General features: G+C 50.1%; 7 protein-coding genes across 15 annotated transcripts; 5 read left to right on the top strand and 2 right to left on the bottom strand.

The window, feature by feature from the left end:
- Positions 1-25017: 25017 nt before the first annotated feature.
- calcoco1a (calcium binding and coiled-coil domain 1a) lies at positions 25018-34125 on the top strand. The gene is made up of 15 exons (XM_028994357.1): positions 25018-25201; positions 25962-26098; positions 26176-26278; positions 27123-27325; positions 27407-27619; positions 27833-27981; positions 28062-28131; positions 28219-28374; positions 29357-29611; positions 29951-30076; positions 30383-30478; positions 31261-31348; positions 31423-31661; positions 31842-31933; positions 32374-34125. The coding sequence occupies exons 2-15, from the start codon at positions 25967-25969 to the stop codon at positions 32399-32401; spliced, it is 1950 nt and encodes a 649-aa protein (XP_028850190.1). The 5' UTR covers positions 25018-25201; positions 25962-25966; the 3' UTR covers positions 32402-34125.
- Positions 34126-36621: 2496 nt separating this feature from the next.
- On the bottom strand, positions 36622-66811 carry rarga (retinoic acid receptor gamma a). 2 transcript variants are annotated; one of them, XM_028994358.1, is made up of 9 exons: positions 66596-66811; positions 60264-60451; positions 42327-42475; positions 42055-42196; positions 40588-40751; positions 40332-40508; positions 39140-39344; positions 38138-38296; positions 36622-38048 (listed from the first exon to the last, which is right to left on the bottom strand). In XM_028994358.1, the coding sequence occupies exons 2-9, from the start codon at positions 60418-60420 to the stop codon at positions 37672-37674; spliced, it is 1530 nt and encodes a 509-aa protein (XP_028850191.1). In that variant the 5' UTR covers positions 60421-60451; positions 66596-66811; the 3' UTR covers positions 36622-37671. The 2 variants fall into 2 exon arrangements, with proteins under 2 accessions (XP_028850191.1, XP_028850192.1); XM_028994359.1 differs by lacking the exons at positions 60264-60451; positions 66596-66811 and adding an exon at positions 50489-53236.
- A 9705-nt stretch (positions 66812-76516) lies between these two features.
- nr1d4a (nuclear receptor subfamily 1, group D, member 4a) lies at positions 76517-84529 on the top strand. Its single transcript, XM_028993873.1, has 8 exons — positions 76517-76920; positions 79273-79551; positions 79637-79725; positions 80637-80781; positions 82653-83131; positions 83216-83401; positions 83487-83697; positions 83775-84529. The coding sequence occupies exons 1-8, from the start codon at positions 76725-76727 to the stop codon at positions 83975-83977; spliced, it is 1788 nt and encodes a 595-aa protein (XP_028849706.1). The 5' UTR covers positions 76517-76724; the 3' UTR covers positions 83978-84529.
- Positions 84530-86225: 1696 nt separating this feature from the next.
- Positions 86226-88742, top strand: mfsd5 (major facilitator superfamily domain containing 5). The gene is made up of 2 exons (XM_028994498.1): positions 86226-86404; positions 87005-88742. Exon 2 carries the CDS (start codon positions 87064-87066, stop codon positions 88480-88482), a length of 1419 nt encoding a protein of 472 aa, XP_028850331.1. The 5' UTR covers positions 86226-86404; positions 87005-87063; the 3' UTR covers positions 88483-88742.
- A 509-nt stretch (positions 88743-89251) lies between these two features.
- On the top strand, positions 89252-92466 carry LOC114797696 (protein lifeguard 2-like). 4 transcript variants are annotated; one of them, XM_028992695.1, is made up of 12 exons: positions 89252-89445; positions 89926-90025; positions 90118-90218; positions 90288-90352; positions 90646-90699; positions 90792-90842; positions 90927-90966; positions 91047-91084; positions 91448-91520; positions 91595-91690; positions 91763-91816; positions 91894-92466. In XM_028992695.1, exons 1-12 carry the CDS (start codon positions 89431-89433, stop codon positions 92041-92043), a joined length of 837 nt encoding a protein of 278 aa, XP_028848528.1. In that variant the 5' UTR covers positions 89252-89430; the 3' UTR covers positions 92044-92466. The 4 variants fall into 4 exon arrangements, with proteins under 4 accessions (XP_028848528.1, XP_028848526.1, XP_028848527.1 ...); XM_028992693.1 differs by having other exon boundaries at positions 91573-91690; XM_028992694.1 differs by having other exon boundaries at positions 91433-91520.
- A 994-nt stretch (positions 92467-93460) lies between these two features.
- senp1 (SUMO specific peptidase 1) lies at positions 93461-101223 on the top strand. The gene is made up of 18 exons (XM_028992691.1): positions 93461-93933; positions 94040-94098; positions 95011-95165; positions 95247-95328; positions 95411-95585; positions 95654-95807; positions 95885-96003; positions 96084-96352; positions 96439-96502; positions 96585-96623; positions 96708-96792; positions 96872-97012; positions 97092-97223; positions 97831-98034; positions 98570-98649; positions 99134-99218; positions 99290-99385; positions 100104-101223. The coding sequence occupies exons 1-18, from the start codon at positions 93818-93820 to the stop codon at positions 100164-100166; spliced, it is 2118 nt and encodes a 705-aa protein (XP_028848524.1). The 5' UTR covers positions 93461-93817; the 3' UTR covers positions 100167-101223.
- Positions 101224-101967: 744 nt separating this feature from the next.
- LOC114797694 (RNA-binding motif, single-stranded-interacting protein 2-like) lies at positions 101968-120626 on the bottom strand. Of its 5 annotated transcripts, none has more exons than XM_028992688.1 (14): positions 120113-120626; positions 113532-113722; positions 108691-108749; positions 108311-108402; positions 105144-105301; positions 103834-103913; positions 103635-103744; positions 103444-103490; positions 103251-103365; positions 103068-103118; positions 102865-102975; positions 102350-102427; positions 102176-102275; positions 101968-102099 (listed from the first exon to the last, which is right to left on the bottom strand). In XM_028992688.1, exons 1-13 carry the CDS (start codon positions 120188-120190, stop codon positions 102195-102197), a joined length of 1251 nt encoding a protein of 416 aa, XP_028848521.1. In that variant the 5' UTR covers positions 120191-120626; the 3' UTR covers positions 101968-102099; positions 102176-102194. The 5 variants fall into 5 exon arrangements, with proteins under 5 accessions (XP_028848521.1, XP_028848523.1, XP_028848520.1 ...); XM_028992690.1 differs by having other exon boundaries at positions 103272-103365; positions 120113-120619; XM_028992687.1 differs by lacking the exon at positions 120113-120626 and adding an exon at positions 113847-114352 and having other exon boundaries at positions 101968-102102.
- Positions 120627-122711: the final 2085 nt, after the last annotated feature.

Genomic DNA, 122711 nt, shown 5'->3' with positions numbered 1-122711 from the left:
TCAGCTAATATATACATATCTAGTTAGTTAGTTCATGGATATTTCGAACAAATATCCATAAATAAAATACTAGTGAAAAGCGGGTAAATAATAAATCCCCAGATTCACTTTTAAAAGTGAACAATAATTACTACTTTTGTCGGAGAAGCTAAATAAAAATGTTCGAACCCGCGGGGGGAAGTGGAGAAGCGCGGGACGCGCCACGGAAGTCCAAGGTCAAGGTAACACTGCGGCCGAACGGGGGTCTAGACCACGTCTAGACGGGCAGGAGTGGGGGACCAAGGCGAGACGTTCTGTGGAAGATGTGTGTGTGTGTGTGTGTGTGTGTGATTATCATCATACATCCTCTCTCACCGGAAACAGCCGAGATGGTTCCTCAGAACGGTCATTTATATTATTACATCTCTGCACATTATGTTATATATCTGTACATTCTAAATATTAATCCGGAAAAATAAATCTTCATTCCAAACAAAATGATCTTTAGTGGTAAATGTGCAGCTCTGGGTGTGAGATTAAAAAGACGATGGATCGCCACCCGACCAGAGGCGGGATTAAAACACGCGTGAATTAAAATGTGTGGATTACGTGGGTACATGTCGCTGATTATAAACTGTGACCTGGATGTGGGGATGTCTGACCATCTCGTTGAAGTGTGTTGTCGCACTGCAGGTGGTGGCATGTGGAGGTGACCGCAGCTTGTGTCGTCGTGCCTCGTGCTTTAGGTTCGCACAACTTGCTTGCCTGAAGGATCCAGGAGCTTGTACTGGTAATTTGGTGATCTGGTTCTGTGCTGCGTGGTTCTGTGGGACTGGTGTGTGGATCTGGAGATGTTTCCTCTGGAGAATAAGCGCCGGGTCCAGCGGAGCGACGGAACCGCGGAGTAAAACTGCAGAATCGACCTTCTCGTGGTGAATTTTCAACAAGAAGTAAAAAGTAAAAACTCTGCGTCACAGAAACGTTCTGATCTTCTGGAATGGCGAGGGGAGGCCACACCCAGTACGCAAGATCGACCTGAAAGTGTGTGTGTGTGTGTGTGTGTGTGTGTGTGCGCGCGCGCGTATTAATTCAGACTGCGAATACTTCGTCGCAAGTGTGGCCGAAATGTCGCAAAACCAGCTGCGGACCGACAAAAGCTACATTGAAAGTTGACAGGTAGGGAGGTGTGTGTATATGTCTGTGTATGTATGTATGTATGTATATGTGTCTGTCTGTCTGTATGTATATGTGTGTATGTATATATAAATGTGTGTGTGTTTATGTGTAAATGTGTGTATGTATATATATATGTGTGTGTGTATGTATGTATTTATTTGTGTGTGTGTGTGTGTGTGTGTGTGTGTATGTATGTATTTATATGTGTGTGTGTGTGTGTGTGTGTGTGTGTCAGTGTGGGGAAGGTTACTTTTAAAATGTATTCTGTTACAGATTACAGAATTCATGCCCCAAAACGTTGTTTGTAACGTATTCCGTTAAGTTACTCAATGTGAGTATCGTATTCTGAATACTTTGGATTACTTAATATATTGTCATGCTTTTTACAACTACATGAAAGAAGCAATCACAGATAATAATAAAAAAGCCCCATTTTTCCTTAACCATTTCTTTATTTATAAAGCTGAAAAGTGGAAGAGTATTAGACAAACATAAAATATGCCATTGAAAAGTATTTACTGTTATGGTCACCAACATATTCCATCACTTAGTTAAAAAAGTAGCCTTGCACAAGAGGAAAAAAGCAGCTTTTTCAATGACCGTCTTCCTGATTAGGACTTTTTTTTTAAAGAACTGACTTCCAGATGTTTCTATAGGTTGGATGTGGAGTCTTTTGACGCTGAGAGCAGCTTGGTTGCTGGTAAACAGAGTTTGCATCGCATGGTCAGATCCGCTCATCCCTTTCTTCTTTAAACATGAAGTGGTGTCGGAATTTCCAAGTGAGAAATGCATTCCTGCCCGGCCACTGCTGGCTCTGTTGTGCTGCTCCGGGTCCACCGACGTTAACAGGACGCGCACGTTAGAGCCGCTTATTGCGTGTTTTGTTTGGGTTTCCGGTGTTCTGACGGTTAATGCTGCTTTGTCGGCGCTACCGAATAGGGTTCCATTTAAATTTGTGCATTTCTGATAACGGTACAAATCACTTTAAATGGCACCAATACTCAGTCCATGTGCACTGTAAGAGTATAAAGATCATGGTATAATAGTGAATTCAATCATATTTATTTACAATTTCAGGGGTAGCATGAATTTATGGGCGCTGAAACAGTGCAAACTTGAGGGACTGCGCATGCGCAGATCCGCTAGGTAGCACAACTCGATAGGCAGCATTTTCGATAGGCAGCATATGCGTGGCCCGCGCAGCGTGGAATTACCAAAATTAGAGAGGAGATAGAGAGGGGATAGCCTAACATATGAAACAGGAAAAGACCGCCATGTAATCCATTTATTTAAAAAAAGTAACTGTATTCTGATTATCACTCCATTTAAACCGTAACTGTAACTGAAATACAGTTACTCATATTTTGTATTCTAAATACGTAACGCCGTTACATGTATTCCGTTCCTGGTGTGTATATATATGTGTGTGTGGGGGGGGGGGGGCGCTTGGCCGCTGCTTCTTTCTACCCTGATTTTGTCTCAACTTCATTTCAGTTCCAAACGAATACAGAACCAGAACGAGTTATTTTTTTACCAGATGGCTTGTTAGCGAATTACAGAACAGCAGAGACAGTGAAACAGAAAGAATGTGGTGGCCAGTAAAACTACATTATTACACCCAAGATCCTCCAGAGATACACCGGCCCTCAGCTCAACTGTTTTACTCCAGCAAACTACACTGTCTGGATAGTTGGGCTCTAACTCAGTCTAGCAGGGCAAACAGTTCATTAAACTAGAACTAGACTCAGTCTAGCAGGACTATACTAGCATAACTTGTCCTCTAAATTAAACCCAGTCTGTACTAGAAAAACAGCACAACCGTCTGTAAACGTTACTGTTCAGTCGGGCACCATGACATGAAGTGAGAAGTTTCCTCTTGTAGCTGGAGAGCGGTCTGTTTTATACTTATCTGTAAATTGGTATGAAAAGAACAGTGTTAATGTTCATGTTAATTAGGGTTAATGGCGGGGAGCAGACAGCGCGTCGCCCCGCGTCCAGACGCGTCTCGTCGGAAGTCCAAGTTCAAGTATAACGACGCGGCGGCGGCCCGGTCTCCGCTCCACAAACTAAAAACACATTTTAAAATAGACATCTGAGCAATTAAAAATATGAATATTATTTTAACGAGGCACGTAATTATTACATGAAATGGGAAATATGACATCAGCGCTGCAATATCGTGATTCTTTGAAAACATACAAAGCAGACTTCTGAAATCATGAACGTTCGAATACGTGTGTGTGTGTGTGTGTGTGTGTGTGTGTGTATATATATATATATATGTGTGTGTGTGTGTGTGTGTATATATACATATATATGTGTGTGTGTTCAGTAATTAGTCGTGACTCGGTACTTGGCGCCTGTAGAAATGATTTAATGAATTTCACGCAACTGCTCCATGTGGTCTGTGGTCTTTTTGTCCCCATATCACGACAAGATCTCCCGGTTTTTAATTTCCTCCCGTCGACCTGGTTTTCGCTCTGATCACATTCCCGTCGCACTTCGGGCTTTTTTTCCACGGGGAAACACGGGATGTGTTTTAGCTGCCGGATTTCGGGGTTATCCGGCGCGGAGCTCACGTTCTTCGTCGAAAACGTCGTTCTAAACTCGCGCTAAGACTTCTGGGACTGATGCCCGTGGTCCTTGGTTTGAGTCTGTGCTGGTCTGCACATCTGTGTGTGTGTGTGTGTGTGTGTGTGTGTGTTGAATCGCTGAACTCAACTTCTTCAATTAAAAAAAGACAATAAAACTTTAGTAAGGAATTCACGAAAAATAAACGATTCAATTATAACATCTGCTCACAATATTCATCTGGAGTAAACCATATCGACTAAATTTAGGAATATGCTGCGCTAGCAGGAAAATGTCCACACGACGCTTGGGGAGAAGTTATGATAGATAAAATTAATAATTCTCAGGGTTCCTGTTCCCTGAAATTCCGGTCCAACTGAAACGGTCCGAGGTGAGAAGCCGATGTAGAAATGAACGGATCGGGATTGAAACGGCGAATAGAAAAAAAATGACAAGCCCAGCAGAGCATTCAGGGACGAAACGAAGATCCAAGTTCAAGTTCAACGTCTCCAGCGCGCCGCTTCCCCGCGAAATTAATAACCAAATATTTCAATGGCGCGTCGCTGTTCTGATATCGGTCCCGGGTTGAGTGAATTTCTCTGCTGCATTAGTCCGGTCATGAAATGTGTGTGTGTGGGGGAGAGAGAGAGAGGGAGAGAGAGGGAGGGAGAGAGAGGGAGGGAGGGTGAGAACGTGTCTGGACGTCCAGCTTTTCTCCAAAATTCCACTGTGAAACGCGTCTTCCAGCGTTTTTTAAATCTTTTCTTCAGGCTCGTGTGGCGACACTTTCACTCATTATTTACAGACGTTCGCACTCCGGAGATAATATATCCCAAGAGATCGTTTAAATGAAGAGTAAATATCAGGATTTAATGATATTAAGATTATGGATGCATTTTTTAAAACGAGTTTTTATGGAGTTCTGTAGCATGGGTGCATGTTGGGAAATGATGCGTGGGGATTTCTAATAAATAAGTAACGAAGTAAAAAAAACATTAATAATAATAAAAAGCTGACGTTTCCCGCCCTGTCCAAAATAATAGGAGGTATGAATAAAACTCGCGCCAAGCCACATAAACACTTGAGCTGCAGTCCGGCGCGTTTTATGGCTTTCATTGGTGTTTTAAAGAATAAAAGTTGTTGTTCTCCGCCGATCCACCCGTAAAAACACAGAAAATACGAACCCAATATAAATGTTTTTTTTATTATTACTAACATATTCAGAGCAGTTATGGTGCGATGAAAAAAACGGGATTTCGTAATTAACGCGATTGGTAATTAATTCTCGGTTTAATTGGATAACGGGCAGTAAAATAATTTGCATGAGTGAAGTATTAAATTCATGAGGAGAATTTACATGGATGTAGGTGGTAAACGATGTAGTGACGTGCGCTTCACACCATCCTCTACTGCAATATGATCATGGTCCAAATGCCGCGATATGAAATTTGAGTGCTTGACTTTCCTTCTGCAGGCCCCAGAGGCAAAGATCTCCTTATTCACCACTGAATAGCAGGTTATATTGGCCCGTGGTTTTTAGAAAAAGAATATCTAATACTGAAAATGTCATACTGAATAAGTAATGCTTAAAAACTACCACTGAATATCTTATACTGAATATCTAATACCAAACATCTAATGACGAACATCAATCTTTAATGTTGAATATATGTAACACAGAATATCTAATGTGGAAATCTAATCTAATCGATATGTAAAATGCGAAAATTTCAATCTGAAAATGTTATGATGAATGTCAAAATTGTAGGTTAAATAGCAAAAACTGAATATCTGAAGCCGAGAAACAAATGACAAATATCTAATGCTGAACATTTGATGCTAAAATTTTAATGCTCAGAATACAATTTTTGAAAATTTCATGCTCAGTATCTAATGTTGAATCTCCAATGCTGAATATTTAATGCTCAGTATGTAATAATGAAATTCTGATGATGAATATTTAACACTCAGTATTTAATGTTGAAATTCTAATGCTGAATATTTAATGCTCAGTATCTAATGTTGAAATTCTAATGCAGAATATCTAATGCTGGTCAAATGTGCAAAACATGCCCCACGTTTTTAAGACCATTTTGCAAGATTGTGTGTGGTTTATTACCTTCAACTCACATGCTGCCATGATGGGGATCCGGGCTCAGACCAGCCATTCACATTCCCACAATGGCCCAGGAGCCTGCAGAATTCTGCTGATGGACCTGGGAGTTTACAGAGTCTAAAGCCATTCCACGTCCCAGGATGCTAAGAAATGCACCGCAAAACTCGCTCTGTTCTGTTGTGTTTCACACATGCCATGGTCTTGGATTAACGTTTCCTTGCCCCCTCAGGTCGATGCATTACAATAATCTCATGCCACGCACTGCACTTCCCTGGAATTACACCAGGTTGTCTGGAGAAGAGGCTCAGACCTCCTAACTTCCCACCTTCTTGTAGTTGGAGGACCAGGGCAGATTAAGTAACGACATTTATGAATAACACTCGTGTGCTCAGATAAATAAGCCGTAGACAAAGACTCATTTCATTTCTCTGATGGGAAAAAGTATGACCACACCAACTCCATCCATCGGTGTACACACCAGTGCCATAATCACAGCCATTCAAAAGAGGCCGCCATGAACGCCATCTGCAGCAAATCCACCGTCACTCCAGGGACACTCAAATCATCATTATAAGTCAAAATAAGACATTTTTAACATTAAATAAACACGTTTGACATTAATCAGTCTTGCTTATTATCAATATTATCTACAAAATAAAAAGACTGGATATGGGTCTGGCACTAATAACATGGCCTGTTTTATTATTGCCACCGTAGCGGGACAGAATACGGGCGGTGGCCTTGACCACTAGTAGCTTTGCTCAACATCCTCAGCAACACACAGAGGGACCCACAGGATCTTCTCCACATGCAAGTGAGATGTTATGGTAGAAGGGAAGCATACTTCAGACAATATCCTGGACGTTGAACCACCGCCAGCTCCCGTCTTCTCTCCTGATGTAAATGTCCTACTGATCCTGTCCTGGTTTTCTCACCATTGCGGTGAGCGTCGCATTTTCTGCTGCAGGTCTAGTGTGAAGGTGCAGAGTAAAAAGGAAAAATGTGACCAGGCAGCGGGGTCACTGGTTTCTCTTGACAGTAAACCTCCATTAGGAGCATGAGGAGCCCCAAGCAAACGTGGTGACGTCTTCTGCAAAAAATGCGTTTGACTCACAAATGTTTCGAAATGTTATTTTATTCACAGTTACACGAGCCAGAATTCCCTACAAAGTGCAACGATTTAAATAGACGTCTAATTTTCGGAATCTCAGAGCAGCAAATGAATATTTATCCCTGGCCCCTACAACATGATGTACCAGCAGAGTCTACTTCATCCCATTCTGCATTCTGCACAAGTCACTTACGAACCTTCTTCCGCTGGAAACAAAGCACGTACCTATAACACCATTTTATTCATCTCACGAGCGGGGATGTGCAGATCGATCTCTAAATATCGATACTATCAGTATCAGTATTGTATCAATACTAGCACAACAGCATCGATATTTTTGCTCTTCTATTTCTCTACCACATTTAGACTGAAAGTAAACGGTAGAAATACTGCTCCTCACACATCAACGGGACTCAGTGATGTCACAGAAAGGGGCGGTCCCAGTCTGTGTGGTGCCCTGGGCAAGCACCAAACCCCGCCCCCCCCTCCAGCATCTCAGTAACCAAGACAAACTTTAAAATCTCATGTTGCCGCAGGCCATACACTTTTTAGTCCAACTTTCCAATTGCATTTAGCTTTTGTATAAAGTATCAGTATCGGATCGGAATCACCGATACCAGCCCGAATTTTACTTGGTATCGGATGGAAAAAGAAAATCGGTGGTGTCGCTCAGCCCTCCTCACAAGCACAGAATGTGGTTTTTACTGCTTCCACCCAGAAAGGGGGCAGGTCATGTAAAATACGAACATAATCAAATAGAAGAACAAGTTGTTCATATTCAAGCAGTTATGAGCAGTATTTAAAGACGAAAAAATAGGCCAGAACAAAAATGACAGAAAACTTCCTTTATAAAAATGTAGATCTAGAACAGTTTCAGATTTTTTTTCCCTCTTTTTTCTAGACTGCATCTGTATGTCTGTTTGAACATCGACTGGCCAAAAACCAGATGGCACAATTGCAAATATACATATTTGTATATCTTAGCCACACATAAAAAAATTATGTGTGGCTAAGATATACAAATTGGTATAAAGGAACCACAGATTTAATAAAATATCTCCCTAAATAGAAATGCACCCTCAACCCCTGAATGAATTTTCCACCATCTGGAGTTGACCAGTCAAACCTGAAGTCACCTTCAACCAGCAAGTCCTGCTGCCCCGCCCATCACACCTGCATTTCTTCTCTAAAATTACAAAGGACCAATAATCAACCACCACAAGCAACCATGTCGTGACTAAAAGAGTAAAATAAACTGGTCTCCATACACAACAGGAAAAGCAAGATGGCTGCCGCCCGCGCTCTGCAAAATGGGCATGATGGGCCTTCTCTTGCCTACAAAACATGAAGAGCCTCTTCCTGCAGCGTGTTGCCAATGTCAGTGCGGTCTGTCATTCGTTTTTTACCAGAAGAACCGCAGTGTCTGACAGCTCGGGATTAAACGCCCAACTGTTTGTTCAGCAGTATTGTCCTCCTGGTCGATAAATCCACCCATAAATCTCTGATGTGGTCTGCACTCATGTTGCTTAAGCAGTTTAGTCTGAAAATTCTCAAGAATTCCAGTAACAACTGTATGCTAAATTCATCTGCGATCCTGCAAGATCGTGAGTCACAGCAGCACAGCACACGGTGCACATGGTGAAACGTGTCCTCTGTATTTAACCATCACCCTGAGTGAGCAGTGGCCGGCCATGACAGGCGCCCGGGGAGCTTTTCCTTAGTTTTAGAAGTATTCACGAATGGAATGAAAGAATGAATCTCAATAAAAAACTCAAATCAGTGCTTTGATGCTAAATGGTTTTACCTGACAACTGGAGCAGTGGTGACCTAGCGGGTGAGGGAGCGGCCCCGTAATCAGAAGGTTGCCGGTTCGAATCCCGATCTGCCAAAGGTGCCACTGAGCAAAGCACCGTCCCCACACACTGCTCATCGGGCGCCTGTCATGGCTGCCCACTGCTCACCAAGGGTGATGGTTAAATGCAGAGGACAAATTTCACCGTGTGCACCGAGTGCTGTGCTGCTGTGTATCACAATGACAGTCACTTCACTTTCACTTTTTCACACAATTGCAAACTTGCAAATCCTGTCAGACACAGATGACCATGGAGTAAACATGTCCATACAAGGAATTTATAATGAAAAGCTGTGTTAGAGGTCAACGTTTGGAAAATAACGAATCTTTAGTGAAGTGTACTGCGCCCATAACCCAGAGGTTCGTTGGATCGAAACCATCCTCTGCTAATTAAAGTGGCAGCGGTGGCCTAGCGGTAAGGTCCCCTTGATGAAAGTCCCGTCCCCACACACTGCTCCTCGGGCGCCTGTCATGGTGCCCACTGCTCATCAAGGGTGATGGTTAAAATATGTTTCACCGTGTCACCGTGTGCTGTGCCTCAGTGTTTCACAATCACTTCGAGTGGGACCATCTTCGACGTTATTTTGATTCTACACAATGTGGTTCAGGTCCTGTACGGCGTCAGCTCTCTGCTTTGCTCAGCTGCTGCTCTTGTCTTGTATGTAAAGCCGCTGTGTAAATACGGTAGAAGCTGCTCCCCGGTTTTAGTGCTTTGGAATACCACACCCCCATAGTTTTGCCGTTTGGCTCGAGTTTTGCTCTGTTCTGATAAAGAGGTTTGTACTTCTGTCCCTGCTTGTTTTTCTCAGTTACATTTACCAGACGTCCTTATCCAGAGGGACTTTCAATCAGTAGTTACAGGGACAGTCCCCCCTTGAGACACTCAGGGTTGAGTGTCCTGCTCAGGGACACGATGGTAGTAAGTGGGGTTTGAGCCTGGATCTTCTGGTTCATAGGCGAGTGTGTTACCCGCTAGGCTACTACCACCCTACCTCATTTTCGTGTACGGCCTAAACCTCCGGAACCTGACCCTAACCGTCCAAATCATTACATTTACATTAACAGAATTTACCAGACGCCCTTATCCAGAGCGACTTACAATCAGTAGTTACAGGGACATGTGGACGCAGGGTTTAGAAAAAGAATGCTTCTCGTGTGGATGGGACCATAACCCTAATGTCTCAGATCTCATTTACATTTACATATACAGCATTTACCAGACGCCCTTATCCAGAGCGACTTACAATCAGTTACAGGGACAGTCCCCCCCTGGAGACACTCAGGGTTAAGTGTCTTGCTCAGGGACACAATGGTAGTAAGTTGGATTTGAACCCGGGTCTTCTGGTTCATAGTCGAGCGTGTTACCCACTAGGCTACTACCACCCCCAGATCTCGAACCAAACATGCGCATTTCAGAATCTCTCTTCAGGCTGCTTGTATTTAAAACCCGTCTTTTTTTTCCTTTTCTTTTTACCTCTGTTGTTCTTTCAGGCTCGTTTAAATTTCAGCGGTTGTGGTCATATTCTGTGTGTGTGTGTGTATGTGTGTGTTTGGTGGGAAGTTCATGCTTCTTCTATAATTTGTTGTGTTCACCCTAAAGCGCCGACTGGAAACCCGAACTAAGTGTTTCTGGTCGGATCCTGTAAGAAGTAGCGCCCCCTATCTGCAGGGCCCACCAGTCTGCCTGTGAGCCTGTGATATTTAGTACGAATTGGCTTTGATTAGTTAATCCTTAATGTGGAATCGACACATAAATGTACTGAAATTGAGTTTTAAAAAATTTCAGCAGTTTGGTAGATATTGTTATATTATTTATGTGGGTGGATGCTGACCATAAACGTACAGTTGCTCATAATTAAAAATACGAAATACTTCGTCATTAAAGTCAAATAGTTAATAAATAAAACAGAGTGGAGCAGAGTTTTTCGTTTTTACGTATGACCCGCACACACACCCCTGTCTGGACTGGCGTTTTATACGTCCATAATGAAAAGAGTTCCTCGTAAAGGTGCCTGTCCGCGTCCGGGCCGCTCGGAGCCACAACGCCGCGCTGTAAAAGAGCCTGATGAAAAAGAAAAACCGAGGAGGAGCCTTCAGAAACCCCGCCCCTCTCGGCCTCGCAGTTCTGGTCCCACGCGGGAGGAATGCCTCCCGGCCGCCAGCTCCTGCCGGAGTTGCCCGGTGCCGCTTTTTTCCAGCATCCGTGTCTGACACCTGCAGGAAAGCTCTCTTTCCATTACGCCATCAGCTCCCCACCTAATTAGCGCCCCATCTGTTTCTATTTAGGGACGCTGATGTCACCCAGTGCCCCCGCCCCCTCCCGGAGCAGCATGGAAGCCATTAGATGTCCTGAAATGAAATATCCAGGCCACGTTGTCCCTGGTTGTGTCTTGTGGCCACGTCGACGACACGTCAAGGCCGGAAAGATCTGACTTGTGGTATACAGACATCATGGTTTTCTGCTGATGCCAACAGGTCAAAGTTCAGAATCTTCATTCATCACCAATCATCTTACATTTACGGCATTTACCAGACGCCCTTATCCAGAGCGACTTACAACCAGTAGTTACAGGGACAGTCCCCCCCCTGGAGACACTCGGGGTTAAGTGTCTTGCTCGGGGACACGATGGTAGTAAGTGGGATTTGAGGTGAGTGTGTTACCCGCTAGGCTACTACCACCATCTTCATGATAACAGGAAGCCTTCCCGCTTCAGAAAAATGCTGAGTTATGATGTGTGATGGCAGCGCGCCGGAACAATCGATACGAGACACTTCCTGATGTGTTCAAGTGGAAAATGACCCCAGGACAGCGTGCGGCGCGGATCTGCTGATCGGGCCAGATGCCGCCACTGACTCGGCCTTATTGTGCACGGCCGCGCCGCCAGGTTGGGCCGGCGTTACGCGGCCTGACCCGAGCCGCCCCTCGTGAGGGAGCGTGGCGAATCGCATTTCTCCCGCGTCCGATTCTCACCATTCTTTCGGTCTGATTATTCACAGCTGCCTACTGCGCTGATGAGGATGCTGCTGGAGGAAAAGCTTCACTTCATCCAGGAGATCTTGGATTAAAGCGCCGATAACCTGCACGTTGGTGTTGGTCGTGGGCGCCATCTCACATGGACGCTGCCCTACAACTGGGCGTGTCACATATTGACAGAAGGGGGGTTTAAATCGTGAGAACTGTCAATCATGACTGCAGGCTCCACCCCCTTTTAAACTTTGTTCATAAAAACATACACAGAATTCAACTTTTGGGGGTCAGAAATAATTGTAAAAATTAAATGGTCTCATTGTACTGAGATCACTGAAGAATGTGCTCTATTATTAAAAGCTCATGATAATACAGGGTGGGCCATTTATATGGATACACCTTAATAAAATGAGAATGTTTGGTGACATTGAACACATTTTATAAGTGGTCACAAACTTGTAAATAAACATGACCCTCTTTTGTGTCCCTGAGCAAGACACTTAACCCTGAGTGTCTCCAGGGGGGGACTGTCCCTGTAGCTACTGATTGTAAGTCGCTCTGGATAAGGGCGCCTGGTAAATGCTGTAAATGTAAATGTTTTGAAATTCAAAAGTTGGATCCAAGATGGCCGACTTCAAAATGGCCACTATGCTCACCACCCATCTTGAAAAGTTTGCCCCCTCACATATACTAATGTGCCACAAACAGGACGTTAATATCACCAACCATTCCCATTTAATTAAGGTGGATCCATTTAAATTGCCCACACTGTACATTATTTTTCTGGTACGTCAAAACAGGAACATCTCTTCTGACCACCTTAGTGGAAATGTGACTGAAACGTACTCAATTGACGGCCCTTATCGTCCGATCAGCATAATCAATATTATCTAAATTCTCCGGAAGATCTGTGTGCGGCTGTGGGCTCTCGGTTTTCCCTCAATGGCCTCATTCATGTCACATGACTCCCCTTTTATTAATATAACCAGACTGTAAATGTCCCGGACACAAACCCGTCTTCATTTGTGTCCCATCATGTCCGTGTCAGTTAGAGCTTAAAAAGCCACATGTGGCTAATTACAAGTGGTGATTGACGACGTGTCTCCAGTTTAGAGACAGTTTGCATGTGTGTGTGTGTGTGTGTGTGACAGATAGATAGAGATGCAGCACAGGAGGAAGATAACAGACCTTTGTAATTGTCAGTCAGGTCTCTTCGTCTCTGACGGTCATAAAACGCGGCCTTCTCCGGGTTTTTCTCTTTTTTTTTTTTACAATCTCGTGACAAAGCGCCCCCCACCCCGCAAGGGGCAGGCCTGCAGCTCCCACGTCACGCTCCCGAACAGCCCATTCCGGCACACAACACCGGCGGTATTCCAGAACGGGAATGAGGGACGATATCCTGTATTAGGCCGCGGGTTTCCAGTATAAACAGAGCAGAAAGGCGCTTTATTTTAATGGGGGTCGTTTGTCAGGACAGAATACAGCCCTTTAGAGACGTCCTCAGCTTTCCCTTTAACGTCCTCATATTTTGTCCCTGTTGAATATTGCAGAACCCCGTCGCTTTTTGCTCGTCCCCCTGAAACCGGATTAAAGCCGGAACGCTCAGACCGCCAACCTCGAGGGTCCCGGACTCGTGTTTTCCCCGTCTCACTTTACCGAGGAGTCGTATTAGGGAACATTCCGTCAAATCGCGATCAATAGCCGTAACTGAGCATGTAAGTGGCCGAGCGCCGGAACTTTCCAGCGGGGGGAATGGCTGGCGTACGAGCGGGCCGGGGCTCGGGCTGTAAAACCCCATTCTTCTGGAGGTGGCCCTCGTCTGGAAGGACAGGTCCCATAAATCAGACGTCACTTTGTCGTCCCCCCCCGGGGCCGCGCGGCCACTCGAGGTGTAAAACGCCACTCAGGGACGAGCGGTGCGGCCGTGGCTCCCGGCGAGAGAGGGGCCGTCTTTCAACGGGCTGTGGGACCCGCGGCCGCGGCAGCTGCAGGGTGGCGTGAAAATGTAAAAATAAAAAAGAAGTGGGGTGTCCTGGGTTTCTTGAGGTTCCCCTCCTGCCACCCAGGGCACGGAGACACGCAGCTGTCGGCAGGATTGATGGGCCCAGCTGCCCGGGGACAAGCAGGGAGTGACGGGACAGGAGGGGCGTGGCCTGAGAGCGGCGAGGTGCGAGGACGGCGTCCCGGGTGATTGGAAGGTGATTCACGGTGACAGGACCTTTGCCGGCGAGGAGCCAGGAGGAGGAGAGGTGCAAGAGTCCCTCTGCAGATGTCCAAATAAGCGGTAAATCACCGGCCGGGCCCCGAGGGCCCTCAAGCGCTTTCCCGGAGGCTCCCGATGACTAAACCATTACAGCAGGCCCATCCCCCCGCTCTTCATCCTCCTCCTCCTCCTCCTCCTCCAGGCAGGTAGCAGCTCGGAGGCGTGTGCCGCCGTTCCCAGGAGCCCGTAAAAAGCGCCGCAGGGTCGAGCCGCCGACTTACAGGTGTTCTTAAAAAAAAAAAAAGAAAGAGAAGAAAACGGGTGAAGCGCTTTACGACCGCGCCTGTGTTCGGGGTTTCAGAAACAGACGTGACACGAAGGCTACAAAACAAGTTGAAACCACACACACGGTTACAGCTACCGACAACGCCGTGATTACGACAAGCGCGCAGCCATCTTACTTTCTACCTTCTAAACGGCAGGTCAAAATAACCAACACTAACTCATAAACGGGGGGGGGGATCTAAGTATTATGAGCGATAAAGGGTGGTAGTAGCCTAGTGGGTAACACACTCGACTATGAACCAGAAGACCCAGGTTCAAACCCCACTTACTACCATCATGTCCCTGAGCAAGACACTTAACCCTGAGTGTCTCCAGGGGGGGACTGTCCCTGTAACTACTGATTGTAAGTCGCTCTGAATAAGGGCGTCTGATAAATGCTGTAAATGTAAATGTAAATGATAAAGTATTGAACAGGAACAGAACCCCTCACACAAGGTTTATTCTGTAGAAGCGGAGCGGCTTTTCACGCTCTCTCATTTACGTCGACGAACGAAGCTTCTCATTATTTCTGCAACATCTAACAAACATGAAATTAAAGCAAAAAAGCAAAAAAAAAAAAAAGGATTATAAATAAACCGGGCCTGGGCTTCTCCCTCATGCCACGTAAGGCGCGGATTCCAGCGTCACTTGCGCCCCCCACCGGACGTGGGCGGAACTGCGCTGCCGCTGCGGTGTCTGTGCCGCTGATTTCAATTTTTGTAAAACGCATAAATTTCATTGTGATGAGAGTTACAGGGCAGTAATAAAGTAAAACACGACCCTGCACGCCAGGTTCGCATTGTGCTTGCTTGGCTATGAACGCATTCAAATATGATTTATCATAATGCAGCTCAACAGAGCACCAGAGTCGTTTTTATCATTATCAGGTGCTAATATTATCTATTATTTGCATTTATTATTTCGTACACCAGAGCAGAAGCAGCAATTATTCTTTCATCCCTGCATTTCCTGATTGTGACTATAGGTGGCGGTATAGCACCTGCCACAGAGGGCCTGTTTCTGCACCTTGTGGGCTGGGAAGCTTCCTGGACGAGGCCTGACCCTGTCCCACATGTCCTGGACAGGGCTGTGGTCTCCATTCTCAGGAGAGAAGTCCACACCCACTTGTTCAAAGCAGGTCTCCTTTTTATTTATTGTGACCGTATTCGTCACATTCAGTTCTGTCATGTGTAGACAATAGCATTTTCTGAAATTATCATCTAAGAAGGAACAGACATTTCCCATCAACTTTTATTCAGTACCCAAAAAAGGGCTTCCAAAAATGTGAAATCTGAAACGGGACTTTACTATCCAGCTTTTCCTGCTAACATTGCAAAACGAGGTTCTTATCATTCAAAAGTAAACTTTTTTCTATATAGTACATTCCTAATTACCAACTGAAAAAGAAATGTGCTCTTACACTAAATCCCAACCAAGAGGTTGGTTTGTCTGGCGTGACAATGGCATTTCTTCTCAGCAAGGTTGCCTGGTTGCTGCGTTTGTTGTGTCAAGTTAAGCACAATGACGGGCCGATAAAAAGTTCTCCACCGCTCACCGTGTCATTTTTCTAGACGACGGTAGGCTCTGTGTTTCAAGCAGACGTCTCATTAATCCCATCTGGACCACTGAAATCATCAAAATGTGGTTTCAGATTTGAATGGGACACGTACTGAATTTCAGAAGAACTAGGACCATCCAGAGTGCATTTTACAGACATCTAACATGACATGTCCAGGACATTTCATACTAATTGTGGCGTCAAAGTACATCATTTGTGTCGTGCATTTCATGATGTGACAGATCGCCAGCTGGCCAGTGTGAGAAGATACTGGATGTCCAACACACATGAGGTCCTCCAGTGTCCAGGGCCACATCCATGGAAATCCATTTGTGGGATTGCGTGTCCCAGAGTCCCAGAGTGTCCCTTGCTGCATGTCGCGCCTGGCAGCTCACGCCAGTGTCCCGGAATGCACCCAACAGGCCGGTCGGTGCTTCGGATTAATTAACAAATTAGCTGGAATGAAAAGGGATCGTCCATCAGCTCCGGCCGAAGAACGTGGAGGAGCGGCGGTCCGTTTAAAGACCGGAGCTGCTAGTCCAGTTATCGGCGGGATAAAGCCGCAGATGGACGGACGGAGGGATGAAATGATGGGACGATAATATCAGACGGGGCCTGGAGACAGGAAGGAGGGGAGACGCGAAAACCGGGAGTGCGCGGGTGATTTATGTCTGCCGTATAATGTTCTACAACCCCCCCACCACCACCCTGTACCCACTCTCCATACCGCGGGCACTCGCCCACCCTCGCTGGGCCGACACACACACACACACACACACACACGCAGCATTGCTCAGCCATGATTAAGATTCTGCCCGGGATGCGACTGCAGCACTTTGCAAATGGAAGACTGGACATAATTTCCCTAAAATGCTGCTTTTTTTATCACCTATTTCCCCTTCATCAGCCTCCGCGTGAGATTGATGGCCGATGGCACCTCTGACAACGTAGCGTTTTTTACGGCCAGATGTATAGGCTATCTGCTGCTGGCTTTACAGCTCTGTAAAAATGCTTATTTCTTCGATAAGGAGAGGCAGGGCGGGTGTGCGCGTCTGGGCCCCGACGTTTCATCGGCCCCGCCCGACTCGGCTCGCGCAGGTGCATGCAGGCTGACCTCAGGTCAGAGCGGGGCAAGTGGAATCTTATCTGGCTCTGCATGTTCATTAAACGCTCGTCTTGGGCAGTGGTGGCCTAGCGGTTAAGGAAGCGGCCCCGTAATCGGAAGGTTGCCGGTTCGAATCCCGATCCGCCAAGGTGCCACTGAGCAAAGCACCGTCCCCCCACACTGCTCCCCGGGCGCCTGTCATGGCTGCCCACTGCTCACCAAGGGTGATGGGTTAAATGCAGAGGACACGTTTCACCGCGTGCACCGTGTGCTGCTGTGTATCAATCACGTCACTTTATCACTCATCTGGTGGCTCTTAGGATAAATCGTTTGTGTGTGTGTTTGTGTGTGTGTTCTCCTAATTGTGACAGTGAGACCCGAGTGTTGTGTGATTTACGAGTAAACACGGCGGACGCCGGTGTGCCGAAGTTTATGTGCCCGGAGTTTATGCGCTCGGGGCCGGCGGTTCGGTTTATTCGTATCTGGAACGAACATTTCTGGGCGAAATTGGAGAAGTCGGCCATTGTTTATTTGTTTGCTGCCTCGCGTGAAGCAGCCAGTTGAAATATTTCCCTTTCTGGGCCAGTAAATCACAGGTTATGTTTGTGCCGTCGGTGCCGCCGGTGCGTGTGTGTGTGTGTGTGTGAGAGAGGGGGAGAAAGTTCTGGAACCGCGCTTGAATTGAAGTATAATGAGTTTACTCGTGTGCAGGAAGAATTGTCGATAGCTGTACTCCACGCTGTATTTATTTCCCTTTTTGGGCCTGTAAGTAATAGGCTCTGCGCTGTGTGTGTGTGTGTGTGTGTGTGTCGGTGCCGCTTGATGGTGGTCGGTACGTTAGAGACCCGCCCTGCCCCCTTTTTTTTCGTAGGTGTGTAATTATTTTGGACACGCCCACTTGCAGGACCAGCATGCGGATTATGGGAACAAGTGAATGGCATGGAGAAGGGGCGGGGCGGGGCACATTTTAGGGGCCGGGTGCACAAGCCAAAACCAGGGCACCTAATTTTGTTGAAAATATTGTCGTTAAGACAACGGCTTCACGCTGGAGGCTGCCAATCAAACGAGAGGCAGCCAATCAAAAGGGTGGTAGTAGCCTAGCGAGTAACACACTCGCCTATGAACCAGAAGACCCAGGTTCAAACCCCACTTACTACCATCGTGTTCCTGAGCAGGACAATTAACCCTGAGTGTCTCCAGGGGGGGACTGTCCCTGTAACTACTGACTGTAAGTCGCTCTGGATAAGGGCGTCTGGTAAATGCCGTAAATGTAAAATCCATTTATGCAATTTTCCCAATTTGTCAGGTGTATTAACTCAACCTCATCGTGCAAATTAGACAATCGTCCTCCGGCTTATTGGTCCTCGGTCAGCATGGTCAGAATGTTCTAATGACTCGCTGACAAAACCCCATCTGGGGGTTATTGTTTGTTTAGAAACTGCTGTATTAAAAAGAGTCTGACGAGTTTCTTAATTTGTCTGAGACTCACATCAATTATTATTATTATAACATTCAAGAATATAGTTCTTTTTATTTCACATACTTATTTTTACATCATTTCCTTCCTCTCTTCCTCAGTTTTCCCTGGTTCCTTCAGCCTGGAGCAGCGGCGGCGGCAGGACTTTTATGGGCGGGAGTCTGGCTCTCCTGCATTTAAACACGGGCATCTCCCTCACGCCGCTGACGTTGGCGGCGATGTCCTCCAGGCCGAGCAGATGCTGCTGCTCTGGGTGCCGCGTTCACCGCTACCCACTATCTACCCACACAGCCCCTTTCTGTTGGTGTGCAATTAATTCTGACATAAAAAAAGAGATTTAAAGTGGGGAGGGGCCTGTAGGCATGATTGACAGCTCCCACACCCCCTGCTTCCTCATTCTGGACGTTTTGACCCCGTCCTACATTTACATTTTTACATTTACAGCATTTATCCAGAGTGGCTTACAATCAGTAGTTACAGGGACAGTCCCCCCTGGAGACACTCAGGGTTAAGTGTCTTGCTCAGGGACACAATGGTAGTAAGTGGGATTCGAACCCGGGTCTTCTGGTTCATAGGCGAGCGTGTTACCCACTAGGCTACTACCACCCCTGGTCTCCGTTCTCTACACTCTTGATATACCTTATACACAAACATGGCCACGCCCCCCACCAACACCCGCCCACCTTAATGGGTGAAAGGGCGGACACGAGGTTAGTGAAGACAGTCCATGTGCTACGTCCTGTACAGTCTCTGAGGCTGAAGGGAGTAATAAATCATTTCAAGTGCAGCATTCATATTGATGTATGTTGCATTTGACAGAAGGAGCGAGACGAAGAGCAGAAGTGTCTTCCTGTTTAAATAAAGCGCTTGTGCTTGTCTGTGTCAACCTTGGTGTGTGTGTGTGTGTGTGTGTGTCCTCCTGCCTGCTTTAATTGGACTCACACCGAGCTGTTGGCCGTCACTCTGGCAGCCTGCATCACACGCAACCGCGTCCCGGACCGCGTCCCGACCCAGGCCCCTCTCTCGGGGACATCACTCAGCTAATCATTTCACTTTTTTTTTTCTTTTACTGCGCCCTTGATGGACAGGTAGGGCCGGGCCGTCCTGTTCTGGGCGCTCATGCTGCAGCGATTAACCGGCGAGACGGGTCCAGGTCCCTCCGCCTCCTCCACCGTGAATACGCCTTATTTGAACTGCAGCTTTGGTGCGTGGTGCCGCTGGAGGGTAGCGCCCTCGCTAGTTAGTGTGAATATTAATGCGGCCAGGGAAGACGAAGGGGGGAGGGGCGGTTTGGACGGGAGAGGAATTTGGACAGGCTTGTTAAAGCGGCCATTTCATCAGAATCGTTATTTTTTTTTTTGCGGCCCTCGGAAGGCTCGTAACTGGCGGCCTGTGAAGGGAGGCGCGCCGCAGCGGGGCCTAATTTAAAACCCGAAAGGTCAGGGCGCCGAGAGAAGGTCCCCGGCTCAGCCAAAAAATATAGAAAGCGAGGGGAAGGAGGGGCGGGAAGAGAGAAGCGCGTGGAGCGACAGAGGTGTGAAAATCAAGGCTGGAACAAAGGAGCTGAGAGACGGGCGTCGGCCTGTGTGTGGGGGGGGGGGGCGATTTGGAGAGGGTTGGGGTCGTTTTTTTTTCATTGTTTGGCCTCCGAATGTCATTAGAACACAAAGGTGATTGGCCGCTGGGCCTTTCTTGTGGACGGGTTCCATGGACGTGTTGTTTCCAGCGCCGTTTTATGGACGACGTCTCTATTCCACGAATGCTTGGCATGCCGGTCGTGGCTTGGCACCGCCCCGCCCGCGCAGGTGCCTGGCACCGGGCTGCAGTCAGGGCCCGGAGACGAATTTCTTTCTTTTTTTCAGATTTCTGCTGCAAACCATAAATGCCCCTCATTTACTCCGAAAACAACACTGCGGCCGGGATTTATTGTTGCAGATAAAAGAACATTCCGCAGCGTTCCTATAAACCCGCCCCGCCCGTTTGGAGGGTTTAGGGCATCCGTAGTCAGGACAGCAGGAAGTAATTGTCCGTTTCTGCTGCAGCGCTGGAATTTACACGCTGCCCGCAGTCAGCTGTGTGAAATGTTGGGGTTCAACACGCTCTGGCACCTTCCACCTTCTAAATATGGCTGGGATGGGTAGGTTTGGGGTAAAAAATATCCAAGTTAGAATCACAGAAACTTCTTCTGTCTTTAATTAGTTTTAATGTCATACTGAGAAAAGGAAAATCCAACTCTGATTATAATTATTATTACATTATGTTACCAGTGCGTCTGGATTCCGGCCATTCACCATTTTTAAAGGCTAAATAGGTTAAAATAATGTCATTAATCAGTCCATAATTAAATATGCAACCTCCCGACCCTTTTTATAGACTGTTTCTACAAAGAGATGAAGAGACAGTTTCTACTTTTAGAACTATTAAAACACATGAAAATGTTAATGAAAAATACACTTCAATAAATAAGTTAATTAAAGAAAAAAAGAACAGTTGTATGATGTTGTCATTGACACACACGTGGCTGGGTGGGGGCTAAAAGTTATCCTGCCGCCAGCCAGCAGGGGCGCTACACCTGCATCACCAGAACATGTTTAGCGTTAGCTTCCATGGTGCTTTGTCTTCTCACCGGAGGGCTGATGGTATCGATTTGTTCTGATAAGACGGAGCCAGGCACTGGGCTGCCCCAGTAAAAAGAAATACCCTCCTGGCCTGTAAATGCTTGAGCCTGGGTTCGGGGTGGGGGGGCTGGACAGTTGTGGAAATAGATTACGCTGGTCTGGGGTCAGTTTCCATGTTTTTGCTCATAATGACAAAAAGATGGTTGAGAGCGGAGTGGAACGGGGGCGGTGCCAGGAATAAATCCCCCAGGATAGTCAAACCCCCCCCCCCCATCTTCATTTTCAATCTCCCTGCAATTCCAGTCGGAAATGCCACTGCAGCGGCAGTGCGGAAAGAGGGGGAACCCAGTCCAGGTCCAGGCTCCCAGCGGCGGCACCAAATCACTTCTGACACACACAAAACCAAACAAAAGCTCTAATTTCTCATTTCCTTCACTTAAAAAAAAAAAAAGAAAAGAAAAGAAAAAAGGGCCAGCGGTGGCCTAGCGGTTAAGGAAGCGGCCACGTAATCAGAAGGTTGCCGGTTCGAATCCCGATCCGCCAAGGTGCCACTGAGCAAAGCACCGTCCCCACACACTGCTCCCCGGGCGCCTGTCATGGCCGCCCACTGCTCACCAAGGGTGATGGTTAAATGCAGAGGACAAATTTCACTGTGTGCACCATGGGCTGTGCTGCTGTGTATCACATGTGACAATCACTTCATATCACTTCTAATCAGTAATCGATAACTCAGTCTACTCAACATAATGATGAACCCTAAGAAAGCCATGGCTGGTCTCTGTCAGTGTGTGTGTGTGTGTGTGTGTGTGTGTGTGTGTGTGTGTGTGGCATCACTGCAGACACGCTGGCTGATCAGATGGACCATCAAACACTAATCAGCCCCTCACGGCCCATTGCGAGTAAAGCTGTCATTAATTTCCACAGGATCACATCAAACCGGAGACGTTCTTCATGCGGCCCGCGGCCCGGCGACAGTTATATGGCCGGTGGCTGCGGCACCAAGCAGATGGGCCGGCCCGGCCGTGCATACTAAACCCCGCCATCCCACTCCCCCGACCGCGCTCCACTTCGACATTCCGACCGCTCCCATCTCAACAACAAGCTCGTTCCGAGCCGCCGCGACGCCCCTGTCTTTCATTATCAGCCGGAAGCACCGGTAAAGCCAACAATGCGTTCTGCCGTATGGCAGAGTTGCATTTTTGCACTGAGCCTCCGGTATCGACGTACGAAGCGTTTCTTTTACTCAGCTGCTCCTCCATAATTCTAATGAAGCGTGGAAGCATATTAAAACGTTTAAGCAGGTGCGGTAAAACGGTGAGAGGTTCTTCACGCGACAACCTCGCCGCCATAAAACACAGGAATCCGCCAACGTGACCCCGTCTCCACGGCAACGGAGTCCAAGGTTGAGGGGTGAAGGGGCTCCGTGTTTATTGGCAAACGCATCACTCAACCGCCAAGGGCCCTCTGAGGGAGGCGGAAGCCGCGGCGAGGTGCGTCCCCGCCCGGGATGGGCTCATCGACGCGGCCTCGGCCGGACGTGGCGCCGAGCGGCAGATGACCATCAACCGTTCATGCCGCGGTCATTCCCGAAGGTTCCTGTTGTGAAACTCGCTCTTCTCTGCGGTTCTCGCGGGTCTTCAGCCGAGACGCACGCCTTTAATCTCAATTTCACCCGAATTTCTCAATGCAGGTGGACTGTGTTTAACCGTCACCGTCGGTGAGCAGCCATGACAGGCGCCCGGGGGGGACGGTACCTCAAATCAAGGGCTTTGAACCCTCAAAATTCCGATTACGGGGCCGTTTCCTCACCCACTAGGCCACCACCGCTCCCTTTTTTTTTTTTTTAAAAGGGCGGGGCCGGCTGCGGTTCTCCTTCCATCTTATTGGTGAAAAAGGGCAGAAGGAGGAGGAGCTCCGGCGGGTTTGGTCGCCCCGCCCCCGAACTTGCAGGCTGCGCAGCGAGGCGTCCTCCTCCGCCGCTCCGGCCTGGTCGCTCTGTTAAAACCATCTCGCTTTACTGCCGGCACACAACTCGCAGCTCGGCGGAGGCCATTTTGTGCCGCTCCAGCCGTGAATTCTGCTCACTAGTGGCTCGTTGTCATGGTGACGCGTAAAGATCTACCTGAAATAATGTTGAAAATGTCCCGTTATACGCCAACGCTCCACGGGGGGGCGGGTCCAGGCGTTAAACAAACACTTCTATTTTATATCGGCCTTTATATCACCACGATGCATTACCTCCCCATGCCAGATGGAGAAAATCCCTCCGGCGGACGCCGTGCCAAGTTCAACAGGCCGGCTCTCTTCCAGCCTCCAGGAGTCCCACCACCGGCCATTAAATCAAACCTACTGTTTGGACCGTAAATGCCAACAATGGCCGCGAGGAGAAAGGAGGCCAAGGCGAACTTCTGGAACATCAGGAACAAATGCAACGGACAAGAACAAAAAACGTGCAACGACAAACTGGGGACTTCATTTATAAATATGTCTATATGCCAAAAGTGTCAAGTCTCTTGACTTGGTACATACAAGCCCATACTGAATATAACGCAGGTTCCATCATATCCCATCCAAAAAATATTCATATTGTTCCGTCCTGGTTTTTGTGGTGGTTTCCCCTGCGCTTCCCCCAGGATGCTTTTCGGTGTTTGTCTGTTTTTCTCTTTTTTTGCCCCGTTTTGTTTGTCGCTATTCGTTGTAATCCATTTCGTATCTATTTCTTCTTTATTTATTTTTTGTTAATAGAAAACTGGTTAAATTTCTCCGTTTCGTCTTAGTAGTTTTTTGTCTTTGTCTTTTCTGTTACGGGCCGCAACCCCTAGACCGGCTTGTAACGCCATATACAGATATATATGGGGCAGTGGTGGCCAAGCGGGTCAGGAAACGGACCCGTTATCAGACGGTTGTAGGTTCGAATCCTGACCGAGGTGCCATTGAGGTCCCCTTGACGAAGGTACCGTGACGGTTAAATACAGAGGGCACATTTCCACCGTGTCACGTCACTTACAACTTCAAGAGAGGATTATTGTCAGTGCAACAACATGTGGTGTCTTGACATCTTGACCCCCCCCCCTCCAATAATGCATTTATTAAAATTACACATAATTATGAATTTAGGAAAATGACAGCACAATTAAAGTAAACTTTAAAAACGAAGTGAGATGTTAACAGGAAGGGTGCACGTTTTCTCCGGAGACGGGCCAGCGGTACGCAGCGTGGACTCGCTGGACTGGCGGCATAGCGCCCCCTGCTGGCACTGCGCGCATCCTGCTCTCTGTGGGTTAATGTGACGGACAGGGTTGGCGACCCGATTTATGCCGTCGTCTCCGTGTGAGATTTCCGCAGGGAAATTACCGATTTGACGTGACTAGTAAATCCGAGCGGGGGGGGGACAAACAAGCGCGCTAAATTTACCCGGAACCCACTTTATTGTAACGTTAGCTGTGCATCTGCTGTTCCCCTTCACTGCCAGGCCGGACATGCGTTTTAAATTACCGCGAGTCAGCGGCGAACCGAGAACACGAGTTTAAAAACACATTTAAAAACGCGACTCTCGTTTATCATGATCAAATGAGGCATGACGAACAACCGCACGACGCAGTTTAAACACTCATTATGCGGGCACAGGCATTACAAAAGCCACATCGCACTTCGCAATTTTTTTTCAGAAAAGCGATTAGTTGTTTTACACTTCGCTGCAGCAACGTGACTCTCGTTTATTGGCTACCTGTCACATGCGAATTTTTTCAGCCAATCAGAGCGTTCACATGGAACGCGATGAGCGAAACGAGCCAATTACAGTCAAGATCCAGAAACACGTGTTCCCCCATCCGCGACACAGGGACTGTTGACCTTCGGGCCTTTTCGTGGCCTTCGGGATTTGTAGTTTATTATTGCAGCATCGTCGCGACTACGCGAGGCTCCGAAACACCAACTCCCAGCATCCTTTTCGCGGACCCAGCGCTCATGCCTGTGTTTTTGTTATTGTGATCGGCCCGCCGCAGGGTAAAGCACAGGCAGCGCGGCGACGGCGGATGCTTCCGTCTATTGTTTACTTATTATTACTTATTTGTGTTCGTGGGCGTTGACACTTCTGGAGCTTCGGTTTAAGAGCGACCACTCGGAGAACTAATCCCGTCTGAGGTGAGTTTCCCCCCGAGCGAGGCCGAAATGCGCAGTTTCCGACGCGCCGGAGGTTCTCTAACGTGCGTGCTGAGCGACATGTGGTGCAGTTACGATCCGCGCTGTGCTGATGTGGTGCTGCCATCTTCTCCTCCACCTCCTCCTCCTCATCATCATCAGACCCGTTTCACCGCTTTCTTTTAGGCCGTTGTGTTTGACAGCCTGCGTTATTATCATCCTGCATATCGTGATGAGAATTATTCATGTTGTACACGTTTTTGCTGAATTCGACTGAAATAACGTATTCTCAAAATAATAATGAAGTAATTAAATACCTTGTCAGAAAAAAAAAAGGAGTTTTTCCTGTTCTCCCCTCCGGCCTAAATTTTTAGGGGTTTTTTTTGTGCTTCGTGGTCACGTGGTTCAGACTTTTTTCACCTTTTAGTGGAACGTGATCCGTTCTGCTGCATAAGCCTGTTGAGGGGGTTGGATTACGGCCGCTGTCCGCCTGCCGTCTTGGCACACTGAGGAGGGTCCAGTGTGCCGCTGGAAACCCCACACCCCCAGTAACATGTGACCGTGGGCAGTCCGGCCTTCCCGGCATCCGCCTAGAGGGCACCCTCGTGGAGCCCAGCAGGTGCCTTCGCGTGTTTACTCCCCGGCCGGGCCGGTCCGGTATAATTACCGCGCTCCGCCAGCCGTCTTGCACAACGGCCCACCTCTCACCCACTCCACACGATCGCCGAGCGGCGCGCTAAAAATACACCCCCCTTCTCCGCAGCTGCCATGGACACGGCCTGGAAAGTGGAGTTCCGGAACGTCGGCAGCACCTACTTCCCGGAGAGCCGGGTGGAGTGCCACTACACCCTGACGCCGCAGCACACGTGGGCCGGCAGCGACTGGATCGGCCTGTTCAAGGTGCTTCGTCTCCAGCGGTTACTGATAAGCGCCGCTTGTGGCGGTTAATAACGTTTTTTTCCCCCGCTCCGTCTCAGGTGGGCTGGACGTCAGTGAAGGACTACCACACCTTCGTCTGGGCGCTGGCCCCGGCAGGGTACGCCGAGGGGGACAGCGCCAACTGCTGCGTCCACTTCCAAGGTGACGCGAGCCGGCGAATCGATCCGAGAGGCAGGAAAACCCGACGCGGGCGTTACGTCGCGTCCGCGTTTCAACGGACCGTAACAGGGCAGGAAGCAGCGGTGGCCGCCGAGGTCGTTTCCCGGCACCCGCCGGGCTGCTTTAAATATTCAGCAGAGATGAATATTTCACGGCGTCTGTAATTCCGTAATTACGCCTGTCAAAACCGCAGTCTGACTTGGAACGCCGGCGCTTAACTCATTACTGCGCCGGGAGCGCGAGGAGCGTTTTACAGCCGGAGCGGAGCGGTTTGATTAAGGACTCCGCAGCGCCGGAACCTCGGGCAGCAGTACGTTTATAAAGTTTTCACAGAGCAACTCATTAAAAAATAAATAACTAAAAATTAGTTTCAAAGTTTTTTTTTTTTTTTGGGTGCCGTGTCAAATAATCAATAAAGTGAAGCGATTGTGAGACACAGCAGCACAGCACACAGTGCCACGTGTCCTCTGTATTTAACCAGCACCCTTGGTGATAAAGTGAAGTGATTGCCACTTGTCATACACGGCAGCACAGCACACGGTGCACACAGTGTCACGTGTCCTCTGCATTTTAACCATCACCCCGAGTGAGCAGTGGGCGGCCATGACAGGCACCCGGGGAGCAGTGTGTGGGCTCGGTAGCACCTCGGCGGATCGGGATTCGAACCGGCAACCTTCTGATTACGGGGCCGCTTCCGTAACCGCTAGGCCACCGCCGCCATGAAAAGAGAAGGAAGAGCAGAACCAGTTGCATGCTTTACGACTGCAGTTGTCGTTTTTGAAGATGTTGGGTAAGGTGACGTCTGAGATGATTTGGCTCTTCACAGCCTCCTACCTGCCCAGGCCGAGCGCCCAGCCCTACCAGTTCGTTTATGTGGCCGGCCGAGGCGAGGTGTGTTCCCACAGCGCCCCCTTCAGCTTCTCCGCCCCCAAGCCGCTGGAGGAGATGGTGGCCGTGGAGGAAGGTGGCCCGGGGGACGGCGAGGGAGAGGACATGCTCGTGGTGGTCCCCAGAGCTGAGCTCTTACAGGTCCGCACCCCGAACACCTCGGTTCCGCTCCGCCCTGCACGCCGGCGCCGCGCGGGCTCTCACCGCTTCTCCTCCGCCCAGGCCCGCCTGCAGGAGTGCCTGGAGGAGCGCGCCGAGCTGCTGCAGACCCTGGAGGCGGCCCGGAGGAGCCGGGAGCGCCAGCGCGGCGAGGCCGAGCGCGAGGGCGAGGCGTGGCAGCGCCGGCGGCGCGAGCTGGAGAGGAACGTCGCCCTGCTGCAGGAGGAGCTGAAGGAGCGGGAGGAGGAGATGGAGGAGATGAAGAAGAAGCAGGAGGTACATGTGACCCACCGCCGCGCGGCCACGCGGTCCAGCAGGCAGTAGATCATGTGGACGTTTTTGTCAAGAGAACCCTTCATCTCTCTTATCAAAGCAGCGATTTATATTCACATTCAGATATGAAAACGTTTACGATGGTTTTATTATTACGCAGAAGATGGCAGCTTGGGGTGAAAAGGTTGTATTGATACGTCCCTCTCGCTCACACAGGAAGTTGTGGCCGCCGGAAAGCTCCTGGCTGGAGAGAGAAGCGCCTTGCTGGCCAAGAGGGAAGCTGGAGAGCAGCGGGTCAGGGAGCTGGAGGAAGACATCAAAGTGCTGACGCAGAGGGGTCTGGACCGGGAGATCGAGCTGGAGAGGTGAGGCGGTCTTCTCTGCTGGTGTGTGTGTGTGTGTGTGTGTGTGTGTGTGTGATGAATCCTGTCTGTTTTGAGCGCAGGATGAAGGAAAGGGCCAAAAAAGTGTCTGCACTGAGGAAAGAAGGGGAGGACGAACAGAAGAATCTGAAGGTACACACACACACACACACACACACACACACAACCTCACGCAGTGCAGACAGACAGGCGGAGGTGTGGCCTGTGTTGCGTCTGCAGGCCAAGCTGGAGCAGACGGAGGCGGAGCTGCGCAGTCTGTCTGCCGAGTTCCAGAGTCTCCGCAGCTCTCTGGCCCAGAGAGACACCCACGCCGTGCAGCTTCGAGACACCATCACCACCCTCACACACAAACTCAACACGGCACACAGGAAGGAGGTGAGCGCCCCTAACACACACACACACATAGAAATGTGTGTCATGGTCAGCCGTGCAGGGCAGTCACCTTGTATTAGATTCCATAAAACCACCTCTTTACGTAAGTGACTTAAAGAAGTAAAAATTTACTTGTAGTAGTAGGTTTGCAACGCAATATTTTTTACTTGAGTACATTTGTGAATTAGAAACTCGACTTTACTTCGCTAAATCGGGCAACACTGGACTCGTTACTTTTTAAAACGGTTTCTTATGATTTATATGACTTGCAATCAATCTAGCCATGCGGTCACATGACCACACACAAGCCATGGGGTCACAGTGGCACCCAGAATGATAAAAGTCAGATGTGACTGTCCCCAGCACTAAAACCAAAGTTTACAGAAAGAATACAGAATCCCAGTCTTTTATATCGACTCAATGTGTTGTTAAATGGTAGTAGGGGTGGTAGTAGCCTAGCGGGTAACACACTCGCCTACGAACCAGAAGACCCAGGTTCGAACCCCACTTACTACCATCGTGTCCCTGAGCAAGACACTTAACCCTGAGTGTCTCCAGGGGGGGACTGTCCCTGTAACTACTGACAGTAAGTCGCTCTGGATAAGGGCGTCTGGTAAATGTTGTAAATATAAATGGAGCCATAAGCCAATTAGACCGCTATGATTATGATTAAATGCTTTTTTATTCTTACTTGAGTAATTATTTTTTTTTTGGATTACTACTTTTTACTTGTACTTGAGTATTAATATTTTAATAATTTACTTATTAAAATACTTATAATATATATCTATAAATATATACACACACACTGATATATATATATACTGAAATATTTGTAGCGTTACTTATTAAAATACTTATAATATATATCTATAAATATATACACACACACTGATATATATATATACTGAAATGATGTAAATTTAGGCCGTTTCATAGATTCTAGGTGCATATTTAAGTGTTTACTTTGCGGCACTCCCGGCAGGCGGAGGCCGAGGCAGCGGTGGCCGAGCTGAGGAGCGTCCAGGAGCGGCTGAACGCCAGCGAGCGCGCGGCGGAGACCCTGAGGGCCGAGCTGAGCGCTCTGGCTGCCCGGCGGGACCAGGGGCAGACCGAGCTGCACCAGGCGCGGCTGCAGGCCGCCCAGTTCACCCTGCAGCTGGCCGACGCCAGCCTGGCGCTGCGGGAGGGCCGCGCCACCTGGGCACAGGAGAGGGAGAGCCTGCAGCTAACTGCCCAGGTAACGCATGTAATGGGAATAACAGGCCAGCATTATTACAGGAATTTTCATTATTTTATTAATAAAAATGAGAAAAACATTTTGAATCGTAATGAATCGCAAGTTTAGTGCATTTGTTCCATGAAATTTGTGGAACAGTTCGGGGACCGTTTGTTTGGGGCGGGTTACAGTGACGAGAGGTATGAGGGTCACGGCTGCCACGCCACCAACAACATTGCACAACCCGCGAGTGGCGGTGACAGCTGGGAAACTAGAGAGCGCTGATTCCCTGGCCGGGTTCGATGACATAGTGACCCCGAATCTGGGGGCTCTGACGCGTCACTCTCCCCCCTCGGACAGATGGACCGCACGCGGATCGACAAGCTGCTGGAGGAGGTGCAGCGGAAGGAGGAGAAGCTGCAGGAGGAGAGGACGGCGAGGGAGAAGGTGGAGGTGGAGCTGGGCAGAGAGAAGGACTGCAATCGGGTAAAGATGTCACATCAAACAGAAGGGGCGCGGTGGTGGCCCAGCGGTTATGGACGCGGACCCATTACCGAAGGGTTGCGGGTTCGAATCACGAGCCGCCAAAGGTGCCACTGAGGTCCCCTTGATCAAGGTAGCATCCTCACACCCTGCTCCCCGGGCGCCTGTCATGGCTGCCCACTGCTCACCAAGGGTGATGGTTATAACAACTATAAAAACAATCTCAGAATTTTATTACCCTCAATCACTAATTGTTAGATTATTTTAATTTTATTCTAATGTGTGTGTGTGTGTGTGTGTGTGCGCCAGGTACAGCTGAGTGAAACTCGCCGGGAGCTGCAGGAGCTGAAGGCCAGCCTGCGGGTCGCACAGAAAGAGAAAGAGCAGCTGCAGATGGAGAAACAGGCAAGTTGAGCTCCTCCCACAATACCCATAATGCCCGAAAAGGAGCCGTGCTGGCAAACCATAATTTACAAAAATGTGCAGCGATAGTGTTTTTTTTTTTTTTTTTTTTTCTCCAGCTGGTCTGCTATAGTGCATTGGTCCAAAAACCCGGCCTAGCGGGTACGGAAGTGGACCCGCAATCTGAAGGTTGCTGGTTTGAGTCCCGAACCGCCTTTCCTGGCTTCCCACTGCTCCCTCAGTGGAGGGGTTAAAGGCAGAGACCATATTTCACTGGGTGCTGTGGTGTATCACATGTGACTGCTAATAATGTTAATATCATGCCTGCTAAAGTCACATGGAACTCCTTAATCAGTGCAGATGGTCCCTGGAGGTGTCAGATGCTTGATTCTTTTAACCCAAAATGCACCATAATGCACACACAACGCTTACGTATTTAACAACTGCAACTACTTGCTAACTACATATGTTCTTGTGATTCATATTTATGGTTATTTAAATTTCTGACATTTACCAGACATCCTTAAACAATCAGTAGAGACAGGGACGGTCCCCCCTGGAGACACTAAGTGCTCAGGGACACGATGGTAGTAAGTGGGGTTTGAACCGGGGACTCTGTGGTCTTCTGGTTCATAGGAGAGTGATTTATTCATATGTATTCTTTATCATCTGAAATCCCAGCACGTGCCGGTTATAGAGGTATAATATAGTATCTGCAGGGGACTTTTGGAGGTTTATGTGTGTGTGTGTGTGTGTGTGTGTGTGTGTGTGTGTTTTTTGAACAGGACATTCTGGAGTACACCCGTCAGCTGGAGCAGAGGCTGGACTCCATGTCAGACTGTAAGTGGGGAGACTCCGCCCTTCTTCAGAGCGGTGAGTCTTCGTTTGAGTGGCGTCTCTGTTGCATTGATGATTAGTTTTTGACGTCTGTCCCTGTCCTCCCCTAGCTCGCCCGCAGAGCCCGTCGTCTGACTCGGAGGACGAGAAGCCCGAGGCGCTGCAGCCGGCGCGCACCCCCAGGCCCCTGCCGCCCTACGTCCTGTGTGACCAGCCCGACACGCCCCTCCCAGCCACCCCGCCGCCCTCCCCCAGGACCCTGTCCAGAGGGGCGGCCGTGGTCATCAGCCAGCCCGCCCCGCTGTCCTCTCCTCACCCGGCCACCAGCGACACACACAGCTCCGACTCGGTGAGAGAGAGAGAGGGAGAGGGGAGAGAGAGAGAGACGGATATGAACTGAATTGTTGGAGTTGTGGGACTCATTTGTCTGTCTGCGGAGGACATTGGTGGTTTTGAAGTTGATGGTCTCTGATGACTGTGTGTGTGTGTGGTTGTGTGTGGTTGTATGTGTGTGTGTGTGTGTGTGTAGGATGAAGACTCCGAAGGGCCTCAGTCAGGAAAAAGCAGCTCTGAAGAGGAAACAGCTCTTCTGTTGCCCAACCACAGAGACACTGTCCTGGGGTAAAAACGACAACACACACAACTACAGACACACATGCGTAGTTACAGCAGATCCGGAGAGGGACGGGTAATAAATACACGTCCCTTTAATTACCATCTGTTAATCTCATTCTTATTAAACTCCTACATGATACAGTCTTCAGTTATTCACAGGTCCCGTTTTTAAAGGTTACGTTCATATAACGTACCATACAATTTTATTCAAAATGGGTATGTATTTTTTATATTTTTGCATTGATACCAGGTATTTTTAGAGACTATAAATGTCTTTATAAGACTGTAAAATGGAGTGGTCTGGTATGGTATTAAAAATATTTGTTGCAGATTAACATTTTATACTGTGGGATTTTAGTCTGTACTATAAGAACAAAAATAGTTCCTTGTTTGATACTGGATGCATGTGTTTTGTGTGATGTCCTCTTCCTCTCTCCGTCCCCCAGTGACCTGTCTGGTGCGTCCATGTGGTGAAGCTCGTGACGAGAGGGACGTCTTCTGGGGGCCACGGAGGACCTTCGGGGTTCGTTACAGACTCTGTAACAGGGTGGACACTTTGAGCTGCATCCGTCTCTACCGAACATCTTCAGTCTTCACTTCTCCTGCTCTGGCTGGTTTGTTTCCTGGATTATGTCCCTTCATGCTCAACTCACCTAGTTTATGGATTTTTAAAAACAAAATTTTTTATGGTCTTCATTTACATTACATTTACAGCATTTATCAGACGCCCTTGTGAATTACAATCAGTACTTACAGGGACAGTCCCCCCTGGAGACACTCAGGGTTAAGTGTCTTGCTCAGGGACACGAGTGCATTGTAGCCACTAGGCCACCACCACCCGGTAATGTACTGACCGTGATATAAAACCGTGGCATGTTCAGCCACCGTGATGCAAATGAGATGTCCTGTATCTGCAGCCGAGTTGAGCAGGTCCCATGCACGGTGGTCACAGGACACCAACCAATCAGAGTGCAGCTCAGAGTGTCTCGCTGCTGTTACACCCACCTGGACCCATTCAGCACCCAGTCTCCTCTGCGTTTGTACCGATGGCTATGTTTAAAATATGCAAATTGCTTTAACACTTTATATGCACTTTGATTATGCAACAGCGAACACACTCCTCAGCACAAATGCATCACGAGCCCGGGTCTGCGGGAAAAACGCGACATAACTTTACATACAGTTAGTTGAAGTAGGCCGTTTTATGGTGTGTGTGTGTGTGTGTGTGTGTGTGCGCACGCGCCAGCTTCTGCTGCGAAATGGAGTAAATTTAGAACAAGCGCGATGGGAAAGTGCAGCATACGTTATAACTGTGAGGGGAGCTCAGGGGAGGGGAGGCGGAATGTATGTCAGGACAAATTTATTCGCCAGAAGGAAGACGAGGGAGCAGCGCTGCTTTTCAAGCTCTTAGACGTACTTTACAGGCGAGTTTTTAAAATAAAGTTTTAACCCTACAGGTGACACTACAGATTGGTTTTGGGATTTAATCCGTAATAACTGTTGGTTTTTGAAGTACCTTGTGCCTCAGACACACATTTTAAGGAAACTCTTCTAAGAACTCTTGTCCATTGAATATTTAATTCTATTATTTATGGTATTTTCCGTGTAGGTTTACGTATGTAATGTACTGGTTAAACTTAATCCAGGGTGAAGTGTCACAAATTCGTTTTCTTGGGAAGGCATGACTGCTGATGCAAAAACGTCTTTAATTTTAATTATTCTGCTGTTATTTACACGACATTTATTAATATACCTGACTTGTTTTTACTATTGTGCTCTTGTTAGGCCATAGTCCTTTTTTTTGTGATTTTTACGTGTTATATGCTTTAAAAATATACAAGGTTTCAGTTGCGTTTGCACAGCGGCCAGAGATAATAACACAATTTCACCAACAACCAAAGCGTGTGGTCACATGACCTGAATGGATATGGCAATGACAGGAAGGGACGCTTCGTTGGAGGATTTTGCTTTTATCCCATTATAGCTGCAATGCTGACGTACTTTCTCCCGGTTTCTCCCGAGCATTTTCCGTAACGGCTAGAAACTGGCGAGTACGGTATTCATAAACCAGCAGCAGTAACCCCCCCGGGTGTGGACGGTTGTGGGCGTTTCATTTATAAAAGGGGTTTTTTAGGCTCTTCAACACTGTACAGGGTGGGTGCTGGTTTCCATAATAAAAATACTGTTTATGCCTTTGATGTTGTGTCCAGCGTGTTCATTTCTCGGGACACTTTATTAGCCCAGAAACTTTTTTTTTTTGTTTTTGTTTTCGACCCCTTCTGCTCTCTGACCCCAGCCTGGTTGACCTTTACTTTTTGTCCACGTCCACAGCGCTCCTCCGCCCCCCCCCCCTTCCTCGCCTTCGCTCATTTCGTTTCTTTGTCTCCAGGACGGGGTGACGGGAGCTAATTATAAAATCAATGGTGCCGGGCTGCCTGCTTTATGGCCCACTCTAAAACGTTAACGGGGAAATCACCGTAGGATTGATGAGTCCCCCTCTCCCTTTATCTCTTTTAATTAGAAATGTAAAAGATATGAAGACCCGTCTCCCAGACTTTATGACTCCGCATACTCTTCTTGCCTTAAACCACTTACGAAAAGAAGAAGAAGAAGAAAAACAATAACGATAAATGTCATTTTCTTCGCCGCTTGTTGCCGCTTTCATGGCCTCGCCTGCCCTTCCCTTTGTCATATTCTTCAACTTCGGAGGCAGTAAGAGGACCCCCATCCCCCCGTCCCTGCCAACGGGGCAGAGGTGTAAAAATTTACGACATCCACTTTCCCGGCGCGCCTCACCTTCCCCCCAACCTTCGCCGGGCCCCGAGCTCCCGTCACTTCACCGTCTTCGGGCCCCGAACCATCACGGAGCCAGCGCACAGCGCACAGGCCCATTCTGGACGAGGAAGACGCGAGGACGTCAGCACATTCCTCAGGCCTCCCCCGTCCCGGCCCTCGCTGCGGCCTGCTGGCTCGCATCTTCTCGTCTGCACGCTCCGCTTCGCCTTGTTTAGGACCCGCTCCAGGCAAAACAGCGACATTCCGGCCCGGTTCTGCAGATCGGAGTCTGCTCGTTCCATTATTCATTTGCAGCGAAATCGATAGATGAACTAGTATATTCTCAATAAATACGATCTCATCTTCTTAAGAAACAGACTATATAGTAAATAACAACACTTGGCCATTTCTCTGTTGCTGTATTTGATTGATTGCAGGTAGTGTTCCAATAAATATAAAAAATGAACTGAGTGATGAATATATTTATAAAGAATATTTATGTAAAGACTTGTATCTCGTTTGCTTGTTCCACATTTCGCAGGCTAAATTTCCATGAGCTGATGATGATGATGATGATGATGATGAATGTCCCAGGTAAGGTCCACTGTAGGAACCCGGTGAAGGTCCCAGCCATGAATGGGGGACTGTCTCTTTAAACCTCCATCCCACAATCCCTTGTGTTCCCATGGCAACGCCTTAGTGGGCTGGATATACGAGGCCATTTAGTTTCCACCTTGTAAAACTGGGTGATGAACGGGCATTTTTGATGCCGGTGTTTATTCATCTCTATTTAATTAAAGTTAATTGTTGTAATTAACAGCTCGCTCGTCGGGGTTTATTTTTTTATTTTTTGCATATTTGAACAACGCATGATTACGCTTGAAGGGCAGGAGGCTGGAACGCAGCAGTTGGGCCACTTCTGAGCAGTAAAACGCTGCAGTAAAAGAACTGGGCCGCTGTGGGCGGGGACATCTGGAGAATGTGGGCGGGGCTCAAACCTGTGCTCTGCTGTCCTGTTTTCTTGTTCTTTTCTGCTGTGTTATTGTCGTTATTATCATTGTTTCTAACAAATTGAATTGAACAAGGGTGTCTCAGAAACGAACCTGCTCACCGCACTCAGCGCTGAAATTAATGCCATTTGTTTATATATATATATATATATATATATATATGTGTGTGTGTGTGTGTGTGTAATATTTATATATTATAAAAGCCATTTCTAGTGTAGTGTAAAGATTTGGGTGTTTGCCCATTAATATAATTCCTGCCGCGAACTGGACAAATATCTTCATTGTGTTTGGGACATTTCGGTGGTTTTATTCCAGGGTGCGTGGCGCCCTCTAGCGTCTCATTCCGCGCCATCGTGGGCGCGCAGTTGCGCGGTGATGATTAATGGTGTTTAATGATGTACCCAGGTTTAAACGGGCACAAACGTTTCCCCGACGTTCCCCCAACGTTTCTCTAACTTTTCAAATTGACCCAGGGGGCAAATAAGATAACAGCACCAAGTGGTTGAATAGTGAGCAGGCCGAGTTACATCCGAGACCTTTACTTTCTTGCCTTTAATCTATGAAATGTCCATTTCAACGTACGTTGGATGCACGAATGAGCTTGATGCTGCTGGGCTTCTGTATCTGTGCTCTTGTTGCTTTGATGAATTTCTGGCACGAGTGTTGAATCGCCATCATGGTGCGAATGTGGCCACTACGTGTGAGCTCGGAGTCATTTTGTCATTTGTGACCCATCGTCCATCAACACCAATTGAATTAAAAAATGTTCTTTGGCTCTTTTCTAATTTGTCTCACAAGACCAAACTCATAAGCTCAAACACACAAAAAATGTGAACCATTATGCGGAGGAATATAATGATCTTCAAAAACTATTAAAACGGAAGCCATAAGCCAATATTAATTACACCATTTGTAGCAGGAGTTTTATTAAATAATATCAGTTTATAAAAGCAAACTTTTTTTTTTCCTCACAAAATGTCATTTATTGTGCCTTTTACGGGTTTATATGGCTTTAATATGACAGACTTTGTTGGCATGAACTGAGCAACCAGTAATACCTCAGCCGTGAACAAGATAATACAACAGAAAAGAACCGACATTCGGTTGGTGGCAAGGTCTTCCTGAAGCACCGGGGGACCACCGCAGACTCGCCGCGTCCTCCGACAGCACCTGCTGGACAACGTCCTCCAGCCACAGGAGAGGCGAGAATTCCACGCGGCTCGGACGAGGTCCGCCGATGCCCTCCGCCCCATCTCACCACGGGCCAGGTCAGCCGAGGGCACCGGAAGCTGTTTGGCGGGCGTCCCAGAAGGACAGAATTTGTCTCGACAGCCGGAGTTTGGTCCACAAAATTGCCCTGAGTTTGGATAGGCATATGAGAGTGTTTGTTTTTGGTGTGTGTGTGTGTGTGTGTTTTAGGGATATATTGCTGGAGCACGAGCGTGGAGAACATCACCGAGACCTTCAGAGGAACGTGGAAAGCGTTCGCGATGGTAAAAGTGCTACATGTCTGGCCGAGCGACGCCCGGAACGGAGGGGACCTGGGGCTGCGAGTCCCTGACAGCGGAGTGGCCACCGCTGGTCGCTTTGGCACGTACAAAAAAGGGGAGTAAAGACGGCGTCCGGGTCAAGTAATGCCAGCTGTCTCGGCACGCCGGGCTGATTATCGCCTGCGGGCGTGGAACCGGGCGGAGTTCCACAGGCAGAGAGGACGAGGAAGGTATGTCAACACGTAGGGTTTGGTTTCGACCTGTGGATCTTCTCAGCAGTTTTAAATTGGTGTGTCGTGTATTTTTTAAAAAAAAAGAGTCGTTTTGTTCGTATTTTTTGTTGCTTTTATCTCGTCCCGGCGGCCATCTTGTCTCATCGCTGACCGCGTGGCCTGAGTTGAGAAGAGTCTACACGTAAGGCTCCCGGTTTCTGGGCGGGGTTCAGAGGTCAGGCGTGGGCGTGGTCGCCTCACTGGGCCCGGGCCACGTGGCTCTTGGTGGACGCGTCCACGCTCGCGTCCTGCCCGCCCCAGGCCTCGCCTTCACTGTCCGTGGCCCGGTCCTCCTCCCCGAGGTCGTCGTAATAGTCATCGTCGTCCTCGGGCGACGGCTCGCTGCCGTTCTCCGTGGCCCAGCCGTCCTCCTCCTCCTCCTCCTCTTCCTCCTCCTTCTCCGTCTTCACGGTGGCGTTGGCGGCAGCGGCGGCGGCCGGGGGTTCGGATTCGGTCTTGTCGTCGCTGCTTTCGGCCTGGTCTTCGAAGGCGTCGGGGTTCTCCAGCATCTCCCTGATGAGGGGTGGCATGGGCCCAGGGATCTCCATCTTGAGGGTGATGGCTCGTTCTGCTCCTGCAACGCAAAGATGGCTGAGCTTATACAGCAGCAAGCATTTTAATGGCCTTCTAGAAAAAGACGTTCAGATCTGGCGGTGGACGGACCCTTCGTGCTGATGCCGCGCAGGTCTGTGATTTTCATCAGCATGCGAGGGAACATGTGCGGCTTGTTGGGCCGCCTACGACGGGCGTAGATCTTCAGCGCCTCCAGAAGAGGCTCCTGTAGCTGATCCACTCGCTGCGGCTCCTCCAGATCCATGCGGTCTGCCGATGGGAACAAGTCAAAGGAGAAAAGTTGCGGCGTGAGAACGAAGGTTGTTTAATGGTGAAATGTCCTCCTCAACAAACATTTATGACGTGATGGAGGTGAGATGTAATTCTGGTCATGTGACTATATCTAAACGAAACATATCTTACATTTACATTTACAGCATTTACCAGACGCCCTTATCCAGAGCGACTTACAGTCAGTAGTTACAGGGACAGTCCCCCCCTGGAGACACTCAGGGTTAAGTGTCTTGCTAAGGGACACATTGGTAGTAAGTGGGATTCGAACCTGGGTCTTCTGGCAAGTGTGATACCCACTAGGCTACTAGCACCCTTACCTACCATCGAATAAAAACGAGACTAAAATACCTCTTCATTTTCATTGACTAAAACGAGCAGAGACGTTGTTGTTATTATTATTATGCAGAATTTCTGCACTTCCTTAATACGCATTCATGCCATTATTTATTTACAAAACCTTGTTTTAATTATCAAATGGGTTTGACTAAAAGAAAATGGTGATTTTTTCTGTTCTACTCGGTACTGGTACTATATTGACTGGACTAAATTACAATTTTCATAGACTAAAATACTCATGGATAAATTTGACTGAAATAAGACTAAAATGCTAAAACGTTTAGTGGACTGAAAGATTAAAGTGAGCCTGGACGTGACTAAGACTAATAAAGACTAAAATGACAGCTGGGCACAAATATTAGATTAAAACTAAGACAGGCCGCCAGAAGCAACTATAGCATGAACGTGCCCGGCGTGTTTGAACTGAGCCTTGAATTGACCGGCAGGGGGCAGCACGCCCCCTCTGGCTTGGCGCTGTAGTACCTCCACAGATCAGGCAGATGGCGCTGAGGAGGCCTGTTTCTGTGTCGTCCATCTCCAAGGGCAGCAGCTGCCCGGCGAAGGCGAACACCAGGTCGGTGAGAGGGCCGAAGCCCGCATTGTGCATCTGTGTGCGGTTGAGCGTCAGGCCATCTGAGAAGGTCATGGTGTCCTGCTCGGGAGTGTAGCGTGTGCAGATGCGCAGCATCTGACAAACAGAACACGAGGAGACATAATAAGAGGAGGGAGGTAAAGAACGGCAGATCAACAGTTGCTCTTTCCAAAAATATTAGTATATAATTATAGTTCCAGCATGGCATTTTGATTGGCCGGGAGGAATTCTAAGCATGGCAATGCTCTGACGCAGGTCTTTAAAGGTCCCATGACATGATTTTGTTTTTTTTGCTTTTATATCGGTCTTGTTTGTTCCATTTACATTTACAGCGTTTACCAGACGCCCTTATCCAGAGTGACTTACAATCAGTAGTTACAGGGACAGTCCCCCCCTGGAGACACTCAGGGTTAAGTGTCCTGCTCAGGGACACGATGGTAGTAAGTGGGGTTTGAACCTGGGTCTTCTGGTTCATAGGCGAGTGAGTTACCCACTAGGCTGCTACCACCCCTTTGTCCTCTAATTCTGTATCTGAAGTCTTGGTGCAGAATTACAGCCACTTTGATCCAGTCCCGCAATGAGATTTCCCAGAGGTTTCACCGTCTGTAGCTTTAAATGCTAATGAGGAGGTTAGGGGCGGGGCGAGGATTTTTACATCCAATTACCGAGCAAAAATGCTATACTCATTTGAAAGCCATGACGATTGGTGGAGTTTTTAGGGGAGGTGTGTCAAATTCTCTGGGCAGACAAAGCATGACAAATGGGAGGTAACCTTTCCCCTTATGACGTCATAAGGGGATCCGACCGTCTGAGCTGCCGCTCTCTGAATGGTGAAGCAGAACACTCTTTACACCTATCGCCATTTCTCGTATTAATGTTAAATAATCTCACAAAGTCGCATTTTCTTGACGGGGGACATTTAAATATCGTTCTACCTTATTATATTGCTTATGAGACCAGCTGCTGTGGAACGATGTTCCTGTTTCATTAGAGGTTGTTTTATACTCCCGACATCCATTCTACCATTCAAGTTCTACTGGTGTTCCGTTTTGCGAGTGGGGATTGGAAGTGGAGGCACCGTACCAGGATGTCAAGGCAGGCTGACTTGAGCAGGGTGATCTGGTCAGCGATGGTGAGGCTGGTGAAGCCTGGCAGCCGTTTGGCAAACTCCACAATCTTGATGATGCACTTGGTGGAGAGTTCGCTGAACTTGTCCCACAAACCCAGGTCAAGCTGGACCCTGTGGTCTGAGCTGGAATTCTGCAATTTTACAGACATTTACACGTGTGGGTGCCGATTGTGGCGCTCGATCGCTGTGTGCGTTCGGAGGGAGACTCACGGTGGTGTATTTCCCCAGCTGGCACAGCGAGGGGAACGTCTCCCGGTGCGCCTTGCTGACCTTGTTGACCAGATCCTCCAGCTCTCCACTCAGCTCATAGCTCTCCGGCAACACGGCCTCCTCCTTCACATCCTTCTTCTTCTTGTTGCGGTCGTTGCGCACAGCTGAGGATGATGGGAAATGTAGTGAATAAACCCCGGCGGGCTTCCCTTCCCCCTAACTTTCCTTCCTCGCAGGAAATCCAGTAATAGCAACGGCACAATGTGGTCATTACACACGTCCCACACACACAAACATAAAGCCCTACGAAATCGCTTTTATATTTCCCATTTTTAATTCCAGGTTTTCTGTTATAAACACGTTCATTCACCTGAAAACTGATTATGAAGTTGGATGGGGGAAAAGAACAAATGCAATATGACAAATCACATTAAAATCACTGTTCAACAAAATGCTTTATCGTTCACTTTTGGAAACGAATTAAATGCAAATAAAAAAACTATTTTGCAATATGACACAACCTTCCTTTCGTGAAATAGCGTGTTTCACTTCAAATAAATAAACTTTGGGTGGACGTGGAATACAAAAAAAGTCATGAACTGGAAGCATATTAATAAAACCACGTTTTGAATCAGCTGATCTGCTGATTCGCTTCTTTTCTCTGTTTCTGATACGAGTTATTGACTGTAAGTGGCCGTCACGTATGTTCTTACGGAAGAGTTGCTCTTCCGATTTATAAAAAATAGTTTGGCTCTCTACTTATTGCACTGAGATTCAAGTTCTGTCATTTTTTCTGAGGACATCGGCGTCCCAGCGGGCCAGGCCGGACCACTGGGCGTCTGGAGCGGCGCAGATTCAGACACCGACAGCCTCTCCGCCGCAGCTGGCCGCACGTCTACGTGTCCGAAAGTCACGTGTGGTGGGCTGCAGCGGCAAGATTCTGCGTTGCACAGCGGATCCCGTTTTATTCGTCGGAAAGGAGGCGCTGGACGGGCGTGCCGCCCTCGCTGCTGTGACCTCATGCCATGTCACTTGGAGGGTCACAATGAATTCCCACCCAAGGGACTGAAGTGGCACCGCATGCGTGAACGCTCATCAGAATCAGAATCAGAATCGTATTTATTGGCCAAGTAAGTGCAGCACATACAAGGAATTTGATTCCAGTAGACGGTGTCTCTCAAGTTCAGAATACAAACAACAACACCGACAACAATGTGCAAGGATGTGGTCAGTGTTATTGTACAAGTTGTGGATTTGTTTGTGATTTATAAATAACTATATCTACTTTTTATGAAGTAAATAGGCAAAAAAACTAAATCCTGTACATAAAGTGCATTGTGCAATGACGGAGGTGATTTGCAGTTTCAGCTGTTTAGGAGGCGAGTGCGGTCAGACGGAGCCTCAGGGAGGCGGCGGCGGTGGCGGCGGTGGCCCCGGTGGCCCCGGTGGCCGGGCGCGCCTGCTCACCTTCCTTGGACATGCCGACCTCGAAGCACTTCTGCAGTCTGCAGTACTGGCAACGGTTTCGGGTGACCTTGTTGATCTGGCAGCTCTTGTCGCGGTGACAGGTGTACACCATGTTCTTCTGGATACTGCGACGGAAGAAGCCCTGGAGCGGGCGGGCGGGCGCGAGAGAGAGAGAGAGAGAGAGAGACATGGTCGTCCACTCCAGCAGAACCGACGTGTAAATAGTGAGCCGGCCGTGTTTCTCAGCATCACACACGAGTGACTAAACTCACCTTGCAGCCCTCGCAGGAGCTCACACCGTAGTGGTAGCCAGAGGACTTGTCCTGGCACACAAAGCAGGGCTTGTAGACCCGCGGGGGCGGAGGTGGCGAGGGCGAGCTGGGCACCATCTCCTCCGAGCTGGTGCTCTGGGTCTCCACCGCTGGAGAGGACAGCATGGAAAGAACTTCATTATGGTTATCAAGAGGAAACGGTGAACGGGCATTACGCTCTCACGTGGAAATAGAAAACGGGGGGACCAATACATGCGTGGGCACGTCAACTTTTCTGGGATTTTTCTTTGGGAAAAGTGACAGACGTGGGACCTTACGGGGCCGTCTGACCCATTTTCTGCTCTGTCGCCTGACAGGCGTTATCTGTCCCTCCGTCCCTTTTCAGACAAGCTGCGGGCCTGCCAGACGCCGCGATAGGACAGACAGCTCAGGTGGACGGTCGCAGGTTGGAGTCCCGGGGCCGGCTTCCTCGACCGGCTCCTGCCTCCTGGTCACGCCCGCAGGGCTACATACCTGTCCTCTCGCGCCCCCCGAGGTGACCTGGGACACAGGGTCCACCCACACTGTTCTTTTCCCAGCGCACAATACATTACGGGGACAGCCCCCTCCCCTGGAGACACTCGGGGTTAAGTGTCTTGCTCAGGGACACGATGGGACCTTGTGGTCAGCTGGTCCTATGGTGTTACCCACTAGACCACTATCGCCCAATCGTGGCACACAAGTGCATGCTGGGCTGAGAATAGGGCTGGACGATATTATTGAACGATTCGATTTTCAATCCATTTTTGTCACATTTTGTCCCTGATATTGCCAGACTGGAAGCGAAGACACCAGAGATAATAAACACTTTATTAACATATGAAAACATGAAAACATATTGCTAACTTTGCTAACTGTATGTCCACTATATGTTCCCCCCGTTTCTACATAGGAATATTGCTGCACTCCCCAGTACCCCGTTTTTCATCAGATTTGGAAAATTTAACCGTTTCCGATTTTGGAAATTTTGCCTCTACCATTTTGCTGTGAATAATTTCAGTATATAATTTCCAATGCCAGCAAGCAACAAAATTTTTAAATATTATCGCTCAGCTTGGTCAGATTCAGCGGGTGAAATTCAGGCCCACGATGCTTCACTGCGCCGATAACAGTCATCGGTTCTCCAAGTTATCATAAACGCCCTCGAGGGGTTAAAGCCCGCGCAGACTGAAATCTGATCATTTCTCAGGATGCTGTTTGTCTATAGAACGGGAAACGCTCGTACTCTCTCTCTCTCGCTCTTTCATTCTGCCGCGTGAGCGCTAACGTCTCGCATGCACGGTCGTGCAATTTGTGGGCATCAAGGAGCCGCCGTCAATATGTGGAGGACATCTGGATCTGGCAGCCGCAAGTCTGCCTTTCAAATGAACGTAAAGACACACACAGATGCACAGAAACGCCCAGGGCCATCGATCAAGATGGTATAAGCGAAAGTGAAGTGTGATATACACAGTGAAATGTGTCCTCTGCATTTAACCATCACCCTTGGTGAGCGGTGGGCACCATGACAGGCGCCCGAGGAGCAGCGTGTGGGGACGGTGCTTTGCTCAGTGGCACCTCAGCAGCACCTTGGCGGGTCGGGATTTGAACCGGCAACCTTCTCGTTACGGGGCCGCTTCCTTAACCGCTAGGCCACCACTGCCACCAGCCCTGGCTCAGAAGGTGCGACCGTTCATCTGTTTGGTCACCGATGAAATGAGCTTGTGAGTTGTGAGTCGGTTGAGACGAGCCTGGGACTTGGGATTTAGCACCTTCTCTACTTCGTAACCCAACTCTTCTTTCAACTTTAACCCCCAGATGTCCTGTAAACTTTAACCCCTTTAGGCTAGCCATCTCCTTTTCCCCCCATATCCTCATGTTTCCTGGCCTTAAATTCCTGAGTGCAGGCCTGGCAGGTTTTAATGGAGACCTCGGCTCGTAACCGGCCCGTAAAGCCGCGGCATGGCCGGTCCAGACTTTATTAGGACTCGGTCACCTTGGGCTGCTATTCACACCAACAGCTGTAGGCTCAGCCCATAAAAAAATGGGCCCAATCATAAAAATAGGGGCGTGCGGGGGATAGAGACAGAGAGAGAGAGAGGGAGACTCTAAAATTCAAACTTTTACAACCTCTCCCCCCAAAAAGCACCTTCAATGGGGAACACAGGGCCGCCCTAAACTTAACCTATAACCCTCCCGCTGCTCATCGCACCAAGGGCCGGCATTGTTGGCGGGGCGTCTTCTAACGGAAGAAAGGGGGGCGTAAAAAGAGGTCGCTCCCCACGACCACGACGGAAGGGGGAAGTTGTCCTTGACCGTGAACGGGCGGCGGTCACGCTCCCACTACGCCAAACGGACGCTTTTCAGTGAAGAGCTTCACATGGAAGAACTCCAAGTCGTGAAGCCGTTCCGGTAAATTCCTGATGTTGGTGCGGCAGGCCGGCCAGAGGTGTTGACAAGAGGGGGGAAAAAATGCGCGTGGTGTCAGAATGTCTGCCGACGGTGACTCGGAGGTGACAAGCGGTCTGAAGCGGAAGGGGGGGGGGGACATCCGTCAAACTCAGAATGCGGCCACTCGCCCGCAAACACCGCGTTCACGCGCTCTTTTCGAGGCCACACAGCGAGGCGGGTCCTTCAATCGGCGTGACCCCGCCCCCCGTCCCCGTCCGCTCTGTTGGGGAAACAAAAGGGCGGCGAAACGAGAAGCCTTCTCATCGCCGGACTTGCATGTCCGCCTCGTTGGCGAGAGGTGGACGGCCGGGACGTTCGGAGTGACTGCGGTCTCGGTGTCCTCCCCCCTCCCGGCGTGAATCACGACATCTGACGGGAATGTTGAAGACGGCACGCGTTGCCGAGCTCCAGTGACTGTGGGGCCGTGTGTCGCAACGCCGGCGTGTGTTTTAGGGTTTTTTTTTGTTCATGTCTGAGCAGCGTATGACACGTTGGCGGAGGAACAAGAACTCGCTTTCACAATAGAACCGCACTTTTTGTGTACGTGACGGTGGGTGTGACTGAATCTTCAGCGGAACGCTGTTCCCAGAACGCGAGTCTTGGCATGCGAGCCTGCGACCGTGTGTGTGTGTGTGGGGGTGCGGTTCTGAGTGGAACGTTCCCCACTGACCGTCTCCGAGGTTCCTCCTATTTGATTTGCAAATGTAGATCTGCGCTCCGTTCGGAAATACTTCTGCACGTTTGCAGGGCCGAGGTCGTACTCAAAGCCGCGTGACACGTGGCGGTTTTCGAGACGGAGGAACAAGGCTGGCAGAAGGGGGCACAGATTGGCCGGGCAGGTTGATGGAACAGCAGGGCCTACGAGGCCACGCCCAGCGGACGTCCTTCACCCACCTTCACCCACCCATCAGACATCAGGCCTGCTGGGCACAAATGCTCCAGCCTTCCGGCGGGGGGAGGAGCCAGGCGGGGCCGTCTTCCTCTGCCCACGTCTTCCTGCCATCCTCCGGATGCCACGTCGGCGTCATCGTGCCACTTCTTTCAACGCAAAGCGCGCTTCCTTCCTCTTTTTCTTTTTTTTTTTTTTTTTGCATTTTCTTTTTCCGGAAGATTCTCCTTCATTTCTCCTGCGCCGCAGCGTTCATTCATGCTGCCGAGGTTTTAACATTTACATTTACAGCATTTACCAGACGCCCTTATCCAGAGCGACTTACAATCAGTAGTGACAGGGACAGTCCCGTCCTGGAGACACTCAGGGTTAAGTGTCCTGAACCTGGGTGTCCTGGTTTTGAACCTGGGTCTCCTGGTTCACAGGCGAGTGTGTTACCCACTAGGCTACTACCAGCCTTTAATCAGAGGTGCTAAACAGTAGCAACTCCCGCCATTACCTGCCGCCGGCGCGGCCGAGGACGGAGCCGGGCCGCCTTCTTCCTGTCCCTGTGGTGGGACTGGGCCGCCATCCAGGAGCGAGAGAACTGGACGGGACCCGGGGGGTTTACACCCGCGCGTAGACACACAACACGTCCCAGAGTACCTGCCGCCCGCGCCCGGGGGCCTCATCGCACCTCCGTGCCTGGAGCCGCGCCGCGCCGGAGCGTCTCGGCAGCACGGCGCGGAGGGCCAGCGGCCACGTTAAAGAACGGCTGCTCTTCCTCGTGGCACCTCGTAAACTGCTTCCAGGTTTTATATATATGAGGCCAAGTCGAGACAACAATAGGGCCCTTCCAGACACACACACTCTCACACACTCACACACACACACTCACACACACACGAGACTGTGTCGCTTAAAACAGCACGTACCACAGGAGGTCCTGCAAAAACCCATCTGGTTCAGCCCTTCACACAAGAATACTATTCAGACGCGGGCCAACATGGGGACAGAGGATCGACTGTGTGGACGAGGAGCGCACATCCGTCGTCCACGTGACCACGGCGATGAATACGGACAATTCATACGCCGGAGTCAACCGAAACGCCGGGCCAGAAACCCAACAGGCAGAATGAAGCTCTTCCGACGCGGAGATCATCTGCCAGGAGGCACCAGCCGAGTCGTCATCTGCGCCCGGGAGGGACCCCGAGTGGGACTGGTCCCGGACCGCGGATGGGCCCAGCAGACCTGTCTGGCACCCAGCAGACGTCCTCCCGCCATCTGTCCCGTCTGCGCCATCTGACCAGTCTGTGAATTCGCGGGTTTTCTCGAGCGGGAGGTGAAGGGTCCCGGTGTTTTTTGGCCCTTATTGCTTCCTTCCCGCAACAATAGAAACCTCGAGAAAGGAGAAGTGGGTGGATTCTTCTGGAGAACCATGAAGAGAGAGAGAGAGAGAGACTCCATATCCAGAAGCCTCCTTCCTCCTCCCTAAAAGAAAGCGAGGCCAGAAACCCGTCCGGCTCTGCTCGCCCCGCCCCAGAGGGAGAATTCCACTTCCTCCGGGTTCCTCCATGCCGCAGCAGAGGGAAAACACGCGTTCGTTCAGCGGCCGGCCATCCGGAACGCTGAGGCGCGGCGGAGCCGTGGCCCTCGCCCGGGCCGACAGCGAGGCTGGAGCCAGCGAGACTGCGGCTTCCTGTTGTCTGTGTGATTTGCGGTCGAGCGGCATCTGGGGTTCCGCGTGTGTAAGATGGTGCAAGTTTCGTTGTCATAACTCGACTCTGTGCGCCGTTCCTACTCGCTGGGTGAGAGGGCGGCGGCGGCGAGAACGTCTCTTTCTGAGTGGACGGAAGACAGACAGACGATGAGCAGCGGCCCAGCAGTGTGAGGGCGTGGACCCTCGAGCATCAAAGCCAGCTGACGTTTAAAATGTCGGATTACGACTCCACCAGTTGGCAGATACCCTGGCCACCTCTCGGGGGACCTGGCCGCTTGGGTGCCGCTCCACCCAAAGTCACCTTGAGGACTCGAGTCCAACAGAATTATTTTTATGTTGAGCCAACATACGGAACAGTGACCCCCATGCAACCTCCACATCTGAGCTCACTGTTTGTTGCACTTGCTTTGGTTGTGGGCGTGTACCCTTCGGCGAGTTTTACCAGGACCTCACACGTCATCTGCCTTATGAAAGTGTCCATGGAACCAGACGCCATTGTCTACATCCAGGGCTACGTCCAGAAGTAACACTTTAGAAAATGTGGAACGTTCCACGTGGTGGTTCAGTGATGTACTTGCCGTCTGGTCGAGCTGTCTGTGCAAACAGGGAACGGGCGGGTGAGCCAGGGGTCATACGAGCGCTGGTGGAGCCGCGCCGTCAGTCAACGGTGTCCCCGCCCTGCCACCCACCGCTCGCACTGGGCACACACATGCTCTCCGACTGCCACAGATCCCACCCACGCCCACAACGGCCTCCGCGGGTACAGAAGGACCCAAACGCTCCCAACCGGACACGGTGTCCCCACTGTTTTAACGCAATCAACCGATCAGCAACCATATTGTCAGCTTGGGCTTCCACGTTGCGGTTAAGGAAGCCGCCCCATAATCAGAAGGTTGCCGGTTCGAATCCTGAGCCACCAAAGGTGCCACTGAGGTCCCCTTGGTCTCAGTACCGTCCCCACACACTGGTCCTCGGGCGCCTGTCATGGCTGCATCACTGCTCACCAAGGGTGACGGTTGAACACAGAGGACGCGTTTCACCTGTGCGTCACGATGACAATCGCTTCACTTCCACTTCACTTTTACATTCTACCCCGAGATCCCAGTCTGCTGGTCTGGCACAGATCAGCGCCGACGGTCCCACATGCAGCCAATGGGGGTTCATGAATAGTTTTACTGACTACACACACACACACACACACACACACATCCATCTCCCAGATCCCAGATCAATCCCCTATCTCTTTCACAGTCCCGTCCCCTCAGGCACTCTAATCTTTTAATTGAATCTTTTGTAATTATAATGACATAATTGAAGAGTTCCATTAACACAAAAAAAAAGAAAGATCCGGGCTAAATGTGACGGCGGTGACAGGAAGTGCTCGTTTCCCCTCCTCTCGCTGGCAGCATTCTTACGCCGCTGCCTCGGTAGGCATATCGAGCTCGGCCGCGTGTGTGTGATCAGATAAAAAAAAACGTCTCACAACGAATTTCTCATCGTGCATCAAAACATCGCGACCAGAGTTATGCAGAGAACAGAATATTATAACGGACTAATTAATAGTGAGTACATTTAATTGGCACGAAAGGACCAAAGTGGTTTTGCTTGTGCGACTTGAAGTTGCAGCACGCATCGGTGCGGAATGTATGAGAGAGAGAACAACGGAAGCGATAGCCATCTTTCTTGCTAACTGGTGTATTACTAAATCATTCGCTGTATTTCCTTTCTGCGGGGGTGACAGCGAGAGGGGCACTCGGTGACAAAACAGGGCCACCGCTCAGCCCCCCACACCATTTACATTTACAGCATTTACCAGACACCCTTATCCAGAGCGACTTACAATCAGTAGTCACAGGGACAGTCCCCCCCTGGAGTGTCTTGCTCAGGGACACGATGGTAGTAAGTGGGGTTTGAACCTGGGTCTTCTGGTTCACAGGCGAGTGTGTTACCCACTAGGCTACTACCACCCCTACACCACCAGCTCCTCGGCCCGACCTCCGACCCCGAGGAGAGGTCCGAAGGTGTGTAGGCCAGGAGGGGCCTTTATTTCGTCCCAGGCTGCCATTTTAGAAGAGGATACGGGCGTTTAAAGGTGAAGGGGGTGTGGGACAGGGCTGGTTACTGGGCACAGAAGGCCTGAAACACGACACCACTTCAGCCATTGCTGCCTGCCCTCGGGGGCAACTGGATTTCTCTCCCGCCCTCTCTCTCTCTCTCTCTCTCTCTCTCTCGCCACTTCCTGGGACGAGAGTCGAATAGAATGAAAAGGAGGAGGCGAAAAAGAAAAAAAAAAAAGAGAAAACTTTTTTTTTTTTGTCCCCCGGTCACCAATCAGAGGCGCTGGCGAGGGACCAGCCTCATTGATTAAATAAACAGTTCTCATCTTGTTATCATCAGGGCCCAGGGTCTAATGAGAACAGGCCTGTCTGGAGTCCGCCTTTCAGCCCCGGCCTGACAGGACATCTGTCTTCATTAAAGGCGGCCCAGTATGCGTGACAGGCACTGAAACGCTGGTGTCTCCACGATTAATGAAGACAGATGAGCGCCGTCCCCCCCGCCCACCCGAAGCGGGGACGAAACAAAGAAAAGAAAATCTCCAAATCTCGCCTCCAGATGCATTTTGTAAGGAGTTTACAGAGTATTGTGTGCATGTGCCTGTCGGGTGACCAGATTTCACTCAGACTTGTCCCCCGGTAGCAGGAGAAAGACGGGGACGGAGCAGAAAGGAAGACACTCTGCCGTACTCGTTCAGCCCACCGACCCATCTCTCTCTCTTTTTATGAAGTGGTTTGCTCCATCTCGATCGTACACGGCGAATACGAATCACCGTCACGAAGAAGACGAGTGTGACCTGCGCCTCCGGACGAAGGTCACGTGTCGGACCGCCGGGCCAGGCGCACCTAGGCGACTGTGAGCGGCATTCCGGTTACGCTCGGTGCACGAATAATACTAGTAAATGCAAACTTCCTGAGTAGCTCAGCTCTCGGCCAAGTTCTCCAAGGCCCTTTCCTAACCTTGACCTGCTCTGAGCCCAGCAACTGACCCCAGATCAGCCCGGCTCAAGTTCAGAAGAGAGAGAGAGAGAGAGAGAGAGGCCAAACTCACACTGAATGCTGGGGGTGCCGCTCCAGGCGAATGGGTCCAGCCCCGCGAAGAAGGGGTTCGCTTTGCGCAGCATGCAGGCGCCCCGGCTGGTCACTTCATAGAGCTGGCGGGGACCCATCCCCAGAGCCTCCATACAGTCAAACATGGTGTCCGTCCTCCGTCTCTCCTGCCCAGGTCCCTCCACTCCGGCAGGCTGTCACCAGGCTGTCACCCCCCGTCCGGCTTCCTCCTCCTCCAAAATGAGGGACCGAGCGAGAGTCGTGACAGCTGCAGTGGAATGTCACGCACCAACTTTTTTCCTCCCTCTCCCTCTCTGTCCACACGCCGTCCCTTTCCCCGGAGTCAGCCGGAATGTGGCGCTGGTTCCTGCCCGGCTCGTCCCTCTCTCTCTCTCTCTCTCTCTCTCCTGCGTTCTGCCCCTGGGCGAGCTGCTCCCTGTCTGCTGTAACAGACCTAAATAACAGTCCCGCATAGCACTCAACGCGCCTCAGCTACGCCGGGCCAAACCAACTGGCCGAGTCCCGCCCTCTCAGAGGGGGGTGGAGACCGAGAGCATGAGAGAGAGAGAGGGAGAGAGAGAGGGAGGGGAGGGAGGAGGCCCAATCTGGTTTGGCCGGTGTGGGTGGACAAAACTTTATCTGCTTCTCCTTTCCTCCTCGCCTGACTGCCGGCTTCCCTTTTGTGGACGAAAGCCCCTTTTGTGTTTCATATTTCAGGCTGGCGGGAGCGAGAGCGAGTCGAGCAAACACCGCCCCTCCCTTGTGGCCGTGCTCCGGGCTCATCCTTCTTCATCGCCTGTCTCAAAAACTCGGCAGCGCCCCGCCTCTCCCGCGGCCCCCCGTCTCAAATCATAACCACATTAAAGGCCTCGGAGGAACAGATGCCGGGCCAAACTCAGCCCTGCACACTCAAACTCTCAAACAGATGCATGTTTAGCAACTTGGTCCTTGTGCCGTGGAAAGAAAAATCCATATAAATATGCTTTTTTAAATGAAAACGAGGGGGAAAGAGAAGCTTTTCTTTTAGCCGCTGGATATTTTGGTCGTTGATGAATGTCCCTGTCGCAGCCAGCACCGACGCCGCGTGGCGGCCCCAACAGCTGAGAGGCGAGAGGACACCCGAAGGGTTCCAACAGAGAGCAGACACCCCCACCTCCCTCCCAGTAAACACATCCATCTCCCTCTCGCACCCCCGTCAGGAGCGTGGCAGTGGTATGGCCCAGCCGCTTCAGAAAAGACACCATTTCCTGCCAATCTGTGCTGCTGGCTGGGCTCACCATAAACACACACACACACACACACACACACGGCCCTTTTGTTTCAGAGGTCAGTAAACCACCTCGGCCGCCCTGGTCTGGTTCTTCTTCCACGTTACTGTCACACCGTGCACCACCGGGAGTGACCGGGATGAGGGAGGGTGGGATCCACAAGGGAGACACGCAGAATTCCGGTTATTAATAGGCACTTTCGGACCAAGTCGTTCTAGGAATGCAGTTACGGCCAGTGGCCACCTGGGGCGCTCCTCTGAGAACAGATCCCCCCCCAGGGTCTGTTTTTTTTTTGTTGCATTTGCCATGCTAGTGGGATCTGTGAAGGGACGTAACTGGGTCAACATTCGGTAACGTCCACATAACGCACCAAGTCAACGTGCTTGCTCCGTTTCCCGCTGCAACCTGAAGGAGGCGCTACACCCAAAACTAGAACTGCGGCCATTCCTAGTTCCTGCCGTACCCACAGTGACTACAGGACCTGCGAAATTCTCCACTCACTTCTCCATTCTTCTGTCTTTCAACACCTCCGTTACTTTCTGAGATCCTCTGGTAATCATTGCCGTAATTAACATGTCCAAATGTCCAAAACTCCACCTTGACCCCACCTCTTCCCTTTCTCTCGTTACGATCCGGGAAGGACGGCGTCATTCGTCTGAATCAGTCGGGAATGCCAGACCCTGTCGGTTCTAGAATCCGGCACTAACTGTAGGATTAGAACCGGGTTCTGGCATGCCGGAGAAGCCTGGAAGAGAGAGGGGTGCGGTAGAGTTTGGAAACCCAATCCGGCCGCGGCTCCGTAATCCTGACCCTCCCTCTCCGTTCCCCTTTCCTGGCCGAGGAGTCTGAACTCTTGCGGATACCCCCACTGGGCCACTAACTTTCCCCCTTAAACTGGCTCGGCCTCGGAAAACGCAGGCTGTCCCCCCGTCCAGCCATCTGTCTCCCAACACGGAGACCCCTGGAACCAGCCGGAAATTTATCAACTCACTTCCCGCCCCGGGGCAAAAAAACTCCTCATGACAAACTGGCCTTCCACTCGCTGTCCATCCGTCTCACTTAGCGGGCCGACCGCCACCCCCCCCACCTCGGGACGGGGACGGCCGCCACTGGTTTACTACTGAGCTCGGTAAAGTGCGGCGTGCCGGACGCGGTCACGGTTCGCAGCTCGCGGGTGACGTCTCGCAATGGAATTTGGAGCCGTGCGAACCGGAGACGAGTGTGCGGAGTGTGGACGTGCCGCAACAGATTGCCAGCGCTGACAGGAACAAAGAGCTCCACTCCAGCAGCCCCGCCCGCCTTGCCACGCCACGCAGGGCAGCATCGGGTTACCTCCACACTCTCAGCTCTGCCCAGACAGGCCCGCGTTTACATTTTACATTTACCGCGTTCACCAGACGCCCTTATCCAGAGCGACTTACAGCCAGTAGTTACAGGGACAGTCCCCCCCTGGAGACACTCAGGGTTAAGTGTCCTGCTCATGGACACAATGGTATTAAGTGGGGTTTGAACCTGGGTCTTCTGGTTCATAGGCGAGTGTGTTACCTGCTAGGCTACTACCAGCCTACTTTCAGTACCCTACCGCCCCTACAATCAGTAGTTACAGGGACAGTCCCCCCCTGGAGACACTCAGGGTTAAGTGTCCTGCTCAGGGACACGATGGTAGTAAGTGGGGTTTGAACCTGGGTTGCTAGTTCTTCTTCTAGGTGGAGAAATAATTACACACCGACAAAAAGGTTCCTCCTCCTGGGGAAGTGGTGGCCTAGCGGTTAAGGAAGCGGCCCCGTAATCAGAAGGTTGCTGGTTCGAATCCCGATCTGCCAAGGTGCCACTGAGCAAAGCGCACACACTGCTCCCCGGGCGCCTGTCATGGCTGCCCACTGCTCACTCAGGGTGATGGGTGAAATACAGAGGACACGTTTCACTGTGTGCACCGTGTGCTGTGCTGCCGTGTATCACAAGTGACAATAACTTCACTTTCACATACAGATAATGATCTGGTTATTTCTGTAAACTCAGAAAACGTTTTCTAAAGTGCAGAGGACACATCCGTCGACCTGAAGCAACATCAGACAGACACTTGTAGAGCCTCGAAGTGGCACAAAGTACAATCCACTATCTACCTTGTCCACATCTCCCGAAACCCTGCAGGAGTGACAGTGGGAGGTGTGGAAAACCGTTTTAAATTCTTTCTTTCTCTATTATTATTTTTCCCTTTTTGTTTTTTTTCGTCACGCTCTGGGCACACTCGTGACCGTCTTCCTCATACGTGGGAGGGCACATGTTGTGCAAAAACGGCAGAAACCTCCCATCTCCTCGCCAACTCCGTTCAGGCTCCTCCCACCTCTTCTCAGTAGCCCCCTCTGTTGTAGGGGAAGCTCCTCCCGCTTTTTTTCTCTCTCGCCGCAGCCTGTTTCATATTTCGCACGTGCCCGCTGGCGCGGTGCTTCCTTCGCCGTCGTCTGTCGTCGGGCCCTCTCAGCCGGGAGGCCTGGAATCCCTGTCGTCTCCTGAAGCGGAGTTTTCCATGTGCTGCCCGTTTAACGGAAAAAAAAAACACGCTCAGCGCTTAATTGTCTGCCAGAAAAACTTTGCTTTAACACACGTTGCGTCCCATGCCAAGTTTCATCCAAAAATGTCTCCAGAACGTCTTCAGAACCCCTTATTACACGAGAACAACAGGGTGGGCCATTTATATGGATCCACCTTAATAAAATGGGAATGGTTGGTGATGTTAACGTCCTGTTTGTGGCACATTAGTATATGTGAGGGGGCAAACTTTTTAAGATGGGTGGTGACCATAGTGGCCATTTTGAAGTCGGTCATCTTGGATCCAACTTTTGTTTTTTCAATAGGAAGAGGGTCATGTGATACCAAATGTATTGGTAATTTCACAAGAAAAACAATGGTGTGCATGGTTTTAACATAACTTTATTCTTTCATGAGTTATTTTCTGACCACCAAATGTGTTCAATGTCACCAACCATTCCAATTTTATTAAGGTGTATCCATATAAATGGCCCACCCTGTACTTACACAAGAACACTGACCCCGGGAGAGCAGTACGGGGCATTATCTATCATTTTCAACTCATCGTCACAGAGGGGGATGAATTGAATCTCATAATCAACACATCGTGATGCAGACGTGGACGATTGTGCGTGGATGCAGAGCAGAACATAATCAATTGTATTGGTTTTTCGTAACCGAAAAATTCTGGTTAAAAAGTAGTGCCGGTAGTGACTGTGGCGGCCTGATCTGAGTACAGCGGCGCCTCGTCCATACAGACGTTCATAATGAGCAGAAAACCGGTCGCCTGCTCGGATGCTCAACTCTCATCTCGCTGACGTATTTTTGTGAAAAACCAAATTGAATTGCGAGACCAGTGAAGGCTCGCACCTCGAATATAGACCCTCGCTGTCCATCTAGTCACGACGGGGCTCCATGTAATGGACGCGACAGTTTCACGGCCAGGAGACGTGAACGTGTCCATCTTCTTCTCTGTTGGACGAGACCGCGCAGGCGCCTCTTTCATATTCTCTCTGGTTTCCACTGATCCGAGAGCACGGCTCACCAGAAATGTCTTCTTTAATAACCAGAACTCTCGGACACAGAGCGTGACTGTGAATATCTGTGTGTGTGTGTGTGTGTGTGTGTGTGTGTGTGTGTGTGTGTGTGCATGTGAGTGTGACGTGTTTTTGATTCTGCATGAATTTGGGGAAATAGTGTAAGTAATGAGCTAAGTGATGGAAAAACTCATCTGTTTTTCATTGTTTGGTTCAGAAATTTACTCACTGCGTGTGTAAATTGAGATATATTCATATTATCATCATCAATAGATCACCATTTCCATTTCACGAGTGGATTAAGTGTGACGTTACCTTTTTGAATAAAACATACGTATACGTTTCGATATATTCTCATTTAACTGCACGTGCGAGTATGTTGTTCCTGAGGCTTCCACTGGGGGCAGCGTAGAATTAAAAGTGCTTCCACTGAGAAGCGAGGACATGCTTAAACAGGCACCTCATTCCTGCTGAACGTCCGAAGAGAAGTTCCTGCCTCAAAAAAAAGAGGCCCTTCTTTCTAAAGGGAACAGAGGGACGGACGGAGGGCGGCAGCCAGCAGAAGTGTCTGAGACTCCGCTCGAGATGTTATCATGTGCTAAGTGGCATTAATGGGTTTCCAGCAGTGTGTGTGAAGTGGTCCAGGTAATTACAGGCATACCAGCTATCACTCACACTCCGTTCCTGCTGAGTTGAAACAATCAGTGACAACAACGGTGATAGTTCCGGGGTCCCATGAGGTGCAAATTGGGGGGCAGGGCCTAGGGATTTATAGTGAAGGTCAAAACAGCCGTCAAACCAAACCTGGCATCTTTCCTTAATCCTCCTTTTCCATGTAGCCTTTTACTTCACAGCATCAATGTGTCTGAAACTTGTTCCAGTAACCATCTCTTACAGGCCCAGGAAAACGTAATCACGCTGCAGAGGCTCTCTTACCAGCAACCTCATCTACCCCGCCCTGTCATCTACTTCTCAAACGAGAGTGGTAGGTGGGCTCTGGAACTGTCAATCTGCTGGTTTCATCTCTGGCCTCACTACTCTCCACTCCCTAGACTTCCTGGCGCTAACAGAGACCTGGATATCTGGAATTTCTCATTAGACACCCCCCTAACTCTCCTCGGTGACTTCAACCTTCCATCATCCAAAATCCAATCGTCTTGCCTTCTTCCCCTTCTCCACTCTTTTTCCGTGACCAGCAGGGAATGTCCGACCTTTTTCCCACTCCACTTCACATCTCTGACCACCACTTCCTGACCTTCACACTCACTCTACCTACAGGATCCACAACTGTCCACCATCCTATCTTCATTCAACACAACCTTCACATTGTCTCAACCTTCATCTGTATCTTCTTGCATTCTTTCACATCTCCCAACCTCTGACTCATTCTTCTCCTGACCACTAGAGACAGCCACTAACTATTTCCTCACCTCACTTTCCCTTTCTATGGATCACCTATGTACTCTATCTTCTAAACCCAAAAGGACTTCTCCCCCTACACCCTGGCTTTCCGATATATTGCGCAGTAATCGAACAGAGGAGAGAAAATACAAGAAATCTCAGCTTGACTCAGACCTACTGTATTACCAGAATCTTCTACGCAAATCTTCCACTAACCTCACTGCTGCTAAAACTGCTTACTACAAGGCAAAACTGGAAGCCTCTGCCCACAACCCTCAAAAACTCCACAACATCTTCTTATCCCTACTCAACCCTCCGTCTCCCCCTGCCCCGTCTTCCCTAACTGCTGATGATTTTTGCGAACTTCTTCACAGGGAAGATTGACCAAATCTGCAAGACATTCTCCACCACAAATCCTACTCTACCCTCCAGGGCAAATTTTACAACTGCTCTTAATCAGTTTTCTAATCTCACATCAGATGAAATCATTCAGATTATATCTACAGGCAATCCAACCACCTGTCCACTAGATCCAATCCCTTCCGCAATCCCTTCAAACCATCTCCCCTGACCACATCCCTTTCATTTCTTATATCATAAACAGCTCAATCACATCCGGCCATGTACCATCTACCTTTAAAACAGCCAGAGTTCTTCCAATCCTAAAGAAACCCACCGCTGATCCTACAGACATCAACAACTACAGATCAGTTTCTCTCCTCTGATTTCTTTCTAAAATCCTTGAGCGCTGTGTCTACAATCAGCTATCACTTCATCTATCACAGAACAACCTCCTGGATCCTAACCAGTCTGACTTCACCTCTAACTCACGTAGACTCTCCACTGGTGTCCCTCAAGGCTCAGTACTAGGTCCTCTCCTTTTCTCCCTCTACACGAGATCACTTGGTGAGGTCATTTCCTCACATGGATTATCCTACCACTGCTATTCCGACGAGACACAACTCATCTTCTCCTTTCCTCCCTCAGATTTACATGCTGCTTCCAAATTCTCTGCCTGTCTAACTGACATCTCATCTTGGATGGCAGCCCATCACCTCAAACTGAATCCCACCAAAACTGAACTAATATTCATTCCAGCAGATTCTTCACCACATCAGGATCTTGCTATTTACCTGGACAACTCACAGCTCTCTCCTTCTACAACAGCCCGCAACCTTGGGGTAACAATAGACAATCAACTCTCCTTCTCGACTCACATCAGCAACCTTTCCCGCTCATGTAGATTCCTTCTCTACAATACGTTGTAAGTCGCTTTGGAAAAGGGACAAACGCCTTGAAAGTAAATGTAAGTGTGTAAATGAATTATTGGCTGAATGGTTACGTCGGGGAAACCACAGCATCTCCATCTCCACCTTCACCCCAAAAAGGGATTTTTAAAATACCTGCGCCAACCACAGAAGGTGCTCTGACCTGCTGGCATAGCTGTATGTATGTGTGTGTGTGTGTGTGTGTGTGAGGTTCAATGAGGGCATTTTCTTCTTTTCTCAGCATTTATATCTGGCGTGCCCTGTCCTGGCGCGTTCCTCCGCCTGTTAGAGGGCTTCAGCAGATGCTTGTTAAATGGACGGCCATGACAGAAGGAATGGAAGAAAAAAGCTGCGTCTCCTTTGTTTCCAGTCGGCGAGGAACGTTTCAGTAAAACAGCTTGTAACATGCCTGCGTGTGTGTTCGTGAGTGTTTACAGTCTTCCTGTCTGGAGAAGGAACGTCAGTCCGAGTCCTCCAGTCTCCAGTACTTTTTGTACTGGTTAATAATGGAGTTTAATTGTTGGGGGAACGCTGAGTGTGTGTTTGTTGGGGGTGTTTACAGTGTTCCTGCCTGTAGATGGAACGTCGGTCCTCCAGCCTCCATCCTCCAGTATATTTTAACTGGTTAATAATAACTTCTCTACAATATCAGACGAATCCGCCCTTATCTGTCAACTCAGGCCACCCAACTACTGGTTCAGTCCTTAGTAACCTCACGACTGGACTACTGCAACTCCCTTCTAGCTGGTCCACCACTATGTACCATCCGACCTCTACAACTCATACAAAATGCAGCAGCACGACTGATCTTCAACCTTCCCAAGTTCTCCCACACCGCCCCTCTGCTACGTTCCCTTCACTGGCTCCCAGTAGCTGCACGCATCAGGTTCAAAATACTGATGCTGGCCTACAAAGCCAAACATGGAGCAGCACCATCCTACCTCACAGCCCTTATTACACCTCGCACTGCACCTCGTATACTCCGAGCCTCCAGTACTGCTCGCCTGGTCCCTCCATCTCTGAAGGTAAAAGGAAGACGCTCATCTAGATGGCGGTGGTGGAATGAACTTCCCCTCGAGGCCAGAACAGCTCAGTCACTGAGCACCTTCACACGACAGCTCAAGACCTTCCTCTTTAAAGAATATTTAGATTAAATTGTAATTTTCTTGTTGTCGAACTTTGTATACAGAATCTACAACAGAGTGAATTAAATAGATGTATTCATAGTTGGGGTCCTAGTGAACCGGAATTGATCTCTTCATCGATGGTAACTTGAAAGCACGTTGTAAGTCGCTCTGGATAAGGGCGTCTGCCAAATGCCGTAAATGTAAATGTAAATGTGAGTTTAATTGTTGGGGGAACGCTGTGTGTGTGTTTGTTGGGGGTGTTTACAGTGTTCCTGCCTGGAGAAGGAACGTCGGTCCTCCATCCTCCAGTATATTTTAACTGGTTAATAATGGAGTTTAATTGTTGGGGTACGGCTGTGTGTGTTTGTTGGGGGTGTTTGCTCCCAGATTCCGTCACACTAGGACGTCACCCCTGCGCTCTCTCCTTCCCTCTCTGCCCCTCTCTGCCGGGGGAAGTGGTGATTGACAGCTGAAAGGCCCGCAAGAGCGGGGGAACGGGAGAAAGAGAGGAGCTGCAGGGGGTGTAAAGGGGTCTGAAAGTCTTCTTCTCCGCCGCTGGAGACCCCGTCTCGCGCATGCACGCACCTATCACGGCCCCTCTGACTGCCTTTACCCCCGGGCCCATTCCCACCGTCCCACCAGACACCCGGTCCAGCTTCTCTGGAACTCGTTCGTTTAAATAAGATGAAGGGCAGGAAAAGACGAGTGACAGGCACTCCATCAAACGCCACTGCCAAGCGCACGAAGGCGGGACGGGGGATGAAACGCATCCAGCACCACACGGACATTCCTTCTCATCCAGTCCTCCCCACGGCCTCCTCTGTTCGGCGTCCAACGGCGCCCCCTGAGACCAATTAGCGGCGCCTCAGACAGGACCCCAAAACGAAGAACACTATCGCTATTGTCGGGGTATGCGGTTGCTCAAAATAACGTAATAACGCAAGAATCTTTACAGTTCCAGTCCGATTTCTCTTCTCTGCCCCCTAGTGGACATCTCCGGTAACGTAGTTAGCGCCGCGGAAGTGTTTTTTGTCCTCAATCCTTCCAGCCTGTATTACTTGCATCCCGCCGGCGTGGATCGTTCGTAATTAGCCGTGCGGCACGTACACGTTCTCGGCTTCGAAGAAGAAGCGAACTCGTACTCACACAGAGCGGCCATCTCTCTGGGCAGGTCGGCCCCGAAGCGACCAAACAGGCCGTTGGTCAGCAGGTCAAAGGGGGAGTGGCTCCGCATGGGGTTGAACGGGAAGGGGTAGACGGCAGGCGGGAAGCCGGTCATGTGCCGTTCCCTGTTGGTAGCCATGGCGATCGCGGCGACGGGCCCAGCAGCGCACCTGAAACGAGGAGGGGACAACAGGCAAGGTTGGCGTGACTCCTGGCGCCTCGGGAACATGCCGCAGAGCAACCGGGGACGGCAGCAGAACCGCGAGCGAAGACGTGGTTTGAGAGTGATGCTCAGGTGCTCCGGCACAAAAGCCAGAGAACGCGTGTGTGAGCGAGAGAGAGAGAGAGAGAGAGAGAGAGAGAGAGAGAGAGAGAGATGTCATAGCTGAGGAACTGGGAAATGAAAGAGCCACATCACCGAGGTGAGAGAAGAGCGGCGGAGGGGAAAAATGAGAGGGGCAGCAGTGAAAAAGTAAGGATGGGGAAAAAAGAGTGAGCGAGCGAGCGAGGGAGGGAGGGAGGGAGCGAGGGAGCGAAGGCGCTCTCGTTTCTGCACTTTTGAAAGGATTCCAGGCTTCGCAGCGACTCCAGGCTGATGCCATATGATTTAAATCAGCAGAACCCCACAATAAAGGGCCTCTGTGTTCCCGCTGCCAGCCCGGCCTCTCCGCCTCCCTGCCCCACTCCCACTGGGACCTGAGGCCCAGACACGGGTTCGAGAGACACACACACACACGCACACTCGTGGTCAGGGTGGGAGTGGACGAGTGGGCGGTGCCAGTGTCGTGTACCTAAATCTACGCTCTTTAGCTGGAGCCACCTCGGAGGGGAAAGTCCTGGTCACGAACTAGACGTAAACAAAAGGAACAAAGGGGATTGTGGGAGGCACTTGATTCTCCAGTCCGTGGGTTTGGTGCCGGGCCCAGTGTGGCAGACCCCACCCCCTCCCCTTACGCGGTGCCGTCAAACGCACACATATATCTAAGACACATGTAATTACACATGTAATTACATCCCGTCTCTGGCCAATCAAACACCAGCCCCATTCCTGCCATTGTTGGTGTTTCTGTCTACAGACAGAACACACACACACACACACACACACACACACTCGCCCCTCCCTGCATCACTTTCTGGCCTTTTTTCTTTCAGCAGAGCCAGTTAATTACAACCTACTGCTGCAGGCAGCTTCAAACCGCCACTAATTTCCAGTTCCATCACGGTAAACGGTTCCACATGTGGCTCCAGCTCCGGGCCGCCCCGGTGGCCCCGTCTCAGGAACGCGAGGCCGGGAGAGGCACCCACACCCACGCCGCTGCCACCGCAGGCTCCTGCCATCCCTGCCCCTTCATCTCCGGGCCTCCGCCTTTCATCTGCTCTCCCCGGCGCTGGCCGGCCGCTCAAAATTCCACCCTCGGTCACCCCGCGGGGACGCCGGGCACGGCCCTGTTCTCGGGGCGTCCCGCCCGCCACCCCGCCTGTGCATTAATACACACAGCAATAAAACATTATGAACCATTTACAGCATTTACCAGACGTCCTTATCCAGAGCGACTTGCAACCAGTAGTTACAGGGACAGTCCCCCCCTGGAGACACTCAGGGTTAAGTGTCTTGCTCAGGGACACGATGGTAATAAGAGGGGTTTGAACCTGGGTCTTCTGGTTCATTGACGAGTGTGTTACCCGCTAGTCTACTACCACCCACCATAATGAACCATTACGAGACCAAAAATCCCTTTTTGAACTCTGACAAACTTTCTTTAGGAGCCAAAGCCGGGAAATAATATTTAACAGCCACCACAAGCACCGTCCCCCAGAGATAAAACGGAGAAGAAAGGAAAGAAAACAGTGATACATTAATGAAAAGAGGTTGGCGCCGGCGCGGTTTAATGAGTCACACACTGGCCCTGCAGGTCTGGGTCGGATTTGGGCTTTTATATGCCGGCCTACAGGCTCCCGTGGCAGCGGCGGAGGACCGGGACGAGCACCACAGCCGGAACCGAGAGCGTCTTCATATGCGCACCGTTCACAAGATCAGTGCTGAGGCTGCGTGAGTAGCGAATGGCGGCCGAGTACCTGGACTGCAGCGCGTTTACACTTACAGCATTTACCAGACGCCCTTACCGTCAGTAGTTACAGGGACAGTCCCCCCCCTGGAGACACTCAGGGTTAAGTGTTCTGCTCAGGGACATGATGTTACCACCTTCTGATTACGGGGCCGCTTCCTTAACCGCTGGCCCTTGTTTGGTTGTAGCTGCGATTGTGAGATTTGGAGGTTTACAACCCGGACCTGAGAAATTTTGAGAAAGTGACAATTATCCAACCTCGTCATGAGGCCACCAAGAGATAAATCACGGTGTCATGGTGAGATGTTTTTCAGTCACCAAATCAACCTATAAGATTTCAGACTTTCAGACTGGTTTTAGATGGACGTCCTTCTCCAGAGCGCCTTACAGTCAGCAGTTACAGGGACAGTCCCCCCCTGGGGACACTCAGGGTTAAGTGTCCTGCTCAGGGACACGATGGCTGTAAGTGGGGTTGGAACCTGGAACGTTGTGCTCTCCTGGTTCATAAGTGAGCTCTTGCCCACCACTAGGCTGGGTCTTCTCAGACTCGACCACATGCAGCCCTGGGGACTTTCCACTTTGGTCCTCTACACCAGGTCTTTACGCAGGATGGCACATGCGGTGTTAGCCACGGAGCCGGCGTGAGCTTCCAGGGTGAAGTCATTCTTTCAGTAGAGGGGAGGGCGAGGAAAAGGGGAGAAATTTCCCCCAGATCGGGTGTCGCGTGCCAACGCCGGCTATCGGGTTCTCCAAAACAACAATCGCCACTTAGCTGTCGTGGAAACCCGATGCCGCGGTGGCATGTGCTAAAGTGAGACGATTGGCCGGGAGGGCGCGGCCTTTCAGCTCTTCTAACCACAGGACCCTTCAGGTCGGCTGGGGCGCGCTGAAGCGCTTCCTGTTCCACGCGGAGGTTCTCTCCCACCCCCAAAGACCAATCTGCCGGTCCTCACCACGATCTCTCCTTCTGAGAAGCTGCCAGGAAGTCGCGTCACTGCTGCCGGTGCCCATGCAACTCTCCGCCGCTTGTCGACCAGCGCGCACCCATTGGCCATCTTGCACAACACCAGCGATCGTCCGCAAAACCGCTCACGACTCACATGTGCGAAGGGGAGCGTGCAAATTGCCATAAAACCGGCACGTTCTCTTCCTTTTCGACGAAAGCTCAGCCCAGATGTTCTGCCAGGAAGGAGAACTGGACCGAGGCAACGATGAACTCATACGAGGACGGGGCGCCAGCGGCGCCGCGGTGGGGGGAGGGGACGCGGAGTCCATAATCACAGACGCTCTTCCCTCCGTGTCCCGCCGTTTCCGTCCTTTCTCTCTCTCTCTCTCTCTCTCTCCTTCTCTCCTTTGGATGTGAATGAGTTGCGGGCCTCGGGCGGAGCGGGTGAAATACGGCGCCGCCTGACGAACCGGGGAGAGTAGACGGCGTGCCCCGGTTGCCGCCGGACCATCACTCCAGAGGAACGGGTCATAAAAGGCCCCCCGTTTATGGCGAGCGATTAAAAAGTGGCACTGAGGGCCCTCTCATTAGTGCTGACGGATGGATGGGGCCGTCCCCGCGCCGCCGCCATGTCCCGTATCTCCCCGGCCCAGGCGGCCGCGACAACAATTACCACGCCAGTTCTAACGATTGCCTGCCATATGTCACCGCCGTGCCACTTACTAGGTGCCAACGCGCCACCCCGCCTTCAGGCCGCGGCACCGGAACGCGCCTCTTCTATTCCTGACCTGAAGGAGAAGTGGCGACAAAAATGGCAGGAAAGAGTGAGAAAGGCGGGAACCCAGAGACACGTGGGGCGTCCTTTTCCAGGGGACGTCACCAACGCTCCCTGAAGACGAGGATTTCGGACCGTGGGCCCTATTTTACTGCCAATAAATACGATGGAGTCGGGTGGTAGTAGCTCACCTATGAACCAGAAGACCACACAGGACACTTAACCCTGTCCCTGTCTCTTTACATTACTTTACTTTACTTTACTTGGCAGACGCTTTTATCCAAAGCGACTTACAGGAGGACGACACCAGCAAAACTAAGAGCCCCGATAAGGCCCAACTTGTCAGGAATAGAGCATGCTGGGATATTGTTAAGTGCTGGACGAATTATTATTATTATTTTGTGAGTGTGTGTGTGTGTGTGTTAGACTCGTCTGAAACACTTTTTAAACGCGGGTTTACAACTTCTTCTTAAAGCTGGTGGTAGTCTCTACTGACTGTAAGGGCGCCTGGTGAAGGGGGGTAGTGCCAGGGTCACGTTCACAGTATTTATGTCTTCAGGATGTACAGAAACATGCTGGTTCTCTGTACGTTGCAGAGGAGGATCTAACTACCCGCCCAGACCTTTTGTTGGTGGGTAGTTATTTCTGAAGTCCTGTAGGCCTGATTGACAGCTCTCACACACCCTACAATTAACATCCCCCCCCCCCCCCCTGTCAATACGTGACACGCCCAGGTGTAGCACAGTGTCCACAAACGTGAGACAACACCACCAACACCAATGCGCTGGTTATCATTAGCATTCAGATGGGTGAAGTGGTCAATGTGATGTTGCTGACCACGCCCCATGTGGCGGTGCAGCTCTGTAAACCTTCCTCCGAGTCTCAGATCTCTGGCATGCTGATTAAACGGCATGAAAACGGCCATTCCGGTTTATCGTTGCCCGCTCGGCACGTCTGAGCACACCTGCAAAAATATACAAGGGAAGCGGCGGCCTGATGGCTTCCTGCGTAATTACAGGGCGCGGGACGGCAGGAAGGACCTCCCCTCCATTCCCTCAGTCCACCTGTCCCAGCCCTCCTTGGCACTTGAGCTCGATCGCCCCGGAATTCCTGAGACAGGGATCAGCTCCCTGATTTATGTTTCCGCTCATGAAAGGAGAGGACATACTGTCTTTCCAACCTGCTTATATATTTATATCGTTCCTTAACGAAAGGTCATTAAAATGCGTCGGATTGGAAATGTGTGTGTGTGTGTGTGTGTGTGTGTAGTCCCATGTTTCCAATGCATTTTAATAACCCTTCATTAAGGAACGAAAGGGAGAAAGCAATTAACCTGGAAAGCGCTGGAAGGTCTCCTCATTAACTCCATCAGGTCTACTCGTGGGACGCTTCACTGTGAGATACGAGCGCCTTCTGTACCCTGTTTGTGTCCCCCTCTCCCGGAGCGGCTCCGCCCCACGTCCCGCATTGCTGCTGGATGTGTCGATAGCAGCGTTCCGTCAAGCATTTAAAAATAAACGTGGAATTGATTCGCGAAGTGGCCTCTTAGTGCTGTGCTGACACGGCGTTTAACACACACACGCACACAGTGCAACACAACAAGAAGGCCACACCCTTTGGGCGGACCATGAATGGCGGCAAAGCAATTTTCCGATTCCTTTTTTTTTTTTTAGTTTGAGACTCTTTGAGAACATGTGCTGTGGAGAGCAGGAAATCTGGGACTAGAGGTCTCTCTGTACATGTGAGGAGTCCTTCAGCCTTCCGTATGGATGGACAAGGCCAGTTGCCCCGAGCGCCCTCAAACCTGTGTGTGTGTGTGTGTGTGTGTGTGTGTGTGTGTGTGTGTGTGTGTGTGTGTTGTGTGTGAGTGTGCGTGTGTCAGTGTGTGTGTGTGTGTGAACATGCTGAGAGTCTTCTGGTGTGTAATCTCAGATCCTGCAGTAACATGGCTCACACTCGGCTGATTATAACCCAGTGTGTGTGTGTGTGTGTGTGTGTGTTTGAGAGTGTGTGTGTGAGTGTGAACATGCTCAGACTCTGCTGGTGTGTAATCTCAGATCCTGCAGTAACATGGCTCACACTCGGCTGATTATAACCCTGTGTGTGTGTGTATGTGTGTGTGTGTGTGTGTGTGTGTATGTGTGTGTTTTTGTGTGTGTGTGTGTGTGTGTGTGTGTGTGTTTGTGTGTGTGAATAGGCAACAATGTATTCCAATCAGCTCCTTTTTCCAGAGAGGCAAGTTGTTCTCACAAATTCACCCCCCCAAAAAATAACCAGAATCATCGGAAAGTGTTAAAAAAAGAGAAACCAAAACCAGAACAATGGCGCATGAGCAGGAAAAATGTTCTCTCTCCATCTCCCTTCAATCTCTGTCTTCAATTAAAGCTGTCAGCACTATCAGAGACGTTCCGTTTTCCTCCCCTCCTGTTCTACCTCTTCCTTTCAGCCCCTCGCCCGCTCTAACGTGGAACAGAAAGGCGAAGGCGGCGGAGTGAGAGAAGAGCTCTGTGTGGGAAGCCAAACTCACCCTCTCCGGTCCTCGCCGTGGCAGACGGGGACGAGTCAAAACCTCGGCCAAACAGACGGACGAGTGGAGGACAAGGCGGAGTGGAAGGGAGGTCTGTCTCCGTTCATCTGAGCCGCCAAAACTGCAGAGTTCTGTCTTTCTTTCTTTCTCTCTCTCTCTCTCTCGCTCTCTCTCTCTCTTGCTCACTCACACACACACACACACACACACACACTAAGAAATAATTATGCTCTCTGATTCATAAGCCCAGGCTGCAGTCACGTGACCCGACACTTCAAATATACAGCGCATTTTTTCACAAGCCACAGAATGCCTGGAGGGAAGAAAAAGAGCAGCGAGGGAGGGAGAGAGAGAGAGAGAGAGAGAGAGAGAGAGAGAGGGAGGGAGGGAGAGAGAGAGAGAGAGCTAAAGTTCCTGTTTTTAATTCTCTCCCGCCCCATCCCTCCTCGCAGGCCGCTCTCCCTCACGTTGAAAAAAACCCCACGTCTTTTGATGCCCCTGCGTGTGTGTGTGTGCGAGTGTGTGTGTGCGAGTGTGTGTGCGTGTGCATTTTTTATTTTAAAGACGCCTGCGAGGAAGTCGCCGGCTCGTTGGAACGTCCCGGGATCGTCTTTTCTATCACGGGCCCCCCTGGGCACAGCAGCTCATTAACGTACGAGCCCGAGCCGTACCCCGCGGTGGAGCCCAGTTCTATATATTCAACTTTCTGCACACTGTGACACGGCAGCGCGTGGGAAATCCCCCTCGCCCCGGGGCGTGCCTCCCTCCCGTCAGCCGGTGCCCGCGGTTCGTACGAGCTTGTGGTTCGGTAACGTCTCAGGAATTGTGTGCGCGCGGCTGTTTGTGGTTCTGGGCGTGTGCCTGTTGTTGATGTGAAATTGCTGTTGGTCAGGAGAAGCACCGCGAGCCTCAGCGCCCCGACACACCTCAACAGGCCCGGCGGTGAAGCTGCCATCTGGCCCCGGACAGTAAACGCACGAGTGACGATCAAGCAGAAAGGAACCCAAGATGATCCAGGCCGTTTACGCCACTTCCTTTCACATGGAGGGACATTTTGAAATGAATGCTTCTACAGAGATGATCTCAAGTTCGGGTCCAAGCGCTTTGATATGAGTCCAGATTCAAGCCACCTTTTATTTATATAAAAAAAAAGGCGATTACAGCGGTTGGAATGAAATCAGCTTCCATGACATCTGTGCTGCAAACGGCGACTGGATAATAAATGCAATTGACGCGTGAATCACTTAAAGCCAGATGTCATAAAGATTAGAACATTTCGGAAGGGACACTTTTAATTGATTAAAGCGTGGGTTCTCATTAAAAGGGATTAAAAGGGAAATCTAATGTTCTGAAGGGGTCGAGCCTTAGCCGGAATCAAGCATTTGTGTGGAATGGACTTCGTAGCCCTACCTGTCTGAGTGAGGAGGGAACGCTGCTGGCACTGGAGATGCCACCGAGCAAAGCACCGTCCCCACACACTGCTCCCCGGGTGCCTGTCATGGCTGCCCACTGCTCACTCAGGGTGATGTGTTAAATGCAGAGGACACATTTCACTGTGTGCACCGTGTGCTGTGCTGCAGTATATCACAAGAGACAATCACTCCACTCAACTTCACTAAAACCAGCTCCCATCAGCAATCATGCTGTATTAACCGCTGACGCATTACGCCGAGTGCACAGCGCATTGTGACGTGACTATTAGCTGGAAGAGAATCAACCAACTCAAATTAAACGGGCAGCACCTTCAACACGTACGTTACGTTATGACCTGAGCCTCTTTCCCACACTGGCCTGTGTAATAGTTTATAATATTAATCAAGCTTTAAGGCCATTCGTGAATAATGTAATTATCTTATATTAGGGTGGTAGTAGCCTAGTGGGGAACACACTCGACTATGAACCAGAAGACCCAGGTTCAAACCCCGCTTACTACCATCGTGTCCCTGAGCAGGACACTTAACCCTGAGTGTCTCCAGGGGGGGACTGTCCCTGTAACTACTGATTGTAAGTCGCTCTGGATAAGGGCGTCTGGTAAATGCTCTAAATGTAAATGTCAAATTTGAATATGGCTGCATTATATCTCCATCGTCGAATCAAATGAGCATACTGTCTCATGGATGGAAACCCCCATCTGGTTTAGGGAAAGTATGAAATAACTGCAGCAATGTCCCCGAAATTGGTACAGTTCCATTAAAAGGTCCCCAGCGTGAGGTGAACTGGCTGTAGGTACGACCTGTTCCCGCCTGGAAAGTATGAGCGGCCAGAGAATTATGAATCATCATCCTGGCCTGACCAGCCATAGCTCGGTACATCTTACCTTGGAAACTGCTGCAGGGGGTTCCAAAACAAAAACAATGCACAGATCAGGACACGACGGTTACATATTTCCTCAAAAAAAAATCTACATATTAATATATTCATATAAACAAAACAAATTCAGGAGGCGCCATGCAAATGTGTCACTGTGCTGAAGGCTGGCACTGCACGCCGCCACCTTGTCAACAGGAAGTGGTTTTCATACCAACACCGTGCACGCCACGAGTTTATCTTTCTCTTGACAGGCGTCAGGCTGCCGCGAATAAATCTGCGGCATTTGCTGCAGCGTTTTCTCATCATTTCATAGACAATAGCTCGCCGAGTTTCAAAGCACGTACAGCACAGGCCAAAAGTCTGGACAGCTTCTCATTCGACGTGTTTTCTTTATCTTCATGACCATTTACGTTGGTAGATTCTCACTGAAGGCATCAAAACTATGAATGAACACATATGGAGTTATGTACTTAACAAAAAAAGGTGAAATAAGTGAAAACATGTTTTATATTCTAGTTTCTTTGCTCTGATTACTGCTTTGCACACTCTTGGCATTCTCTCGATGAGCTTCAAGAGGTCGTCACCTGAAATGCTTCTCCAACAGTCTTGAAGGAGTTCCCAGAGGTGTTTAGCACTTGTTGGTCCAGCTCACCCCAAACCATCTGGATTGGGTTCAGGTCCGGTGAATGTGGAGGTCAGGTCTCCACTTTTGTTAAGTACAGAACTCCACATGTGTTCATTCATAGTTTTGATGCCTTCAGTGAGAATCTACCAACGTAAATGGCCATGAAAATAAAGAAAAGAGAACATGTCTCCGAACGTTTGTCCCGTACTGTATGAATAGGTCACTGTGAGACGGTGTGGGTCTGCCCGGCCTCCGCACGCGTGAGTGTGTGTGCATCAGTAGTGGCAGAGGGGTCAGAGGTCAACACTGTTTGTGTTTCAGTGTCAGTGGAGTGTGCTGGGGGGATCTGAGATTTATGAACTTTGTGTCGGGAAGACTGCGAAGTGCAGGATAATGAAGACGGATCAGAGCGCTGCAGCTCTGCATCCCTCTCTCTCTCTCTCTCTCTCTCTCTCTCTCCACTCTGTCATTCTATATTTCGGGAGAGGTGGCATCACACGTGCCATCGACCTGCTGTGACATCACCTGTTTCATTTGCCACCAGCCCAGGAACACGTCGTCAGCATCTTTTTTTTTTGTTGTTGTTTGTTTTTTTGGACAAATCTGAAGAGAGGGGCGGGGCCTAGCGGCCAAGATGCTTGTAATGAGATCACTGTTTCCCCCGCGTTCAGACTGATGTCATGTGAAAGAGGGACAAACACACACATCAGAATCCACATAAAAAAACGCCGTGCATCTGAAGTGACACATCAGCACAGCACACGGTGCACACAGTGAAATGTGTCCTCTGCATTTAACCATCACCCTGAGTGAGCAGTGGGCAGCCATGACAGGCGCCCGGGGAGCAGTGTGTGGGGACGGTGCTTTGCTCAGTGGCACCTTGGCGGCTCGGGATTCGAACCGGCAACCTTCTGATCATGAGGCCGCTTCCTTAACCGCTAGGCCACCACCACCCCCATTTAGACGTTCATTTCGCTTGGAAAAGCGCGTGGACCTTCTGAGTCCAGCCGCGCACACAATGTTTTTTCCCCCGGTTTTACCGCAGGTTCGACGGGGAACCGGAGTGAAACACTGCGGCCCGAACACGTGTGTCCAATGAGAGGTGGTCCGCCACGATGACACCGCGAACCTCCGCTGAACCCTCCTTGTTCTCCACCTCGCGCACTAACTGAATCGCCACAAGCGGCGGCCGCCGCCAGACGTGCCGGGATGTTCTGATGAAGGAGGCCTCGGTTGAACCGGCGGCTCGGCGGTTCAAGGCCCCGCATGTGGAACCGATTCCCGTCCTCGGCTAACGAAGCCGCTTTATTTGCGTTTTTTTTTTTTTTCTGAGACGCCCGCGATCCAATCCAAACACACCGTGCGGCTCGGCTCGGCATAAACTTGTTAAAATGGCCCGTCACCCTCGGCAACGCTGGCACGACTTCAGATGCAGGGCGGGCGGGCGGGCGGGCGGGCCATGGTGTGTGAGATGACAGACGGCGATGCCTGTCTTTCCAGCCTGGGGGGGACGCGAGGTGTGTGTGTGTGTGTGTGTGTGTGTGTGTGTGTGTGGGGCTTTTGCAGGTGTGTATGTTGGCAGCAGCTTCTGTTCCGTTCCCAAACACACTCTGTAATTATCACCATGCGCTGCCGCGACACGTTCGCCGAGGCCTGAGTCGCCCCCACAGGTCCCGGGCCCCGGAGAGGGACCGGTCCGAGATTCGGCACGCCGCTGCACACCCTGCGAATTAGACAGGGTCTCGAATGGAAGCTGAGGCTCGAACCCTGACCGGGGCCCTACTGGCCTCGCAGCCATTCGCCTGCTGGACAGTGGTGTCACCGTCCACATTTCTGACCCGATGGCGCCCTCCAGTGGCGAAGAGAGGAGCGTTTCTGTCGTTTTTTAAAGACTCGTGAGCAGCTTCGTGAGAAAAAAATAAACAATTAACAACCAGCAAACCCCAGGAGCTCCTCGTGGACTACGAGAGACCGCGGGGACGAGCGCTCAGATTCCAGCGAGGATCTGACCTGTAGGATCTGTAGGGTGGTAGTAGCCTAGTGGGTAACACACTCGCCTATGAACCAGAAGACCCAGGTTCAAACCCCACTTACTACCATCGTGTCCCTGAGCAAGTCCCTGAGTGTCTCCAGTGGGAGACTGTCCCTGTAACTACTGGATAAGGGTGTCTGGTAAATGCCTTAAATGTAAAATGTAAATGTAACCTGGTCACACCACATCGGTGATGACCCTGCAGGTGGTGGTCGGAGCAGCACAGCGCATCTCCAGGAGGAAAGGCCGGGAACAGGTCGTACCCACCTGCCAGCCACCCAGGACCTCTCCAGACAGACGCCGTATCCTCTCTGACCCCAGGCACCCCGGGAGCTCGCGCTCCTGCCACAAGCTGCCAATCACCACAACTACGTCACTGCACCACAGGCACAATACCACATTCAGAATATTAAATTCTTCGACACCTGCAAATACTAAAAATACACTCTTTAAAATTTGTATTTTTCCACTATCGTACGTTTTCTACCTTCTCAATGTAATCATATATTTGTACATACACATACATACCTACTTTTCATACCTATATATATACACACATAGACACACACACACACTGTATGTATGTGTGTGTGTGTGTGTGTGTGTGTGTGTGTGTGTGTATATATATATATATATATATATATATATAAGAGGTGGGCATAGATTAATTTTCTTAATCTAGATTAATCTCACTGTAATCTTGGAATTAATCTACATTAATCTAGAGTACTCTAAATTAATCTAGATTAATCTACATTAATCTAGATTAAAATGGCTCATTTGAATTCTGCCGAAGGCATTCAGAATATGTGTGCTACCAAATAATGACTAAAAGTAAGTCTTTGAGAACAGGTTTCTCAAGCCAGGTGGCGCATTAGACCAGGGGCTCATCTCCTGTTTCCAAAATCACAAACTGCTAGAGAAATTGGTGATGAAAATAAATTATGTTCAATAAGATGTACTTGTGTTCACCAACTGTTTATTCAGTTAAATAGCTGCATCCATGTTACCACGTCACGTTTGATGTGGTAATTTCACAGTTCGTAGACTCGTTCTCGCCCCCTACAGTGCAATTCGGCTAGGTATACATCCGCGCTAAAATATCAAGGTGAAAGTCATCATAGTGTAGAGGTTCTTCTTCTGCGTTGTGTAACTTTTTGATTTCGTTTCTTGAACCACAAATGATGAGCTGACACCCAAGAGATTTTCTGTGCAAAGTGTATTCTGTACAAAAAGCAAGATTGCGTCAGAACATCGCGTCACACATCGCGTCTTTCTGCACCTCTCTATACTCTCACAACTCATGCCATGTGTCCAAAAGAACTAAACCGGGTCTCCAACCCACTAACCGAAGGGCACGGCTGCATCCAAACAATTTTCGGGGCGTGATCAAAGTTTTAGAACCCACATAACGTTTTAAAATAACCATAAATTGAACAAACATATACTTATAAATCTAGTGTAACCATTTAACTCCGGTACAATAGCTTGCATAGTATAGACCCAGCTCCCAACCCAACTTTGTGAATAGATTAACAGCGATATTTTTTTTAGCGCCCGATAATAACGCCGACAACGGCCCACCACTAATTTATACATACACATACATACCTACTTTTCATACCTATATATATATACACACACACACACACACACACATACACACAGTGGTGGGGCAGTGGTGGCCTAGTGGTTAAGGAAGCAGCCCCGTAATCAGAAGGTTGCCGGTTCGAATCCCGACCCGCCAAGGTGCCACTGAGGTGTCACTGAGCAAAGCACTGTCCCCACACACTGCTCCCCGGGCGCCTGTCATGGCTGCTCACTGCTCACTCAGGGTGATGGGATAAATGCAGAGGACAAATTTCACTGTGTGCACCGTGTGCTGTGCAGCTGTGTATCACATGTGACAATCACTTCACTTCACTTCACACACACACTGTATGTATATATTCTGTGTGTGTGTGTGTGTGTGTGTGTGTATGTATATGCATATATATATATGGGCTGCAACTAACGATTATTTTAATAATCGATTAATCTGACTTTTTTTTTTTTTATTAATTGTAGAGTTGGGTAAAAAAAAAACAAGAAAAGCATTCATTTCCAACCCTTTATTCAAAAACAGAACCAAAATCTTTAGAAAGTGCACAAACATGTTGCTCCTTGAGCTGTTATAATAATAATAATAATAAAAAAATAAAAATGGAATAACACAAAAAACATACACATGTATGCTTTACATCTGCCAAATATAGACTTTTTTTTTTTTTATAAAGTGCCATCTGAGCTGCCAGAACGATAAATAATTTATAAAAAAAAATAAAGAACAATACAAATCAGAAAATTTAACAGGATTTGTTTGAATGTCAGAACTTGTTCTCTACACTACACTGCAGATGCACACACTCACAAACTCTCACACTGACACACACACACTGCAAAAAATGTTTTTCTAACTTAGCAGTTTTGTCCTGATTTCAGTCCAAATCTCTAAAAAATCTTAAATCAAGATACATTTACTAGACACATGAAATTGCATAAGAAATGATGTCTTGTTTTCTGATAAAACATCTCAGAATTAAGTGATTATTTGCTTAAAACAAGCAAAATTATCTGCCAATGGGGTAAGAAAACTAATCTTAATGAGATATAATCTCAAACAGAAGTTTTAAGCATCACTTAATTTTCTCATGCCATTTTTCTTGTCTAGTAATCTTGATTTAAGATTTTTTTTAGATATTTGGACTGTAGCTATACATGACAACAGATTGAAAAATGAATGGTCCAAAGAAGGCTAGTGAATAAAAACATGTCTTTTAATGCAAAGTAACTATAGCACCCCTGCTTTACTACTGTTATTAACGCGCTAACGCTAACTCGTCATGCTTGTCAAGCTGGATGACGGGTAAACATTTACATTTACAGCATTTACCAGACGCCCTTATCCAGAGCGACTTACAATCAGTAGTTACAGGGAAGTGTCTTGCTCAGGGACACAATAGGCGAGTCCGAACGCTGTTTCATCCCCCCCCCACACCTGTAGGTGGCGCTGTAAGTCCCCGTCTAGTTCTCCTCCGCGGCGAGTTAAAACACCAGCACCAGGGACATTACGTTCCTCACTTCAAAACGGAACTAAAGTAGGATTCTGTAGCGACTTACCCTGCTGCTGGACTCCCTTCTTCCTCCTCAAACACTCCAACATGTTTGCGTTTCAGGTGCAGGATCATTGCCGTGGTGCTCCCGTGCCGTGCCATGTCGCTTTTGCATATTTTCGCGCAGATTTCTCTCGTTTTTTTCTTTTTTTCACTCCGCGCTGTCTATGAGGCGCTAAAATCTGCTAGCATCTGTGACCGAGTGTGTTCACTCCGCTCCGCGCTCAAATAAAGTTTTTTTTGAATAATCAAACATCTCTGCGTCGCGCGACATAACGAATCGATTAGGAAATTCGTTGCCAGGCTGTCTATATATATGTGACGGGTTCACCTCCGCAGCACCATTCTACCGGTTCCACGCACACCATTAGACACTTGGACAGCCGGGTGGTTCACGAATTCCCTTTTTATTTTCTGTAATACATGCAAGGTACAGTGGAGTAGGTGGGAATTAGCCTACGGTTGGTCTGGAAAACTCTCTCCATTCAGTGTCCTGAATTGCATTTTTTTTTTTTAAACTTCATGCAGATACATACTTGGTTGTAAATGTAATAAAAGGTACAAATAAGCAAAACAAACTAAATAAGGCCTCTCACATTGGTGATCATATAGGGATATGAAAAGCACTGAACACTTAAGCATAATGTACTCAAAACTTAGTATCTGCATTAATACATTTTATCCGTAGCACCAGGGATAATTCAAGTGAACCCTTTTTCTTAGAATTAAATAAGAAACCACATGAACACAGTGAAACATGAGACTCACAAATACAAATACATTTACTGGGTGGTGTACTACCGGATTACCACCTAACTAACTAACTTATATGAATGAATCTTAACAGCTATAACATAACCCAAAACGTTTGGTAGAACCATATACTATTATAAAAAAAATCCAAACGATATTACCTGTAATACATGCAAGGTACAGTGGAGTAGGTGGGAATTAGCCTACGGTTGGTCTGGATAACTCTCTCTGGGTAGCGTGGGTAGAAGAAAATTAGCATGCTAATCAAACAAGTAAATCAACTTAAAACTACGGATATAGATGTCATGGAATCATCTCAAAATAGTGAGCAAGAATCGCTACCCAAACTGCATGATAAATAATGGCTTCTGTGTACGTATAACCCAGTAACACATAGTTTATGCCGGACTTCTCAAAACGTGACCTACCCATTCAGTGTCCTGAATTGGTTTTGCACTCTCCTGGTTTTGCACTCTCCACCATGTGCCCTTATTTGTATATGGTGTTTTTAAAATTGTATATTGTGTTTTTTTTTTGTTTTTTTGTTTTTTTAAACTGTATTTATACTCTGTATTCAATGTTACTGTTACTGTTTTTGTATTTAATGTTACTTGTATGGGTCAGAGAGTAACGTAATTTCAATTCTCTGCATGTCCTGTACATGTGGCAGAATTGACAATAAAGCGGACTTGACTTGAATTGCTTTGAGCAATTTCATGCGATCTCCTACTACACTGTACCTTGATACCACTAGAGGGCGTCATTGCGCCATTTAAAATAATTTAACCATATACAACTCTGTTACACACACACACACACACACACACACACACACACACACACACACACACATATATATATATATATATATATATATATATATATATATATAAAGCATTTAACTGCATATCATACTGTGTATGACTGTGTATGTGACAAATTAAATTTGAATTTGATATACACTATACATGATATATTTCACACACACTGTAACTACTGATTGTAAGTCGCTCTGGATAAGGGCGTTTGGTAAATGCTGTAAATGTAAATGTAAATGTCTTCACTTTCAAATGTGTCTTTCCCGTCCAACCACAGAGGGGCGCCATTTCACGGCAGGTCGTCACTCGGTTTTATGTGACAGGCTGTGACAGGAGGGAACTGACATGGTCGCTGTCACGGTGAGCCCCGCCCCCCGTCCACGTGCACCCGGGCCTGACCCCGCCCTCCCTCTGCATAAAATGTGTGTCAGTAGGGCACATGCGGCGCGGATCCCGTGCGCATGCGCCGTGCGGCCCCGCTCCGCCCCCTCCCGCCGGAGAGAGGAGGAGGAGGAGGAGGAGGAGGAAGAGCAGGAGCGGTCCGCGCGCACCTGGGAGCGTCACTGACTGCAGAACCCGACTCGGTCCCCGCAGCGTCACCTGTCGCCGCGCCGCGACGATGGACAGCAGCCCAGGTGCGTTCACATGCACGTCACAAATGACAAGTATTACCATGACGGGAGGGTGACGTTTGTCGCACGTTCGGGGATGATTTGTACTCTTTTTTTTGGAAGTTCTTAAATGGACTTCTTGTGCGTAAATTTGCGTGAGATTCACTTCTGTTTGTTCTTTTTTGCACTTGGTCATTGCGTTTAAAGTAGAATAAGTTTCTCGGCGTGACTTCACGCCCCGATGCTCATCAACTCCCGGTTTGTGCATGAAAACGAACTCACGTGCAGCACCATCAGCATCATCATCATCATCAGCAGCAGCTCTGCGGGGCAGGTGGACTGATGCCCACGGGGTGGGAATGTTACGTGCTGGCGGTCTCAGGGCATGGTCCGTGGAACCGTGCCGGTGTTCGGATGGCGAGTAACGGTGCGCGCGGCCGAACCGTCCTCACGTGCGCGCGCTTTCTCGGCCGCGTGCGGCGCGTGACCCCCCTAGCCCTCACACACACGCACGCACACACACACACACACACACACACACCGCGCTCTCTTGGCTGTTCAGTGGGTCAGCGGTTTCGCGCGTTAAATGTATCACGCGGTCACGTTTTCCCGCCTCTCGCCATATTCCCGCATGTTTACAGTGCGCACGTGCGCACCGTCGACCCCGCCCACTCACAGGGCGCCAGGTCTCCTCCTGACCTCTGGGGTCCTGACCTCTGCGGGCCAGGATCAGACCTGGATTGGGCCTGGACGGGTGTGGCTACGCACGTGCACGTGGCTTGGGACGTCCCGGCCGGGTTTATTATATCGTCCCTCTTCGTCAGCTTTACCAAAAAACGTCCCGGAAATGGAGGCGCAGGGCTGGCATTTGTATTAAATTGTCGACGGCACCCGGCGCGGCCTACATTCCGGGGAAGATGGTCTGGATGCCTTCAGGGATTCTGCAGGCCATGTGACTCCGACCTAGACCCATTTCCCCCGGACTCTCGCCGCTCCTGGCCGCAGGAAGCGTGGCCACGTGGCCGGCCGGGATAAGTACCGGGGGAAGAGTGCAGGCGCCGGGTGAGAAGGGCATCGGGGGGATTAGCGCTCACGTTTCCGCGGCTGGATTATCCCGACCCGCGGGGTGCTGCTGATTCCTCGCTAATTTACCCGGGCTTGAGCATTAAAGGTCCCCTGACGTTACATCGGCCTTGTTGTTCCCGTAATACCGTAATAAGGGGCAGTGGTGGCCTAGCGGTTAAGGAAGAGGCCCCGTAATCAGAAGGCTGCTGGTTCGAATCCCGATCTGCCAAGGTACCACTGAGGTGCCACTGAGGTGCCACTGAGCAAAGCACCGTCCCCACACACTGCTCCCCGGGCGCCTGTCATGGTGCCCACTGCTCACTCAGGGTGATGGGTTAAATGCAGAGGACATTTCACTGTGTGCACCGTGTGCTGTGCTGCTGTGTATCACGTGTGACAATCACTTCACTTTCACTAATACCGAGATTTCCCACGACGAGCCCTCCGTACGGTGAAGCAGAAAGAGTTTTAAAACCCTCTTTACACCCACCGCGGGACCGTGGACAGGCTCGGGGGACTCGCGTCAGGGGACCTTTAATGAAAAGTATAAAGACATTGCGAGGATCTCCAGGAAGGGAGCTATTCATTAACCGTTGGGAGATCTCGCCGAGTTGCTGCTCACACGGAGGCGTGTTGGCTGGGGTCAGAGGTCGGGCCGGTCGGGGCGGAGCAGCTGTGGCCCTCGGCGTCAACAGCAAATCCGGCAGCAGCACGTGCGCGGCCCGGGGATTAACCGGGAAAACACTCGGGCTAAACAAGCGGCATGTGCGGCACGAGGAGGAACAACGAGACGAGGGGGTGGGCCTTCGAACAGAGGACGCGTCCCCTGACGTGGAACTTTGTTGCTTCTATATCGGTCTTGTTTCTGAAATTCCAGTCCCACAGTGAGATCTCCCAGGACACGCCGTCTCACCGTCTGTAGCTTTAAATGCTAATGAGGAGGAGAGGGGGCGGGACGAGGAGGAGAGCGGCCAATAGAAGCTGAGCGTCATCAACACCGTCCACCAACCACGATGTTTGGCGCTTTTCTGAAAAAAAAAAAAATAGTCCCTTTATGACGACATAAGGGGACAAATTCCAGATTCTCAGAATGACCAAAGCACATTCAGAAAGTGACATTTTCCTGTCAGGGGACCTTTACGCGAGTCAAGGACGCGTGAGGTCGAGGCGCGGCAGGAGAGAGCGGAAGGGAGGATAGAAGGAAGAATGGATTCTTTTGCTGCAGCAGTGATTATGTGATTATGGGCTTTATAATAAATACAAGTTGGGGTTCGGAGTTTGATTTAGAGCTCCGTGCTTTTTCTCCCGCAGGAGGTGTCATTCTTTATGCCGGCTCGTCGGGCAGTGCCAGCCCCAGCCCGGGCAGCCCTTCCAGCGGGTACCAGACACAGTCCCCGTCCACCCACTCCCAGCCCTCGTCCCCAGAGGAGGTCACCTTCACCGAAATCGGGGCCTTCAAGCAGAGGGGGCCTGGAGGAGCCACGCCCCCCTCGCCCAAGCTGTTCTTCCAGTTCCCCGAGGTCCCCACGCATGGCTACCCCCACCCCGCCGTGGCCAAGAGGCCGTACAACTTCACCGGGACCTTCACCAGTGGGTTTCTGGCTGTCGCGTCCACGCGCGGGCTGATGGTGGGACCTGTGCTGACGAGTCTCTCTGTCTGTGTTTGTTGGGGCAGAGGCAGGAGGCATGGTGCTGCTGTGCAAGGTGTGCGGGGACATCGCGTCCGGGTTCCATTACGGAGTCCATGCATGCGAAGGCTGCAAGGTACGGCGAAGATAAGATGAGATGATCCTTTATTAGTCCCTAAAATGGGGAATTTGCATTTTTCATGGCAGGAAGTGGACAGTACAAGATAAGACATTTACATTTACGCATTTATTATCCAGAGCGACTTACAATCAGTAGTTACAGGGACAGTCCCCCCCTGGAGACACTCAGGGTTAAGTGTCCTGCTCAGGGACACAATGGTAGTAAGTGGGATTTGAACCTGGGTCTTCTGGTCCATAGGCGAGTGTGTTACCCACTAGGCCACTACCGCCCAACACTAGACAATAACACTTTCAACTGTATAATATAAAAGTTCAATGTATAAATAAGCAAATAAATAGAATAGAAAAAAAACCCTGAAAAATAAAAAATAAATAATAATAATAAAAAAGGTGAATGTGAGATATACAAATAAGCAAATAAATAGTCCTAGAATAGAAAAAACCCAGAAAAATAAATAAATAAATAATAATAAAAAGGTGAATGTGAAATATACAAATAAGCAAATAAATAGTCCTAGAATAGAAAAAAACCCCTGAAAAATAAAAAATAATAATAAAAAGGTGAATGTGAAATATACAAATAAGCAAATAAATAGTCCTAGAATAGAAAAAAAAAACCCTGAAAAATAAAATATAATAATAAAAAAGGTGAATGTGAGATATACAAATAAGCAAATAAATAGTCCTAGAATAGAAAAAAAAACAGAAAAATAAATAAATAAATAAATAATAATAATAATAAAAAGGTGAATCTGAGATGTACAAATATAAATATGTGGTTATATACATGAAAGATACGCTTGTGAGGTTTTGCACGTGTACAGAGTGGGCAGATAGAGGCGTGTTGCACGCTGTACTGGACGTGTGTGTGTCTTCATTTCGTCCCCGTCTCTCCGTCCTCTGCAGGGCTTCTTCCGGCGCAGCATCCAGCAGAACATCAACTATAAGATGTGCGTGAAGAACGAGAGCTGCCAGATCATGCGCATGAACCGCAACCGCTGCCAGCACTGCCGCTTCAAGAAGTGCCTGTCGGTCGGCATGTCCCGGGACGGTGAGGCCCCTCGCACGCTCGTCCTCCCTCGTCCTCCTCCTCCCGTCCCCTCCCGGAGGCGGTGATTTACGAGGTCCCCGGCGCTATCCGTCATCCGGTAAAACTGCAGCTGACGGCGGGACTATTCCGGGAAATGGGAGCACGGAGGCGATTTGATAACCCCGCACGCGCTCCGTTAACGGCGCCGCCAATTACGAAAAACCCCCCAAAAAATAATAATAACCCCCCCCCCCTCTCGCCCTTTCACCTGCGAGCTGGAGAACGCGGCCGCCGCTTTTACCTATTTTTACATTTCCAAGCCCAGCACAACAAAAGCGGAATGATGGACGGCCCGGCGTTTCGGGTGACCTGAAAAGGCGCGTCGCATCATGCTGCGCACGTCCTGACCTACTTCACCGCGGTTTCTCTTCTCTCTCTCTCTCTCTCTTTTCTTTTTCTACCTGCCCGGCATCAGCAGTTCCGCCTTTCTTTTTTTTTCTGTTTTTTCACTCCGCCTCCAAGCGCCGGGGCGACATGCTGCAGGAGGCCCAGATTCTCTCGCGAAAACAGGAAGAGCTCGCCGCGGTGAAGAAGAAGACTTCAGAAGACTCGCCTGTGAACCAGAGGACCCAGGTTCAAACCCCACTTACTACCATCGTGTCCCTGAGCAGGACACTTAACCCCGAGTGTCTCCAGGGGGGGACTGTCCCTGTCGCTCTGGATAAGGGCGTCTGGTAAATGCCATAGATGTAAAATGATTACTTTCCCAGGGAGGGTCAGGGAGGAGCCAGACTGGGTCCTCGGCACCACGCTTCTGCCGTGCAGTGGCCCTCCGCCATTCGTCCCTTCCCAGCGCAGTGGCCTCGACGTCACGTCCCACTGTAGCCCACTGCCCTACTTTCCGGCCGGGAAAGGGTGCAGGGGAGAGAGAGAGAGAGAGAGAGAGAGAGAGAGCGGGAGGGGCGGAATATTTATAGTCCCACCGGCTGACAGAGGATGGAGAGGAAAAGAGAGAAATGAAGAGAGGGTGCGTGGACGCTGTCGGTGTCCGGCACATCCACGCCTTGCAGAACCGGGGTGCTAGTACCCACCTATAAACCAGCAGTCCCAGGTTCGATCCCCACTTACTACCACGTAACCCTGAGTGTCTCCAGGTGGGTACTGTCCCTGTCTCTACTGACTGTAAGACGCGCTGGAAAAGGACATCTGGTACATTTACATTTACAGCATTTACCAGACGCCCTTATCCAGAGCAACTTACAATCAGTAGTTACAGGGACAGTCCCCCCCTGGAGACACTCAGGGTTAAGTGTCTTGCTCAGGGGACACGATGGTAGTAAGTGGGGTTTGAACCTGGGTCTTCTGGTTCATAGGCGAGTGTGTTACCCACTAGGCTACTACCACCAGCCTACTTTCAGTACCCTACCAGCCTTACAATCAGTAGTTACAGGGACAGTCCCCCCCTGGAGACACTCAGCGTTAAGTGTCCTGCTCAGGGACACAATGGTAGTAAGTGGGGTTTGAACCTGGGTCTTCTGGTTACCCACTAGGCCACTAACTCCCTAGTAAATATACATCCAGTAAATGCGATAAATGCGAACTGAGAAAATGGACCAAAATCTTCCTACCGGCCAAGAAATGAACTAAAACGTACCGCACTGTGCAGATTAAAGGGTTTTATGACAGTAACCGGTGATAATGTTGGTGGTAGAAGATCTGAACTCTGTAAGCTAATGAATGATCTACAAGTAACGTTAATAAAATGGACTGTTCCACAGTACCGTACGTCAGAACACATTGTACATTGAAGGCTTTACCGCCTTTTTCCAGATTTTTTGTTATTAATTGCGAGTAAACGCGTTTGACACGTTGACCTGGTTTTTGTCCCTCAGCCGTGCGCTTTGGCCGAATTCCGAAGCGAGAGAAGCAGCGGCTGCTGGACGAGATGCGGAGCTACATGAGCAGCCTGAACGAATCGGGCTGCCTGGACGCCGACTCCGCCCCGCAGCGCGAGGTGCCGCCGAGCCCCGACGAGGGCCAATCGAAAGAGGCCATCGGGGCCATCTCGCGAGCCTACCAGGACACCTTCGTCGGCGGCCAGGACAGGCTCAGCAAGCGAGGCGACCTCCGACCCGCCTACCAGAACCACCCGCCTCAGAACGCCAACTTCACCCGCGCCAGCCACGCCCCCCTGTATGTGGGTTGCCCCGCCCCGAACGCCTGCTGCCACTACCCTGCTCCGGCCAATCAGAACCAGTCTAGCGTAGGCCCGCCCCCGCGGGTAAATTACCACAGCTTCTCCGCAGGAGAGTCCCAGGGGCGAAGTGTCACCTCGTGCCCGTGGAAGCCGGCCGCCGGCTCCAAAGTGCTGGTGAGTGTCATGGCGCCGCGCCGCGCCCTCGTCCTTCTTTTGCTCTTGGTGGATTGACGAGCCCCGGTTCTGTCCCCCCGCCAGGCGTGCCCTCTGAACGCGTGTCCCGTGTCGGCGCCGGGCCGCTCCAGCCAGGAGGTCTGGGAGTCCTTCTCGCAGTGCTTCACGCCGGCGGTCCGCGAAGTGGTGGAGTTTGCCAAGGGCATCCCGGGCTTCCAGGACCTCCGCCAGCATGACCAGGTCCTGCTGCTGAAGGCGGGCACCTTCCAGGTACGGAGGACCGCCCCGTCCCGCCTCGGCACCGCCCCATCCCGCCTTCGGACGGCCACCGCTCACACTTCACACTCTTCCTCAGGTGCTGATGGTCCGGTTCTGCTCGCTGTTCCACGCTGAGGACCGCAGCGTGACCTTCCTGAACGGCCAGACGTACCCGCTGGCCGCCCTGCGGGCGCTGGGCATGGGCTCCCTGCTGGACGCCATGTTCGACTTCGGCGAGAAGCTGGGCTCCCTCGGCCTCCAGGCGGACGAAATGGCGCTCTTCATGGCCGTGGTGCTGGTCTCGGCAGGTGAGTGGGCGAGAATGACCGGCGCAGCACCGGCGAAAACGAACCCTTTTACCGAAACCCGCGCCCTCTCCTCGCAGACCGCGGTGGCGGCGGCGTCTCGGACGCCAGGGCGCTGGAGCAGCTGCAGGAGGGCCTGGTCCGGGCCCTGCGCTCCCTGGTGACCCGCCGGCGGCCCGCCGACAGCTCCGCCTTCGCCGAGCTGCTGCTGCGCCTGCCGGACCTCCGCGCTCTCAACAGCCTGCACGCCGACAAGCTGCTGGCGTTCCGCGTCGACCCGTGAGGGGCGCTGCCGCACGTGGACGTCCAGGTCCGGACGCTCACCGTCTTACCCTCGGGAGCACACGGCGGTCCCGTCCTCGGACCGGCGCATTCCTCGGCCCTCGACGCTGCGGCCGAGCCGCAGAACCGCAGCGCAGCGGCCGGTCCTGCACATGCCTGCATGTTTCCGAGGGAGGGAAGGAAAAAAAAACCTCCTTGCACCTCCACATCTTTCGCGTTAGACGGCACAGCCATCGTGGTCCTCCTCATATTCAACCCGTCCACGGTGTTTATTCCTCCTTCGTATACTGAATAGGTTTTTTTTGTTCCTCTCGCTACGGCTTTTACTCTCATATGCCGGATTCAGGAAAACCAGCAGCATGCATGTACACTCTCTGTAAATGAGGATTATGGTATAATATTCTGTTAGGTTAAGCAAAAAGCAATAAACCGTACTTGACGCTTCCGGAAGAAGATCGTGGCATGGTGGCCGATGGACGACGCCGTACCCTGCCTGCTGAGGGTGCCCTGTAGTTCTTACAACACCAGCACATGCTATCCCTTTCCCCTAAAATGCCCGGCAGAGCCGTTGGTGAGGGAGAGGGTCGAGGGTGAAACCATAGCTGTCTGACTATTGTTATATGATGATGTCCTGTTGTACATTTTGTAAATTGTCTACTTCAATAGAAACGATATAAAGATGAGATTCTACGCAACGCTCTCGGACTCTTCTTTGCATCTCACGTGGGGCTTTACACGAGAGATTGTTTTTTTAAAATGATTATTCTGTCGATTATTTTATTGAATAGTCGACTATTCTGATGACTAATTAGATTATTTATCTAACTAAAAAAAACATAAAATCGTAATTGCCCCTAAAGATTTAATAGATAACTTTATTATACAAAAGTATCCAAAGTAACAGCAGTGTTATACAAAACTCTTTTACTCAACTCAAGTTTAAAGGTTTCGGGAAAAAAAAAAAAAAAACACAGCGGAGTTCACAGTATGGAGTTGCAGCGTGTTCAAGACTAAATAAAATAGGAACAGCACGCGGTTTTATAGGCCGAGAATAAATCTCTTCTATAAAATATATATATTTTTAAATGCAGTGCAAAGCTAAACGCAGTGCAGTTCACACTATGGACATTCCTGAGTTTTATCGGCGTTCTGTTTCCAATAATGGCAGCAGTATATGTTATTTCTAACTAGCGTTAGCTCAACAGTGTTTAGCCACTATGTACCAGCAGGTACTACGTACCTCCCGTAAGTCGCTTTGGATAAAAGCGTCTGCAAAGTAAAGTAAAGTACCAGCAGAAATCAAACACCGACACAGACGGAGAAGTGCCGGATTTGACGTCGACGGATTTTTTTAGAACCGAATAGTCGACGTCATCGACGCGTCGCCGCAGGCCCCGCGGCACTGACCCATTAACCTATAAAAGGTGACAGGAAGGATGTAAAACCGCCCTGTGGCTCTCCGTCTTGATGCTCCGCCGTGCATCGACGTGGTGTGGACGCCGTCTTGTTCATGAGAACAAGTTTAAAGGGACAGTAATAAGCAGCTGGACACGCGGTGCGTGCTCTCTGCATGTCACCATGACTGTCCGGGGACCAGTGTGTGGGGACAGGGTTTGTTCCGCCACTGTCCTCTTTAGAGATATTTCAGTAAAATAACGTGGTGCAGGTGTTCCAAGCCCAGCTGCTCTGCATCAATGCCAGTGGAAATTAATTTGAAAGTTTTCATTATTGGTAAATACCTTATTTATGTCGATTTGATGTAAATACAAAAACAGTTCGACAAGTAACGTGGTCAAATGGAATTAAAATTATTGTTATTCTATCACTCCACGTTTGCAAGCTGGCAACCAATCGGAGGGTCCGTTCGCGACACGTGACTCCTGCTGGCGCGTTTGACCGGCAGCGGGACGCCACCCGGCGGCTAAAAAGGAGCGGTGCACATGTAAATATTACAACGAGGTCTCGTCGTGTGCGCATGTCCACACCGAATTCATTTGGTCAGATATTTCACCAAAACGCACTCGGAACTACTTTATGTGAAACGCGTGCATGTAAATGTGTAAATTTATAGACACACGCACAACCGCGCAAAAACAAACAGGCGCACAGATATTGTACGTGTTTATTGGGTCGTTTAACTCGATATTTGTGTATAAAGTAAAACCGTACACGGCAATGAACCCCGAAACGTGACGTGTAGCGACGCGCTCCGACGTCCTACGTCATTCGCGTACGCGTTTGACGTCGTCACGTGACCCCGCAGCCGCGTCCCGGAAGTCCTGCTTCTTTTTTTGTTTTTGTTTTTGGCGTCGTTAAACGTGTCGCCTCTGCTGCGGGTTTTTTTTGTGCCCGGAGCGTGGCGCCGGCTAACGTTTAATTAACAAAACTATAAATTTCATTATTCATGTCGTCACAGCCATCCATACAGGTAGAGTTTTCCTTTTAATGTCCTTAACGCTTCAGTATTTACATTTACAGCGTTTACCAGACGCCCTTATCCAGGACGACTTACAGTCAGTAGTTACAGGGACAGTCCCCCCCTGGAGACACTCAGGGTTAAGTGTCTTGCTCAGGGACACGATGGTAGTAAGTGGGGTTTGAACCTGGGTCTTCTGGTTCATAGGCGAGTGTGTTACCTACTAGGCTACTACCACCTACCATTACCACCATTTGGTATTGGTAAATGTTTATTTCTGGATGTCGTGAATGATTTTTAATTAGTATTCATGTAATGCTCCGTGTCTTATTCTCCGTCTTCGCCTTGTAAGTCGCTTTGGATGTAGTAGCCTAGTGGGTAACACCCTTGCCTATGAATCAAATCCCACTTACTACCATCGTGTCCCTGAGCAGGACACTTAACCCTGAGTGTCTCCAGGGGGGGACTGTCCCTGTAACTACTGACTGTAAGTCGCTCTGGATCAGGACGTCTGGTAAACGGCGTAAATGTAAATGGATGAAAGCATCTGCAAGTAAAGTAAAGCTGTGTAGTGTGTGTGAGATCATGTGATCGTGTCTGATGCTCCCGCAGCCCACAATGGAACGCACGACGTGAGGATTGTGGCAGTGAGAAGGACGCCGAGTGTGGCCATGATCGTCACCGTCTACCTGACCTTCGTGGCGCTGGGGGCCCTCTGCGTCGGCCTGGAGGTGGCGTCGCGCCGCGCGCCATCGCCGCAGGCCGCCCCGCCGGCCGTGGCCAACCCGGCGTTCTGCCGCTTCCAGCGCGTCTTCCTGCGGGGCTACCTCCTGGCCCTGTGGGCCGACTGGCTGCAGGGGCCGTACCTCTACAAGCTGTACCGCCATTACAGCTTCCTGGAGTCCCAGATCGCCATCCTGTACGTGTGCGGCCTCGCCTCCTGCGTGCTCTTCGCCCCGGTGGCCGGCTGGCTGCCGCAGGTCCTGGGCCGCCGGCGCACCTGCCTGATCTTCTGCCTGTCCTATTCGGCCTGCTGCGTCACCAAGCTGTCCCGGGACTACTTGGTCCTCGTCCTGGGCCGCGTCCTGGGCGGACTGTCCACCTCCCTGCTGACCTCCGCCTTCGAGGCTTGGTACGTCCACCGCCACGCGGACGTCCACGATTTCCCCAAGGAGTGGATCCCCGGCACCTTCAGCAAGGCCGCCGCCTGGAACCACGCCCTGGCGGTGGGCGCCGGCCTGGCGGCGAACCTGTGCGCCGAGTGGCTGGGGCTGGGCCCGGTGGCCCCCTTCCTGCTGGCCGTCCCCGCCCTCGCGGCCTGCGGCTGGGTGGTGCTGACGGACTGGGGCAGGGAGGAGGAGCTGGAGGGCGGCGAGGGGCCGTCCCTGCCCCGCCCCTCGCCGCCGGCGCGGCCCCGCTTCTGGCGGGCCTGTCTGGACGGCCTCCGCTGCCTGCTGTCGGACCGGCGGGTGCTGCTGCTGGGCGGGGTGCAGGCGCTGTTCGAGAGCGTCCTCTACATCTTCGTCTTCCTGTGGACGCCGGTGCTGGACCCGCACGGCCCGCCGCTGGGCATCGTCTTCTCCTGCCTGATGGCCGCCAGCCTGGCGGGGTCCACGCTCTTCCGGCTGGCCACGTCCGCCCCCTACCGCCTGCAGCCGGGCCACCTGCTGTGCCTGGCCGTCCTGCTGGCCTTCTTCTCCTTCTTCATGCTCACCTTCTCCACCGCGCCGGGGCAGCCGCGCCCCCGCGAGTCCCTGCTGGCGTTCCTGCTGCTGGAGCTGGCGTGCGGCCTCTACTTCCCCGCCGTCAGCTTCCTGCAGGGCCGCGTGATCCCGGTGGAGAGGAGGGCCGGCGTGCTGGCGTGGTTCCGGCTGCCGCTGCACCTGCTGGCCTGCATGGGGCTCCTGGCGCTGCACGGCGAGGTGTCGGGGACCGGCGGGGGCGAGGCCGGGGGCGGGACCAGGCACATGTTTGCCGGCTGTGCCGGGATGATGCTGGCCGCGCTGCTGGCCGTCGTCAGCCTCTTCACTCTGGGCAGGAACGACGTGGACCTTCGCCTGGAGGGGACCCGTGGGGAGGGGGAGATCTGATGATGAAGAAGAGGAGGAGGAGGAGGAGTTACCGTAGCACGATGGACATCGTAGACGAAACGAGATTTGTACAAATTTACATGTCTGATGACCATTCCAACATTAAAGATCCATTCTTTCTTTTAAATGAATTCTGTCCATTTCCTGCAGTGAACTCGGGTCCCGCTCGCTTGGGAACTGACTTTTGGTATGAATTTTGATCAAAATCCGTCTAATTGCTGGCCTGTTTTAGTGTGTATCAATAAATACATTTGATTTGATTTATTTATTTATTTATTTATTTATTTATTAATTAAGCATTTAAAGTGATTCATATATTTATGAAGATGTATATTTGAGGCAGTGGTGTCCTAGCAGTTAAGGAAGCGGCCCCGTAATCAGAAGGTTGCCGGTTCGAATCCCGATCCGCCAAGGTGCCACTGAGGTGCCACTGAGCAAAAGCACCGTCCCCACACACTGCTCCCCGGGCGCCTGTCATGGTGCCCACTGCTCACTCAGGGTGATGGTTAAATGCAGAGGACGAATTTCACTGTGTGCATCGTGTGCTGTGCTGTGCTGCTGTGTATCACAATGACAATCACTTATTTTCTTTTTTTTATTTTAAGTACGTTATGGTATGGTACAAATTTGTAGCTGCATTATTGAATACACTGACAAACAGAATGTGTTTTTTGTGGACCCGTTTGAAGGCACTCTCCCCTCCCCGCCCGCTTTGCAGAGCAGCGCGGTTATTCCAGATCGCTCGACCGAACGCCCCAGAAGCCCGCGTGGCTGGAAATAAATAATGAAAAGCCTCCCGGCCCCTCTGTTCATGGCCGGAATGGTACGGTCCAGGCCTCCGTTGGCACCTGGACGTTGCCAGAACGTGCCGTCTGGGGTGAGGGACGGGTCTCTGGGCCGCGGACCCGCAGACGAGAGCAGCAGCAAGAGGAGAGGGAGGCCGCAACCATGACCCAGGGCAAGGTGAGACCCCAGAAGCCCCCCCCGAAGGGCCTGGAGAGGGTTCATAATGCCTTTTAAGCCCCTGGCCCGTTACGTCACGCCTGCGGTGAACCTCCACGTCCTGTGCTGGGGACGCGTGGCTGTACGCTGGACTGAACTGTGTGTGTGTGTGTGTGTGTGTGTGTGTGTGTGTGTGTGTGTGTGTGTGTGTGTGTGTGTCTGTGTGTGCGCGACTCCCTGCTCAAGGTTAAACTGCGGCGCGGATATTTCATATTCAAAGCTGAACGATTATTACAGAGATCTGGGGAGTTTATCCTTCCGCATAACACACGTTTAATATGTTTCTACCAGACGTAACCCTGTAATATTAAAAGTGGTCGGTGGGGTCCACCCAGTATGGTCACATGACCCTCGAGTGAGATTCTGGGGGTGCGACGTAGATGCCACCGTGCCAGTAAATGGCTACGTGGAGATGAGAGCTCTCTTTTCACGCGTTCACAGCTTTCTGTGGCAAACAAGTCGAGCGGTGGCTCCAGCGGCACAGAGGCTCCGCCCCTGGCTCCGCCCCCGGCTCCGCCCTGCTACGAGGAGGCAACAGCAGGTAGGAGAACCACCAGCTTGTGTCTAGTGAAGGAGATGAATGGAAACTTGAATTTATGTGGATAAACGTTCTCCGCTCTTTGTTCTGGGCAGCTGGAAGCCCCTGTTGCAGTGGCTCATACGGCGGCGATGGCGAGACCATCACCGGACTCGGCTGGGACGACCTGAACATCAGGCGGATGTTCGTCCGCAAGGTACCGTCCGTTCCTGGAGCGTTTCAGCGGCTGGCGTAGCCCTCCTCCTGATGAGCTGTGGTTCCGCAGGTGTACTCCATCCTGATGGTCCAGCTCCTGGTGACTCTGGCCATTGTGGCCCTCTTCACCTTCTGGTACGTTCCCAAGAGGCCCAGCAAGGCCTAAATCTTGGGGAGGACTTGGGACGCCCTTGACAAAATGCACAACTGTTGCCGTTTCGAGGGAGTTCATTGCTAATAAAAAAAGATAAGATCGTTTATGGGCATTTTCCAACTGGCGATCAGAGTCACCAAGCACATCCACGCTCAGTAAAGCGGTGAAGGCCCACTCACACTCAACGTCCTCCACAACAAGTGCAGGATCAAAACGTCCTCACGGGAAGAATGAGATGAACTGATGAACCTAAACCACAGTTTTGTGTCTTCAGTGACCCGGTGAAGGACTACGTTCAGTCCAACCCTGGATGGTACTGGGCTTCTTAGTAAGTCCTTCAGTCACACGCTGTTGATTATTTTAGATGGACAGACAGGCGGAGATGTTTCATTTCACACTAACCACGCTCCTTCTCTACAGTGCTGTCTTCTTCAGCACATACCTGACCCTGTCCTGCTGTGCTGGACCAAGGTGGGTTTGAGAGATTTCCTGGAGACATTTCATGTGGTTTGGAGATCACCGACCACGATTCTTCTCTTCTGTTTGCTGTCTCAGGAGGCAGTTTCCCTGGAATCTGATCCTGTTGGCTGTCTTCGTGAGTAGCTGCGTTTTCCAGAGAGGAGTTCATTTTCATCTCTGCGTACATTATGAAAGCTTCATCTTTCCCTTTTCCAGACCCTCTCCCTCTCCTATGTGACGGGGATGTTGTCCAGGTATCCGGTTTTCTTGCTAAACTCTCTTTACTCTCCTGGTTTTCATGCATGCTCACTTCTGATAAAAAAAAAAAAAGAATGCTAACCAGATAGCCCTGGGCCAAATTGACCCTTTTGCGAAGTTGCAACAGTCCATGTCAGGGAGGAGGACACTTTGGTCCATTGGAGGTCCTACAAACGATACTGCAGGAGTAGAAGAGAAGCAGCAAGATCTCAGGTTTTCTGTATTCTAGTCTAGTTATGCAGTCCATAAACGTTACTTATATTTGAACTTCTTATTTACATTTCTGTAATGCATGCATGCATTGTATATATGGCACGTGTGGTATGGTTTTCTCGGCTCTTCAGTTTCTACAACACCAGGTCTGTGATGCTGTGTCTGGGCATTACTGTGCTCGTCTGCTTCTCCGTTACCATCTCCAGCTTCCAGACGAAGGTGGGAGAATCGTTTACTCAAATAAAGCAGTGGTGTTATATTCTGATCCCAGATCTGTTCCACCCTCTCTGTAGGTCGATGTGACCTCATGCCAAGGCGTCCTGCTCATCTTCTGCATCGTGATGCTCGTCTCCGGACTCGTTCTGGCTTTTGTTCTGCCCTTGGGATATGTAAGTGTGTTGTGTTCATGAAGCTATGGATGGAATGGGATCATTTTAGCACATTCTCTATGTTCCTGGCAGGTTCCCTGGTTGCATGCTGTATATGCAGCTTTGGGAGCCATCGTCTTTACCATGGTAGGTGTTCCATGGATTCCAAGTTAATTCAAGATCCTCAACATTTCTCTCATTGTTTTTGTCTTTTCTGCCCGTAGTTCCTGGCATTCGACACTCAGCTGCTGATGGGCAACAAGCGCTACACCATCAGCCCAGAGGAGTACATCTTTGCAACCCTCAGCATCTACCTGGACATTGTCTACATCTTCTCCTTCTTCCTCCAGCTCTTTGGAACACGGCGGGATTGAGGCCTCCAGCTATTGCACTGTTCCCATCGTGTCTGTGAAGATTCTCAGTCGTCCAGGTGAAATTGTCTGAAAGTTGAATCGTGGCAACTTTGTCAGGCCAAGTTCTGTGGATGCAGAATGAAACGTATCTACCTTAAAGAAAGAAGTCCTGTTCCCATCATCTGAAGGTCAGAATAACGCAGATCTGTATCTGTAAAGCACAGCTTCTGCTCACGGACTAGAAGTGCACTGCATGTCATGGCAGACGTAGCTGTAGTCTCCTGTCTTGTCCCTCACGCTCTGTAGTGACCTGTGCAAAGGTGACACGGACACACACTTTACCTTCTGAGAAAGCTGTGCTCCACTGTAATGTCGCTGCGTTCAGAATATTAGAATATGTGAGGTTGCAGTGGAATGGTAACAACAATAAAATTACACATTGTACTATTTGTGCTTATTTATTTTTATTTTATGTATTATAATGCTTATAATAAATTCATGAATAAAAATAAAAATACCAATCATTGTATTAACATGAATTAAAGATGACTGTACATTTGGCCATATAACTGACTGTGATAGGCTGATCTTAAAATTATACATACTTTTGGTCATATGAACATGAAGTTTGAAATAAATATAACAATAAAACACAGTCATATGTGTTGGTATGGTAAGAATGTAAATACTCTTTTTTTTATGGTTGAAATTATGATTATTTGCATTAGTAGAACATTTGAATCTTCAAAGCCTTAGAAACTGAATGATCACAATCAATTGAGCACACTTCTTCAAAAATATTATATGATACAGGGTGTATTATGCACGATATTATCATGTGTTACGAGTACATATCCACACGGCCACTGGAAGTCAGACAGACAGCTTCAGCATAATCGTGTGTACCCCTTAATAAAGATTTTCGATGACATACATTTGTAAATGAGTGTGAGAAGACTTTCTATTGGTGCTGTAGGTCAGAAAAGTATTTTGCAAGGCCTTGAAATGCAGAAGAACGCTGACTTGTATGAGATTTAAACTTCAGCACGTGGTTTCTAGTCTGGTCCTCCGAATTGTGATCAGTACAAAATAAGAAGATATATTAAATATAAAGTCGTTTATGTACGCAGGCCGAAACACTGTCGACAACAACAGAACTCGGCAAGAAGACAGGTGCCGTGGTGCTACAAACACACGCAGTCTTGAAATATCAACATACAGGAGAAGCGTGGTCGAGAGCTGAGCGCATTTTTTACTGAGTTTTTTGGCGGCCGGGTCCGACGACTGACGCATTCCCTCTCAGATTATCCAGGCGCTGCGTCATGACGTCACGGTCGACGCAGCGTGCTGATTTCGTCCAATGGCCGTCGAGAACACTGCGAGCCACGCCTCCCTCGCTCCCCGCTCGGCCAATCCCAAAGATCCGCCCTGGCGTGTGCCCTTCGGCCATGTTGTGGTTTTAAATGAGGAAGAAGCGGGAGAGGTTGTCCGCGCCGCAAGTTAACTTCCACCCTCCACCGACGCGCAATTTCCACTCGGCGGTCCGGCGACCGGGCGGCGGCGGTCGGGGGCCGCGCCGGGACATGCAGTAGCGCGGACCGACGGCCGAGCGCAGCCGCCGTTAGCCTCGTTAGCCAGGGGCGGCTAGCTCGTTTCCAGCGACGCGCTACAGCTAACAAAGCTAAACGCCGCCGTGCAGCCCGGTTAGCATGCGAAGGACGGGAGGGAGTCCGTCCAGCGACCGTCCGCCGCGGCAGGCGACCCCCGAGCGCGCCTGAGTCCCCAGCGGCCGAACATGTTCAACAAACTATACGAGTGGATCGGCAGCGGCATCGCCAACCTCCGTAACGGGGCGCCGGCCGGCGACGTCCAGCGGGACCGCGTCCTCCGGAGGAAACGGACCGCGGACTGGTGCGCGTCACTTTTTTTTTTTACAAACTGCTCGTAACTGTTGAAAATGAGGAAAAAGAGGTCGGTACCGCTGGTTTACTATGAATTTCTCATGTTTCACGAACAGTCTGGACGACGGAGGGACGGAGGTGGAGGAAGACCGACGTGCCAAGAAGTTCAGGATGGGTGAGTTGTGCGCGAAATCATGTATTTACATATGTTACATCACACTAATAATTTAACCAAAACGACATAACGGCAAAAATATCACGACACGTTGCTGTATAGTAATTCGTAACAATGCCAGATAGGAAATTGGACTGTTTTTTTATTTTATTTTTATTTTTTTAACTGTTCAGTCGTAGCGTCGTTGTAACTTAGAGGACACTTCTGTAATACGCAGCTCCTGGTCCAGGCAGCTGTCATCTCTAAACTGGACTATTGTAACTCTCACCTGGCTGGAGCCTCTGCAGTCACCATAAAACCCCTCCACAGATTGTCAAAAATATGTCCGCCCGTCTCATCTTCAACCAGCCAAAACGCACCCATATTACGCCTCTTCTCACCTCTCTCCACCGGCTCCCGGTAGCTGCTCGCATCCAGTTTAAATTCTTCATGCTGCCTACAGGGCTGTAAATGGAAGTTCTCCCTCTTACACCAACACACTACTAGCCAGTTACACTCCCTCACGCCCTCTCAGATCTGCACACGATACGAGACGGAAATTCCCTCTTCACGCGGTCTCCGATCCCAATCCACTCTGTTCTCCTTCGTTGTCCCTGACTGGTGGGACAACTTGTCCTGCTCCATTCGACTAGCCGAGACCACCACCACCACCTTCAAATACATCAAAAAGTATTTCAGACGAATCTAACCCTTAGACACGCACGTGCACACACACACACACTCACAAAATAAAATAAAAAAAATTGTCTAGTTCCGACAAGTTAGGTCTTATCAGGGCTACTCAAAATCTATAGAAACCGAATGAGAATTGCTGGTGTCGTGCTCTTGTAAGTCGCTTGTAGGTAAAGTAATATAGAAACTATTCCGGAATCGAGTTTTCGCGGTTTACCGAGACGTCTGCTGTCATCTCAGGTGACCTGGTGGACGGCGTGAAGACCCACGGCTCCAGCGTGGCGTCCTGGGTGCGGAGCAACGTGAGCCCGGGCCTGCGGGGCATTCTGCCGCCGACCCCCCCGGCCGTGGCTGCCGGTGCCGCGCCACCGGACCCCCCGTGGAGGGACGGCGAGGTAGCGCCGCGGCGCTTGTTCGCCGAGCGGCCTCGACCGGCCGCCTTACCGGCGTTATTCCGTCTTTATTCTTTCTTCCAGGACAAGAGGGCAGTTCCTCTTCACGGAACTTTTGTTGCTCCGTCGACTACAACGCTGGAATGGAAAACCACGTCTAAATCCGGCAAGTCGCGGCTCTTTTTCCACGATTAGTCCGGGAAAAGAACCCTTTAAGTAACCCGTGTACGTTCTCGGAATGAATTTAGATTTTTTGAGGACCGAGAGGTCGGTGACCATCTCCAAGTTCTGCAAGCACCAGACGCACGCGGCCCAACCGAACCGAGAGGCGCCGAAAACCAACGGCCACTCCGTCACCGTCTCCTCCTGTCCCTCCCCTCGCTTGGGGAGGTCGCTGAACTTCCGCCCACGCGGGCCGCGGAGGTGAGTGGGTCCGCTGGACGCCGCGTCCCGCACGCCGGCGCGTGTTGATTTCTCGCCTGTGCCCGCAGCGCGTCGGCGACGCCCGGCCTGGCGAGGGCGAGCTGCTCTCTCGCCGGCATGAGCATGTACGAGAAGACCTTCCCCATCCGCGTAGTGCAGAGCCCCTCCCACGGCAGCTCCGGCCGCCTCGGGCGCGGCCAGGCGCGCTGCACCGCCCAAGAGGTCAGAGGTCACGGCGCCGCTTCGGGTTTTTGCCGCGAGTCGGCGTTCTTCACTGTCCGCTGTGGTGGTGTTTGCAGTCGGTGCGAGAGGAGGAGAAGGAGGTCTACCGGCAGCTCCTGGCCATGGTGTCCGGGGGACAGTCGCTGCTCTTTCACCACGGCGCGTCGCACGCCGGCCTCCGCTCGCACCGAGACTTGTGAGTGTCCCTCGTCCCACGTCCAGCCCGGCGGCGTAAGCGTCCCCGCTCGCTCACTCCCCTCCCCCCCCTCCTCCCAGCACCAGCTTCCTGTCGTCCAGCCGGCGGCGGCTGCTGCGGCGCTCCCCGTCGCCGGGCTCCGGCGCGGCAGAGTCGCTCGAGATGGACAGCGGCAGCGCCCCGCCCAGCCCACGCCCCGCCTCCAGCCAGGCGTCCAGCCCCGGAGGCGGCGAGGGCCGCACCTGGACGCCCGAGCCGGAGCGAGAGCCCACCGCGAAGGGGCCGGCGGCATCGGCCCCCTCCCCGGCCGCCGTGCAGGACTCCTCTTCTCTGGACACGCAGTCGTCAGGCAAGACGCGCCTCGAACCCGCGCCGCTCATTTCCCCGGCCCGGTATTTAGCTTGACCCTTGACCCACGGCCGCTCCTCTCCGCAGCTCAAGATGGAGACTCCGTCATCTTCGTGGACGCGCAGCAGGGTGAAAGGTCGCCGGCCTCCAGGTAAACGTGGCTCTGTCGTGTGGCCTGGCGGGCGTCGGCTCGCTCCGTCTGACTCCTCCCTCCCTCTCTCTGTTGCCCGCAGCGTGCCCAGCTTCCAGGCGGAGCTCTGGATTAAAGAACTGTAAGTGAGGTATGGGGGCGTGGCGGCGGCGCGGTGGGACGGTGAACGTGACTCGAGCGCGTGTTGTTTCTGTGGCCGCGACAGGACCAGCCTGTACGACTCGCGTGCGCGGGAGCGGCGGCGGCTGATCGAGGAGCAGGAGGCCCTGACCTCGCGGCTGCTGAGACAGGTACGGACGTTCCCCCCTCCTCCTCCTCGCCGCCGCGCCCGCCACGCCCCTAATTTACTTTCCCTTCCGTGCGTGTCAGAGGCTGTCCGAGGAGGGCCGGGCGGGCGTGACCACCGTCGAGCTGCGGGTGCGGGTTCCGCTGGAGAAGGAGGTCCCCTTGGCGCCGGTCAGGGCAGAAACCAAACCCGCAGAAGAGCAGGAGTTCCCGGAGCTTAGCAAGGTGAGGGGGGCGCGGCGACGTCCATCACACGAAATGAAATGAGATGGTGTAGATGATGTTGGTTTTTTTCCCCCGCCAGGATATGGAGATGGCGGTGAGCGCGGCGTTCAAAGGCGGCGGCCAGGACGAAGTCCTGAGCGAAGGCTTCCGTCTCACCATCACCCGCAAGGACCTGCAGACTCTCAGCAACCTCAACTGGCTCAACGATGAGGTGAGACGGGAGTCCCGCCGCCACGGTAACGGGGACAGAAGATGTGCCGACATCTTAATTTATATTAATGTTTTAAAGCCAAAGTGTAAACCTCATGTGCTGTGAGTTCCAGTGAGCACTAGAAAGGGTTTGGTGTTTGTCCTCAGGGACAACCTCCGCATTATATGGCTGTCCGCTATTATAGAAGCTAAATATAGACTGTACTGTAATGCCGTGCTTATGCACATGATCTTATCTTATTTACAGTATTTACCAGACGCCCTTATACAGAGTGCCAGGGACAGTCCCCCTGGAGACATTCAGGGTCAAGTGTCGTGTCCAGGGACACGATGGTGGTGGGGTTTGAACCTGGGTCTTCTGGTTCATAGGCGAGTAGGGGGTGTTATGAAATATTGATATCGCAATATTTAGGTGGTTATATCGTATCAATACAGGGACATCAAATATAGATATTTTAGTATGCAAATGTAGTCCACTGGGTGGTGCTGTTGCGCATCTTCTTTTGTGAGTGATGATGATCATCTCCGAGGTCCGTGGATCGTGGACGCTCGTATGTTGCGAGTCCCGTGGTTTTTATTAAGTTTGAATAATTTCGGGTCCGTTTCAGGTGATAAACTTCTACATGAACCTGCTGATGGAGCGCAGCAAGCAGCCGGGCCTGCCCTCGGTCTACACCTTCAACACCTTCTTCTTCCCCAAGCTGCGCAGCGCCGGATACTCGGCAGTCCGACGCTGGACCAAGAAGGTGGACCTGTTCTCCCACGACATCGTCCTGGTCCCCGTCCACCTCGGGGTGCACTGGTGCCTGTCTGTGAGTACGAGCTGCTGGTTGTCAGTGGTGCTCAGCAGGGGTCTTGAAAGTAACCGTATAATCGATTTTATCAGTAATGCCGTCGCTTGGTGATTTTCTCGGTAAAAAGTAGTGCCTGTGGTGGCCTGATCTGCAGAGATCTACAGGGGCAGCGGGGGGCCTAGCGGTTACGGAAGCGGCCCCGTAATCAGAAGGTTGCCGTTTTTTTTTTTGTTTTTTTTGTGCCGAGCCCCTCATTGTTGTAGAAAATGCGCACTTCACTTTCACAGCTGTACGAGACCTTGACTCTTGCATTTGAAAACATCATGTGACCGTGTACAAATTTTATGGCATGAATTGGGATGCATCGATATTGAGGCATTGATTTATGTGAATCGATTTGAAGGTTCCCAGCTCAGTTGATTCTAGGAAGATACGATTGTGTCATACATTAGTGTTGAATGAATCCTGGAGATCATGTGTTACACACACACACACGTACTGTGTATGTATATATATATATATGTGTATATGATTGTGGATCATTTTCCTGCAGGTTGTGGATTTCAGGAAGCCAAGCATCACCTACTTTGATTCCATGGGTGGGAACAACGATGAGGCCTGCAGAATATTACTGTAAGTGTGTGTGTTCATTTTTTTCATAGATAATCTTCAGAAAATCCCTAAATATTTAGTCATCATTAATCATAATGTGTGTGTTTTTTAATCCTCTACCTTGGGCTGCTCCTATCGTGGGGAGCCACAGCAGCAGATAAACCAGTTTGGGTGGCAATAAAATAAGATTATTTTATGGACACAACCATCCCATTTTCTCCAGAATTGGGGTTCAGGCTCATATGCTTCCACAGTGGCAGAATGTAGGAATATGATATTTCAACTGAAGTGATGCACATGGTGACACTGCTCACCCTTGGTGAGCCACGTCCTTACCCGCTAGGCCACCACTGAAAATAATCAGAAAAAACATGGTGACCTCTGACCTCCACTGACTACCAGTTATTTTTTCTTCATTTTTTAAAAATATTATAATGATTAAATGATTTTAAAATGATTATATTTTGAGTGGTTACATAAATGGTTTGCATCTCCTGTACCATAGGAATTACCTCAAGCAGGAGAGCAAGGACAAAAGAAAGAAGGAGCTGGATGCGTCTGGCTGGACCCTGCACAGTAAAAAACGCAACGTGAGTTTCTCCCTCCGGAATGTTGCGCTCTTCGCGGCGGCTTTTCCTCACGGCTCACCGTTCGTTCGCAGGAGATCCCCCAGCAGATGAACGGGAGCGACTGCGGAATGTTCACGTGCAAATACGCAGAGTACGTAACCAAAGATCGGCCAATCACCTTTACTCAGGTGAGTGAGTGTCCAGTATCAGAGCACGCGTTTCATATCAGAGTCTTCACTTGACTTTCCTCACCCACCAGTCACGTTAATGATCATCTCATGAAGCTGCTTGTGTTTGACCTACGCTCATTAAAAACCTGGAAAAGTCGTGGGACTTGAGAAACGAGTTTTCTTGAAAGGTCTTGAACCAGAACCTCCTGGACCTGTGTGTGTGATGGTGACGTGGTCTTGAAAAGTTTCTGAATACGAAGTAAACATTTAACGTTCAGGAGAAGTCATTGAAATCTATAATGTATAATGAATTACGTAGAAGAAACAATAACTACGTAGTTTACATTTACAGCATTTACCAGACGTCCTTATCCAGAGCGACTTACAATCAGTAGTTACAGGGACAGTCCCCCCCTGGAGACACTCAGGGTTAAGTGTCCTGCTCAGGGACACGATGGTAGTAAGTGGGGTTTGAACCTGGGTCTTCTGGTTCATAGGCGAGTGTGTTACCCGCTAGGCTACACCCACCCATATAACTACAACGTGTAAAACTAGGGCTTTACCGGATTTACGTAGTGAACGTAGTAAATTACAGATTTTTTCTCGGTTAAATTAAAGTCAATGGGTAACCCAGAAAAGCGTATCATAATCATCATTGCTTCCGTAGAGTAGGTCTGGAACACGTATGAATGGTATCTGCATTTCCTCCTCACGTTTCGCACCCTGGTCTCTCCAGAAACACATGCCCTACTTCAGGAGGAGAATGGTGTGGGAGATCCTCAACCGGAAGCTGTTGTGAGAGGGAGAGACGGGGAGCTTGCATTGGACGCGGCGCCCAGACTGGGACGTCCATGTGAGGGAGGTCCAGATCCGAGGTGCAGCGGCGGGTTTCAGATCGGAGCTCTTCAGCCTAAAGCCACAGTCCCACCTTCCTCCCGTCTGACCTCAACTGTGGCGGAGAGATGAAGATAAAGCCACGTCCGTTCACTTTTTACGGGGCAGCTTCTAAAACCCAGATTCGAACCTTCTAAAACAAACCCCTCAGCAGACATTTCATCTCAGATGGACCCTCCTGATCTGAGATCAGTTGTAATCTGTGTGTTAGAATCTGCCCTTCAGTGTTTACATAAGCAAGCATGGCGAGAGATGCATGAGCGTCTTTTGTCGCGGTGCTGAGACGAGGAGGCGTCCTCCCGTGCACAACATCTGGAGAGTCCTCCTCAGCCGAATGTTCTCGTCTTCGTGGCTTCCTTTACTCCTCGTCCTGGTTTTGAAGTCGCCCAGAAGTCTGGTAGAGCAGGGAATCCCGTTTCACCAAATCCAGATGAACTTTCGAAGCTTTTGGTTCAGACCGTGTGATGAGGGACGTGTGAGGACCAGTTGTTCTTTGTTCCATAATTGACGTTGGTGACCGTTTGAGGGTTGTTAAAGGAAGCTGACCAATCTGAACTCGAAAGCACTTTCCTCATGGGGGTTCTTGGGGTTCAGTGACTGAACGGGTTTTATCTGTACCTGAGCACAGACTGCCTCCTCCCCTTCCTGTACAAACAGGAAGTAACCAGCCACAATTCCAGAAGTCATTTGTGACTAAATTTGTCACGTTATATATTCTTGTAATGTTTTTTTTTTTTTTTTTTCCTGAGTATATTTTCAGTGCTTGTACATAACTTATGAATAAACACTTTAATGGAAGATTTTGTACCTTTTTATTATCATTTGTTTTTGTATGTAGAATGCGAGTTGCTAGGAATAATTCCCCCAGCGTTTGTGAGGGTCATACTTTTGCATTTTTTCAGTGTCTGTTGTCTTGCTGGAACTTAACTATTGAAATAAAGACAGACAAATGTTCAAGAGAACGTGTGTGTGTTTCTTTTAATTAAAATAAATTTTTATGATCTGAGGAGGGGAAAAAGAACGAGAAAATATTTTATAAACTCTTTATAATTACGTTGTTAGAAAGAAAGTGAAGTGATTGCCATTGTGGTGCACAGCACAGCACACGGTGAAATGTGTCCTCTGTATTTGGAATATAAGGACTTCCTTGAACGTGGGTTTGCATGGTTGATCTGAAGGTCTTCACATCAGCCTGTGAGGATGGGTTTGGAAGGTCTCTTTCTGGAGATCTCTAACAAATGAAGAGTACATGAGCTGGCAATGTTGATATAATCCTATTATTTTAAAATTTGTGTTGCTATAACTACGAATTTTTCCGAAAAACATTCGGAGTCTGGACAAAAATGTCATCTTTTGTAACAAGTTATTTTTAATTAGTCACATATTCAGGTCTAGATTTTAATTTGCACCCATCTGTTAAAAAAAAAAAAAAACACTGACCGCAGCAAAGTTTTAAAGATGAGACAACGAAAGCAAAAAAAAAAACCAAAAAACTTACCAAAAATGACAAAAGAAGAAAATAAAAATTGAACTAGACTTCTAAACTCATTTCAACGTTCTTCTGGTTTTTTTTTTTATTAGAAAACATCTTGTTGAATTACGTGCAGATAAAGAAAATAATGTTATATTAATATTTTTCTGTGTGTGTGTACTGCAGCCTCCCTCTCCGGTTATGTCCCAACGTTCCAGACGTCCTTCTGTCTCACCGTCCGCGTTACTTTTTTTTTTTTTTTTCCGTGAAGTGTCCGGAGAGTCTTTGAGCACTTAGTTTCAGGCAACCCTTGACCCCGCCCCCGAGAGAGGAGCGTTCTCCATCCAGCGGAGCGCCAAAGCACAAGCTGCTGGGAAACGGGAAAGTGGTCACGCCCTCGCGGCCGTAAGCGCGGTGCATGCTGGGAGAAGCCCGCCACTCACCTCCTCCTCCACCGTCTCCTCACTTGCCGTGCTGGTAAGAGTAGCTGGCGTGCTCTGCCGGGGTCTCCATGGCAACCTGCTGCTGCTGGACGCCGGTGTCCTGTGGCGGAGAGAGAGGGGTTATCTGCAGGGCGGCGGCCCGGGTGACGGCGGGCGTGATCGCTCCTTTCTCACCTCTACGGAGGCTCCGGATGGAGGCACTTGGGTGAATTGTGGGATGTAGCCCCCTTGCATAGTGTTCCCAGGCATGTACTGCGGGGGAAAAGACATCTGGAGTTACAACTCTACGGACAAGGTCTACATGGCTTAAACACTCACCTATGAACCAGAAGACCCAGGGTCAAATCCCACCTACTACCATTGTGTCCCTGAGCAAGACACTTAAACCTGAGTGTCTCCAGGGGGGGACTGTCCCTGTAACTACTGACTGTAAGTTGCTCTGGATAAGGGCGTCTGGTAAATGCTGTAAATGTAAATGTACACCTTCTGAGCACCAGATACTTAAAATGGTCTCTCTGTAAGCCACGGCCACACCCCTTCCATCTTGTCATTAAAGAGAACTGCTCCAGGTATGTAGAACCAGAACCTCCTGGACCCATGTATGTGATGGTGACGTGGTCTGAAGAGCTTTATTGGTTCTGCATGGGTCCTCAGAAGCACCTTCGGGACCTTCATGTGGCGGAACCCACCGTGCCAGCACTGCCCAGTGAAAGGTGGTTGAGCTGCTGCGTGAGGGGTCCCATCATGGATGTGGGCTGGATGGACATGGTGTGGTCCATGGTGGGGGTCAGGACAGTGCCCTAAAGACAGGAGGGAGATGAACGCTGAGATTACAGGAAACGGCCGGGCGTGGCCAAGGTCGGGAGGTTCTGACAGGAGGGTAAGAACTCACTGCCGGCTGCATCAGGTAGGACTGGGGATGCATCCAGGAGGGACTGTGAACCTGCAACAGAGAGAAGAGTTACTCTCCATCCGCACTGTCCCACCGGGTCCATTTCCTGCGGGTTGCTGGGACATTTTCTCCAAGTCAGTGGAAAACTGGACGTGGTGCTTGGATCTTTACGCCAATATTTACTTCATGTGAAAAACAGGAGACCTGGTAGGTGGAGACGGGCGAATGCATGTACGGTGAGATGGAGGTCTGTGCGATCATTCGGTTGGGTGCGATGCTGTAGGCGGAGGAGTAGAACCTGCGAGGAGCAGCGGGGTCAGAAACGGCTCTTCGCTATAGACCAGCACTACAGACAGATTAATGAGCGGAGGCGTACCCGTTTTGTAAGGTGGGGGTGGGGTCGTAGGTCAACGTCATTCCTCCCTGCAAAGCCAGAGGGCGGGGGATTTTAGGGTTCCGGGCATGCGTGTGAACTTTGACCTCCGATGTGTCTGTTTGTGCACCCAACCAACCCCACACCAAGGCCTTCACTGAACCTGTGTGTCTGGTGGAGGTTTTGGAACTGACCGTCTCGCCGTCCCTCATCCAGGACCGTCCGTTCTGCAGGTACTTCCCCTGACTCTGGCGCTTCTTCTGACCCCCGTCTGCAAACTTGCACAGCAAGGGTTCTGGGGGTACTGCACGTGGAAAGAAAACATCTACTTCAAAACGAGTTTTAAAATGAAATGGCTGATGGGTAATGCTTGGGCCAGTGAGGGTGAGGTACCTGGAACCCCAGGAGGGGTCTTGATGTATTTGCCGTTGAAGTGCTGAATGACGGCCTCACATTTTTCTGTCGACTCCATCCTGTATGTCAGGCCAGCAGAACCCATGTTTTAGAACACGTAGAATCCGTTTGGAACACGTAAGGTACCATGAAGGTGTAAACTAAGACGTTTATAACCGCGTCCACTGTGTACCAGGGGTATTAGGAGTGTGGAAACCGAGGAGAAAAGGAGGAGATGGATGGTGCGCTACACCTGGGCAAGTCAAGGAGGGGGTTTAAATCGTCCAGAATGAGGAAGTAGGGGGCGTGGCAGCTGTCAGTCATGCTCACAGGCTCCTCCTCCTTTTGTTTTTAAAAAACATAAAATTTCATCTTTTGGTAGCTAGTTGGCTTAGTGTGGCAGTGGTGGTCCAGCGGTAAAGGAAGTGGCCCCGTAATCAGAAGGTTGCTGGTTCGAATCCCGATCAGTCCCCACACACTGTCCCCCGGGCACCTGTCATGGCTCCCCACTGCTCACTAAGGGTGACGGTTCAAAGCAGAGGACACGTTTCACTTTCACTAGTTCCTCCTCTCCACCATACAGTGAGCATAAATATGAGAGTCAGGTGTGGTAGTAGCCTGTGAACCAGAAGACCCAGGTTCAAACCCCACTTTACTACCATCGTGTCCCTGAGCAGGACACTTAACCCTGAGTGTCTCCAGGGGGGGACTGTCCCTGTAACTACTGATTGTAAATCGTCTTTGATAAGGGCATCTGGTAAATGCTGTTTATGTAAAATGTAAAATCTAAAAGTATAGAAAGTGTCTTGCAGAATAGCCTCTCTGTAATTCGCAATATAATCTGTAATCTGTGGACTCTGTCCTCTCCACTCTCACACTGCCTGCTGCTGTACGCCACTGTCGCCACCAGGGGGCCCGTCATTTGGTCTCGTCCGTCCTGAAAAAGGAGCCGGTGAGGAGCATCTCTGTCCAACAGGTCGGGTTCGGTCTACAGAACCCGTCCTTACCGTCTGATTCGCTGCTTGTAAATTTGTTCTGGGGGTTGGTAAAAATGTTTAGCACGCTGTAAGCTTTATTAAATGTGCGTTTTTTAATGAAATGTTAATTTGATTTGCAATTCTCGTTGTCGGGTGATGCGTGTAATTATCGTGAGTGAGATGGAGGTGTTTTAAACTCGATCGTTTCCCTCTTGGTCTAGCGCTCGTAACGTGCGTGAAGAACGGGCCGGGTCCATTACAGCTCCACTCAGGGTAAACCGTGGCTTGTAAAGCAGACAGTATCTACACGAGCGGCGTGTTTAACCTCCATACCTGGCAAAGCCCACTCCCCGGCTGGTCCCGTTGGCGTCACGGAGGATGCGCGTGGAAATGACCTGGCTGAAGGGCTTCAGCATGTTCTCCAGCTCCTGCTCGTCCATGGTCAATGGCAGGTTGGAGATGTAGAGGTTGGTGGGGTCCTGCTCTTGTTGCTGGGGAAAAGGGAAATGGCAGTAAGAACCGGACGACCCGTCCGAGACCAGGTTCTGTCCACGTACATGACAGCGTGCGCAGAGCATGGTCAACAGCAGGGTTTAGGTAGGTGGTGCAATAACGTCGAAATGAACACCAGCTTGCATTCGAGCACATCTTCTGAAACGTGATCTTCCATCGCTCCATGGTCCAGTTCTGATGCCCACTGCAGGAGCTTTTGATGATGGACACCGGTCAGTGTTGGCACTCTGTCCGGTCTGCAGCCACGCAGTGAATTGTGGTGAACTGTGTGTTCCGAACCAGCATCAAGGTGTGTTAAAATGCGCTCATCTATAATCTGTATTTCTACGTCAGCCATCAAAGATGCTGTTTCCAGTGAAGACGGTTTTTCTCTGTATTTTTGTTTCGCCACTTCGGAAGAGGGTGTGAAAATCACCTTCATCACAGGTCACCGCCGTCGAGCCTGAATTATTCATGAGATGGAGATGAGTTTGTAATATATTTACAGCTTTTTAATCTCATCTGCACACCGAGGTAATGAATATGCAAAGCAGCTGTGGGGCGCGCCATCTTTCAGCTATCTTTACCATCTCTGCTAATGTGCTTACGCCGGTGACACAGAGATATGTATCGGGCGCACGAACCCGCCACACACGGCTCCCGCCCAAAAAACCGAGGAGCTGGCACAGGAGCGAACTGTGCAGACCTCAGTCCAGGGGAGTCTGACGTTAGATGTTTGTGTGTGTGTGTGTGTGTGTGTGTGTGGTCATTGTCACCTCGGCACTAACCACTAATCCTGACATTCAACACCCAATGCGATGGTTTTAACACTCACGTACGAACCAGAAGACCACAGAGGCCCAGGATCAAACCCCACCGACTGAGCTGGACACTTAATAATGATGAAGAGTTGTTTCAGAATTCGTGATATATACAAAATAAATGTTTATGAAAAGTAAAAAGACAGAAAAGATAGAAAATGCATCATAGGACAGTAAATGACATCAGTGGCATGACAAGGTGGTGTTGCAGTTTGGGGCTGGATGACATAATAACATTTTAGTGGTCTGGAGTCGGTTATTCCTCAAAATTAATTATCTAGAAGTAAAAAAAAATACCAAAAAAATAAAAAATACTCATACATATTATTTAATTCTAAATGTCAATTAGAATTCTTAAAATTCTCACTAATGTATGTGCATGTTTGGGCGTGGTCCTGAAATGAATATTGACAGGAGGGAATTTAAATCTTCCAAAATGAGGAAGTAGGGAGCACGAGAACGGTCAATTATTCCTACAGGCTCCTCCCCTTTTTAAACTTTGTTTCTAGAATCATCTTTAAAATTCCTCTCCAACATACAGACAGCCGGCGAGCAGCCACGTAAAAAGATATAAAGGAGTGTTTTCTCTCGTCCCTTTAAACGTCAAAGCTGAAGATGCTTCCGTGTGAAACATGTGGGGGGTTCGTGTAATCCTCCGTGGCTCCCGGGAGAGAGAGTTCAGCACGGGTCCAGCCAGGCAATCTCCCTCCATCTTCCCCGGGACATTCCTCCACCCAACGCTCCGCCCTTAAATCTAGAGTTAAATCCATGTCCAGGCCCGGGTTTTTAGCACAGCTTTTCATTTGTTCCTTTTTTAATAGTCTCTCTACCCGCTCCGCCCTACCCTGCCTGACTCTCTATCACCCCGATCCAGAACATTCCAGACATCGATGCCATCTTTAATCCGGTGTTTTGACTGTGTGTTTTTTTATGGTTTCATATTTTTGTCTGATGACACTGGCTGATGTTTGCTGAACTCATCACTCTCTTCCACGCTTATTTTAAAAAAGTGTTCTGTATAAAACTAAACGTGTATCGTAGAGAAAACGTCCAAAACTATAATTTGGTGAAAAGTGTAATGAAAAATATATCGATTTATGTTGATGATGATACCATAACGGCTGAAAGCTCGAAGAATTGCATCTTCATTTATGTATTTAGTATTGGGTTGTCATGGTTTGAAGGGTTAAATTACATTACCAGCCATCCAAAATGTCCTCATTCCTCCACTTCACAAATTAATCCAGCCTTCAGTTTAATTCAACTTTCACCCGACGAAACATCATCAATTATTCATCTACTGCAGTTCATCAAACGTTCCCTTCCTCCGTCCTCATGGAGAATTCAATTCATTGTTACGCTCATCTGACGTCCCTGCCGTCATCAAGTGATGTGACTGTCACATTCCCATCCACATCAAACAACCCGTCAAACTCCGCCCATCTTCATCCATCCTCCTTCTTCTTCCTCATCTCTGCGCCATCTCCGCATGAAATAAACACAGTGAGCACCTTTCATCACGTCACCTTGCTAACTAATTTCCCCGCAGTTTTTAACTCGATTTGCTCCTCCAACCTTCCACCGGCGGGGACCGGGCGGGTGACCCGGCGCTCTGCTGCCCAGACGGTGACGAGGAGGAAGAGGGGGACAGGCCGGGCCCTTCTCTCGTAATGGCCATCAGCAGCGCTAACATGTTCGGAACCAGAGCAGCAGCTGACAGGCAGAAAACACGCGCTCTGTCGCCGCAGGACATGTGGCACTTCATGCAGGACAGCACAGTCATAACGTCTCGTCTGTCTCTTTATTATCCTTGGCATTTGTACGTCGAAACATTCCTAAAAGTCACATTTTTAGCAAATATTTAGCAATTGTTTTCAGAATAATCAGCTTCATTTCAGAGGAAGGAGTGTAAAAACATGTTTAAATAAAAATATATCATGTCTTACAGTGTCTTATGCTACTCTGCACTTTATTCTTCTATTTGCCCTCTGTTGTACGCTGACACGTCCTCCCCCCTAACGGGGACGTGAAGAGGGGAGTCTTTCAAGTCTGGACCCTAAAAGACTTTCAGCAGGTATCTGCGCTGCCCGGTTAACGGGCCACCGTAACCAGCGGGTGTCTGTATCAGGATGACAGGGCGGTGACAGAGAGAGAGAGAGAGAGAGAGAGAGAGAGTTGACCTCCTACCTTGGCCATCTGAGCTTGTACCCCGCTGGCTTTCAGCGCGGTGACCGCCTTCTGGGCCGAAGCCGGGCTGTCAAAATCCACAAAGCCATATCCTGCAGACAGATTGTGGTGCGCGCACACACACACACACACACACAGATATGAGCTGAAACAGGCCGCGGTAAAATCACTCACAGGCACATTTTTCGAGGTGAAAAGAAAAAGCGGCGGTGAAAGCAACTGCTCCACCGAACAGATGTGCCGTTACGCAAGGAGCCCGGCTCCCGATCCCATTACATCACGGCACACACAGCACACCAGTCCAGTCTGTGTGTGTGCGCGAGACTCATCTTCTCACGCCAAGGACGGCACAGGGGGCGCAAATTCGGACCCCCGCTCACCTTTGCACTTGTTGGTGGTCTTGTCGAGGATGGACTTGGTGGACACAATCTTGCCGTAGCTGAAAATAAAATAACAGATGAAGAACAGAAGTTATTTTGCCATCCGGAGTTGTATTTAACAGTTTGTCATGATCCGGTCCAGCAGGGGTTATACTTTCATGTTAGTCCTGTGTTATTATGTTTCCTGATTGCTATCACCTGTGTATAAGTGTATAAAGCTCCCCTGTTCGTGTCTGTTCAACGTCAGGTCATTGTTGGGTGATGTTTCCCTTGTCCTGTCTGCCATGTATTAACCCCCTGTCTCGTGACGTTGTGCATATGCGTTCACCTTCACCGCCATGTCCAGCCGTCGTGACACAGTTGTATATACTGATATATATAATGTAACAGTTGTATATACTGGTGTGTGTATGTGTATATATACACACACACACACACACTCACCGTAATAGTTGTATATACTGGTTCATATACCCTAACAGTTGTATATACTGGTATATATATACCGTAACAGTTGTATTTACTGATATATACCCCAAAAGTTGTTTATACTGGTTTATATACCCTAACAGTTGTATACACTGGTGTGTGTATATACACACACACACACACACACACACACACACACACACACACCCTAACAGTTGTATATACGAGTTCATATACCCTAACAGTTGTTTATACTGGTATATATATCCTAACAGTTGTATATACTGGTTCATATACCGTAACAGTTGTATATACTGGTATATATACTGTAAAAGTTGTATATACTGGTTTGTATACCCTAACAGTTGTATATACTGGTATATATACTGTAACAGTTGTATATACGAGTTCATTTACCCTAACAGTTGTTTATACTGGTATATATATCCTAACAGTTGTATATACTGGTTCATATACCGTAACAGTTGTATATACTGGTATATATACTGTAACAGTTGTATGTATTGGTTCATATACCGTAACAGTTGTATATACTGGTATATATACTGTAACAGTTGTATATACTGGTTCGTATACCCTAACAGTTGTATATACTGGTATATATACTGTAACAGTTGTATATACTGGTTCATATACCATAACAGTTGTATATACTGGTATATATACTGTAACAGTTGTATGTATTGGTTCATATACCGTAACAGTTGTATATACTGGTATATATACTGTAACAGTTGTATATACTGGTTCATATACCCTAACAGTTGTATACACTGGTATATATACCCTAACAGTTGTTTATACTGGTATATATACCGTAACAGTTGTATATATTGGTGTATATACCCTACAGTTGTTTATACTGGTATATATACCCTAACAGTTGTATATACTGGTATATATACTGTAACAGTTGTATATACTGGTATATATACCCTAACATTTGTATATACTGGTTCATATACCGTAACAGTTGTATATACTGGTTTATGATCAGCCACCGCTGGCGTGTTACTTGGCACTTGTGGCACTCGTGGCAGGGCCCTGGCTGTGGCCAGCGTATTAAGCCGCAGCGTGAGAATCCCCTGGGCAACTGGCCCTCCGCCCGCTTCACCTTCATTTCATGCAATGTTCACTGGGACGTGGCTAGGACAAGCGGGCGTGTGCTGGCCTGCGCGCTCCGAATTATGAACGCTGTCGTGCATTATAACGAAGGCCCGGTGTGTGTGTGTGTCAGCACGCAGACAGAACAGATAGAGCCGCATCGCCTGCTCCATCCGCTATAGATCTACGCCCCCTCCTTCTGCGTGTGTTTGCAGTGTAACCTGATCGCTCCCCTTGCTTGCCCTGTGCAGCACTGGCTACGGGCCACACTGCTAACAGACCACCGTAAAGTCAGGCCTCCTCTGGGTCCTACCGCCCCCACCCCCGTCCCCTCGGTTCCCGCAGTGGCCAGCAGGGATGGTCAATGTCACCAACACCCCTGTCTCCTGTCCCCAATTACATTCCGACTCCTCAACACAAATTAACCGCTCCTAATGAGCTGATAGCTGGAGCCAAGTTGAAATGGATCTTATTCATCGGAGACGTAATCGCAATTACGGGACCAGGGTGAAATGAATTTCATTTTAGGCCTCTGAAGATCTCCATTTCTTTGCACAGTATAACACGAACTCGTATAGAACTTGTTTTAATCAAGTTTTCGAATGCATGCTGCCCTCCAGGTCCGGATCTGAGAACAGTCGTAGCTTCCTCACATTAAAGGGTCAGACGGGAGGCGATGTGTGAGAAGTGAAGTGTCACGGTCGGCCCACCGCCCAAGGGGACACCGGAGGGCGTCCAGAACGCTGACGCGCCCTGACCTTTGTGCAAGTCGTGGTGGCAGAGGGCAAGACCGGCGGGGGGAGGGCTTCGCTGTTTTTTCGGCCGCCCACCTTTCTGACACGAGAGCGGCGCAGGATGAGCCTGCCTAAAAGTGGCGGTAATTGCCTGGTCAAACATCCCTTCCGCCGGCCGCCTCCCCTCTGGCCATGACACCTGATGCAATAGAGCCAACATCTCCCTCCCTCCCTCGCTCTGTTCCTCGCGCCATGCTGCTGCCCTTGTTTGTCTTTCCCTTTCCCCTCGGGCTTGCAGTTTCCTGTAGGGCTGGGCAGCCTTGAGTGAGCCACGTCTTCCAGACAGCTGTAAAACCGGAGTCCGGCACGCTCTCCAGCGCAGACTCGTGCCGAATCCAGCCATCCTTCCACTTACTTAACCACGATGCCGTATTTAAGTATTTAAGTAACAAATAACATACAAATATCTCAACAAGGTTGCAGATGTTTTACTGACATCTGTAACCACTGTCCAGCTGAGGTGCGAACCTTCACTGGTCTCACGATTTGCTTCAATTAGGGTTATCAATGCATCGATATGGATGCATTACGATGTATCCCATGAATTTTCTACGTTGTCGCATGATGTTTTCAAATACAACAGTTAAGGTCTCGTATTCCTGTGTGGACGCTACAATGAGCAGAAAAACTTCAGTCCACACTCACCTTGTAACAGTTGTATATACTTACATCAGGGTTTGGGTTACAGTATATATACTGTTTATATACTGTTTTTGGGCAGTGGTGGTCTAGCGGTTAAGGAAGCGGCCCCGTAATCAGAAGGTTGCCGGTTCGAATCCCGATCCGCCAAGGTGCCACTGAGGTGCCACTAAGCAAAGTACCGTCCCCACACACTGCTCCCCGGGCGCCTGTCATGGCCGCCCACTGCTCACCAAGGGTGATGGTTAAATACAGAGGACACATTTCGTCACTGTGCGCTGTGCTGAAGTGTTTAACAATGACAATAACTTCACTTTCACTAACAGATGAATATACTGGTTCATATACCGTAACAGTTGGATATACTAGTTCATATACCATAACAGTTATATATACTGGTTCATATACCTTAACAGTTGTATATACTTGTTCATATACCGTAACAGTTGTATATACTGGTATATATACTGTAACAGTTGTATATACTGGTTCATATACCGTATCAGTTTGATATACTTGTTCATATACCGTAACAGTTGGATATACTGGTATATATACTGTAACAGTTATATATACTGGTTCATATACCTTAACAGTTGTATATACTTGTTCATATACCGTAACAGTTGTATATACTGGTTCATATACTGTAACAGTTGTATATACTTGTTCATATACTGTAACAGTTGTATATACTGGTTCATATACCGTATCAGTTGGATATACTTGTGGGACAGTGGTGGTCTAGCGGTTAAGGAAACAGACCCGTGATCAGAAGGTTGCTGGTTTGAATCTGACCTTTCATGGCTGCCACTGCTCCCTCAGGGGATGGGTTAAATGCGGAGACCACATGTGTGCATTGGGTGCTGTGCTGTGTCACATGTGACAAATAATCACTAATTACTAATCACGTAATTCTCCTTTAAATGCACACGGCACAGTGCTGTGGGCGGAGTTAGTTGTCTGCCTTGGTCCTGTAGCAGATCGACTCTCCACCTGGTGCAAGCTCCTGTGGTCCCTTTATTATTTCATTTCATTTACATAAAAGCAGTAATGTTTGGTATGTGTAATGTCCCGTCTCATGTATGAGCAGTAACCGACATTTACCCGGGTATGACGGAACTGAGGTGCTCTAAGAATAATAAATAGAGGACATTATGGATACCCCAGCAGTGGTGTGAGATTGTCTTTCTTCCCGGCGGGCCTCCTCTCTCTACATGCTTCACCAGAGTTTCTCCACTACACACGACCCAAACCTGCTACAACCTGACGTCACAAACGGCAGAAAAAGGCCTGGTTCAGACGTCCATGGCGTCAGGTGAGGGCAGACTGAGCACAGACCGCATGCACTGTGCTCACCGCGAGGCTCAGCACAAAAAGGAAAATATGTTTTTCTAAACTCCCGGTAAGACGATAATGTCATGTTGTAGATATCTGGACACGCAGACACATGCAGGCGCTGTACTCAGATCAGGCCGCCACAGTATCTACTGGCACTACCTTTTAACAATAATTTTTATACCGCCGCCAGGAAATCACCAGGCAGCATCATTATGATGTAATCGATTAGTTTCTGCACTGCACTGATGCAGAACCGTCCATGTCTGTGTCGCCTATCACCCACGGAAGCAATTTCGCTCCGGAGGGGGTGAACAAGGGTGGTACAAATGGGAACAAAAAGTGGAACCTTGGCGGATCGGGATCTGATTACGGCGCCGCTTCCTTAACCGCTAGGCCACCACTGTCACCACTCGTTGTAATTCTAATTCAGCTCCACCCCCTTGTCTGCTAATTTGCATTTCAGAGAATTAGCTACAGTAACTACAGCTAACATGCGAATGCAAAACTACTCACGGCTGGCAGAGTTTGACTAAGTCCTGGTCTGTGGTCCCAGGGTGAAGGCCACGGATGTAGAGGTTGGTTTTACTCAGCTGGTCGGCCAAGGAGCTGCTCCCGTTGCTGCTGCTGCTGCTGCTGCTGGTGGTCGTGTTGTTGGTTGTGTTTGGGCTGGGCGGCGCCATCTGCTGGCTGGAGGACATGTACGCCTGTAGGAGGAACAGTTTAACAATGTTAATGACAACAGCATGTCTGAAGGCTCCCAGTTCATTTTATCATTTTATCCTTCATGGATGTCATTCTCAGAACACGAAGGGGAGCTAGAAGACCCACCTGTATAACCAGTACTGTTCCAGAATGTAATGATAATGACATTAAAACTAGCTTCAACAGACATTGTTCATTAAAAGTCAGGTGCATTCCAGTTATTCCTATTTCCCATCGCAACACTCAAGTTTGTGGCTCAATCCAGTCAAAATGGCGAAAGACAGCGAAAGACGTCTGAACCTTGCAAGCGCTAAAAATAGCCCGGCGTTGGGCTCTGCTCCATTTGAACGTCTCATTTGCTCTGAACTGCAGATTAATTTGATTTGGCGGAACACGTGCAGGTTTACACGCTGCAGTCCCCCCTGACAAACCAATCGTGTGAAGAAGAAGTCGTCCCTCACCGCTTTGGACAATCGGCGACAATTTTTTTAATCTATTAAAATTTTTATCTTTAATTATTTTAAGCCACTACAACGGCTGTTCATTTTATAGGATATGTGACACGCCCCGACCCAGACCACCGCAATAAATAAACGCAGCAAATCAGCTCCCGCCACGCTCCTTTCATCTGTAGCATCCAAGTTGACCCCTCTGAAGGCTTCGCTCGGGATTTCTAATTAACTCCTCATCAGCCAGAGGGGCACGGAAGGACGGGGTATTTCATTAACGGGGCTTTACGGACCACGCGGGGGGGAACAATGGCCCAATTTGTCGAGCACCGCAAGGTCACGGCCGGGCCACGCCGAGCGTTTCCATTCTCCCCTTGTCTTCAGCGGGGTGAGAGGGGACGTCCATGCTTAGCGTCCAAGTGGGTAATTACCGCCCGCCAAAAAAAAAAAAAAAAGACACTTCTGACATCCTCCGTCATCCTTTCTATCCGTTTTCTCCGGAGTGGCACAGGCTAATCCGAACGTAATGGGCGTCTCTAATCCGCCCGCATTCTCAAACGCCTGGAGCCGGAGGAGGCAGAGGGGTGGGAACAGGCGGAGGAGGAGGGCAGCGGAGCAAAAGGCCAGCAGGGGAAGTTTCTAGAACCAAGGAGCGGGGTCGCTGGTGCAGCTCCGGTGTCGGATCCGCCATTGCGGACACGGCCCACTTCCACGCACACATCACACCGCGGAGGGTGCGTTGGGAGGGGTGCACCTTGCAGGAACCCGCATCACCGCTGGAGCTCCAGGCCCATCTAATTGGTGCCTGAGCCTGTTAGCGGAAGGCGCTAATCCTTTTCATGTGCTCGCCGGTCATATGGCGCTGTCTCATTAGGGCCGCCGTGCTTGGCTGGCTTTGGGAACGGCGAGGCGGTCCGATCCTATCGGACCCAACACCGGCGGGACCCGCACATGTACAGCCTCCATCCTATCAGGGGTTAAAGCTGCAAAACCCAACTGATGAAAATGATGAAAAATGGCCTTTTATCGTTTTGGAAAGGGCCAAAAAAAGACCCCACTGATAAAATGGATGTGAAATAGTGCGAGTGATGAACTCTCAACTGATTTGACAAAATAGCATTAGCAACAAGCAAAAGTCCGCCCAATACTCAACTCTGCAGTGAACAATTGTCAGTGCTTCTGCCCTAAAGACTAAGTTGCTGCGTTTTTGGCTCGCGACTAGCAAGCATGATTATCAGCTAATGAATGTTGTTCGTTACACATCCTTTTTTGTGCTATTTTTCCTCTTCAACTAGCAACGCTCGTCAATTCAACAACTTCAACGGTGGAAGCAACGTTGGGAAGGTTGGGACTTGAACCCATGACCCCTGGGTGTTTGTGGCAGTTAGAAGCCGACCGGAACTGAAGCTCCTTCTGCAGTGAGTGGGGGAGACGTTTTCTTCATTTCATGTCTCCTGGAGATGGAAAGTGTAATAAATCGGCGCCACCTCGACAGCCGGGGCCACGTAGGCCGACGCGGTCCCGTTAAACCAATGCACTAAATGGATATGTAAAGCAGGGACACGGGGGACACCGGGAGCAGCTGCGGTCCTGCGTTAATGAGCCGTTTTAGAGTCCCTTTGTGGCGACTGTCAGGCCCGGCTGCCTCGCGGCGCCACAGGAACAGCGTCTCCTCGGAGCGCGGTTGGCCCCTCCCCATCCGGCCGTCATTAGAGATGCTGCGCCGCGGCTGGAGTTACAGCGGCGCAGCGGATCGACCCGCCGACACCCTGTAAGCCCGGTCTGACCTCAGGGGAGGGGCAGGGATGGATCTGAGGTCGGGAAAGGTTGCAGAGCTCAGCTCATCCTGCATAACTGAGCGACCGAGGGCAGGTGTGTGTGTGGATGTGTGTGTGTGTGTGTGTGTGTGTGTGTTCCGCACAACTGACACACAGCACTTCCTGGATAGATTAATACATGCAGTTAAAATAAAGTTGGATTAAATTAACACATCTGAAAGGAGAGAGATCAAATTCCTGATGAAGAACCTTGCTGATGATTATGGTGGGAACCTTGCTGCTGATTATGGTGGGAACCTTGCTGCAGGTTATGTTCGGAACCTTGCAGCTGGAATATGGTGGGATCCTTGCTGCTGGGATATGGTGGGAACCTTGCTGCTGGGATATGGTGGGAACCTTGCTGCTGATTATGGTGGGAACCTTGCTGCTGATTATGGTCAGAACATTGCTGCTAGAATATGGTGGGAACCTTGCTGCTGATTATGGTCGTAAACTTGCTGCTGGAATATGGTGGGATTCTTGCTGCTGGAATATGGTGGGAACCTTGCTGCTGATTATGGTCAGAACCTTGCTGCTGGGATATGGTTGGAACCTTGCTGCTGATTATGGTCAGAACCTTGCTGCTGATTATGGTCGGAACCTTGCTGCTGGGATATGGTCAGAACCTTGCTGCTGGGATATGGTCGGAACCTTGCTGCTGATTATGGTCGGAACCTTGCTGCTGATTATGATCAGAACCTTGCTGCTGATTATGGTCAGAACCTTGCTGCTGGGATATGGTCAGAACCTTGCTGCTGATTATGGTCGGAATCTTGCTGCTGATTATGGTTGGAACCTTGCTGCTGGTTATGGTCGGAACCTTGCTGCTGGTTATGGTCAGAACCTTGCTGCTTGGATATGGTCGGAACCTTGCTGCTGGGATATGGTCAGAACCTTGCTGCTGATTATGGTGGGAACCTTGCTGCTGGGATATGATCAGAACCTTGCTGCTGATTATGGTTGGAACCTTGCTGCTGGGATATGATCAGAACCTTGCTGCTAATTATGGTGGGAACCTTGCTGCTGGGATATGATCAGAACCTTGCTGCTGATTATGGTGGGAACCTTGCTGCTGATTATGGTTGGAACCTTGCTGCTGGTTATGGTCAGAACCTTGCTGCTTGGATATGGTCGGAACCTTGCTGCTGGGATATGATCAGAACCTTGCTGCTGATTATGGTCGGAACCTTGCTGCTGGTTATGGTCAGAACCTTGCTGCTGGTTATGGTCAGAATCTTGCTGCTTGGATATGGTCGGAACCTTGCTGCTGGGACATGGTCAGAACCTTGCTGCTGATTATGGTGGGAACCTTGCTGCTGGGATATGATCAGAACCTTGCTGCTGATTATGGTCGGAACCTTGCTGCTGGGATATGATCAGAACCTTGCTGCTGATTATGGTCGGAACCTTGCTGCTGGTTATGGTGGGAACCTTGCTGCTTGGATATGGTCGGAACCTTGCTGCTGGGATATGATCAGAACCTTGCTGCTGATTATGGTCGGAACCTTGCTGCTGGTTATGGTCAGAACCTTGCTGCTTGGATATGGTCGGAACCTTGCTGCTGGGATATGGTCAGAACCTTGCTGCTGATTATGGTCGGAACCTTGCTGCTGGTTATGGTCAGAACCTTGCTGCTTGGATATGGTCGGAACCTTGCTGCTGGGATATGGTCAGAACCTTGCTGCTGATTATGGTCGGAACCTTGCTGCTGGTTATGGTCAGAACCTTGCTGCTTGGATATGGTCGGAACCTTGCTGCTGGGATATGGTCAGAACCTTGCTGCTGATTATGGTCGGAACCTTGCTGCTGGTTATGGTCAGAACCTTGCTGCTGGTTATGGTCAGAACCTTGCTGCTTGGATATGGTCGGAACCTTGCTGCTGGGATATGGTCAGAACATTGCTGCTGATTATGGTCGGAACCTTGCTGCTGGTTATGGTCAGAACCTTGCTGCTTGGATATGGTCGGAACCTTGCTGCTGGGATATGGTCAGAACCTTGCTGCTGATTATGGTGGGAACCTTGCTGCTGGGATATGGTCAGAACCTTGCTGCTGATTATGGTCGGAACCTTGCTGCTGGTTATGGTGGGAACCTTGCTGCTTGGATATGGTCGGAACCTTGCTGCTGGGATATGATCAGAACCTTGCTGCTGATTATGGTCGGAACCTTGCTGCTGATTATGGTCGGAACCTTGCTGCTGGGATATGATCAGAACCTTGCTGCTGATTATGGTCGGAACCTTGCTGCTGGTTATGGTGGGAACCTTGCTGCTTGGATATGGTCGGAACCTTGCTGCTGGGATATGATCAGAACCTTGCTGCTGATTATGGTCGGAACCTTGCTGCTGGTTATGGTCAGAACCTTGCTGCTTGGATATGGTCGGAACCTTGCTGCTAGGATATGGTCAGAACCTTGCTGCTGATTATGGTCGGAACCTTGCTGCTGGTTATGGTCAGAACCTTGCTGCTTGGATATGGTCGGAACCTTGCTGCTGGGATATGGTCAGAACCTTGCTGCTGATTATGGTCGGAACCTTGCTGCTGGTTATGGTCAGAACCTTGCTGCTTGGATATGGTCGGAACCTTGCTGCTGGGATATGGTCAGAACCTTGCTGCTGATTATGGTCGGAACCTTGCTGCTGGTTATGGTCAGAACCTTGCTGCTGGTTATGGTCAGAACCTTGCTGCTTGGATATGGTCGGAACCTTGCTGCTGGGATATGGTCAGAACCTTGCTGCTGATTATGGTCGGAACCTTGCTGCTGGTTATGGTCAGAACCTTGCTGCTTGGATATGGTCGGAACCTTGCTGCTGGGATATGGTCAGAACCTTGCTGCTGATTATGGTGGGAACCTTGCTGCTGGGATATGGTCAGAACCTTGCTGCTGATTATGGTGGGAACCTTGCTGCTGGTTATGGTCAGAACCTTGCTGCTTGGATATGGTCGGAACCTTGCTGCTGGGATATGGTCAGAACCTTGCTGCTGATTATGGTGGGAACCTTGCTGCTGGGATATGATCAGAACCTTGCTGCTGATTATGGTCGGAACCTTGCTGCTGATTATAGTTTGAACCTTGCTGCTGGGATATGGTGGGAAATGTCCCACTGTGGATGAGTGGACGCAGCCCAGCACTGGTAAAGACCTGTAAGGCCCAGCGCGCAGGAAACCCAGAGGAAGTCCGAACAGATATAGAGACGACAAACCAGGAACACCAGGAACGTCCATAAAGCCGAGAGCAGGCGGTGGTCTGGGGGAGGGGCGCGCCGTTAATGGAAAGCAGAGGAAAGGCAGGCGGGTGTGGGATTCCTAATCCTCCTCGGCCCTCCACCCTCTCTCCTCGTAAAAGAAGAGAAGCTGGAGACGACGGATTACGTCTTTTACAACTTTTCCTTCGCCGGAGGTTCGAGGTTCGTCCGAGCTGATGCCTTCCTTCTTCTTCTTCTTCTTTTTAAATGAGCACATTGTTTGAGGCCAGAATTCCTGGAATTTCAAATTCCAAGGAAATCCGAGTCCCTGCCAAGTGTGAGGAAAGGCGAGATCCAAGGCTTTTCCCGCAATTCCCATTCCCGTAATACAAATTCCCAGCTAGAGCACCTCATCATCCTGAAGCCCCTTTTTCTTCCTCCTTTTACTGCACATCCCACATCCGACAAATTCCACATCATGCAACTCGGTTTAAACCTAAAAATCACGTCATTTCTAATTTGAGCCCCAAAAACACACACAGAACGGAGCCCGTGGAACCCCCACGCACACAGGAACCTGCTGTCACCCCTGAAACTCCGGACGGTGACACTCCGTCAACCCCGAAACACGAACGAGGCGCGAATGTGACAAGGTCGGTCTGCGACGCAGGACCGATATTCGAACCGAGACGCGTGTGGACGGAGGTCACCAGCCACCTCCTCCAGCTGCACCCCACGCCGCGTCGCGCCGCGCCGGCGGCTGGAAAGTCGCCTTTTCCGGGGATCGCGGACGAGAAAGAAGAAACTTGGCGAACTTATCCGACACGTCGCCCCGCGACCACGGTCCCCGTCCCCTTCCCGCGCCGGTGTCGCCGGTCCCGCCCGTTCCAAGGACACTGCAGCGGCGGCGGCGGCGGCGGCGGCGGCGGGGAGCCGCCTTACCTTCCTGCTGCTCCGGCCGCTGTAGGCGGGATGGTGGGCGCTGATTCCGGCGGTCCGTGGCGGCGCGGAGAGCAGCATTTTCCCGGAGCGGAGCCCAGCGGCGCGGCTGACGTCAGCTCGGGAAATTCAGGCTGGAATCTGGGGAAGTGATTCCCACGCACGCACACGCACACACACACGCACACACACACGCACTTCCAGCTGGACAGAGCCGCCTGCTGCTGACCGCTGCGGATTACAGCCCCGTCCAGATGTTCCCAGATGTTCCCAGATGTTCCCAGGCCACTCAACACAGTCACGTTCCCCGAACCCTGGTCTTCACCCTCCTCACCAACTTTCCACAGATGCAGGCCCGGGGACCATATTCCCCCCACCCACGCCACGCCGTGTCTGTCAGCGCGGCCGAGGGCGACTCCATTAGAGAAGAATGGGGCTTTTTATCTCCTGCAGCGCCCTGTTCTCGGTCTGTTTTCCATATAGAACCTCGCCGTCTCTTGGCAACCGGGTGCCACCGTCCCTCTGATTAGGCCCCATGCATGTGGGACCAGCGCACCAGTTTGTGTTGAGTCCCCGCTCCCCACCAGGCATGATTAACAGTTGAAGAAGGCGGGAAGCTTCCAGAATGTTGTCATGGCGGTGAATTCCCTGGATGTGCCTGAGTGTGGTGTTCTATTCCTGCTCATTAGAACATGTTTAAAGAACAGGAATGGTTTGAAAATGGCCCCCTCTTAATATGAGCCCGATGAAGCGTGAAAGGCTGGAATATTGACAGCTGCAGAAGGTCCCCTCTCCTTTTTAATGATTCAGCATGAACCTTGATACAGAACTTCTGGAGACCAGCTTGCCAGCCCGATGATGAGGGTCCGTATACGGTTTCCATACGGCCCTTTAAAATCGCATATTCCGCCACCAGAACGCTTGAATTAAAGTGCTGACAGCTTGCGTGTTGGTGTTGGTAGTGGGCGTGGCCATTTCTGATCGGCGGGAAACGGAGGAGATGGATGCCAGCGTGAGAGCTGTCAATCATGCATACAGGCTCCTCCCCCTTTTAAAGATTTGTTCATGAAACCATCATTAAAGTTCGTCTCCCGGGTGGCGAGCGCCTCCTCTCCAACATCAAGTGGTCGTTCTGCGTCTTCTTGTCTGTTCATTTCTATAAGTCCAGAAGATGTGGGTACGGCCCCCCCGCCCCATGCCAGGAGAACAGGCCCATGGAGAGTGTTCTGAGCCTCGTTGCCTCACGTTACATTGCGAAAGCTGCGTTCGTCGGATGCACTTTTTACGTAATTCAGAGTGAACGTCACCACTGGCGTGTGGGTGGACGAAGGCCGGTAGGAGGTAGAGGAGACAAGGTGACCTATAGGACTCCATGGGCTTGAGGGACCTGCTGCGAGTGAACAATAGACGGTTGAGAGACCATCAGCCTGTTTTTTCAGTAAAATGAACGAGGTCCATGTTCCTAATAAACACATTTTCTCTGCTCACCCGAGTCACGTTAATAAGCCGTTAATTAACAGTCAGTAAATCCACTGTGAAGAAGAGGACATGCCGCGAGTGAATGGACGTGGTCCCACAGAGGCCTTCTGAGTGCGGTACACGGGGGCGTGGCCATTGCTGGGGGCATCGGGTGGGCGGGGCCGCGGGTAAGTATGGCTGTGAGCTCGGACCGCGGGCCGCGGCCCCGGAATGGCGGCGTGGCTTGTTGACAGAAGCGGAGCGGGGGGTGGGGGTTTATGCAACCTTGCCGTCCCGTTTCAGGGCTTAGGGCTGGGTTGGGTAACACTGGCAAGGCCCAAACTTTTCCATTCCAGAGGAGTGATGTAATCCCGCAGGGCCATATGTCCACAGGCCGGGTCCTGGAACACCGGAGGAGGTCCCTCGGCGGCGGGCTATAACTCGCCCTCTGGTTGAAGGTGTCTTGCAGGACCCCAAATACACCCCGGCGGGCCGACAGACAGGCTCATTTCTCCTTCTGTTCCTCTGTCAGGAAGGTACATCGGTTTTTCCCTTTAGTGCCACCGCGTTCATCCTCACCAACAAGCTCAGTCCACTTAGCCCGTCGTCCGCCCGGCCATAAATCAGAGCCGCGCCGTCTCGTAACTGTCTTGTTCGGTGTGCAGCCGGTTGGCGGAGCGTGGGGAATAAACGGAAGGGCCGGCCACGCCCCCTTTCCTCCGCTTCCTTACATTTACATTTACAGCATTTATCAGACGCCCTTATCCAGAGCGACTTACAATCAGCAGTTACAGGGACAGTCCCCCCCTGGAGCAACTTAGGGTTAAGTGTCTTGCTCAGGGACACAATGGTAGTAAGTGGGATTCGAACCTGGGTCTTCTGGTTCATAGGCGAGTGTGTTACCCGCTAGGCTACTACCACCCTACTGTCCCCTCGTGTCGCTTCCTCCCTCCGCTGGGTGGCTCAGGCCGGGAGATTGTGTGCAGATGTGTTGGAGGGTGGCCAGGCGCCCGGGCGGGGTCACGGGCAGACCTGTTTGGTTCATTTATTAAAGGTCCCCTGAATTGGCAGAATTACAGCCATTTTGATCATGTCCCACAATGTGATTTACCGGGACGCGGCGTTTCACCGACTGTAGCTTTAA

The sequence above is a fragment of the Denticeps clupeoides genome, chromosome 10, assembly GCF_900700375.1.
Source record: "Denticeps clupeoides chromosome 10, fDenClu1.1, whole genome shotgun sequence".
Classification (NCBI taxonomy): Eukaryota; Metazoa; Chordata; class Actinopteri; order Clupeiformes; family Denticipitidae; genus Denticeps; species Denticeps clupeoides.
This window is presented reverse-complemented; position numbering and strand designations above follow the sequence as displayed.

What these genes read in the sequence shown, in the direction of transcription:
- nr1d4a (XM_028993873.1), top strand. Translation starts at nt 76,725, where the DNA reads ATGCGGCGCGGATCCCGTGCGCATGCGCCGTGCGGCCCCGCTCCGCCC. An exon ending in GACGATGGACAGCAGCCCAG is followed by an intron (nt 76,921 to 79,272) that starts GTGCGTTCACAT and finishes TTTCTCCCGCAG; the next exon opens with GAGGTGTCATTCTTTATGCC. An exon ending in ATGCATGCGAAGGCTGCAAG is followed by an intron (nt 79,726 to 80,636) that starts GTACGGCGAAGA and finishes CGTCCTCTGCAG; the next exon opens with GGCTTCTTCCGGCGCAGCAT.
- mfsd5 (XM_028994498.1), top strand. Translation starts at nt 87,064, where the DNA reads ATGATCGTCACCGTCTACCTGACCTTCGTGGCGCTGGGGGCCCTCTGC.
- senp1 (XM_028992691.1), top strand. Translation starts at nt 93,818, where the DNA reads ATGTTCAACAAACTATACGAGTGGATCGGCAGCGGCATCGCCAACCTC. An exon ending in TCTGGACACGCAGTCGTCAG is followed by an intron (nt 96,353 to 96,438) that starts GCAAGACGCGCC and finishes TCCTCTCCGCAG; the next exon opens with CTCAAGATGGAGACTCCGTC. An exon ending in CCTCGCGGCTGCTGAGACAG is followed by an intron (nt 96,793 to 96,871) that starts GTACGGACGTTC and finishes CGTGCGTGTCAG; the next exon opens with AGGCTGTCCGAGGAGGGCCG.
- LOC114797696 (XM_028992692.1), top strand. An exon ending in GGCGGATGTTCGTCCGCAAG is followed by an intron (nt 90,219 to 90,287) that starts GTACCGTCCGTT and finishes GTGGTTCCGCAG; the next exon opens with GTGTACTCCATCCTGATGGT. An exon ending in TTGTTCTGCCCTTGGGATAT is followed by an intron (nt 91,691 to 91,762) that starts GTAAGTGTGTTG and finishes TGTTCCTGGCAG; the next exon opens with GTTCCCTGGTTGCATGCTGT.
- calcoco1a (XM_028994357.1), top strand. Translation starts at nt 25,967, where the DNA reads ATGGACACGGCCTGGAAAGTGGAGTTCCGGAACGTCGGCAGCACCTAC. An exon ending in CGGGAGATCGAGCTGGAGAG is followed by an intron (nt 27,982 to 28,061) that starts GTGAGGCGGTCT and finishes TTTTGAGCGCAG; the next exon opens with GATGAAGGAAAGGGCCAAAA. An exon ending in GAGAGAAGGACTGCAATCGG is followed by an intron (nt 30,077 to 30,382) that starts GTAAAGATGTCA and finishes TGTGTGCGCCAG; the next exon opens with GTACAGCTGAGTGAAACTCG.
- LOC114797694 (XM_028992687.1), bottom strand. Translation starts at nt 113,933, where the DNA reads ATGCACCTGACTTTTAATGAACAATGTCTGTTGAAGCTAGTTTTAATG. An exon ending in CGGGGAGTGGGCTTTGCCAG is followed by an intron (nt 103,914 to 105,143) that starts GTATGGAGGTTA and finishes CCTGACATACAG; the next exon opens with GATGGAGTCGACAGAAAAAT. An exon ending in TCTCCTGTTTTTCACATGAA is followed by an intron (nt 103,119 to 103,250) that starts GTAAATATTGGC and finishes TCTCTGTTGCAG; the next exon opens with GTTCACAGTCCCTCCTGGAT.
- rarga (XM_028994358.1), bottom strand. Translation starts at nt 60,420, where the DNA reads ATGGCTACCAACAGGGAACGGCACATGACCGGCTTCCCGCCTGCCGTC. An exon ending in CAGAGAGATGGCCGCTCTGT is followed by an intron (nt 42,476 to 60,263) that starts GTGAGTACGAGT and finishes TGTCCTCTCCAG; the next exon opens with CGGTGGAGACCCAGAGCACC. An exon ending in GCTCCTGCGAGGGCTGCAAG is followed by an intron (nt 42,197 to 42,326) that starts GTGAGTTTAGTC and finishes CGCCCGCTCCAG; the next exon opens with GGCTTCTTCCGTCGCAGTAT.